General features: G+C 46.1%; 1 protein-coding gene across 1 annotated transcript; it reads right to left on the minus strand.

Annotated features, from left to right (window-relative positions):
* Positions 1–28,485: 28,485 nt before the first annotated feature.
* On the minus strand, positions 28,486–90,309 carry TNFRSF21 (TNF receptor superfamily member 21; the record flags this gene model as incomplete). The annotated part of the gene is made up of 6 exons (XM_080700769.1): positions 28,486–28,715; positions 30,217–30,445; positions 51,607–51,872; positions 70,350–70,844; positions 72,614–73,268; positions 90,211–90,309. The coding sequence occupies 6 exons, from the start codon at positions 90,307–90,309 to the stop codon at positions 28,486–28,488; spliced, it is 1,974 nt and encodes a 657-aa protein (XP_080556895.1).
* Between the last annotated feature and the right edge of the window lie 53,870 nt (positions 90,310–144,179).

Below are 144,179 nucleotides of genomic sequence, written 5' to 3' on the forward strand. Positions count from 1 at the left end.
TATTTTATCATTTATTTTGAAACAGGGTGTCACTAAATTGCAGAGGGCCTCACTAAGAAGCTGAGGCTGGCCGCGAACCTGTGAACCTCCTGTCTCAGGCTCCTAAATGCTAGGATTACAATCGTGCACGACCATGCCTGGCTGAGACCCTATTTCCAAATAAAAAATATAAAATAAGTCTGAGAGTGTAGCCCAGAAATACAAAGCCCCTGAGTTCCATTCCTCAGTATCATAAAAAAAAGATGCTTATATTAGTGTAGTTAGAACTCTCCATAGATACAAAAACTATAGGGTGCACACACACACACACACACACACACACACACACACACACAGAGTTAACTCATGTGGTTATGGAGACGGAGGAGTCCCATGATATGCAGTCAACAAGCTGTAAGCTCAGGAGAGTCCATGGAGAACCAGGAGAGCCTCTCAGATAAAGCGCAGCCCATGAGCTAGTCCAAAGGCTCCATGTCCCAGCTCATCCACAGTCAAGTCAGAGAGAAGAGTTCTTCTATGTGCGTTAGATAGCGTTGAACATTAAGTACACCATCTTATTTTGCGATTTTAAATTTTTGTTCTCTTCCCGTGGCACTAAAATTAATCACGCTCATCTTTCTGCCCTCTAGAATGCACCAGAATTCCCACTGGAGTTGGCTTCCTCTAGCAGAAGGTGAAAAGCCAGGTCTGGGTTTCCAAGACAACCAGGAAGCCCGGGGAATAAAACCTGTTGCCCATGCTGCCTCCCAGGCGGCCCTTCCTCTCAGGGGTTAGCAGGTTGGTCCGCGCTCTGCTCCCCACAGAACCCTCCCATGGTCCCCGCTGGGCATCTGCCCCTCCAGCTGCAGGGGTTGACTCTCTGGGCTTTCCGTGAGCCGAGCGGCCGGGTGCAACCAGCCTGGCAGAAAATCCCAGTAGACCTTCCTGCGCCCGGCACGGCCGCCCCCTGACAACTCCCATTGCAACTTCCTGATAACAGAAGCTTTTCCTTGTTGCTTTGGTCATCCTGTCCATCCCTGGTACTGAGGATGGAGACAGGGTCGGATGGAGGAGCCACGAATAAGGTCATGAGATGCCGGGTTTGGGAGCAAGCAGAGGGATGGCAGCTGGGCTCCATTTTTACTTTTTCTTCCCGTTCTTGCTTCCTCTGTGATCCCAGCATTTGGGAGGTTGAGACAAGGATCGCGGTTCACTGCCAGCCTCAGCTACTTAGTGAGGCCTTTGCAACTCAGTGAGACTCGGTTTCAAAATAAAAAATAAATAATAGGCTGGGGGTGTAGCTCGGAGGTAGAATGTCCCTGGGTTCCATTCCCTTTGTGCTGGTATTGGGAAATGACTTAAAATGTTATTTGAAAATAAATTTGGTATTAGAAAGTCAGAGCTTGGGTTGCCGGGAGGCACTCAGACAGGGAAGGAACCCTGCACAATTCCTGGCACCTAGGAAAACAATACGGATAGTCAAGGGTCTTTTACTTTTTTTTTTTCCCCCTCGGGTGTGGAGATGGAACCCAGGGGCATTTGACCTCTGAGCTATACCCCCTGCCCTGTTTTTTTTATTCTTTATTTTGAAACAGGGTCTCACTAAGTTGCGGAGGGCCTCACTAAGTAGCTGAGGCTGTCTGAGAACCAAGATCATCTGGTCTCAGCCTCCTGAATGCTGGGATTACAAGTGCCACCATGCCAGGCTCTTTTACATTTTAAAGACAACCAAAAATCCCTCAAGGATGTGGTGCCACAAGCCTTCAAGAGATACCAGACTCCGGATAATAATTAACACACTTTGGGGTATAACAAAAGGCTTGGGGGTCTGTAGCAGAGACAGGACAGGCCTACAGGAAGGAATCCCCACATCAAAAGACCTGCCCTGAGAAAGGGCGGATCTAGTCGGGTCAGAAGATGATTGGTATAAAACTGTTCTGTATCCAAAAACCTCAGTGACTTATTTCCAAGTCACTCCACTATGTCACTCTCTCTCTTTATGATGTGGTTCTTTAATCTAAGTTTTGTCCTATTTTTCTACCTTTGTAATAATAAAATTGCTTAAGCTCACAGCAAAAGAGGAGTTCTGGCTATTGTTTTCTACACATAGCTAAGAACAAGAACCCTCAGCTACATCTCTCATTGTTAGTTTCAGAGCCCAACAGGGGCACCGTAACTGTTTCACCATAACACCCAGTACCCGCAAAATGAAAGAAAGAAAGAAAGAAAGAAAGAAAGAAAGAAAGAAAGAGAGGGAGAGAGGAAGGAAGGAGAGGGAGAGAGAGAAGGAAGGAAGGAAAGAAAAGAAAAGAAAGAAAGAAAGAAAGAAAGAAAGAAGAAAGAAGAAAGTAAGAGAGAGAAAGAAAGAAAGAAAGAAAGAAAGAAAGAAAGAGAGAAGGAAGGAAGGAAAGAAAGAGAGGGAGAGAGGAAGGAAGGAAGGAAGGAAGGAGAGGGAGAGAGAGAAGGAAGGAAGGAAAGAAAAGAAAGAAAGAAAGAAAGAAAGAAAGAAAGAAGAAAAAAGAAAGTAAGAGAGAGAGAGAGAGAAAGAAAGAAAGAAAGAAAGAAAGAAAGAAAGAAAGAAAGTCAGCCTCTTACCTTGCTTTCTGAGAATCGCTTCCTTCGTTGACTGCCTCCGGTTCAAACCACCCTGGTGAAATCACCAAAGCTTGTTTCTATCCCTGACCCTCTCTCCCTCCTCCCAGAGAAACCGTATTGGCACTTGGTGCTGACAAACACAGTTTGGGGGCCCCCCTCCCATAGACAATGGTCACCAAAAATCCCTCCATTTTGATTCACATGTGGCCATCAGAGAGTGCCTGGAGGTGCGATTCCAAGACGAGTCCTTACTCCATCTCGGTTTTCAGAACGCCATCCACAGCTGCAGAGTGATTCCACACATGGACCAATAGCTTTCTGCCCCAGATCTCTCTACGCTCTTGCATTAAGCTTTTGAGTCCGGGGCAATTAGATTTCTTTTCCCTCCCCAGAGCTCCCCTGGGATCATCTGAGGTGTCCATCTGGCTATATTTAGTGCATGCATAAAACTGGCCTCCTTTCTGTTACGGGCCATCACTGTGCCCAATCCAGATTCCCTGGACTCCCTCCCCAGTCCCTCTAGTTCTTGTCTGCAGTGGTCAGCCCACAGCCCGGCTCTTCCCTGAATGGCAGCCCCAAGCTGAGCTAAGGCGTGTGTGTGCGTGTGTGTGTGTGTGTGTGTGTGTGTGTGTGTGTGACCTCTTCTAACTGCATCAGGTAAGAGTAATCAGCTGCCCCTGCTGTGAGCTCCCTGGCACTTGCCGTCCATGGCAGTCCAGCAGGACAGAGTATGCCCTGCCTACTCTAAAACCAGAGCAGACCCACCTAAGCATCTGCGTAGCCCATCCCCTGGCACTTGGCAGAGTATTTGCATCTAGTAGGTCTCTAGACATCTGTGAGTGATCAAGGCCGACTGTGGGAGTGGCTTCCATCCCGAAAGAATCCTAACACTATTCAGGTTACAGCCTTAAATAAGATAGGGGGAGCCCGGCATGGTGATGGCACTCTTGTAATCTCAGTACTTGGGAGGCTAAGAAAAGGAAGATCCTGATTTGAGGCCAGCCTCAGCTACTTAGTGAGGCTCTCCACAACTTAGTGAGACCTTGTTTCAAAATAAAGAATACAAGAATCAGGCTAGGAGTGTAGCTCAGAGGTAAAATGCCCTAGGTTCAATCCCCAGGATATCTCTCTCTCTCTCTCTCTCTCTCTCTCTCTCTCTCTCTCTCTCTCTCTCTCTCTCTCTCTCTCACACACACACACACACACACACACACGAAGCTTTTCAGGAGCACTGGGTATAATTGTGTGACCCCCACATAGGGACCAGCTGAAAGAGAGCAGGGGCTGAAATCCAGTTACTGCCCCCCTCCCCAAATCTTGTGTCAGCCTCCCACCCGGAGAGCTCCTTTTATGATCCACACAGAGAGGCTCTCTGAGCCAGAAGATCCCTGCGCACATCACCATATAGAATGGCACCGTCCTGCCACTAACCCAAACCCTAACCTGCCCTGAAGTGCAGGCCCACGGTCTTTGCCACTGAGAGTCCAGGGGTCATGGCGGAGTGGCCCAGAAGCCCAGGCAGGAAGCTGGTTCCTCTGTTCGATCATTTGGTGAAGCAGTGAGTTATATTTGCTGTCTCCCTCTGCGACTGGCTGAACCCCTGTGACCCTGGCTTAGGGACATTGTCTCTGGCCGGTGTTCCTGAACGCTGCCCTGTTCCTCTCTCCCCTACCCTTGTTCATTCTGGACTTCTTGTGTGTTTAAGGCGCATTGTTTCCTGGTTAGACCAGTTTTCACTGTTGATATTTAAACACTTGCATTTCAAAAACCCTGGAGGCTATTTCCATTTGTACAAACAGAGAAAAAAGTCCACTAAATGAACCTCAGGACTGCCATTTAAATGATAACAACGAGGCCTTTTGTTCTGATGTACCACACTGTGACTCTTCTGTTTCTTCTTCCTCCTGACGTTTTCCTGCACCCCATCAGCAGCCCTGTGACCAAGAGATTTCCTTAGCTCACCCAAGTACGTACGTTCTCGATTTTTTTTTTTTTTTTTGCAGATCTGGGGATGGAACCCAGAGGCATTTGACCTCTGAGCTGCACCCCCTGCCTTATTTTTAATTCTTTATTTTAAAACAGGGTCTCACTAAGTTGCCTCACTGAGTAGCTGAGGCTGTCCATGAACCGCGATCCTCCTGGCTCAGTCTCCCGAATGCTGGGATTATAAGCATGCGCCACCACACCTGCCTGCGTTCTTGATTATTTACATATATATATATTTGTGCACAATATATATATATATATATATATATATATATATATATATATATATATAACCTAAAACCTATGTTTAGCCTGTAACCAAATTTCCTCCCCCCACTTTACTTATGGTGCTGGGGATTGACCTTAATGTTTTGCATGTGCTAGGCAAGAACCCTGAGATAAACCCCTGACCCTGTGACCAAATTCATTAACCATTCTAACTTAGAATATTCTGAAAATTATCAAATTTCTTTCTCATGATTTTGCACAGAAAAAAACTTAATATTACAAGAACATAAGTGAATATAATACCTTTCCAAAGACATATCCAAAAATTCAGCTTCATTCACAATCCTCTACCAAATGGCCAATTGTTCATTGATAGCTCCAACCACACAGTTTGATAAAAAGGTCCAAAAAGCAGAAACCAAGCTGGGCATGGTGGCATACACCTGTAATCCCAGTACTTGGGAGGATGAGACAGGAGGATTGCAAGTTTGAGGGCGATCTCAGTAACTTAGTGAAGTTCTTAGCAAATTTGCAAGACCCAGTTTCAAAATAAAAAAAAAGGGAAGCCAGGTGTGGTGGCGCACACTTGTAATCCCAACATTTGGGAGGCTGAGACAGGAGGTTCGTGGTTTGAGAACAGCCTCAGCTACTACTTAGCCCTTGGAAACCTCAGCGAGACCCTGTTTCAAAATAAAGAAAAAAAAATAGGGCTGGGGGTGTAACTTGGAGGTAAAATGCCCCAGGATCCCTTCCCAGTACCACTAAACACACACACACACACACACACACACACACACAAACAAACAAACATCTGTTAGGTTTGAATGAGTTTGCTGATAGTCACCCCCCTCCCCTCAACTGTTCCTGGGTCATTAGGAAAGATGACTATTCCTCCACTATGCACACACACATATTTACACACACACACACACACACACACACACACACACACACTGGCATTATTTTCCAATGAAAGCTTCTAGTGATTTCTAACTGGGAAACTAAACACCCAGAACCAGTAAACACTGTGGAGGAGCTGATAAGGACCCGCCCCCCTCATGATGGGCTGGGTGCTGGGGAGTTGGGCTTAGAACAAGAGGTAAAGTATTGTCATGTGTGAAACCTGGACAAGGACACTGGCCCGACAGAAGGCTTAAAAGAACGGTCACTGTTAGAGCAAAATATTACCTAGGTGACCTTGAATCTCAGCGTCTTTGTTTCTAGGACAAGATTGGTAATTCCTCCCTCCCTCCCTCCATTTGCGGTGAAGATTTATCTAATTAAATGTGATGACACACTTGAAATTGCATAGCGTGTTATAGGTGCCGATAGTGGCCGGCAGGCTTCTGATGGAATCTAGCCCATAATTAAATATTGTTGATTAATACCGTGAGGTTTGCCTGTGGTATATGTTATTAGTATGTGAAATAAGACGAGGGTGAATGATTCCTTTCTATGTTGAAACTCAGCTCCTCCCTGCTTTTTGGAGCATGCGTGGCTTTCATTTTTCTTGTCTAGAAATCCTGCCCTGAAGATACCCTTTGTACTTGAGAGAGAAAACTGAGATGTGGCTGGTATTTATCCAAGAGGCAGCATTGAAGCTGGGAGTCAGATGAAAGTTCAGACCAGCTACGGAGTCCTCGGCTGTTTGAAATCCCCCGAGAAACTTCCTTTGAGATTCGGAAGATTTTATCTGATTAACCAGGCAGTCCGCAGATTCCAGAAGCATTTCAACCCTTGTTTAATATGAAGAGGCTGCCCCCTGAGCACAAATTGGAGATGGAGATGAACGCAGTTCCCTGAATCCAAGCCAACAAATACCAAGTTGTTGAAAGACCATGAGGGACAGCCTCGCCCTCCCAGGTACTGCAGGTTGAGCCCCAGGCCACTCCAACACCGAGCTATATTCCCAGCCTTTTCTATTTTTATTTTAAGACTGGGTTCCCCTAAGTGTCCCAGGCTGGCTTCGAACTTGAGTCCTGCCTCAGCCTCCCAAGTAGCTACAATTATAGATGTGCCCGACAGAGATGAGTCAAATAAGATTCTTGCTTTCAGAGAACATAAAATAGTTTTTAAGAGCTTTCATTTTGTTATACCCAAAGTCCGGGATCTGAGGGGGAGAGAGACCACCACACACAATATTGCAAAGGCAGGAAGGGATTAATTGGGGGAACTAGCTCGAGCTGGGGTCCAAGTCCTCCAAAGCAGTGGAGTCCTGATAAGGACCCCGAGTCTTTGATCCAAGACAGTTTTATACATTTCAGTCACTGGGGTGGGCTGTTATTTACATTTCAGTCACTCGGGCTGTGACTTACAAAGGAGTTCTCTTTAAACCAAAAAGAATCTTTGCTGCTGTTATCACAAGCAACTGGACAGGATACTTGGTGCCTCCCATGTGGTTCGTGCCTCCTGAGGTTGGTTGGGAGTTTTTCATCCTGACCCAGGTGCCAAAACCGGCACTTAGCTGTGAGTTGTATTCCTGCAGGCCTAGCGTTTGCTGTATGGATGAAGCCTGTCATGGCTCCGCTCTGGTCCTGCAGTGTAAGGAGGTGTCTTTATTATTATTTATTCTCCAAAAACAAGCTTTGGTCATTGGGATGAACAGTGGTGAGGTGCTCTTTGGTCCTCCTGGTTTCTTTTACCAGGATGACTTGCTCAGAGCTTGGAAAGTTTCTACACTTGGAGACACGGATAACAGCAGTCCAATCCATTGGTAGGAAGCATTATGCCTGGTTTTCTTTTATTTCACCAGAACTCAGGAGAGTGTTTTTCACAAAACTTTTCAGGCTGAGACTTGAAATGTAATCACAGATCATGTTCCTCTGAGAAGTCTTGGCCAGTAAGAAACCAACTACTGAAATGGCTCATCCGTCCCCTGGAGTCTTAGCTACAGAGACGGACCTGCCTTCGATACCACAGCAACACTCTCTCGTCGGCCTGCTCTGCCTCCGAACTTGTTCACAGTCTCTTCTTACCCAAGACCAAGTGATTTATTACTCATCCGCGAATCTAGGAGAAGCCCTGCAGCTCTACAAGGCAAAGGCCCAGGTTCTAAAAAGTGAAGGAGCAAATCCCTGCGCTTGGGAGGCTGAGACAGGAGGATCGTGCAGGTTCGAAGCCAGCCTCAGCTACTGAGTGAGGCTGTCAGCAACTTAGTGAGACCCTGTTTCCAAATAAAGTATAAAATAGGTCTGGGAGTATAGCCTGGAGGTAGAAAGCCCCTGGTTCCACCCCTAGTACCACAAAAAAAAAAAAAAAATGGAGGAAGATCAAGAGGAGAATGAGGGCTTCTGTGTTCAAATAAAGCCTCTTGGTTAAGTGTGAGAGAGGACACAGCAGAAGATTCCCGGGGACACCTGGTCCATAGGGATGTCCTGGAGTGGAGTGTGCTCAGACCCCAAACCATCACCATCCCTGCGGTACACCGAGTACCTACCATGTGATAGCAGATGCTCGTCCCACCTGACCTCATTTTGACTCTTCCAACTCCTCCAGGTCAATTTTATCAACTTCATTTTAGAGGGGAAGACTTCAAAACTCAACATGGCCAAATAGCTAGATGACGCATGACTCTTTGAATAAAAGTGAGATTGCCCCCCCCCCAGGACTACTTGACTTCAAACCCCATGCATATTTGTATATTTCAGTTCTAGTTAATGACATAAATAGAAAGCCATGTTTTCACAAAAACAAAAAATAAATAAATAAACAAAAAATAAAACACCGGGGCCGGTATGGTAGAGCACAGTTGTAATCCAGCATACCGGAGGCTGAGACAGGTTCACAGACAGCCTCAGATACTTATGAGGCCCTTGTAACTCAGTGAGACCCTGTTTCAAAATAAAGAGTAAAAAATAGGGCTGGGAGTGTAGCTCAGAGGTAGAATACCCCCGGGCTCCATTCCCAGTACTGCAAAACAAAACAAAACAAAACAAAACAAACAAACAAAAAACAGTGATACATGCATAATGGTGTTTATAGCTGCACAATTCATAATAGACATGTTATGGAACCAGCCTAGGTGTCCGTCAATAGATGAATGCACAATGAAACTGGTATAAGCGTATACACCATGGAATATTACTCTGCCATAAAGAACAAAACTAGGTTATTTTCAGGAAAATGAATGGAACTTATGCTGTGCGGTTAGCCAGTCACAGAAAGTCCAGGGTAAAGTTTTCTGTCAAATGCTAGAGAGAAACTAGAAAGTCAAAGGAGCTCTAGATGAAGGAGAAACCACAGTGCAGTGATGAATGGTGTCTAGGAGATGAGTGGGGGAAGGAGACCCCAAAAAATGCTTTGTATATGTACAAAATCATCCGTGCCAATGTCAGTAACACGTATCAGGAAAGACCGGGTGCAGGGGAACTCACCAATTGCTGTGTGCGTTTCTGTTTCTATCACTCTCAATCTGATGATGATATACAAACACAGTGCATCAATAAAAATATATTTTAAAAATCAATAGAAAGCTGGGCGTGGTGGCGCACGCTTGTAATCCCAGCATTTGGGAGGCTGAGACCTGGAGGATCGCGGTTCGCGGACAGCCTCGGCTATTTAGTGAGGCCCCCTGCAACTCAGTGAGACCCGGTTTCAAAATAAAGAATAAAAAATTGGGCAGGGGGTGTAGCTTGGAGGCCAAATGCCTGTGTTCCATCCCCAGACCCACGAAAATAAATAAACAAAATAAAAATAAAAAATAAATAGAGCCAGGCATGGTGGTACACGCTTGTAATCCTAGCATTTGGGAGGCTGAGACAGGAGGCTCGCAATTTGCAGACAGCCTCAGCTACTTAAGCCCTCTGCAACTTAGTGAGATTCTATTTCAAATAAAGAGTAAAAAATAGGGCTAGAGGTTTAGCTCAGAGAAAGAATGGCCTTGGCTTTTATCCCCAATACTGCAAATAAACAAACCCACAGGAACACGCACACATCCGTGTGAGAGAGGGAGAACTTAGCAAACGGAAGCACCCAACAGTGTCTTTAAGGTAACTAAGAGAAAATGGAGCCGCTGAGAGGTGAGGACGTCCCCAAGGTCACACGGCTAGTATTGGCAATCAGATGTGATCAACAATGATTCCACCTCCAACTCTACAAACCTTTTATCTTTTAGCCATTTTGTTTTTAATAAAGAGTATAGGCTAATCATTTTGTTGGTGCTATTGTTTAGAATAAACATACCAAAAAGGAGTCCACTTAACATAATTGGAGAGTAGTTCTCGGAAGTGACCAAAAAACAGGACAATAAAATGATAACTATCTGCCCATAGTTATCTTTAGGACTATGATAAAGTTAATCACCCTGTTATTTACATATCTGTAGCAAATAGAGCGGAAGAGATGAGCTCTCTGGACTAGTTGGCTAGACTCCATAAAAACCTACTGACTGGCCAAAGCCTTCCACCTTGACCTTGGGAAGCCTCCCACTGGTCCACCACTCCTTGGGCTCCAGTCCTTTGCCCTGAGCAGTCCCACCCTCCCTGCCCCTTGTCTTCCTTCCCTCTAGAACACAGGGCCCTCTGGCACCTGGTCGTAACTCTAGATCAAGTGGTCCTTCTCCTGTATCTCAGAGTGGAGAAGGGGGCGGCACTCCCATAGTCGTCCACCCCACCGTGGATTCCCGACCATCCTCAAATGCGCTCCCCCTCCGCCTCCTGCGTGCAACAAGCCCTCTCCCCTGGAAACCCATGTCACGTCTCTTTTCCTCCATCTTTGCCACCGGTCTGCCTACTTTCAAGTTACCTTCCACCTTCTGAAAGATCAGACCACAACTACTATAGATTAGATAGATGATAGATAGATAGATAGATAGATAGATAGATAGATAGATAGATAGATGGATGATAGAGATAATTAGATATATATTTTAGTGTGTGTGTGTGTGTGTGTGTGTGTGTGTGGTGCTGGAGACTGAACCCAGGGGTATTCAACATTCGAGCTATACCCCCAGCCCAAATTTTATTCTTTATTTGGAAACAGGGTCTCACTGAGTTGCAGAGAGCCTCACTAAGTAGCTGAGGCTGGCCATGAACCTGCGGTCCTCCTGTCTCAGCTTCCCAAGTACTGGGATTACAAGCAAACTACAAACTACAGCTGAAAGCCCCAAATGTCTCTATGCAATATCTCCAAAAGATCCTGCCAGCTCAAACTACATGAAGAAATGAACTCTCTCTCCCTTCCAAACCTGGCTCTGCATCCCTTCTCCCAGTGAATGATAATGACCTAGAAGAGAATGCTCAGAGTTCTTTCAGAAGCTATGGCTCCTTCACCATCCACCAGCATTCCTTTGGTGACCTGCCAAGACTACCCCTGTAGCCTATTTTCCCTTCATCTCTTTCTATATGAACCCTATTTAACCAACCCAGGTTTCTTCTTTCTTCTTTTTTAATTTTTTAATTGATGTATTGTAGTCATACATCTTAATGGGGTACAAGATGGCAGAGGCATACCTGCACACATCACTCAATTCCCTCCCCATCCCTCCCCATCCGTCCTTCGCATGTCTGGCTTAGTGATTGACTCTGATAATGTTTGTGAACGTACATCATGTGCATTAGAGAATTTCCCTGTTCTCCCCTCCCATCTCTCTCAGTTAAGTTGCCTTATTTGCTCATCTATGGTTTCTCCTTCTTCTTCTAGAGTTCCTCCTATCACCCATTTTCTCCCTAGATTTCACATATTAGGGAGATTTCTTATTTTTTGTGACTGACTAATCTCACTTAGCATAATGTTCTCCAGTTCCATCTATTTCCCTGTAAATGACATAATTGTGTTTTTCTTCATGGCTGAATAAAACTCTATTGTGTACATATCCCACAGTTTTGTAATCCATCCGTTGATGGACATCTTGGCTGGTTCCACAGTTTGGCTATGATGAATTGTGCGGCTATGAACATAGGTACTCATGCATTAGTTTGGTAGTTTGGTTTCCTTTCCTTTTGGTAGATTCCCGGAAGTGGTATTGCTGGATCATATGGTAGGTTCGTTCCCATTCTTCTGAAGATCCTCCATTCCGAAGTGGTTGCTCTAATTTGCAATCCCACCAAAAATGTATTCGAGTTCCTATTTCTCCACATCCTCGCTAGCATCTGTTGTTGTTTGTGTTTTGAATGATTGCCATTCTAGTTGGAGTTAGGTGAAATCTCAGGGTAGTTTTGATTTGCATCTCTCTGATTGTTCATGATGTTGAGCATTTTTTTCATGCATTTATTGGCCATTTGAATTTCTTCTTTCATGAAGTACCTATTTAGTTCACTTGCCCATTTTTTGATTAGGTTGTTTGTTTTCAAAGTGCTGAGTTTCTTGACTTCTCTGTATATTCTAGATATTAGTCCTTTAATGAGAGGAGTAGTTGGCAAAAATCATCTCCCATTCTGTTGGCTCTCGGTCGAGGTTCTTGATGGTTTCCTTTGCTGTACAGAAGCTCTTCAGGTTTGTGTAATCCTGTGCTGACAACCCAGGTTTCTTGATGCACCTGAACAAGCATCATTCATTTGAACCATCATCATTTCAATCATTATTGATAAGTTGGGTCCCTCCCCCGCGTGATCTCACAGCGGAACCCCGAAAGCCAGAAGCGGAGATATCACAAGACTCCAGACTCCAAACATCACGATGCTACAGATGTCACGAGAGAATTGGCATGCCTATAAATATTGGTGCCTCTGATCCGCCACATGACTCAGCCGGCCGATCAGGACTATGCGTAACTCTCCAGACGCATGGCCCTCGGTCCCTTCCCCCACGGCCGGCTGACTCTCCGGAGGGCGCCAGGTCCAAATAAAACAGCGGTCTCTGATAACCCGGTTGGTGTTTTTACCTCCTTCCTAAACCCCCTAACTCTTTTTTTTCAACTATTCAATTATCATTCCTTCATTTGGGAAATGTTTATTAGATTAATAAATAGCCCAGAACTGTAACTCTGTGTTGGGAATAGAATGGTGAGCATGACTTCTGAGCTCAGAATTAACCGATATAAGCAACGAGAGTGAAGTGTGGTGAGACTAACCTGGGAAGACCGCAAGTGCTATGGAGGTTCATCAGAAGCTTCTAACTGGATAGGGGCAAGTTTAGGGGAGTCGGGAGACAGGGACATCTTTGTGAGAGATGTAATCATAGAGACGGGGCCTGAAAGTTAAATAAGAATTATTCTGGTGTGGCCTGGAAAGGTATGTGCTAATAAAACAGAGAAAAATGCTTTCATAAAGATTTGGTGTGAACGGATTGAGGAGAAAAGAGAACTGAAAATAGAAATCAGAAAAAGGAGGAAAAGAAACAAGACATTGCAGAAGACAAGGGATGAGAGTGTATGGGAAAGTGAGAATGGACCACAGAGTCCACTGCCAAGAGGCCAAGTAGGACAGACTGAAGGGTGCCCACTGCATCCTTAAGGACCACACCCTTGGAGCAAGTGATGTGGGCAAGTGGATAGAGAAACAGATGGACCGTGAGACATCGCAAACTGGAACAATGGACAAATCTTTTTTTTTTTTTTTTTTTGCAAGTCTGGGGATGGAACCCAGGGGCATTCGACCTCCGAGCTACATCCCCTGCCCTATTTTTTATTCTTTATTTTGGAACAGGGTCTCACTGAGTTGCAGAGGGCCTCACTAAGTAGCTGAGGCTGTCCGCAAACCGTGATTCTCCTGTCTCAGCCTCCCAAGTACCAGGATTATAAACGTTCACCACCACGCCCAGCTCCATGGACAAATTGTTATGGAAAATGAAAGCATCTTTATGAAATTTGCCCTGTCTAGACCAGTCTCTCTTTTCTTGTTCCTTTCCCGATGTTGCCTAGAATTTCATTTCCCATTTCTCTTCCTATGAAATCCCGCTCATTTGTCAAGGCCAGATCAGTTACCATCATCTCTCGAACTTTTCTGCATTCCTGCCAGTTAGAATGGGGTTTTTCTGCCAGGCGTGGTGGCACACGCTTGTAATCCCAGTGCTTGGGAGGCTGAGACAGGAGGATTCGGGTTCTCGGCCAGCCTCAGCTACTTAGTGAGGCCCTCCACAACTTAGAAGGATCCTGTTCCAAAATAAAGAATAAAAAATTGGGCTGAGGGTATATCTTGGAGGTAGAATGCCCCTGGGTTCAATCCCCAGCACCACAAATACACACACACAATGGGTTTTCCTGCACTTGCCACCTAACTCTTTGCTGAATTAGCAGTGCCCGTCTCACGGATCGCGTGACATTTCTTTTGTATGACTGTTACCCTCGTTTGCTTCCTGCTCCCTCGTGGTCGTTTCAACTGTATACACACCTGTCTCTCTGACTACAGAATTTGATGACAATGAATCGGATAAATATTACTCATCTTTGAATCTCTCCGGCCGACTCTGACTGCGTGGCTGTCTCTGTCTTGCATGGATTTAAGCACATGCCATATATAACATGATCTCAGTCCTTGACGATGTCTAAAAGGAATGGAAAATCTTGGAATTTTCTAGAGTCGTCTTTAGCTTCTCAAAGCACTCTCATTTCTATAAATCATTATTGGATTGTCTCACTCAATACACAGAAAAGGACACCATAAACCAATTCTCTGCTTCAGCTGAAACAACTCGCTCAACTTGGAAGCCCAGAGTCCTCAATTAGCAACTCATTAATGAAGCTGAGTTATCCATTTACACATCGCTTTCCTTCCAAAGGACAACCTAGAGATTCGTTAAACCAAGCCCAACCAGAAAAGCAACATGGAAATTTTGGGTTTGTGGAGAATGAAACCAAAGGGATAAGTCATTCTTAAACCCTCAGTGTCTGATGACCATTTTGGATATGGCCAATTTGAGGAGGCTTAGGATCACAGAACAGATGATATGTGAATTCATTACAATGTAGATTGAAAGGCTTCCAAAATCTTTTGAATTATTTTTTTTTCTATTGTTACTAGGGATTGAATCTAGAGCATTCTACCTCAAGCTATGTCCCCCAGCCCAATTTCTTTTTTTTTTATTTGGATGGAGCCCAGGGACATTCAACCTCCAAGCTATACCCCCTGCCCTATTTTTTATTCTTTATATTGAAACCAGGTCTCACTGAATTGCAGAGGGCCTCACTAAGTAGCTGAGGCTGTCCATGAACCCTGATCCTCTGGTCTCAGTCTCCCAAATGCTGGGATTACAAGCGTGCGCCACCACTCCCGGCTCCAATTTTATTTCTTAATTTGGAAACAGGGTCTCACTCAGTTACTGAGAATCTCACCACGTTGCTGAGGCTGGCCTTGAGCTTGCCATCCTCCTGTCTCAGCCTCTCAAGTGCTGAGACTCCAAGCCTGTGCCACCATGCCTGGCTTTAAAAATTTTTTGTAGCTGGAAAAAATACGATCCACTTAAACCTTGTTTAACTAGTATATACTCTAGTTGTAAACTATTTTATACTTTCTCTTTAGAACGTTTCACAATCCTTTTTTTTTAATTATTATTTTCCTGTGGCACTAGGTATTGCCCAGGGGAATTCTAACTGTGAGCTAACTACACCCTCATTCCTATTTTTATTTTCATTTTGCAACAGGGTCTCCCTAGGTTGATGAAAGTCTCACTACTTGCAGAGACTGTCCTTGAACCTGCAATCCTCCTGTCTCAGCCTCTTAAGCACTAAGATTACAGGCATGAGCCACCATACCCGGCTTATTTCAAAATTCAGCCACAGAATCTGGAACTTCTGTTACTTCCAACTCTTCACCTCATTTTAAACATTACGTGGCCATCTTATCCTTAGGCCACATAATAAAATTGTTATTGGAATCGGTTGTCATCCCAGCACTTGGGAGGCTGAGACCGGAGGATCGCGGTTCATGGACAGCCTCAGCTACTTAGTGAGGCCCTCCGCAACTCAGTGAGACCCTGTTTCAAAATCAAGAATAAAATAAATAGGGTTGGGGATGTAGCTCAGAGGTAGGATGCCTCTGGATTCAATCCCCAGTAACAGAGAGAGAGAGAGAGAGAGAGAGAGAGAGAGAGAGAGAGGAGAAGAAGAAGGAGGAGGAGGAGGAGGAGGAGGAGGAGGAGGAGGAGGAGGAGGAGGAGGAGGAGGAGGAGGAGGAGGAGAGAATGAATAAAGCCGGGCATGGTGACACATGCTTGTAATCCCAGCATTGGGAAGACTGAGACTGGAGGATCGAGGTTCATGGACAGCCTCAGTTGAGGTTCTCAGTTGAGGTGATGGCACACTCAGCCTAGAAGAAGGAATTGGCTGAAAAAGGAGATGGGAAGGAGGTTGGAGGCAGTTGGTGGAGGGAGCTGCAGAGAGCTGGGCATGATGGCGCACGCTTCTAATCCCAGTACTTGGGAGGCTGAGACAGGTGGATCCGGGTTCACAGCCAGCCTCAGCTACTTAGTGAGGCCCTCTGCAACTTAGTGAGACCCTGTTTAAAAATAAAGAATAAAAAATAGGGCAGGGGGTGGAGCTCAGAGGTAAAATGTCCCCCTGGTTCAATCCCCAGTACTGCCAAAAATAAAAAGATTGGACTAAGGAGAGCCAGTTGAAGAGAGCTGGTGGGAGAGGGGTCTCTGATATGCTGAGAACTACAGCTATGATCTACTCCCCAGTCACCTGGGTTCACTAAAGCCCTTTTCAACTCTGACATCAGCTTCCATGAAAACATATTCTCCCAAGACTAGGATATCTCTTTAATCATTAACTAAAGACCGGTGTCTCTCTGAAAACTTTTTGCTTGATCTAGAACCTACACAGCTGCAGGAATATTATCCGTGGCATGCACATTTGTTTAGTTTGCAAACATTTGTTTTCCCAGAAAATGTTTTCAAAACAGACACTGGACCAGACCTCATTATTTTTACATATTTGTTTCACCTGGTACAACAAAACAAAGCAAAGCAATCATGAGATGCAAATAATTATTTTACTGTGGGGTTTTGTTTTTATGAGGCTGAGCATGTCCACGGTGCACCTGTGGATATATATTTAGAAACACTCATTTCAAAGTGCAAGGACCATTTGGGATCGTACAGCTGAGATTGTTTTCTTTTTCTGGTACTGGGGGTGGAACCCAGGGCCTTTTCTACCTCCAGGCTATACTCGCAAATCTTTTTTATACTTTATTTGGAAACAGGGTCTCACGAAGTTGCTGAGAGCCTCACTAAGTAGCTGAGGCTGGCTTCGAACCTGTGCGATCCTCCTGTCTCAGCCTCCCAAGTGCTGGGATTATAAACTACAAGTGTGCACCACCACGCCCAGCCACAGCTGAGATTTTGAATTACACCTGTGGCACCCCAAACAAAAGCCAGGGTGTCTTGAGTTGGGCGTGGTAGGGTGCATGCTTGTAATCACAGCATTTGGGAGGCTGAGACAGGAGGATCGCAGTTCGCAGGCAAGCCTCAGCTACCTAGTGAGGCCCTTTGCAACTCAGTGAGCCCCTGTTTAAAAATTAAAAAATAAAAAAAAATAGGGCTGGGGGTGTATCTTGGAGGTAGAATGCTCCTGGGTTCCGTCTCTAGTATAGCAAAAAATAAATAAAATAAAATAAAATAAGATAAAATCCAGGGCGTCCTGTGGCCACTGAACTAGAGCCGAGTAGATAACCATTGCTTCTGGTCTATGCTGGCTCTGCCCTCTGCCTCCATTTCGAAGTTGAAAACTCTACACTTTGCTCCAGAATTGCTGCGCTTGACTGCCCTTGGAACTCAAGGTCTGGAAAGTGATGGTTTTAGTTACAGGGGTCATGAATTTGAATGCAGTAAAGTATGCACTAGGGAACTCGGAGTGAGAAGTGTGATTAAATAACCTTTAATGTACCTTCTGTTTACATAATGCTCTAGTCCTTGGGCCCCAGATATTTAGAGCTACTTTTTTTTTTTTAAATAGAGTCTTGCTAAGTTGCTGAGGATGACCTCAAACTTGAGATTCTTCCGTCTCTGCTTTTCAACTGCTGGGATTATAGGCGTGCACCATCATGTCCAGCCTGGCACTGTTGGGTGTCAAAGATGTTGGGGTGAGTTCTCGGCTCAGGAACTCGGGGTCTGCAGGGTCCTTGGCTAACATGACGGAAAAGAATTTCAGCACGTGCCAGTTAGAGACACAGAGGTTTATTAGGGAAAAGGGGAAGAAATACACATTCAAGAGAGAATGCGGGCCCCTCAAGATGAGGAAGGCATTTTGGGGAGTTCAGAGTTCTCTTCTTATAGGGGACTTTGGTGAGGGGTAGGCTAGAGAAGGTATGTGAGGATGAGCTCAGTCCGGTAGTCCCAAGGCGGTTTATGGTGGGCAGGTGGTCTGGCAGCCTTAGGGTGGATGAGCTCAGTCCAGTAGTCCCGAGGCGCTTCCTGATGGTCTGTGGTCTGGTCAGCCTTAGGGTGGATGATCTTGGGTTGATTGGGGTCCTCATTAGTCGATTGATGGATAAGCTGGGATATCTTAAATTATAGGTTTTCTTGGAAATATTTTTTAACTCTAGGATCTACAGGTTTCCCAAGAATTTATGGTACAGTCAGGCCTGGGAAAGAGAACTGGTTTGTGGACTAGAGGCTGAAGCATTTCAGCTCCAGGTTCTTATATTAAAGTTATATTTTTACTTTTCCTTCCTGTCTGTCTCCTTTCTACCTACTTGTTTCTTCTATCCTACATCAGCACCACTAAATAATTATCATAATTTTTCTTTCTAAGCTAAAAATTAGCCAATCTTCAGGTGAGGACTCAATAACCCAAGTGGATGGCAGAGGAAAGTTATTTGACCTTGGTGGGTCCAAGGTCAGTCACCAATGACGACATTTACATTTTCATTCTCATTGGGATTTATAAGATTTAGATTCTAGGGCCACCAAGAATGTTGTTCCAGGTCGGGACATTGCCCATCTCCGGGCATCCACATGCCTCTACCTTCTTTCCATAATCTGTTCCCTCATTAATGTCACGGTACAGGGTTCCGTCATCTCTTTGGGGCTCATGGTTCTCTTGGCTCTGATTATATTGCCCTGCTTGACTATTGTTCTCCCAACTCATACCTTCACCTCAGTGCTCAAATGAGCCCTTAACTGGAAGGATGGATCAGGTCTTAAAGAGAAAAGGCAGCCAGGCGTGGTGGTGCACACTTGCAATCCCAGTACTTGGGAGGCTGAGATAGGAGGATCGTAGGTTCTCTGCCAGCCTCAGCTACTTACTGAGGCCCTTTGCAACTCAGTGAGACCCTGTTTCAAAATAAAGAATATAAAATAGGGCTCGGGGTGTCGCTCTGAGGTAGAATTCCCCTGGGTTCTATCTCCAGTACTGGGAAAAAAAAAAAAAAAAAGGGGGTGGGTATGGAGCTCGGAGCAGAATACCCCTGGGTTCAATTCCCAATACTGCAAAATAAATAAATTAATTAATAAACAAATACCCAATTTTTACTTGGATGAGCAGACCTTATTTTCTATTGACTTTGAGAAGAGGCAAAAAGAGAACTTAGAATCATAAAAGAGTGTCAGAAGGGACCAAGGTAAGCAGATTTCACCACCAAGTAGCCAGATATGGGTCTAGTGCTCAACCACAGAGCTGTCTAGGTGACAGCTGAGGTTCCTTCCAAAGGCAGGAGCCATGTTTTTACTAACAAGAGCTCACATTTATTCTCTCAAGCCGAAGTTCAACCTAGGTACCTCTTGCTTGCATCTGATATATATATATGTTTTTTTTTTTCAGTACTGGGGATGAAACCCAGGGGCATTCTCCGAGCTACACCCCCAGGCCTATATTTTATTCTTCTTTTTCTTTTCTTTCTTTCTTTCTTTCTTTCTTTCTTTCTTTCTTTCTTTCTTTCTTTCTTTCTTTTTCATTACTGGGGATGGAACCCAGAGGTATTTGACTTCCGAGCTACACCCCCTGCCCTATTTTTTATTCTTTATTTTGAAACAGGGTCTCACTAAGTTGCGGAGGGCCTAAGTAGCTGAGGCTGTCCATGAACCACCATCCTCCGGTCTCAGCCTCCCAAATGCTGGGATTACAAGCGTGCACCACCACGCCTGGGTCTATATTTTATTGTTTATTTTGAAACAGGGTCTCACTGAGTTGCAAAGGGCCTCACTAAGTAGCTGAGGCGTCTGCAAACCCAGATCCTCCTGTCTCAGCCTCCCAAACACTGGGATTACAAGCGTGCACCACCACGCCCGGCTTCCAATACTGTCTGGGGAGACTAATGCTCTGCCTGGCCCAGGTACTAAAAAAATCAGGAACTCTATGAGATAGAGCACTTTTATAATTCATTTCTTTCTGTACGTCTTTGAAAACGGCAGCAGTGAGACGCTGTTTCAAAATAAAAGAATAAAATAGGGCTGGCGGGTATAGCTCAGAGGTAGAAAGCCCCTGGGTTGCATCCTGACTTCCATAAAAAAGAAAAATAAAAAAGGAAACTCTATCAAACATAAGTCAGAGTACTGCTTCCTAAGTATTCTTAGCAAATTATAGCTTATACATTCTGCTGTAAGGCGTGAAGAACTGATTTATTTGCAAGTGGGTGGCATTAAGCGTTAAGGGCGCTGAGATTATATCAATTAGTAGCACAGTCCTACGGCTTGGAAGTGTCCCCCGAGTCCTATGTGCTAAATTAGACTTAGTAGCCAGCCTGTGTGTTATTATTTGAATATAGCGATGTAATCCAGAAAAACCCAAGTATTTGCAATGCAAAGTATTGGGATCTTCCACAACTTTCCCACCTTGATGTACTGTGGCCAAAGATGCGGGGCCAAGGTGACTGCGGGATTTACTTTGGTTCTGAAGTTGTTTACCGAAGTAAGTCTTTTCTCCTAGTAAGTTGGTTACCTGGGGAATTTTGTCCACAGAGATGGAAAGCTGAGATACAGTCAAAACACCTTGACAAGCGCAGCTTAGACAAGGAAAGATTTATTTGCGTGCAGTTTCAGAGGTTCGGTCCACGGTCAGCTGCAGGCCCAAGGCAGAGAAAGCCACTCTCAGCTCGGGGCAGCGGGAAGCAGAGCTAGGGGCAGAGACCCAGGACTGGTGAAGTCCCAGAGCCACGCCTGCCATGAGCGGCCTCCTCCAGGCCGCCCCACCTACCTGCAGCCAGCCCCCAGTAAATCCATTCAAATTCTTAGTCCATCAACATACATCTACTGATGAGATTAGAGCCCCGGTTCAATTCCTTCACCTCGGAATATTTTTGCATAGCAAAGAATTTTTCTGGGCTGCTTTCCATATTCAAATCATCACACACACACAGTTAATGCAAAATCTCATGGCACAATAGGGTTTTAGGTCCTAAGGAAAGTCTGCAAAGATGAACAGTACTGGCTGTTGCAACACATTGGTTTATTTTATTTTATTTTATTTTATTTTTGGAGTTTGAATCCAGGGACCTTCTACCTCAGAGCTACATCCTAGTCCTACTTTATTTTGAAACGTGGTCTCATGCACTAAGTTGCAGAGGGCCTAAATAAGTAGCTGAGGCTGTCCTTGAATCTGGGATCCTGGGGTTTCAGCCTCCCAAGTGCTGGGATTACAAGCGTGCACCGCTGCGCCCGGCTGCAACGTCACTCTTCACAGAGCCTTCGTTTAACTCCTTGGAAGATTGATTCGTTTGATCTTGGATGAGCCTGAGACGCACCCTTCTCCTGAGCCCTTAAAAAGTGCTTCTCCAAGCTGATTGGGGTCTCCTGAAGAAATTTCATTTTATTGACTTATTTTTTTGGTGCTGAAATTTTTTTCCCCCACAGAACTGGGAATTGAGCCCAGAGGCACTTTACCTCTGAGCTTTTTTTTTTTTTTTTTTTTTTTGCGGGTCTGGGGATGGAATCCAGGGGCATTCTACCTCTGAGCTACACACCCTGCCCTATTTTTTTTTGGGGGGGGGTTGGTACTGGGGTTCCTGGAAACCCTTCTACCTCTAGGCTACACTCCCAGACACACACACACACACACACACACACACACACACACACATGTATGTATGTATGTATGTATGTATGTATGTATTTTGAAACAGGGTCTCTTAAGCCAGCGCGGCTGGCTTCGAACCTGCGCCATCCTCCTGTCTCCGCCTCCCAAGCGAGGGAATTAAAAGCGTGCGCCACCACGCCCAGCTTCCCTGCCCTATTTTTTATTCTTTATTTTGAGACAGGGTCTCACTAAGTTGCAGAGGGCCTCACTAAGTAGCCGAGGCTGTCCGTGAACCGCGATCCTCCAGTCTCAGCCTCCAGAATGCTGGGATTACAAGCGTGCGCCAGCATGCTTTGTTCTGGATACTAGACCCAAAGGCATTCTAGCTTTGAGTTACACTCCAAAAAATTATTTTTTAGTTTTTGTATTTATTTTGATTATAGGCTTGTACCACCTACACCTGGATCTGAGGAGCTTTTCTACCTCTGGGCTATTCTGCCAGACCTCTTTTTTTTATACTTTATTTGGAAACAGGGTCTCACTAAGTTGCTGAGATCCTCACTAAGTAGCTGAGGCTGGCCTTGAACCTGTGTGATCCTCCTGTCTCAGCCTCCCAAGTGCTGGATTACAAGTGTGTGCCATCATGCCTGGCTCCTGAGGAGCTTTTAAAAATAAATACTGCCGCCTGCCCTGCTTCCCATCTTGAGGTTCTGACAACGTCAGTCTGGAGTACATCCAGGCATGGATTTCTCAGAACTCTCCCTGGTTCCAGTGGTGCATCCAGGATCGAGAAGCATGTCCGTCCATTTTGACTAGGGTGGCTTGGTCCAGAAAATCTTTATCTTCCAGAAAATCAGATTTTATCTTCTTTTCCTCAAATGAAATTGGTGCATCCTCTTGGCATTAGCTCTGTCCTTTTTGTGTAACTGGGGCACCATCTGGGACCACCTAGTATAATCCAGAGACCAGCACACACCCAGGAGTGTGTTAGAAAGGCGGCCTGCAGGGCCTTAACCGGGCACCACTGACTGCAGTCTGCATTTTAGCAGAATCAACTGGGTGTCTCATTTGCCCATTAAAGTTAGAAGTTCCAGGACTCAGACTGTGCTGTGATCCTCCTGTGTCAACCTCTCAAGTACTGGGGTTGTAGGTGTCACACCACCATGACTCTTGGCAAATTGTGCCTTTCTAACAAGCTTTTGGGTGTGAGCACTACAGGTCCTAGGGCCACAGTGACAAGAATTGGAGCTGTCTAACCATCATACTGGGGACGCCCTTTCTGGACTTTACCTCAAACCTCCTGAATTGAACTCTGGAAATATGCCCTTTTAGCAAATGGTTCATTCCTAAGTGGTTTTTGTTTATTTTGTTTTTACATGGAAGTTTGACGACCAAAGACTAGTGTCCAAGTTTTCCCCTGAGAGGAATAATTCTCTCCTTAAAAAGCAAACTGGTTTAGCTGGGCGTGGAGGCGCACGCTTGTAATCCCCGCGCTTGGGAGGCGGAGACAGGAGGATCGCGCAGGTTCGAAGCCAACCGTGCTGGCTTAAGACACCCTGTTTCAAAAATATAAAATAGGTCTGGGAGTGTAGCCCGGAGATAGAAGGGCTTCCAGGAACCAGAGTACCACCAAAAAAAAAAAAAAAAAAGAATCCTCAAAGTAAGACCCCAGCTAGGAAACCCCAATGAGCAAATGACGCAGCCGTCGGCCCTGAATCCAATGTACCTGGAGGTTGCATTGTTTTTCTAGAAAAATCTATAACTTCCGGTAGCTCAGTATTAAGCTTCTGTTGCACCATTAACTTCTGTTCCTTTCCCGTGGGCCATCAAAAATGTCACCTTACCCCTCCACTTTCACAAGCACCCGCTGAACTGCGTGGAGAGCTTTACTCGTAACCCAGATCAGTTTCATCACTGATCTCTGCCCAGTGTTTCCGCTGGCAAAGGATTTCTGGTTGCTGGTCTGGAACAGATGAAAAGTCTTGGATTCAGACAGTCAGAAAACCCAGATGCAAGCCTGATCTTTCTGAAGTCGCTGTGTATGAGACTTTCACGTTCCTTAGCTTTTCCCGTCTATTTTCATTTGTAAAATGGGCCCTATAACAGTACCTATTTTATAGGAGAGTTGTGAGGATTCAGTAAAATAATATATAAGGCACCTTGCAGAGTATAAAACCATCAGCATGGGTTATTAATGAAAACATCCTCACCAGGCACAGTGGCGCACGCTTGTAAGCCCAATACTTGGGAGGCTGAGACAGGAGGATTGCGGGATCGCGGCCAGCCTCAGCTCTTAGTGAAGCCCTCTACATCTAAGTGACACCCTGTTTCAAAATAAAGAATAAAAATAGGGCTGGGGTTGTAGCTTGGACGTAGAATGCCCCTGGGTTCCATCCCCAGTACCGCAAAATAGAAAAAAATAATAAAAAATAAAAATAGGGATGGGGTTGAAGCTTGGAAATACAATGGTCCTGGGGTTCCATCCTCAGTACCGTCAAAATAAATGAACAAATAAACGAGGTAAACATATTCTACAGACTTATCTGTAACACGGATTCATTTTTTTGTTATGTTTTCTTTGCTCACATAAATGGCAATCCTAAAGTCCTCTAAAAACCAAAATCTGAAGCCGGGCATGGTGGCGCACGCTTGTAATCCCCCCGCTTGGGAGGCTGAGACAGGAGGATCACGCAGGTTTGAAGCCAGCCTCAGCTACTTAGTGAGGCTCTCAGCAACTTAGTGAAACCCTGTTTCCAAATAAAATATAAAAAAGTCTGGAAGTATAGCCCGGAGGTAGAAAGCCTCTGGGTTCCACCCCCAGTACCACCAAAAAAATAATAATAAAACCCAAAATCTACCTCTACCATCTCCGGCTCATTCTGGTTTGGTTTCTTGTGTGAGCGCTCCAGTCTCCTATCAAATAGAAGGGGAACTGGAGCAAGAACCCAAGAGACCAAGTGGCCAGATGATTCTCTAGAAATGAAACCAACCACCTGAAAAGAGGGGGAAATCCTTGAATGTTGCTGGTGTCGGGGTACACAGAGTACAGACAGAGAATCCTCTTTGTCACTGAAATAAAGAGGAACTCAAAATTGCTGAAGTTTTGGTCACTGGAATCCTGTAAAGCCAGGACTCCCAACCTAAGGGGAAAATGCAATAAATAATATGTGATATGATGCCGAGCGTGACGGCGCACGCTTGTAATCCCAGCATTCGGGAGGCTCAACAGGAGGATCGCCATTAGTGGACAGCCTCAGCTACTTAGTGAGGCCCTCTGTAACTTAGTGAGATTCTGTTTCAAAAAATAAAGAATAAAAAACAGGGCTGGGGGTGTAGTTCGGAGTTAGAATGAGCCTGAGTTCTATCCTCAGTACTGAAAAAAAATATATATGTATGGGATATGATATAACCCACCAACATAAGACCTCACCCTGCATCATTGCCAAGAGAGACCTCTAGAAGCTAGGTGTCAAGGTGCACACCTGAAATCCCAGGACTTGGGAGGCTGAGACAGGAGGGTCGCAGTTCCGAGGCCAGCCTCAGCAACTTAACATGATCTTGTTTCAAAATATTTAGAGCCAAACATGAAGGTGCACGCTTGTAATTTCAGTACTTGGTAGGCTGAGACACGAGGGTTGTAGGTTCGAAGCCAGCCTCAGCAATTTAGTGAGACCTTGTTTCCAAATAAGATTAAGATAAATATCTCGAGACAGGTGTGGTGGTGCACACTTGTAATCCCCGCGCTTGGGAGGCGGAGACAGGAGGATCGCGCAGGTTCGAAGCCAGCCGCGCTGGCGTAAGAGACCCTGTTTCCAAATAAAAATATAAAAAATAGGTGTCTGGGAGTGTAGCCCGGAGGTAGAAGGGTTTCCAGGAACCCCAGTACCACACACACACACACACACACACACACACACACACACCCAGATAAATATCTCAAGCTGGAAGTATAACTTGTAAGCAGGATGCCTCTGGGTTCATTCCTCAGTACCCTCTCCCTCCAAGTAAATAAATATTTTAAAAAGAGTTGGAGGTAGCCGGGCGTGGTGGCGCACGCTTGTAATCCCCGCGCTTGGGAGGCGGAGACAGGAGGATCGCGCAGGTTCGAAGCCAGCCGCGCTGGCGTAAGAGACCCTGTTTCAAAAATATAAAATAGGTCTGGGAGTGTAGCCCGGAGGTAGAAGGGCTTCCAGGAACCCCAGTACCACCAAAAAAAAAAAAAAAAAAAAAAAGAGTTGGAGGTATAGCTCAGAGGTAGAATGAGCCTGAGTGTAACCCCAGAACCCCAATAACAAAAACAAACAAAAAATCCCTCTGGAGTTACCCAGGGACACTGAGGGTTCGTTTAGAAGCCTGTGAACATGTGCAGATTCTCCCATCAGTGGGAAGGAGACCAAACCTCACGACCTGGTGCTCATCTGTACCCGCCACCTGCAGCTGCACCTCCAAATCTTTCTTTTGGTACTGGGGATGGAACCCAGGGCATTCTACCTCTGAGCTGCACCTCCAGTCCTATTTATTATTCTTTATTTTGAAACAGGCTCTCACTGAGTTGCAGAGGGCACTAAGTAGCTGAGGCTGTCCGCGAACCGTGATCCTCCGGTCTCAGCCTCCCAAATGCTGGGATTACAAGTGTGCGCCACCACGGCCAGCTTCCTTTTTTTTTTTGGTGGTGCTGGGGGTGGAACCCAGAGGCTTTTCTATCTCCAGGCTATACTCCCAGACCTTTTTTATATTTTATTTGGAAACAGGGTCTCACTTAGTTGCTGAAAGCCTCACTAAGTAGCTGAGGCTGGCTTCGAACCCATGCGATCCTCCTGTCTCGGCCTCCCAAGCGCGGGGATTACAAGCGTGCGCCACCACGCCCGGCTTTCCTTAATTCTTAAAATAGGGACAATCTTAAAAAAGGAGCCTAGTTTCACGACTAGGAAATGCTCGGTACTTTTCACCAGCCTTCTTCTCTGTGAACCTTCAGGTACCTTTCCAGATAGAAACTTTGGCTGGTTTGTATAATTTACAGATTACAGAAGATGGGGGCTTTATAATACACACTTTCCCAAGAGTTTTATTTATGTTTTATTTTTGCGGTATTGGGGATGGAACCCAGGGGCGTTATACCTTCTAGCTACACCCAAGCCCTATTTTTATTCTTTATTTTGAAACAGGGTCTCACTGAGTTGCAAAGGGCTCACTAAGTAGCTGAGGCTGGCCGCAAACCGGATTCTCCTGTCTCAGCCTCCAAGTACTGGGATGACAAGTGTGCGCCACCACGCCCAGCTTCCAATAGTTTTATATGTATCTATATATATATATATGTGTGTGTGTGCATGTATATATATGTATGCATATGTATACACCTATGTATATATGAGTTATAAATAATCTGAGCACAAGCACGAGGTAAGAAAGTTAAAGATTAAATACACTCCAACTACTCAGTTAACAAACACCTATTATTTATTAATAAATTAGTGCACTTGAAGGCATTTTTCCGATCCCGGTCCCTCACCGCTACCCACGAACCCTGCCCATACAAAGGAGGTCCACGACCACCTCTTCATTAGAACCTGGCAATTGAGCATCAGAAGGCAGGTTTATAAATGAGAATATACTCGCAAATATATCAGACAAGAGTTCTTATAGCTGCAGCCATTTTTTTGGGGGCGGGTCTGGGGATAGAAACCAGAAGCATTCTACCTCCGAGCTACACCTCCAGCCTTGTTTTTTATTCTTTATTTTGCAACAGGGTCTCACTGAGTTGCAGAGGGCCGCACTAAATAGCTGAGGCTGTCTGCGAACCGCGATCCTCCGGTCTCGGCCTCCCGAATGCTGGGATTACAAGCGTGCGCCACCACGCCCGGCTAGCTGCAGCCATTTTTAATTAACGTGATTGGACGATTAAAGAGATCCAGCCAGGTGAAAGTTGAGGACGACTGGACCTACTGACTATGTGTGTATAAAAACAGACATCATTTAAAGCAAAGCTGGGCAAATTCTGTATGGAAAAAAGTGCCACTGGCACTCGATTCTGACTCTCTGAAGTGGGGCTGTGTGTTGGACAACAGCTCAATCCGTCAAAGATGACGACGTTCGAGTTCTTTGGTGGCCCGGCTGTCAAGCCACTGAATAGCAAGTCCCGGTGGCTTGAGGATGCCCTGTCTCCGGCCCAGAGCATATTAGCGTTAAGGGTTGCAGAAGTAATCAAGCATTCTACAGTGTCCAAGTGAAATCCATACAGCCAGCAATAGCGTGGTCAAGTTTCAGCCATGAAATATGAACTATATAACAAGATGTGTGAAGAAAAAAATATATGACTAAATGTTGCGTTACAGTTGCTCAACAGGGTCCTCAGTTCCCTTAATTCTGAAGAACATTGGTATAAAGGTCAAACCAAATAAAAACAGTAATAAGAATTAAAACCCCAAAACAAAGCAGGCGTGGATGTTGAAGACGTGGAGCGAGATGTCATTCCCCTTGGAAGACGTGAGTCTTGCCATCCAGCGCGTAGGGAAAGTCACACTGCGTTTCCTTACGGTAAGTTAAGTGAGTTAAAGTGCACAGAACAATTTCGAAAATACATAAGAAGGCAAAAACGGAGAAGATATAGAACTTAAAAAACTTTAGTGGTAGGTCTTTTGCAACAGTTATACTTTGAAAAGGCTTATACACTGACTTCCCAGGAAGGTTTAAAAAAAAAAAAAAAAAAAGGACCCAAACACTGGCCATATACTCTGTTAGGTATACACACACACACACACACACACACACACACACACACACAAACACACATGCGCGCACACACACGTGCGTCAGGAACCTAACAAAACCATCCAGCCACTGAGTTGATTTCCAGAATGCAGTCTCCCTACGTTCTAGAGTAGGTCAGGAAGATGGCTATAAACAGAGTCCAGGAGGGTCTGGCTGGCTTCTTGGCTCTTCACGCCAATGATCTCGAATAGCCGGTCCAGCTTGTCCTCGGCCTGGGGGATTTCCTCGATCGCCCGCAGCTCCTCGGGATTCAGGATGTGAAGCATGTCGTCAAAGATGGGCTGCAAGTCACAGGGGTCCAGGCGCACCTGCCGCAGCACCGTGTCCTTCTTTTCTGCAGGGGGGGAGAGAGAGAAGAGAAGGGGGCAGGGAAGAGGCTGTCACTAGGAGAGTGACATCTGCCCTCCCGCCAGCCTCACGCCCCCCAAGCGAATGCGCGTGTCTCCCTCTGACACAAGTTGGGCGTTTGGGCTGCATCGCAAGGGAGATAACAAATACGGATTTGCCGAGTAGGGATGAGAGCAGAATCTGCTGAAACGGGCTTCTGAGCTCAGACATCTGCCTAGGCTCAATGGTAATTTCAATTGTTCTGGAACCCACAAGAAAAATGTTGAAATACTTAAAAGCCCCAAGCAAAAGCAGGCTGCTTATCTGACTTTCTGATTGCATTGTGATACTTTAAGCTGCGCAGAGACCAAAGGCATAGAAAAGAGAAAATACATGGGGGGTGATGATCTGTTAACTTCTATTAAAATTACAAAATGCTTCTGTGAAGGCCGGGCGTGGTGGCGCACACTTGTAATCCCAGCACTTGGGAGGCTAAGACAAGTTCGTGGCCAGACTCAGCTACTTAGCGAGGCCCTCTGCAACTTGGTGAGACGCTGTTTCAAAATAAAGAATAAAAAATGGGGCTGAGGATGTAGTTTGGTGGTAGAATGCCCCTGGGTTAAATCCCCAGCAACACAAAATGCCTCTGTGAAGTCTATGTAACGTGAAATATAAGCTAAAATAAAAATATTCTACATATATGTAAGATCGCTTATACCCTTTTACTAAAATATAAATGAAATTGTCTAAAAACTAGGGAAATTCTAACAAAAGAAACCAGTCATCAAGACAGTATATGTGCCCGTGGTATCTTATAATACCATTAAAAATCTAAAGTGACTGCTAGCCTATAATCCTTGGGAGACAGGAAGATCACAGGTTCAAGCCCAGCCTGGGTAACTTCGGAAGACCCTGTTTCATAATAGAAAATAAGACAGCCAGGTGTGGTGGCGCACACTTGTAATCCCAGCATTCGGGAGGCTGAGACTGGAGGATCACAGTTCACAAACAGCCTCAGCTCCTTACTGAGGCCCTCTGCAACTTAGTGAGACCCTGTTTCAAAATAAAAAATCAGACTGGGGGTGTAGCCGGGAGGTAGAATGGAGTTCCACCTCCAGTATCGCAAAAAAAAAAAAGGACCTTCATTCAATCCCTAGTATCACCAAAAAAATAAGATAGGTTCCACTTTAAATTCTTGGATCATGATTAGTAAATGATTTTCCAAAAGCCTGTTACATTGCATTTTATCAGATTTTCCCCAAACACACATTTGATAGCATCGTGAGACAGAGTGACCAGCCCTGCTGCTGGCTGGCTCTGGACCACTCCGGCGCTGGCCTGGCAGTCAGAGGCGTGAGGATTTCTACACTGGCCAATGGCGTGGCTCCCAGAGGCTAATCTCATCTTGGGGTTTAGGACAGGTATTCAAGTGACTCAGCTCCACCTGGACCCTCGAGCCAGCCCAGGAAAAATCCTGGGGCTCTTCTGGGCGCCGGCAGGCAGGGTACCTTTGGTAATAAAGGAGCCGGTCCTGCTCAGCGCCGAGGAGCCGCTGGAGGTGGAGTCGCAGCGAAGGAGGGGCTCGGACTCATCCACGAAGAAGCACTTGTTCTTGTCCAGCGGGGACGGCTCCACCGTCAGGAGGGTAGAATTGTCAAGCTTCGTGTTAGGGCTGGGCATGGGGCTGGGGCTCAGCGGGCCAGGGCTCGTAGGCGGGGCCAGTTTGTCATTTTCTAGCTATAGAAGGGGAAAAATTATATATTTAATAAAAAACACATTTATTAAGTAAATAAGTTAATTTATTAAATATATATATGTGTGTGTGTGTATGTATGTATATATATATATATATATATATATATATATATATATATATATACATAATATGTGTGTGTCGCTCTGGGGATTGAACCCAGGGACATTTACCTCCGAGTTACACCCTCAGCCCTATTTTATTTTTATTTTGAAACAGGGTCTCCCTAGGTTGATGAGTCACTACTTGACTCAGTCTGTCCTCAAACCTCCGATTATCATGTCTCAGCCTCCCAAGTACTGAGATTACAAACCTAGGCCCCCACACCTGGCTTAAACTATACACACACACACACACACACACACATATATATATATGTAAAGTGAAATTAAACCCCTCTTCAGACACTTTTGTTTCATTTAGTATAAGTGTGTGTGTGTGTGTGTGTGTGTGTGTGTGTGTGTGTGTTTTGGGGGTGCAGTACTGAAGATGGAACACAGGGGCATTCTACCTCCAAGCAACAACTCCAGCCCTAGTTTTTAGTCTTTTTTTTTTTTGTGTGTGTGGTACTGGGGATGGAACCCAGGGGCATTCGACCTCTGAGCTACACCCCCAGCCCTATTTTTTATTCTTTATTTTGAAACAGGGTCTCACTGAGTTGCAAAGCGCCTCACTAAATAGCTGAGGCTGTTCTCGAACCGCGATCCTCCCATCTCAGCCTCCCAAATGCTGGGATTATAAGCGTGGGCCACCACGCCCGGCAGTCTTTTTATTTTTGAAACAGGGTTCACCTGAGTTCTGAAGGGCCTTGCCAATAGCTGAGGCTGTCCTAGAACCGCAATCCTCTGGTCTCCGCCTCCCAAAAGTTGGGATTACAAGTGTGCCATCATGCCCGGCCTCATATTTAATATTTTAAAGTCTCCTACTTCAATTGTCCATAAAATTTATATTATTGCTAGATATATACTCACACACTTTATTTTCCTATTTTTTTATTCTTTATTTTGAAACAGGGTCTCACCCAGTTTCAAAGTGCCTCACTAAGTAGCCAAAGCAATCTGTGAACCTGCGATCCTCCTGTCTCAGCCTCCCAAGTACCAGGATTACAAGTGTGTGCCACCACACCTGGCTACACACACACTTTAAAACCCTTCAAAAATACATGTGAAGTCGGGCGTGGTGGCACAAGCTTGTAATCCTAGCGCTTGGGAGTCTGAGACAGGATGATCGCACAGGTTTCAAAGCCAGCCTCAGCTAGTTAGTGAGGCTCTCAGCAACTTAGTGAGACCCTGTTTCCAAATACAGTGTAAAATAGGTCTGGGAGTATAGCCCGGAGGTAGAAAAGCCCCTGGGTTCCACCCTAAGTATCACAAAAATAAATACATAAAAATAAAAATACTTGTGAGCGTATGTATGAGTATTTAAAATGGAGTCCTGTGAAGTGCTCACACCTGCTGTCCCCATATTTGGGAGACCGAGGCAAGAGGCTCACAAGCTGGATGACTTAGACGCCATCTCAGAATAAAATCGAAAAGATCCGGGGTCGTGGCTCAGTGGTGGAGCACCTTGGATTCAGTCCCTAGCACCATACGAAGCTATCAGGACACACACACACACACACACTCACAGAAGACCTTGTGAACTCACAGGGCCAAGGCGCCATAGACAAGCCACGAGAAAGGCCTTAGGAGATACCAGCCTGGCCCTGGACAAAACTGTAATTTCAGATTTCTAGGCTTCAGGACATTGAGAAAATAAAATTCTGCCCTATAAGCCGCTCAGAGCTGGGTATGGTGGCACACCTGTAATCCCAGTACTTGGGAGGCTGAGACAAGAAGATCGCAGGTTCTAGGGCAGCCTCACCAAGTAGTGAATATCTCATCAACCTAGCGAGACCGTTTCCAAATACAAATAAAAATAGCCGGGCGTGGTGGCACTCGCTTATAATCCCAGCGTTTGGGAGGCTGAGACTGGAGGATCGCAGTTCACAGACAGCCTCAGCTGCTTAGTGAGGCCCTCCGCAACTTAGTGAGACCCTATTTCAAAATAAAGAATAAAAAGTAGAGCAGGGGTGTCGCTCGCAGGTCAAATGCACCTGGGCTCCATCTCCAGACCCGCAAAAATAAATAAATAAATAAAATAAACAATAAAAATAGGGCTGGGGGTGTCGCTTGGAGGTAGAATGTCTCTGGGTTCCATCTCTAGTACCACAAAAAAGCCCCCAAAATAAATAAATAAAATAATAAGTTACCCAGGCTCTCGTACTTTATTACCACAGCCCTGGTGGGCTAATGCACATTTTTTTTTTTACATGTAGGAAACTTAAAGCGATCTCTTAAGTAAGGGTCAACAGAGAAGAGGCAAAACTAAAATTTGACCCCAGGTTTCCTGCCTCCTGTCAAATTAGCTCAGAAAACCTTCTGGAGAAACAGGAGCCTAGAGGTCCCCCGCAGGCACCAAAGTCTCAGCCCCCAGGATGTCAGGGAGACATTCCATTCAGGAATGGAGCTCAGAGAGAAAGACCAGATTCAAGGGAGAAAGACTCAAAGGAGACCTGCTAGGAAGCTTCTGTGGGCGGGCGGAGGTGAGGTGTGATCCTGGCTTATCCCAGGAGGTGCAGCAGAGACTGAGGCAGAGATGGGGTAATGACCAGGTGACTCGATGCTGTTTTACAAAAGAAATGACTAAAGTCTGTGGGTACACAGCAACGGGAAGAGCTACTAGAGCCAAGCTCAGGCTGGCAGGACCTCTCCGCTTGGCCCTTTCCCTGGAGAGCAGACTTCAGAACTCCAGCGGGCGCTGACAGCATCTTCCAGCTCACTGACCTTATCTTTGTATTGATTCTGAGCACAAGATCTGGGAACCAGGTGGCTCACACAGGTCAGAGTTCAGGGAGTGAGGTGCTCTCACCCCTGAGCAGCTAGGCACCCCTCCCTAGAACCCTCACTACCGCAAGTGAAAAGGTCTCAGGGTGGCGCACGCTTGTAATCCCAGCACTTAAGAGTCTGAGACAGGAACATCGCAGGTTCCCAGTTTGCAACTCAGTGAGACCCTGTTTCAAAATAAAGAATAAAAAACAAGGCTGGGGGTATAGCTTGGAGGTAGAATGCCCTGGCTTCCAACCCAGTACCGCCCCCCCAAACACACACACACACACACACACACACACACACACACACACACACACAAAATGGCTTCAAGCTCTCCAATCAAGACATTGACTCTCGTTTAAAAGTATTACACTGAAGAGTTATATAAGTCCACTGCAAGCACAACAGCCTCTTTTACAATTCTTAAGGCCTGAGGAATTTTTGCAACTGATTACAGATTGTGAAAGACCACAGATTTCTGAGCATATCTGATGTTCCCACAACCGTTGTTCCTCTGAATCCCACCCACACCCCACTTCAGCTTCCAAAGGAAGTTTTGGTCTGCAGAGCGTGTCTCCAGAGCTGCCCTCTAAACCCTCAGACAAGTTTTATGCATGTGCTTTCTAGATTTTTAATGCAATAGGCCCTGGCATGTATTCCTCCTCCCTGAAAATGTGCACGGCCATTCATGCCAACACACTTTTTTTAGTGCACTCAATTGGACAAAGACCACTTGTCTACACGCTGGTTCTCAGGGACACTGCATTGGAAGAGATGGTCCATCAATATAGCACACCGTTCTTGCTTAAAAAAGAAATCCCCACCCACAAATCACAGGCAAACAGCTTCCCGAGTCCACACGCCTATTTCCTGAACTCATTTCAAAAGTTTAAATCTCTAATATTCCCTCTGATTTTTCCCGAAGGTCCCATCAGTAGAAATTAAGCACATGATTTCCAACATAATTTGAAAACAAGGGTGTTAAACTGCTGCTCTTCTGTACTTAGTGAGTCAGGTGAATCTGAAAATGTTCCTAGGAATAATAGAAGTGCTGCCACAATGAAGCTAGCAAGGCTGAGACAGACACCCTGGGATAATCATCTTTCTAGAAATCCACTCAGCTACTAAGTATCCGTGCGTCTTTCTGTGCAACAGTAGTAGCTGGCTGCATTCCAAATCTGTCTGAAAGTTATCTGTATTATTCTCCCAAAAGAAAAAAAAAAAAAGTATCTCATAGAATCTCACTTCTTTTCCCCCTTTACCTAAAATTTACCACATCTACAAAGACCAGTTTGCAACACTACAGCTGTGGCCCTTACCAGCTGTGGCCAACCTCTCTACTTAGCAATGGGTCAACAGGGTTGCGGGACAAAGTAATTGTTTTATTGATTATGAAAGTCCATGGTTCAATATTCAGAGTTTATAGCCAATGAAGAAAATTACAATAAGATTTAGAAGCCGGGCGTGGTGGCTCACACTTGTAATCCCAGCATTCAGGAGGCTGAAACAGAGGATCCTGGTTTGTTGACAGTCTCAGTTACTACTTAGAGAGGTCCTTAGCAACTCAATGACACCCTGTTTCAAAGTAAAGAAGAAAAAACAGGGCTGGGGGGTGTGTGGCTTGGAGGTAGACTGCCCCTGGGCTCTATCCCCAGTACCGCAAACAGACACACACAAATTAGATACTAAGAGACAGATATCTAAGCAAGGAAGCCAGACTTCCATAGAAGAGAATCTCCCTCCCTCCCTCCCTCCCTTCCTTCCTTTCTCTCTTTCCCTCCCTCCCTCCCTCCCTCCCTCCCTCCCTCCCTCCCTCCCTCCTTTCCTTCCTTCCTTCCTTTCTCTCTCTTTTATTTTTTGGTGGTACTGGGGGTGGAACCCAGAGGCTTTCTACCTCCGGGCTATACTCCCAGACCTATTTTATATTTTATTTGGAAGTAGGGTCACTAAGTTGCCGAGAGCCTCACTCAGTAGCTGAGGCTGGCTTCGAACCTGTGCGATCCTCCTGTCTCAGCTTCCGAAGGCCGGGATGGTGATACACTCCTGTAACCCGAGTACTTAGGAGGGTGAAGACTGGAGGACCATAGGTTGGAGGCCAGTTTCCAGTTTCAGAAATTTAGTGAGGCCATGTTTCAAAATAAATAAATATATAAACAAACAAACCAGAGCTGGGGGTTGCCATATTTCAAAACAAATAAATATATAAACAAACAAACCAGAGCTGGGGGTTGCAGCTCTAGAAACAGGATGCTCTTGGTTCAATCCCCAGAAGTACACAAAAGCTCTAAACACAAACTTCCCCAGATTGTCACCAAGTTCAGTAACTTAATTTATTCCCTAGGCTTCCTTGAGCTTTCCAAATTTCTCTGCAGGGCAATACTGACCATAGGATTAGAAAAACAATACAGGATGTTATTTTTACAAGTAGTCACTGCTATTAAGTTTGTTTTCCTTCTGTGAAGTTGGGACTGTTGTGGCTGTACGATCATCTCCGGAGCTCCTCCCTGCCTTGCCAGCTATCCACGGACGCAGAAATGTTCAGACACCCTCCAACTTACTGCAGTGAGGCAGATATTAAGACTTCAAAGAGCCTGGCATGGTGGCACTGGCCTGTAATACCAGTACTTGGGAGGCTGAGACAGGAAAAGCACAGGTTTGAGGTCAGCCTCAGCAATTTATCGAAACTCTCAGCGATCTAGCAAGACCTTGTTTCAAAATAAAAAATAAAAAGGGGATGGAGGTGTAGCTCAGAAGTAGAATGCCCCGGGTTGTATCCCCAGTACCACCAAAACTAAAAGAAAATATATTAAGAAAAATAAAAGAATGGCTTCTGGGAAAACTTAGCCTTTAAAGTATCCAGCAGATATTTGAAGCCTCTTTGGAGAAATCTGAAAACTACAGCTGAGCCGGGCGTGGTGGCGCACGCTTGTAATCCCCGCGCTTGGGAGGCTGAGACAGGAGGACCGCGCAGGTTCGAAGCCAGCCTCAGCTACTTAGTGAGGCTCTCGGCAACTTAGTGAGACCCTGTTTCTAAATAAAGTATAAAATAAGTCTGGGAGTGTAGCCCGGAGGTAGAAGGCCTCTGGGTTCCACCCCTAGTACCACAAAAAAAGAAAAAAGAGAACTACGGTTCTTTCTGTTTAAAGCTAAGATGTCTTCATCCTAACTTGAAACAGGAAAACAGAACAGAAGGCGACGGATCCACAGCGCTCCCCAAGCCTCCTGAGCAGACCAGAGGAATGCCAATGTCTTCCTGATTAGCCACCACACGGTACATTCCTCCCAGGTAATTAGCACAGACTGATAAGGGGCTGGTGATAAACAGTTAGCCTTAATCACCACTGGGTCACACCCTAGGCAGTGGCTGACTTGGCTTCTTCTCTGAAAGCCACACCAAGCCAGGCAATGGACTGTAAACAAGTCTGGCCTGAAATGTGTGTGCCTGGTCCTCTCTGGCCTTGTGCGGGTTTCAGCAGTGAGAACTGCCATCTAACTTGTGTCTGGACTGGAAGGAGCCCTGGCTGTGCCCTTTGCCTGTCCCTGTTAAGCTGAATCCTTGGACTGAACCCAGGGACATTCTGCCTCTGTGCGATACCCCTGCCCTATTTTACTTTTTTTTAAATTGTGATACAGGCTGGGCGTGGTGACGCACACGCTTGTAATCCCGAGCTTGGGAGGCGGAGACTGGAGGACGCGCTGCTTTAAGAGACCCTGTTTCCAATTCAAAATATAAAATGGGTCTGGGAGTGTAGCCTGGAGGTAAAAAACAAAATGTGAAACAGGGTCTCGCTGAGTTGCTGAGTCGGCCAGCGATCCTCCTGTCTCTCCTCCCCAGTCTGGGATGACAGGCGTGCCCCACCACGCCCACGGAAGTGCTGAGTGGGCTTGTCGGCAGGTGGGGGCCACAACGCCAGCCACGAGGTTGCTCCTCACCATGAATTTCCTCTTCCTCAGAGTCCCTAAAAATCAAAAGTCATCAAAACCCCGGTCAATCATTTCCAGGGAAGACGAGAAAAGCTACTTCCCACCGGACCCATGTCCTCATTTCTAAACTGAAAAGGCCAGGCGGGGTCACCTCCAAGCGCCTCCCTTTCACACTGTCAACACCCTGCTTAAATTCAGCCAGACTGACTTTCTGTTCCCCTCTCCTTACCCCCACCCCCACACCAGTACTTTTCTCCTTCCTAAGGAACCCCCAGCTGGTTCACTCAACTCAGGTTTACCATTGAGTTATTTTTTTCTCTTTCTCTCTCTCTCTCTCTCTCTCTCTCTCTCTCTCTCTCTCTCTCTCTCTCTCCTTCCCTCCCTCCCTTCCTTTCTTCTTTCTTTGGCGGTACTGGGGATGGAACCCAGGGGCCTTCTACCTCCGGGCTATACTCCCAGACCTATTTTATCTGGAAACAGGGTATCTTAAGCCAGCTCAGGCTGGCTTCAAACCTGAGTGATCCTCCTGTCTCAGCCTCCCAAGCGTGCACACACCACCACTCCCGGCTCCTATTTTTTATTCTTTATTTTTAAACAGGCTCTCACTGAGTTGCAAAGGACCTCACTAAGTAGCCGAGGCTGGTCGTGAACCTGGATCCCCCTATCTCAGCCGTGTGAATGCTGGGATTAAAAGCATCCACCACCAGGCCCAGTTTAATAACTTTGCTTTCTATTTGAAAATATTTCAGATCCCAGCAGACCAGTGGTTATTTAAACAAACAAACAAATTCAATTTCCACTAAAGGTTTATCTCAAAGGGATTACAGTCACAAATATAAATGTACAACATTGACAGGTTATGATATTATCTTAGAGGTGTTTCCCTTGCTATCCCAGCTGCTTAGGTAATCAAAATCATATTCGATTTTTAGACCACCTGTACATCTATGTAGAAATTAAAGATTGTGCTCTGGGGGGGAAAAAGTTACTTTTCTTGTCCTCTTTTAAAGTTTTTTTGGTTTAAAACAAGGTGTCTAGGTTGCTGAGTTTGCTAAATTGCTGAGGTTGGACTTGAACTTGTGATCCTCCTGTCTCGGCCTCCCAAGGACTGGGATTATAGGCCTGCACTGCCGTGTCCTAAGTATTTCTTGGTATCTGAATCCATTACTCCTTATGTTAGAGAACAAGAATCCAGATAAGGACTGCATTGTTACCCAAATCTGTGTGGTTCCAGAACTTCAGATATTTAACAAAGGAAGAGTTCTGACAGAGAAGGTTAGCTGGCCAATCAACAAAATTTATCTGAATCTATTTAATTTCGACTTGTATATATAATTCTCTCTCTCTCTCTCTCTCTCTCTCTCTCTCTCTCTCTCTCTCTCTCTCTAAACCCCCAGCCACGTTTTTACGCTTTTATTTCTTATTTGGAAACAAGGCCTCACTAAGTTGCGGAGAGCCTCACCATGTTGGTAAGGCTGGCTTTGAACCTGTGATCCTCCTGTCTCAGCCTCCCAAGGACTGGAATTACAAGTGTGTGCCGCCACCCCCAGCTCTAGGTCGACTTTTTATTTTTGGGGGGTGGTACTGGGGATGGAACCCAGAGGCTTTCTACCTCCGGGCTATACTTCCAGACCTTTTTTATATTTTATTTGGAAACAGGGTCTCACTAAGTTGCTGAGCGCCTCACTAAGTAGCTGAGGCTGGCTTCGAACCCCTGCGATCCTCCTGTCTCAGCCTCCCAAGTGTGGTGATTACAAGCGTGCGTCACCACACCCAGCTTAGGTCGACTTTTTAAAAAAGCCTTAAAAAATAAGCCGGGTTTGAAGTCTTTAATTCAGAGTATCCATGGGCAAACCTTGCTCCATGAGAGAGAACTGTTCCTCTCCTGGGGGTTCAAGGGAGAGCTACAGGAGGCTGCAAGTCTCCCTGCACAAAGCAGCCAGAGCCGGTAAGAACCAGCTGGCCCCAGGGAGGGGAAGGCAGGCACCCGCCCAGCTGCTGGGCGCGTGTCTGCGAGCTGTCCCCTCTGCTGACCTCAAGGCAGTGTGATTGCCTCAGCTGACTCCAGGCTGGCTGGCTTTCTCAGAAAAGAAGGCGAGGACAGTGGAGTGGGCTTTCTTGGTTCAAGCTAGCATATACCGCCGAGCCTTGGAAGAGCAGGAGTTTCCCCAAACTTCAGTGTCTCCTGAAATCGCCTCCCTCCCCCACAAAAAGGCTTTGGACAATTCTAACCATAAAAAACGAGTCGCACAAACCTTTTAGAAGCTTGCCCGAGAATAGAAAGTAATTTCGCAGGGAACCCAAGACCTTGAGGTAAGAAGGCTCAAGTTTGTCTTTGTAGCTCAGTTTCCTGGAGCTTGACAAATTTGGTTTAATTAGCATTCCATTATAAACCCATTCATTGAATCCATGCCCTTAGAATTACAATACACTTAGTACCCAACTGCAAAGACACCTCTGACTTTGTCAGAGATACCAATTCCAGAGATAGCCTCTGCTAATTCACTACCCCTAAATAGCTATAAATAGCCTCTACCCCATCCCTCTAAAACAATTCTTGAGGTTAGCAGATAAAGAGTTGACTCATTGTTTTTTGATACTAGGGATGAAACCTAGGGACATTCTACCTCTGAGCTACACTCCTAGCCCTATTTTATTTTTTATTTTGAAATAGGGTCTTGCTAAGTATCTGAGGCTGGCCACGAACCTGCGATCCTCCTGTGTCAGCCTCCCAAGTCCTGGATTACAAGTGTGCACCACCACGCCCTTTTAGCGTATTCTCCTCTGTAGCTCTCTGGTGGAGGGCCTGTGTGCAGGTGCTACAATTTTGCTGTTAAACTTACATCACGCTGAGTGTATGTAAATGTGTGTAGGCGCCATTTTCCCTCCACGTGGAATCACAGGTCACTTGGCATATACTTTAGTAGAACTTGCCAGATCGCTCTTCAGAGAAGTTGGATTAATTTAAATGTCCATCAGCGGTGGACACTGTACTTTCCTTATTCCTTCAAAACACAAGAGCATTTAAACTTTTCTTATTGCCAGGTGGAGAGGTTAAAAATTTGCACATTTAAAAGTCTTCAGTACAGCCGGGTGCACGCTTGTAATCCCAGGCTTGGGAGGCGGAGACAGGAGGATCGTGCAGGTTCGAAGCCAGCCTCCCTGGCTTAAGAGACTTTGTTTCCAAATAAAAATATAAAAAATAGGTCTGGGAGTGTAGCCCGGAGGTAGAAGGGTTTCCAGGAACCCCTGTACCACCACCAAAAGTCTTCAGTACTTTCTTTTTGGTGAACTTTCTTGCTCACAACATTCTCTGTTTTTCTCTTACTTTGTAAAAATTATAAGAAAATTAACCCTATGTGGCAAGTGATTCCAATACCGTGATTGTTTTTGTTTTGTTTGTAGTGCTGGGAATTGAACTCAGGGGCATTCTACCTCTGAGCTATGCCCTATTTTTTACTTGTTATTTTGAAACAGGGTCTCACTAAATTGTGGCGGGCCTCACAAAGTAGCTGAGGCTGGCCTCGAACCTCTGTCTCAGCTTCCCAAGTACTGGGATTACAAGCGTGCGTCACCACGCCCGGCTTGTCTTTTGAACTGGATATGATGCAAGGTGCCTCGTATATTGCTGTTTTCTCTTGCTTTTATGGCTTCTGTGCTTTAGATCATTCTCAGAAGAGCCTTGCCTACTGTTGCAATGATAAAAAAAAAAAAAAAACCCAGAAAATGTTACATCAAAGACTGCTCTGTGACAATTTTTTATGGGAAAAGCACTAGTGACATGTGTCTCTCAAGGAAATGATGAGGAATAAGCCATTAAAATATCGCAATTAGTCCGGGCGTGGTGGTGCACGCTTGTATTCCCTGCGCTTGGGAGGCGGAAACAGGAGGATCGCGCAGGTTCGAAGCCAGCCGCACTGGCGTAAGAGTAAGAGACCCTGTTTCAAAAATATAAAATAGGTCTGGGAATGTAGCCCGGAGGTAGAAGGGCTTCCAGGAACCCCAGTACCACCAAAATATATATACATATATCGCAATTAGCCGGGCGTGGTGGCACACGCTTGTAATCCCCGCGCTTGGGAGGCTGAGACAGGTGGATCGCACGAGTTCGAAGCCAGCCTCAGCTACTTAGTGAGGCTCTCAGCAACTTAGTGAGACCCTGTTTCCAAATAAAAATATAAAATAGGTCTGGGAGTATAGCCCGGAGGTAGAAAGCCTCTGGGTTCCACCCCCAGTACCACCAAAAAACAAACAAACAAACAAACAACAAAAAAAAACTGGTATTCAATAAAACCTAATGACAGGGAGAGATTTCTTATCAGCAAGTGTACCTAAGACCTACAGGTGGGTTATAACAGATCAAGGGACAGATTCTCCACTCTGAGGGTAGAGAAGACAGCCCAAACTGGAAGCTAGTAAGTTTATCTAGATGTGTTTGTGGTGGTGCATGCTTGTAATCCCAGCATTCAGGAGGCTGTGGTAAGAAGATCATGGTTCAAGGACAGCCTCAGTTACTTAGTGAGGCCCTTTGCAACTCAGTGAGACCCTGTTTCGAAATAAAGAATAAAAATTAGGAGCCGGGCGTGGTGGCACACGCTTGTAATCCCTGCATTTGGGAGGCAGAGACAGGAGGATCGCACAGGTTCGAAGCCAGCCTTGGCGACTTCAGAGACCCTGTTTCCAAATTTTAAAAATATATTAAATAGGTCTGGGAATGTAGCCCGGAGGTAGAAGGATTTCCTGGAACCGCAGTACCACCAAAAAAAAAAAAAAAAAAAAAAAGGAATAAAAAATAGGGCTCAGGGTGTACCTCGGGGGTGGAATGTCCCTGGGTTCCACCCCCAATACCGCATGTGTTTTCGGCTGAAAAAATACTACTAATGATGACAGTATGTTCTCCAGCACTGGTAATTGATGGGGAAATCAGCTTCTTTCGCAGTTATTGATTCTGACTTCCTTCCAGGGCACTTTTTGAGAAAACCAATAATGGTGTAGATTAAAGGGATGAAAATGTCATCAACTCATAAACTTCCTTTTCTGAACATTAAAACACTAGCTCAGAAGTAAATAAATAAATAAATGCCTGCTTCGATGCCCTCGCTAGCAGTCTCACCAAATATATTCTAAAGTTCGCCTCACGTATCTATCCTTCCCCCACGCCAACAAAAAGGTATATAACACCTTGAGGGGATGACTCTGCTTCTGTGTTTTGTTCCTTTCTGTTTAGTAACCCAGACCTGCTCTAGGGCTCAATACCTAACAGGTGCTATGGTAATGTTTACTAGGTAAATGGCCTGTGCTGAGCCATCTCACCCTTAAAGGCATTAAGGGCAATAATGGTAATGATGATAAAGTGTGTGTGTGTGGGGGGGGGCATTAGTACCAACACCCCAGGAACCCATTCTCAGCCTCTTCTTATAATCTGCATATGTATAAGATCCCGCCTCTCTACATCATTAATTCTATAATACATACATTTTCACATCTTTGAAGTCTAGTTACATCTTGCAACTGTAACTGGCAGTGGTTCTGTTTTGTTTTTGCAGTATTGGGGATGGAGCTCAAGGGCATTCACCTTCAAGCTACAACCCCAGCTCTATTTTAATTCATTCATTCATTCTTTCTTTCTTTCTTTCTTCCTTTCTTTCGGTGTGGTGCTGAGGGTGGAACCCAGGGACTTTTCTACCTCCAGGCTATCCTCCCAGACCTATTTTATACTTTATTTGCAAACAATGTTTCACTAAATTGCTGAGAACCTCACTCAGTAGCTGAGGCTGGCTTTGAACCTGCGCGATCCTCCTGTCTCAGCCTCCCAAGTGCTGGGATTACAAGCGTGCGCCACCACGCCTAGCTTATTCATTTTGGAACAGGGTCTCACTAAGTTGCCGAGGGCCTCAGTAAGTAGCTGAGGGCCTCAGTAAGTAGCTGAGACTGGCGCGAACCACGATCCTCCTGTCTCAGCCTCCCAAGTGCTGGGATGACAAGTGTGCGCCACCACGCCCAGCTGGCAGTGGTTTTATTTCCTTCTCAGTGGTACGCTTAATAAAGGTCCATTTTACAAATGACACAGACTCCAGTGAAATGCAGTAGCATATCTTAATTGTAATACCTACCCTCTACCTCTCAGGACCATGAAGGCTTTTCAGGAGAAGCACGGATGGAAATCTCCCAGCCAGCTTTGGGGATGCCATCAACTCTCAGAAAATGCTGGTCGGCTTCTGCCTTAATGCTCAGTTACAAACTGCCTTTGCTCCAACATAGAAAACAGTCACCAGGATGCACTCCTGGGGCCCGCTTCTCTATGGCAAGAGTGTTACGGGGTGTTATTTACACATATTTTTTCTAATTTTCGTGAGATCCTCACTACGCAGCTACACACAAACAAACAAGCTGAGGCTTGGGACATCATTGGGCTTGCCCTAAGCCACAGAGTGACTGGCAAACGCTCAAACCAAATCCAGAGGAACAAAACCTTGGACCGGTCAGCTTCTTCTGTTAGTTCCTGGAGATTCAGAGTTCAAACTCCGATACGGGACACGAAGAGGGACATTCATAGCAGCTGTCCCTGTGCCTTTAATGCTGCAGAACAGCTGGGGTTTCTGACAGGCTCAGTGTTCCGCAGTAAGACAGGGGCAGAAGCAAACAGATGTTCTTTGCAGAGTCAAAGGTATGAGAATCCATTAGTGTAAAGAAGCAGATGGGACTCCTTAGGTAGAAGCAATAATTGGGTCAATCACAGAAAAGGCCAGCATACCAAAGTGCAGCGTTGAAAGAAACTACAATCCAGTTTTGTGTGTGTGTGTGTGTGTGTGTGTGTGTGTGTGTGTGTGTGTGTGTTAATTACTTGCCAAAGGACAAAGATGTTCCTGTCTTAGCTTCCTATGTATTTCTGATGGATTGTGTATTCCATTTTTTTTTTTTTTTTGGTACTGAGGATGGAACCCAGGGGTGCTCTACCTCCAAGCTACACCATATTTTTATTATTAATTTAATTTACATATTTTATTTATTTTTCTCGCTACTTGTGTTGGAACCCAGGGGACATTCTACCTCCAAGTTACACCCCCTCCCCAAGCCCTATTTTTTTTTTTTAAGTGGGTCTGGGGATGGAACCCAGAGGCATTCTACCTATGAGCTACACCCCCTGCCCCCCTGCTCTTTGTTTTTTTTTTTTTTTTTTTTTGGTGGTATTGGGGTTCCTGGAAGCCCTTCTACCTGTGGGCTACACTCCCAGACCTATTTTTTTTTTTTTTTTGGTGGTACTGGGGGTGGAACCCAGAGGCTTTCTACCTCCGGGATATACTCCCAGACCTTTTTTTACATTTTATTTGGAAACAGGGTCTCACTAAGTTGCTGAAAGCCTCAGTAAGTAGCTGAGGCTGGCTTCGAACCCGTGCGATCCTCCTGTCTCAGCCTCCCAAGCGTGGGGATTACAAGTGTGCGCCACCACGCCCGGCGACCCTGCTCTTTTTTGATTCACCACACCTGGCTGCTGTATTCCTTCCTTCTGATGCTGTCCTAGAAAGCCTCACGCCCATTTCTCCTGTAGTATTTGCTTATCCCACGGTAACTCCTCAGACATAGGCTCCCATGCCAGAGAGTGGGCAGTTAAAAGGCAAGACCACCTTCTTCTTTACCTAGTACGGCCCACTGCTGGCCCAGGAGAAAGCACCACTTACTAACAGAATGAAACCTTGGGATATGAAAGCAAACAGGACAGCTTGAAATGTCTTTAAAAACCTAAAGGCTCAGCCAGGCGTGGGGGCGCACGCTTGTAATCCCAGCGTTTGGGGGCCTGAGACAGGAGGATTGCGCAGGTTCGAAGCCAGCTTCACCTACTGAGTGAGGCTCTCAGCAACTTAGTGAGACCCTGTTTCCAAATAAAGTATAAAATAGGTCTGGGAATATAACCTGGAGGTAGAAAAGTCCCTGGGTTCCACCCCCCAGTACCACCAAAACACAACAACAACAACACCCCTAAAGATGAAGCCGGGCATGGTGGGTAAAAAATCCCAGCATTTGGGAGGCCAAGACAGGAGGATCGCGGTTCGAGGACAGCCTCAGCTACTTAGTAAGGCCCTTTGCAATTCAGTGAGACCCTGTTTCAAAATAAAGAATCAGAAAGGGCTGGGGGTGTAGCTCGGAGGTAGAATGTCCCTGGGTTCCATCCCTAGTTCCCAAAAAAACCCTAAAGGCTATTCACGGCCATTGCTGCTGCTTTGCATGCAGTGACAAAATTACACACCAGCCCCACAAAATGTCCTTGGGCCTGTGTCAGCAATCCTGCTTAAATGTCCTTTCTTCCCACTATCCCCAAAGTTTCCCAGCACCCACAGGCACACCCTGCAACTCAGTGACATGACCTTAGGTGAGTCTCTGTCCCCCAGTGAGACAGCAGAGGGCTGAGACTGGATACGTTTGAGTTCCGCTAACATTACTTCTTGAAGCGTCAGGAAAATCTATTTCCTAAGACATGACCGTCTGGAATATTAAAGATTAAACACTCATTGGAACGGCCTCAAAGCCAACAGTTCAATGTACAGCTGGTACTTGCCTGGATGCGCCCTCTTTATATTATATTTCGGAACATAGCTGCTCTCAGTCAGACCCGCAGATAAGGACAGCTGCATCCTGCAGCTGGTAAGCAAGAACTCAGGAACTCTGGTCCCCTTTGCAGCAGAAGCCACAGCGCTGCTCACGCCAAAATAGAAGGCTCAGCGCTTCTCCAGTGTTGAGAACCTCCCGGTTAACTAGACGGAGCAAAGCCACCCAGATTTTAACGTGTGTGTGTGTGTGTGTGTGTGTGTGTGTGTGTGTGTGTGTTCATGGTACTGAGGATTGAATCCAGGGGCATTCTACCTCCAAGCTACTCCCTCAGCCCTATTTTATTTTTTGCTTTGAAACAGGGTCTCTCCAGGTTTTGAGAATCTTGCTAAGTTGCCGAGACTGGCCTCACACCTGAGAGCCTCCTGTCTCAGTCTCCCAAGCACTAGGATTACAAATGTATGCCACTCTGGCCGTCTATAGTATAGTTTGTTGTTTGTTTGTTTGTTTTTGGTGGTCTTAGGGATGGAACTTGGGGGCCTCTACCTCCGGGTACGCCCTCAACCTATTTTATATTTTATTTAGAAACAGGGTCTCACTAAATTGCCGGGAGCCTCACTAAGTAGCTGAGGCTGGCTTCGAACCTGTGCGACCCTCCTGTCTCAGCCTCCCAAGTGCTGGGATTACAAGCGTGCGCCACCGCGCCCGGCTAGCGTATAGTTTTAATCGACCTTATCTTACGGGGTAAGAAGTGCAGCACAGACACCTCTCCTCCTGTAATACTGGTCCTTTGAATCTGTGACTTTCTGGCCAGAGCAGATAGCTAAAGTACACTATACATTATTTTAAGTTTTAAATATTTTAAATTTTAATAAGTGTGGTGGCGCACACTTGGGAGGCTGAGACAGGAGGGTCACAGGTTTGTGGCAAGACTTAGCAACTTGTGAGGCCCTCCACCACTTAGTGAGACCTGTTTCAAAATAAAGAGTAAAAAAAAATAGGGCTGGGGGTATAACTTAGGGACAGAATGCCCCTGAGTTCAATCCCCAGTAACTCAAAATAAATAAGTAAGTAGATAATAAATTGTAATGGCTGCCATTAGTATTATCACTTTTTTGTGTGTGTGTGGTGGTACTGGGGTTCCTGGAAGCCCTTCTATATCTGGGCTACACTCCCAGACCTATTTTTTTATTTTTGGAAGCAGGGTCTCCAAGCCAGCATGGCTGGCTTCGAACCTGCGCGATCCTCCTGTCTCCGCCTCCCAAGCGCGGGGATTACAAGCGTGCGCCACCAACGCCCGGCATATTATCACTTTTAAGTGTATGAAAATTCCGTATTCCTCCCCTTATTCAAAATGAAAACAAAAAAAGGGTACAGGACCGCACATCACCGAGCCCTGCATCTAGCCAGGGGCATGGCTTTCGGGCCTCCCTTTCCCATATCCCAGTTACACAAATCATGATCTCAGGTAATTCTTTTTTTTTTGGTGGTACTGGTGGTCCTAGTAACCTTTCTACCTCCGGGTTACACTCCCAGACACCTAAATTTTATAATTTTTTAAATTTGGAAACAGGGTCTCTTAAGCGATCCTCCTGTCTCCGCCTCCCAAGCGCGGGGATTACAAGTGCGCCACCGCCATGCCCGGCATGACCTCAGGTAATTCTGATAACTACCCCCAGTGTGAAGGGCATGCCCTAGCATTCCCATTTAAGTGGGGGAAAAAATCTCAGAGTCTAAGAAATTATTTGCCCTGGGTTTCCTACAGAAAAGAAACAGAGTCCCCCCTTCCCACTCCACCCAAAACGTTGGGGGTGGGGTCATAAAGAGAAGAAAGAAAAAAAAGGATGGTGCTGGTTATGTGCACTTACAAAGGTTGTAAAATAAAGGGCAGGGGTTGAATATGATTAACTAAACTGTAAGAAAGCCTAAAAATTGGGTTGGCCGAAGTCGCTTCCCTCTCTTGATCTTCACACACACCTTTGTTTCCTGCTGGAGAACACATTCCAGCCAGCCTAGGAATACTTGCTCAGCCAGTCAGGAATAAATATTTACCCTGAACCGGGAGCTCCACTGAACCCAGGCGACAACCTCCACCGCGTTCAGAAAGCAACCTTGGACTCCGGAGGACCTCCCCGCCCCAAACTCAGCGACCCTCAGGGTTCAAGGACTTAAAAGGTCCTTTATGTGTGAGTGTTGGAGCCAGTTAGGAACATTCTCCCAGCTCTTGGCCTGCAGCGCCGAGAAGTAATAGCCACTAACCGTGAACATCTGTGAGCACAGCGCCCTTCATCTGCCACACGGCCCCGTGTTGCTTTCATCTTGTTGGGAGGAAACTGAGGCAGAGGCCACAGCACTGACCCAGGCCCCCAGAGTGAGCACACCCCCGGGACAGGAATTTACTATTTTATTTTTGGCCCTGGGGATTGAACCCAGAGGCATTTTACCTCTTATTACACACACACCCCCAGCCCTCTGTTTATTTTTTTTATTTTGAAACAGGATCTTGTTAAATTACTGAGGTTGACCCGGAACCTGCAATCCCCCTGTCTCAGCCTCCCAAGTACTGGGATTACATGTGTGTGCCCCAGGCTACAGCCCAGGACAGAAGAGGAATAAGTTCCCTTGACTCTGCCAACTTTATCCTACTCATTTTTGTATTGACTGGTATAATAGTGCGCATATAAGCGGGGCGTGGGGGCGCACACTTGTCATCCCAGCATTCGGGAGGCCGAGACAGGAGGATCAGGGTTTGCGGCCAGCCTCCGCTACTTCGTGAGGCCCTTTGCAACTCAGTGAGACCCTGATTCAAAATAAAGAATAAAAAATAGGGCTGGGGTGTAGCTTGGAGGTAGAATGCCCCTGGGTTCCATCCCCAGTACCGCAAAAAGAAAACAAAAGAAGGAGTTTATTGCTGGACACCTACACTGAGCAGTATTTTTTGGAAAGAAAAATGATCCCAGGTCGAAGCTGCAGCTGCAAGAAGGTATGAGGGACAATGGACGAGATGGATATTAAATCCTAACTGCAGAAGAGCATGCCATGCCTTGGGGGCAGGTGTTAGATGTGATGGGCGGGGTTAAAACTCAAGACAACAAGGGCAAAATACCAGAGAAAGAGAAAGAATCCCAAAGTCTTCCAAGGCTGGAGTATTAACGGAAAAGTGGTAAAAAGTATGTATTATAACATCCTGCATAACTGAAGTATGTGTGTTGTAATCCCTATGCTAAATTTAAAAAAAAAATAGACGGGCTTGTATTCCCATACTTGGGAGGCTGAGACAGGAGGATGGTGGTTTGTGGACAGCCTCAGCTACTTAGTGAGGCCCTCTGCAACTCAGTGAAACCCTGTTTCAAAATAAAGAATAAAAAATAGGAAGCCTGGTATGGTGGCGCACTCTTGTAATCCCAGCATTTGGGAGGCTGAGACAGGAGGATCGCAGGTTCATGGCCAACCTCAGCTACTTAGGCCCTTTGCAACTCAGTGAGACCCTGTTTCAAAATAAAGAATAAAAAATAGGGCTGGGGGTGTAGCTCGGAGGTAGAATGACCCTGGGCTCCATCCCCAGTACTGCAAAAAATAAAAAAAGAAAAGTGGAATAACAGAGGAGAAAGCATGGAATAATACATAATATCTCATGAACTGAATAGAAGACAATCCAAAAGACAGAAAGAGAAAGAAAGCCTGGCGTGGTGGCGCACACTTGTAATCCCCGCGCTTGGAAGGCTGAGACAGGAGGATCGCACAGGTTCGAAGCCAGCCTCAGCTACTTAGTGAGGCTCTCAGCTACTTAGTGAGACCCTGTTTCCAACTCAGCTACTTAGTGAGACCCTGTTTCCAAATAAAGTATAAAAATAGGTCTGGGAGTATATCCACCAGTTTTTTTGTGGTACTGGTTCCACCCCCAGTACCACAAAAAAAAAAAAAAAAAAAAAAAAAAAATAGGGCTGGGGGTGTAGCTGGGAGGTAGACGGCCCTGGGTTTTCATACCCAGTACCGCAAAAAAAGAAAAAAAGAAAAAGAAAAAAAAAAAAAGAAAGAAATTCCACATATCAAAGAAGTTAAGAAGTTAAAAATCTACCAGGAGCTTTAAAGATTACCTTCCAAGTCAACTGGCACCTATAAATTTTTATCCAGACAGTTATATGGATTTAAAATTCACCTGATAGATGTCTACTTCCATAGTGAAGAAGTACTAATGCTGTCAAATGTAAAAAGATGAAAGCATTTGGGCTTCTTGGGTACATAAAATCTTTTTGTTGTTGTTTTGTTGTTGTTGTTCTTAGGTTGGTGAAAGTATCACTCTTTGTTGAGGCTGTCCTTAAAACTGGGATCCTCCCGTCTCAGCTTCCCAAGTACTGAGATGGCAGGTGTGAGCCACCATGACTGGCTTATCAGATCTTAGTAGCAGCATTTTCTGTGTTTGAGAAACACATTCTAAAACTTTAAAGTCTGTAGGAAATATGATCCATTCCCCAGTTCTGTACTTAAATCATAGCCTTTCAGGGAAATAGAACCAAAGAAAGGCTAAGTGAAATGGGTTTTGATAAGAGCTATCATTTGTAGGCAATTTCAGTCAGCCAGCCAGCCATTTTTATAAACTTTGTTTTTAGTATTACTAACTCTTATTAAATAAGCTTACAGATGTGGTAGCTGCCAAAAAATAAAAAAATAAAAAAACAGCATACAATATACTTGATCACCCCATTAGCAAGTGTGGGAGCCGGGACTCCATCCAATTTGGTCTGACTCCAAAACTAGGGCTCATTAGTACAAATAAATCAGGACCCTGGGTGTCCAGGCTGCCACGTGAGCTACAGGCTGGAGGAGGAGAAGGAAGCGGGGCCCTGTTATCACCCATATCACCCACAGCCAGAGCCACCTGTATGCTCAGGGTGCAGGAGCAGACCTGCGAACCAAGAACCATGCTCCACCACCTCATACCTCCTCTGCAGGGGGGATGATAGGGCCGCCTTTTAGGTTTTGTTTAATTGGCACAACGCAAAGTGAGGTCGTAAACTGAGAAAAAGTGGATCCAGCTGTGCAGCCTGAGGCTAGAAGATGCCCCCCAAATAATGATCAGCTCTGCCTGTTGGAATGGCCTGGAGAGTATTTATTTATTTATTTATTTATTTATTTATTTATTTATTGTACCGAGGATTAAACTTAAAAGGCAAGCTACCTTCGAGCTACACCCCCAACCTGATTTTATTTATTTGGAAACAAGGTCTACTAATGAGAGCCTCACTATTGCTGGGGCTGTCCTTGAACCTGCGATCCTCCAGTCTCCTTGCCCCGCTATTGGAGAGCTTTTAAAGATGTTGATACACCGGGCGTGGTGGTGCAGCCGGGCATGGTGGTGCAGGCTTGTAATCCCTGAGCTTGGGAGGCGGAGACAGGAGGATCGCGCTGGCTTAAGATACCCTGTTTCCAAAAAAAAAAAAAAATAATAATGTCTGGGAGTATAGCCCAGAGGTAGAATGGCTTCCAGGAACCCCAGTACCACCAAATAAATAAATAAATAAATAAATAAATAAATAAATAATAATAAAGATGTTGATTCATTCATCTTCACCCCAGAGATTCTGATCTGACTGGGCTTCGGTGGGGTCCAAGAATCAGAATAGTTATAGAAGGCCCTAGATGATTAGTGGAGAACCCTTGTTTTAGAAGTGTGTGTGTGTGTGTGTGTGTGCGTGCCTACACACCTAAGATCAGCTATTTTTCCTCGTCACATACACCTATTAAGCTAGGAAGTGAGGAGAGAAGGAGCCGGGTGGCTAAGACACAAGACCCACCGGGCTCCCTACCTGGGCGGTGTCCTCCATGAGCCCTCGAATCTTCTCCACGACATCGTTGCGCCGGTGCTGGCGCAGGGCGCTGATGAGCTGGGCCAGGCTGGCCTCGGGGCCGCGCACGGTCCAGTGCTGCAGAGCGGCGTAGGCCCGCTCGTGGTCGGCCGTGTAGCCGTTGGAGAAGGCGGCCACCTCCCTCTCGCTGGCGTTGCACAGGAACTGATAGATGTCCTTCCACTGGCTTCCAACCTGGGCAGCCACGAGCTTCAGGATGTCGATACCTGCCCGGGGTGGAATGAGAGGGGGACAAATCTGAGCCAGGCGGAGGAGCGGTTCTTGTGGCTCTGTGTGGAAGGAAGACACCACCTTCCCTGAATGTTGGCAGCACACGCACACATCCTGTTCCGTGCCATCCAGAGGTTGGGTACCCTCAAACAAATGTCACTGCCTGGGCTGAGGATGTAGCTCAGTAGTACAGCTGTTGTCTAGCATTCTTGAGTCTCCCATCTCCAGCAGGAAGGGAAGAAAGGGAGTGAGAGAGAGGGATGGAGGGAGAGAGAGAGAGAGAGAGAGAGAGAGAGAGAGAGAGAGAGAGAGAGGAAAACACCCACTATATTAATAGTGGGAAAAACCCCAGCTTTTTTTTTTTTTTTGCAGTACTGAGGATTGAACCCAGGGGCATTCTACCTCCGATCTACACCTTCCACCCCTATTTTCTATTCTTTATTTTGAAACAGGTTTTACCAAGTTAAAGAGGGCCTCACTAACTGAGGCTGGCCGTGAACTTGCGATCCTCTTGTTTCAGCCTCCCAAAGTACTGGGATTAAAAGCGTATGCCACTATGTTGGGCCAAAAATCAATTTTGACAATGGAACCAGAAGAAGGATTGACCTTGGAAGTATATAATAAATCACCCTTAAAAGATGTTTTGAAAGGCAAGGCCAGTTAAGGCGATCAGAGTGATTTTCCTTTGTTACTACTAAACACAACTTGAACCAAATAAATGAGATACTAAAACAGTGCTGACTTCATGAAATTTGAAAAGGAGAAGCTACACGTTAAGACTGCAGTGGACGTTGCCAGCTACCTCTGTGTAGGTAAAGACTGCAGATTCCGGGAGTGGAGTCCTTTATGTCAACTGAATATGTCCCCAGCTGTTCCTGCCCGATGGAAGCGTTTCCCTGACTCAGTAGTTCTATGTTCAACAAGCAATTTCCTATTATTCAGTCTTCTTTTTTTTAATACTTTGGTTGGTGCATTATAATTATATATCATAGTGAGACTGAAAATATAAATACACTTGGACATCACTTGGTAATTTCCCTCTGCACCCCACCCAGCTCCCCTTATTATTCTAAGTTGACTTGCATAATTACAACGAAGACAACAGGAAAGGTGGTTGTATAATAATGACGACGATGATGATATCTGTCTCGAGGTTCTACGTTAAGCTGAAGCATCATCAGCCGGGCGTGGTGGCGCACGCTTGTGATCCCAGCATTCGGGAGACTGAGACCGGAGGATCGCGGTTCGCGGACAGCCTCAGCTACTTAGTGAGACCCTCTGCAACTCAGTGAGACCCGGTTTCAAAATAAAGAATAAAAAATAGGGCAGGGGGTGTAGCTCGGAGGTCAAATGTCCCTGGGTTCCATCCCCAGACCCACAAAAAAAAAAAAAAAAAAAAAAAAAAAAAAAAAAAAAAAGACGTATCAGCTCAGCTCACTCATCATCTTGGTAAGGGATTGATATCCCAATTGCACAGGATAACGGGGAAAAATAAAGCCCCAGCAACTCAGGAAGCTAGGCTACTGGCCCAATATAACCAAAAGTACTTGGGCTGGGTATCAAACCCAGCTCACCAGTTGCTAATCCAAATTCCCACAGGCATAACCACTACTAAGTGCGTTAATACATGCTGCCTTCCAAGACAGCGCAAACGCCTTTGGGGAAACTCCCAGTGCTGGTCATTCTACCAGATGATTGCCTCCCAATAATTTAATAGGCATTAATCCCTCTTTATTCACAGGGTACCTCTGAGACTCCCTATATGCCCGAAAAAGCAAATATCCAGCCCTAGAGTGTCTTTTCCATCTTCCCTGGCCATACCATGCAGGGTGGTTGCACCTTCTGCAGTTTGAGGTGCAGCAGTCCTCAGCCCCCCAGCACTTCACCTACAGGAAACACCTCAGGGCTGCTCTTTGGCGTCTCTGAATCGCCAGCCTAACAGGAGAAGCGACACTGAGGATGCGTGAGACACTATCGTGTCGTCACCGCGGATCTTCAGTTACGTGTAAGCCCCGCGAAAGTGCGTCGGTGGTCCCCAGATGGGATGGAGGCAGGGTCTTCATCTCCCGCGCCACAAACTCAGCTAAGCGCGTGGCAGGAACCCTCTGCTGGTTGCGGCTTCCAAACACAGCCCGCGCTGGCCTCTCCTGCTTGCAAGTACAAGTTGCTTGCCTGGACTTATACCTGGGGTGCATACAGAGCCCTCATATAAGAGCTCTGGGATTTCGCTCCATTAGCATGTGCTTGAGTGATACTATGCTCTGTGAGTTCCCCCTGGAACCACATTTACCGTTGTTAACAATGTCTCAAAAGTATGTACAGCCAGGCGTGGTGGCGCACACTTGTCATCCCAGCATTTCAGAGGCTGAGACAGGACGATCGCGGTTCACGACCAGCTGCAGCTACTTAGTGAGGCTCTTTGCAACTCAGTGAGACCCTGTTTCCAAATAAAGAATAAAAAATAGGACTGGGGGTGTAGCTTAGCTGTAGAATGCCCCTAGGTTCTATCCCCAGTACCACACACACAAAAAGTATGTACAACTTTTTTTTTTAGTACTAGGAATTGAGCCACCCAAGGGCATTCTACCTCCAAGCTACACCCCCATCTTTTTTTCTTTTGACACATGCTCTATTAAATTGCTGAGGCTGGCCTTGATCCTGCAATCCTCCTATCTCTGCCTCCAAAGTATTACAGGCTTGTACCACCGTGCCTAGCTAAAAGTATATATAATTCAATTCAATTTTTTTTTTTTTTTTTTTGGTGGTACTGGGGGTGGAACCCAGGGGCTTACTACCTCCAGTCTATACTCCCAGACTTATTTTATTTGGAAACAGGGCCTCACTAAGTTGCTGAGAGCCTCACTAAGTAGCTGAAGCTGGCTTTGAACCTGTGCGATCCTGTCTCAGCCTCCCAAGCACAGGGATAACAAGTGTGCGCCACCACGCCCGGCAGAATTCAATTTTTTTGTTTAAATGGGGTAAATTCCCAAGTGAGAGTCAGGTAAGAAAGGAAAAGGGGGAAAAGAGCTTATTATTATGATTAATGGAATTCTTCAATAAAGTAGAGGTTAACCAGAAAAGAAACTTTTTAATCCAATCAGTTGGTGAGGAGAACTTTTACAAAACTGAGTTACCAATTCCAATTTTTGCCTAAGAACACTAATAATTACAGAAGTTTCTCAGAAAAACGGAGGGCTCCGTGGTTCCCCAGCAGTAAGCCTAACTCGGCAACACAATCCTATTGCGGTCAGTGATTTGTCTACATACACACCCCAAGTCAATTCCCTGAAAATTGCTTTCAAACACCAAGTTCCTAGTAGAAGGCTGTTTTCTCCTTAGCTGTAAAAGTAGAATGCCACGGCAAATAAAAGCTTTTGAAACATAATCGAATACCACCAATTGAGACCTGCCTGTGTCTCCCACACCAGTGTCCCTGGCTTGCTGGTACCAGTTACTCTTGAGTAGTTTTAAATGTTGAGTCAGATGCAGAGCTTTTGATTTCAAGCAAATAGACGCCTCAAAAAACCCAAGTCTCATTTAAAGCCCTGCAGGTAACGATGAGGAACAAGCCAGCTCTTTGTGGCCAACGTGGTAGGCGCTTCCAAACACCAAAAGTCTTGTTAATTCCCGAGTCTTAATTTAGGTCAATTTGACTAAGGCTCACAGCGACTTTCATGAAAATATGAGCATCGCTTGAATCTGCATAATGCCAGTGTCCGTGGGTTTGGGCCAACCACCAAGCATCACGCCCGCTTCCTCCTGGCACAAGGGGGACGCTTTGTGTGCTCCGTCCGGGGGGTGAGCTGATGGGCGTTTTCTAAGACTTAACTTACTTTTGGAAGCACCTCTACCATTACAAATGCTACAGATACTCCGCACTAAGACTGTAGGTTCGGCGCATTTCAGATACAAAGACGGTCTTCACAGAGTAATTAGCTGTTTTCTTTTTAAAATGTTTTCTCATATTTTATTGTGAAGATAAGATGCACTAAGTGAAACATCTCCTGTTTAAGTCAATACTAACTGAACACGTTTAGTGGAAGACAGAAGACGACACAGTTTATTTAAATATATTCCATGAAGGCGAGCAGCTTACTTCTGAAGGTATAAGATTTTTGCTCATAGTCTTTAATTGAACTCAATAACTCTGCTTTTTCTTCATTTTTGCTTCTTCCGTTCTTTTCTAGAAGTTCACAGTTTAAAAGACTGGACAAAACCTAGTATTTATATTTTGTCTTTTTTTTTGGTGGTACTAGGGTTCCTGGAAGCCCTTCTACCTCCGGGCTACACTCCCAGACCTATTTTTATACTTTTTTTTTTTGGTGGTACTGGGGTTCCTGGAAGCCCTACTACCTCCGGGCTACACTCCCAGACCTATTTTTACATTTTTATTTGGAAACAGGGTCTCCTAAGCCAGCGCGCGCGGCTGGCTTCGAACCTGCGCCATCCTCCTGCCTCCGCCTCCCAAGCGCGGGGATTACCAGCGTGCGCCACCACGCCCGGCTTTATACTTTGTCTTTAAAGTCACCAAATAAAGAGGGGGGAAAAGTGCCAAAGAATGGACACATTGAGATTGCCCTCCGACTGGCACGGACCGGAAGCTAAGTTGAAAGCTAACTGAAAGATGAAACGCTGTTTCATCTCATTCTCCTGCTCGGTTAGGGTTTCCCCACCGCAGGATGAGCGGTCAGGTCCAGGAACGGGCCCAGGCCAGCCTGTTCTTCACCGCTGACCCCGTCCACGTTGACACTGATAAAGATGGCTGGACAGCTGCTCCCCAGGGAGACACCAGCCTTCCGGGAGATGTGTCACAAAACACCATGGAAGGAGGATCATCTGAATTAGCCCCAGAGGTGGTCACACTTTGGTCCTGCCCCATCCTCACCGCGGAAGGGACAGGAAAGGCTGAGGGTCATTTCACGGTATTTATCGAGCAGCTACTGGGTGCTACGCTGTGTTTGCAGGACCGATAACCCTTACCACGTCCAAAGGCAGGAAGTTTATCACCCAGGAAATGGAGCAAGCGCAAGGGAACACGGCTTGTTGGACTTTGAAAGCATTCTTTGTTAAAAAAAAAAAAAAAAAGTGTTAGGTTAAAAAAAAATACAACGACGACGGAGAAAAAAGCAGTCTCCCACATACTGGGGTTACAAGCATGGGCTGCCACCACGCCTGACCCTATTTTACTTTAATTTGGAAGCAGGGTCTCACTAGATTGATGGGAGTCTCACTACTTGCTCAGGCTGTCCTCGAACCTGCGATCCGCCTGTCTCAGCCTCCCAAGTACTGGGATCACAATCGCACGCCACCATGCCGGGCTCAAACCCTAATTATTAACGTGTATGTAAAATCACAGTAACTGGAGGGGGCCCACTTCCCTGCTTGGCAGAGTGTCCTGGCCATCTGTTCCATCAGAGTTCTGAGAGTTCTTGCTAAGAATGCAGATGGTCACTAGATGTTAAATTGATCTAAATTGTTTAACTGAGTGGGGTACCTGGCATCATTTTTCTGATGTGGCAAAGAAACCAAGCCTTCAACCTACTAAAGGCTTGGAGCCCAACAGTGCTTTTCCTATAGTGCCAGGTCCTGACGCTCCGAGGAATGGCTGAAATTTCTAGAAAAGTCACAGAAGCCTGGGCATGGTGGCGCACGCTTATGATCCCAGTACTTGGGAGGCTGAGACAGGATGATTGTGGTTTATGGCAACCCTCTGAAACTTAGTGAGACCCTGTTTCAAGATAAAGAATAAAAAACAGGGCTGGGGATGTAGGTCAGGCTGAATGCCCCTGGGTTTCATCCCCAGTACCACAAAAATAAATAAATAAATAAATAAATAAATAAATAAATAAATAAATAAATAAATAGTAAATAAATAAGCTCAGTGGCAGCTTCAGTATGCAAAAAAGGGGCTCCTTAGGCCAGGTGTGGTGGCACATGCTTGTAATCCTTGCGCTAGGGAGGCAGAGACAGGAGGATCGTGCTGGTTGGAAGCCAGCCGCGCTGGCTTAAGAGATTCTGTTTCCAAATAAAAATATAAAATAGGTCTGGGAGTGTAGCCCGGAGGTAGAAGGGCTTCCAGGAACCCCAGTACCACCAAAAAAAAAAAATAAAGGGGTGCGCTCCTTCTGTCTTTATAAAAACCTAAAGTGACCTTTTCTAATTAGAGGCAGTGTTAAAGCACTTTCCTTTTTGGAGATAAAGATCTGAACTGAGTACCATCGGTAGAAAGCTACACTAAAGCCTTGCTTAGAAGAGGTATAAAGGACAGCCAGAGGAAACAGAGGCAGTCTGCTATCACAGCACCACATCCCACGTTCTGAGTTCCGCCCCGCACACGGAAGGGCTGCATCCGAGAGATGAATACGGTTATAAGCTTTTTTGATGGTACCAAACCCATCACTTAAAAGGATTCGCGCATTCCCACCGCACCCCGCATACTTGTTAAACATGATGTCAGTTCTCGTTATTCTTGTACAGAGAAAGGTAGAAGGCATATAATGAGAAGATTCCCAGGGAGGTAATTAACGCTCCCAGGCCAGGTGACTGCACACTGTCCCTGCGCTGGCTCTGCAACTCGCGACAGTCTCCTGAGATGCACAAGTGGAAAACATCAGACACGGCTCAAGATGACCTCCCTAAAACACAGGCTCACGCCCAGTCCCTGGCTTGCAAACCGCAGGCACAAAGGCAAGAGTATTCACCACTGCACTTCCTTGGGAGCGAAAGCCTGGCTTTAGCATTCCTGGAAATGACGTTCCAGCCCAAACGCTGGTCCTGTCCTCAGAGATACCATTTCTAACCATCTTCTCTCCAAGTTCCACATCCGTTTTGATGGCCAATATCCCTAGCATGAACCAGGGCCCAGCACATGTTAAGAATATAACGAAAGCCGGGCGTGGTGGCGCACGCTTGTAATCCCGGCATTCAGAAGGCTGAGACAGGACCGTGGTTTGAGGACAGCCTCAGCTACTTAGGGAGGCCCTTTGCAACTCAGTGAAACCCTGTTTCAAAAAATAGAAAGACTAAAAAATAGGACAGGGGCGTAGCTTAGAGGTAGAATGCCCCTGGGTTCCATACCCAGTACAGCAAAAAAAATAAATACATAAATAAAATAAAAAATAAAATACAACAAAAACCACGAGTGAATGAATGAGTGAATGAAAACCTTTCCATCAGCCCTGCCCTCTTTCCCAAGTCTCTCAACCATTTATCATTTTATTTGCTGCTATGACTTAAGCCACCGAGTGACCACAGTCCTATGCTCCTGCCCTGTGGCCCTGCCGGAATTCCAGTCTCTATGATAACGGCAAGAGCAAGCCAGGGTCCCCGGGGAAACCCAGTTCTGGTACAAGAACCTCTCCCCTGGCCAGCGCCCTGTTCCCTTTGAGGGTGGCCCCGGGCCCCTGCAGAGGCCAGAGCTCGCGTCAGGAAAAGCCTCCCATGCCCAGCCACGGAGGCAGTATCCCCCGGCTTTCAGCTACCGAGTGAGGCCCTTTGCAACTCATGCAACCCGAGAGAAGCCACAGCCACCATCCAAAAGGAGGGGGAAATGATTTGAACCGAAGAGGTAGGAAGTGGTTGACTTCTGCAACGTGCGTGTGTAGCACTAGGGATTGAACCCAGGGACATTCTGCCTCTGAGCTACCCTCCCCATCTCACCCCTCCTTTTTAAAAATTGGAGACAGGGTCTCAATAAGTTGCTGAGTTGTGATCCTTCGATCACAACCACCCAAGTATTGGAATTACAGGCATGTACCACCTGGATCATGCCTCTAATTTGAAAGTACAGGTGGTAAGATTTGCTAGCGCACCAAATATGGGGTCAGAAAGGAACAGAAAGGCCAAGGATGACTGAGGGTTTGGACTAAACACAGAGACCACTGAAGGAGTACTTTCTGTGAGAGCTGGTGGATGCGGAGGGATGGTTTGGTATTCAGTGTGATACATCTTTGTGGTGTGTGTGTGTGTGTGTGTGTGTGTGTGTGTGTGTGTGTGGTACTGGGATCGAACCCAGGGGCATTCTACCTGCAAACTACACTCCCGAACCTATTTTATTTTTATTTGGAAACAGGGTCTCACTAGGTTGATGAGAGTCCCGCTATTTGCTGACACTGTCCTCGAACCTGTGATCCTCTCTCAGCCTTCTAAGTCCTAGTTATTATAGGCGTGTGCCACCACGCCTGGCTGAGTGTGATATATCTTAAACGTAAGATGCCTGTTAGACATCCAGATCTGCCAGGCAGGCAGAAGGACATTTCCATCTTAGTTTGGGTCCAAGGTCCAGGCTGGATATACGCACACGGGTTATTAGCAGCAGGTAGGCGTCGTTTAAAGCCCTGGGCTCACGGAGGGAGGGAGAGCGTATGGGTTGAAAAGAGGCAGGAGCATGGAGCCCTGGCATCTACCAGAGGGATGAGGAGGAACAGCGGGCAGTGCCAGAGGAGGCAGAAGGGGGTGCATCTTGGCAGCCAGGGAAGAAAACATATTAAGAGAAGAGAGTCAAAGGCCAAAAGGCTGCTACAGGCCTAGTAGGGGAAACCTGGGAGTTCAGCCATGGAATTAGAACTGTGTGCTCAGATTCTATGGAAAAGGGGTGGGATTGTGGCTGTGACGTTGCCACATTTCACTAATCCTCCTAAGACATTTGAATACATTTTTTTTTTTTTTTGTAATACAGGGAATTGAACCCAGGGGCCCTCTATCTCCAAGCTATAGACTCGAAACAGGGTCTTGCTAGGTTGATGAGAGCCTCACCCCTTGCTGAGACTGTCTTCAAACATGCTCTGAATATATGTATATATATTTACAATGCTGGGAATTGAACCCAGGGGCATCTACTTTTGAGCTACACCCCCAGCCCTATTCACTCGTTTTTATTCTTTATTTCCAAACAGGGTCTCACTGAGTTGCAAAGACCCTCACTATGTAGCTGAGGCTGGCCACACCCTCACTAAGTAGCTGAGGCTGGCCACAACCTCGATCCTCCTGTCTCAGCCTCCCAAATGCTGGCATTACAAGCGTGCATGACCACGCCCAGCCTGAGTTATTATTTTTAAACTTAAGAACTTGAACCCATTTAGCCATTAAAATGTGTCTCGTGGTCAGTGAACCTAAGACGCTGAGTTCTAACACCCCTGCAGTGTTAACCAGCAACGACCTGCGGGGAACGGACAACACAAGTCCGTAAGTTCTTCCTACGCTGCAGAACCTGCTTCTACAACGCCCGAGCAGGCTGATTCAAGGATCTGTTAGGGATTTTTCCTATTGGCATTTGAGCCCTGCCTGGTGGAGATGCTGATTTGCAAAGCTGAAAATAAATCCAAAAGCCGTTCAATAAGCTATGGCATAAAACACACAGTTGGAAAGTGCGTGCCTTCCCTAAAGCCCAGAGGCAGGAGTCGAGGGTGGGCAGCCCTTGCTGGACAGCAGCCATTAACTCCCAAGGGCGGAGGCCATGGGTCTAGCCACTTTGCAAAGCAGATCGTGCTTTGAGGCCCTTCTCTTTCATCCACTCTGGGTGCTTTATCATCCTCTAAGGCCAGGCAGCTAGCTCTGTCTGCTGGAAACAGCGTTGCTAAAAGCACAGGTGAAAATGGCGGTGACGGTGGGGTGGGGGTCTGGGGTGGAGAGCCGCCCTGGGAAATGACCGCGGGCGGGGCCAGTGGCCCTGGGCTGGCCAGCCAGCACGCAGCAGCAGCCTCTCAGGGAATAGTCTGTCCCTTCGCCCGCCCGGCAGCTCGGTGTTTAGACTTCAAGTGTTTAGACTTCCCGTAGGAAATGTGGGCTGACAGACAGGATGACTGTCTGGAATTTTGAGTCAAGGAGTCTCCCTGGCAGAGGCGGAGGGCTGCTTTTTTTTGGGGGGGGGGGTGGCTGCTGCTATTGCTGCTGCTGCCTGGGGCTGAGAAAACCACCAAGCCACACAGATGTGAGACCAAACTGATCACCTGTGACTTACTAGAAACAGTCTATACTTAAAAGAAAAAGAACATTATATATATATATCTTTATTGCTGTGTCAAAATTAAACATCACAGTGAGATTTGATGTGATACAAACATATGCACCCAACACTTGGTATGACTCCCTACAGATCAGCCTTTACTTTGTGTGTGTGTGGTACTGGGGATAGAACCCAGGGGAATTCTACCTCCAAGCTACATCCCCAGCCCCATTCTTTATTCTTTATTTTGAATCAGGATCTCACTGAGTTGCAAAGGGCCTCACTAAGTAGCTGAGGCTGTTCCCAAACCGTGATCCCCTGTCTCAGCCTCCCGAATGCTGGGATTACAAGCGTGCGCCACCACCCCCAGCTATACCCGGCTTTTTCTGTTCTTTGAACCTGAGCCAAGATCTCTTCATTAATCTCAGTCACCGCTGCTTCACCAGCCACAGCCTGCGATCATCCCCTTAAGATGCTCAGCAAAAAGCCGGGCGGGGTGGCGCACCCTTGTAATCCCAGAACTTGGGAAGCCGAGACAGGAGGATCGCAGGCTTGGGGCCAGCCTCAGCTACTTCGTGAAACACTTTGCAATTTAGTGAGACCCTGTTTCAAAAAGAATAAAAAGTTGGGCTGGGGGTATGGCTCAGAGGTAGAATGCCCCTGGGTTCCATCCCTAGTAACACACACACACACACACACACACACACACACACACACACACACGATGCCCAGCAAAGAGAGGCATAAACCCCATCATCCTCCGTCGACTTGGCTGTCTGTGGACCAGCGCCATTCTCCTCAAGGGGATCCAGGGAGAGAAGACAGATCAAAAGATGAGCCTTCTCTCATTCCCCTCTTCCTCAGCCACCTCTGGACCTCCAGGGAAAGGCTTTCATCCCTCACCTCAGCCCCCAGCATCCTCTCAGGCAAATGGTTTTCCATTTTCTCATTCAAGACACTTGAGTCATTGTCACCAACCGCAAAGCCAACTGCCCAGAGCTGAATCTTGCAATCCTTGCCTCAGAGAGGCACTATGTAAGAGAGTGGTGGCGCAAGCTTGTAACCCCAGCATTCAGGAGGCTGAGACAGGAGGATCACAGTTCGCAGACAGCCTCAGCTACTTAGTGAGGCCCTCTGCAACTCAGTGAGACCCGGTTTCAAAATAAAGAGTAAATAGGCTGGAGGTGTGGCTTTGAGGTAGAATGCACCTGGGTTCAATCCCCAGTACCGTGAAAGAAAGAAAGGAAGGAAGGAAGGAAGGAAGGAAGAAAGAAAGAAAGAAAGAAAGAAAGAAAGAAAGAAAGAAAGGAAGGAAGGAAGGAAGGAAGGAAGAGCTGGGCGTGGTGGCGCACGCTTGTAATCCCTGCGCTTGGGAGGCTGAGACAGGAAGATCGTACGGGTTCGAAGCCAGCCTCAGCTACTTAGTGAGGCTCTCAGCAACTTAGTGAGACCCTGTTTCCAAATAAAATAGAAAATGGGTCTGGAGTATAGCCTGGAGGTAGAAAGCCTCTGGATTCCACCCCCAGTACCACCAAAAAAAAAAAAAAAAAAAAAAAAGGAAGGAAGGAAGGGGAGGAAGGAAGGAAGGGAGGGAGAAAGGGCCCTGCCCAAGGAGTCAGAGCCAGCTGCCCCCTCCCCATGCCTCACTTCACCTCTTGCAAAATGTCCAGGCTGGACCACGCGGAATCTCTTCCAACCCTGTCTATCACACGCACGCATGCACAAACATGGCATGTCCCCACACTCCATCACTCTAACCTGTAAGTTTAAACAAACAAACAAACAAAACAAAACAAAACACTCTTCATGATCCTAAAGCCCATTAAGCCCTGATCCTATGACAGTGCCTGGAACCTGATGCTCAACTATCTATAATTCAATGAAAACATCACATGTTCAGGGGCTCAATCGTAAATCTCTTTCAAGAATTTCCCAGTCTTTTCCTTTATCTGAGGCCCCCTGAAAGGTGAAGGTGGTTACAAATTTACCCCAAACTTCCCCATCAATTCAGAGTATCATGGCACAGTATACACAGGAAATGTTTGCTTCACATATATTATTTTCCCCTGCTTTAACCCCAAAATGACTAATTCAAAAATCAAGCAAACTGACCACCTAGTTTCATTTTAGGAAATTGATTTTAGGAAATCAATTCAATGTACAGATAACAATAACTTTCAAACATGAGGCCACACAAGGGGGTAAAAAGAAAAAAAAAAAAAAATCCCGGAGGAACAAGCATGTGTCTAAGAATAGCCACTCTCTAACCTAATACCTCTTGCAGTATTTTTCCCTGAAGAATTCCTGGTTGTCATGGCTAGAGATATACCCTGGGACAAAGTTTTGCACGGGCCCCAGAGACTCACCTTCCCAGCAGAGGACCTAGCCTCCAACCCGCAAGCAAAACCTCACTTGGGCACTGTCTTTCCGGAAATGACGTCAAGTCCTTCTGTAACTCCAGCTTTCCCCCTACAGATGAGGGGCAGTTTTCTCCCGCCCAAGGATCACTTGCAGGTTACCTTGTAGACTCTGAGTGCAATGAGTCTCAAACATGCATTAATCTGTGCCAACCATAATTTAAGGCCTCCTTTACTAGGGAGACTTCTGTTCACCCTAATGAACCATAAAACGAGCACATTAAAGTGAGAGAGCTTCACTGCAGCCCAAGACCAAACCTGTTTATTACTATGTAGCTGGACTAGAAGGGAGTGACAGCCAGGATCCATGGCTGCTCGGATACGTGGACCTGAATGAACCGCTGACCTCTCCCGCTGGTCAGAGAGCTGAGCGACTTCCCCAAAGAAGGGAAAGCCCTTATGAGACATTTCCCCGGGTGCCCGTCATCCTCCTCACTCCTGACATCTTCATCTCCATCCTTCCTGGCCTCTGCATTTGCTTTCTGATTCACTCACAGAAACAATGACCATAAACAAAGCAGAAACTTTTTTTTTTTAATTTTTGTGGTATTGGGGGTGGAACCCAGGGGCTTTTCCACCTCTGGGCTATATTCCCAGACCTATTTTTATACTTTATTTGGAAACAGGGTCTCACTAAGTTGCTGAGAGCCTCACTAAGTAGCTGAGGCTGGCTTCAAACCTGTGTGATCCTCCTGTCTCAGACTCCCAAGCTCAGGGATTATAAGCGTGCGCTACCATGCCCGGCAAAGCAGAAACTTTTAAGGCTCAGGGATTATAAGCGTGCGCTACCATGCCCGGCAAAGCAGAAACTTTTAAGATACAAGCAATGGTACCTTAGCAATGTGCACATGGCTGCCTTATAAGGGCTTATTAGAAATGTGGTTTTCCCTTCATAGCGGTTGTGTGTATTAATTTAATCAGTTTTCTGTGGTAGGCAGCGCTTCTTAGGTGGACAGAGAGCCTCTTAGGTAATCAAAGAGTCCTTTCTGGCAGGTGAACCTGTCCATCATCTCCAGCCCAGCATCACCGCAGCCTGGACCACTGGCCAGGCGCCAGCTGCGTTCTAAGCACTGGGCACATGGTTCTCGTTTAATCTTCTCACCAGGTTACATATTTGTCACGCCCCTCCAAGTACAGGGGAGGAAAATAAAGTCCACAGCAGTTAAGAAATTTGTCCCGGTTCACACAGGTAATACGTGACATGGAACTAGATTCTGGACTCTGCTCGGAAAGCCATGCTATAATGCTTTTTCTTAATTGCCTAACCTTATAAACAGAGGTCCACAGAAGTACAAAATCTTAACTAGACTACACAACAAGGAAACAGTAAAATCTGAACATTTAGAACCCAGGTGCTGCTGGGCGAGGTGGCGCACGCTTGTAATCCCTGCACTTGGGAGGCTGAGACAGGAGGATCGCTCAGGTTCAAAGCCAGCCTCAGCTACTTAGTGAGGCTCTCAGCAACTTAGTGAGACCCTGTTTCCAAATAAAATATAAAATAGGTCTGGGAGTATAGCCCGGAGGTAGAAAGCCTCTGGGTTCCACCCCCAGTACCACCACCACCAAAAAAAAAAAAAAAAAATAGAACCCAGGTGCTCCGACAGAATCTCTAATCTGTGACGTGGGCTTCATCCCCCAAACCCTCAGCCATCATCGCCTCCCTCCTTCCCGCTTAGACCCAGTCACATGACTCCCACAAAAGGCGCTCTTGCTTCTCCGTTCAAAGTGACCCGCAAAATGAATCCATTTCTAAACTAAAAATCACAAGCACCCAAACACGGATCATTCCCTGGTCTTCAAATCAGCGGGCTCTCTCCCTTCGTATCGCCCTGCTCTACAGTGCTGTGGACCAAGGTGTCCCACTGCAAAATAAGCAAGTCAGATGGGGAATAACGGCAAAGTTTTCCTTTATTATTATTATTATTATTATTATTATTATCAGTATTGCATAGTTTAAAATAATTCTTTTTGGCATCTACGGCAAACTAGTGTAAAGGTCTCACCGTACATTTCATTCTTTCTTTATCTATTTATGGCACTAGGGATTGAACCCAGAAGCATTTTACCTCTGAGCTAAATCCCAGCCCAATTTTATTTCTTATTTGGAAACAGGACCTCACTAAGTTGCCGAGGCTGGCTTCGAACCTGTGATCCTCCTGTCTCAGCCTCCCAAGTACTGGGATTACAAGTGTGCACCGCCACATCCAGTTAGTTCTTTTTATTGAAAACCTTAACACCAACATCATTATGAGTCAACAGGAAACAAGCTCACTAGTTCAGTGGCTCTTAAACAATTCCACCTCAAATACAATAAGTTCATTAATTAGTCAGTAGGTGCTAGAGACCAGTTCTATCCAACAGAGTGTTTTGGTGATGGAGATGTACTTTGGCCCACCCAATACAGTACCTACTAGCCATCTGTGCTTATTGGGCACTTAAGATGTGGCCGGGGCAGCCGGGTATGGTGGCGCAGCCCTGTAATCCCAGTACTAGGGAGGCTGAGACCAAAGGATCACATGTTCGAAGCCAGCCTCAGCGGGTTAGTGAGACCCTCCGCCACGCAGCAGACCCTGTTTCAAAATAAAGAATAAAATAGGGCTGCGGATGTAGCCCAGGTACATTGAGAGAGCTGAACTGTCCGCGTTAGTAAGTTCTCAGTAGCCCACGTGGCTAGTGGCTTCCCCAGGGGTCAGCTCAGCTCTAGAGCACCCCTCCTCGAGCCCTGAGCTGTAGGCCAGGCGTAGCAAAGGCCGCGGAAGACCCAGTGTCTGCTCTGGAATAACATAAACTAGGGACTGAGGCAATCCACATAGCCGTAAACAGTTACAGCGGCAGATGGTAAAAGCGGAAGAAACGCAGAGAAGGCTTCTTGGCTTGGAGCTGTACAGCTTGCCACCCCAGCGCTTTTGCCGCCGCGGTACAACAGTGCTTGAGCCAGAGCCCCCACGCCCTCCCGCTCCCCGCTGTCCTGCGCCCCGAGGAACCACACAGGGGCATCGCCACCCACTCAGGGCCCGCAGCTCCCGGCTCACCAGGAACTAATTACAGTTTCAGATAGATAAAGCCAATTTCTCTGTCTCTCAGTCTTCTCATTTTCTTCAAAGGCTGAAGTTTCATACAAAAAGGAAACATAGCCAGGCATGGTGGGACACGTTTGTAATCCCAGTACTGGGGGGGGCTGCAACAGGAGGATCGCCCCCATCATTCTGAACTGGACTGTACTACTGTTCGGTAATATAAAAGAGTGAAAAAAGTGACCGTTTGGGGATCAGTAGAGACGTTGACGTTGCTATTTACAGGCAGCTGTGAGAGGACTTAGCTTACCTGTCTTTACTTTTATGTTTTTTGTGACAAGCGAATCAAACAAAAAATATGGTTTTCCATGTACCCTCTCAATTAATGTGAACCTACATTTCCCTTAATTTTAAATTAAATAAAAATTTTTTTGGCTCCCCACCCATGCTTGCTTCAGCGCGTTGCGGTTACTCTACAAAAAGAAATCAATTTCAAAAGAAATAAGAAACCCGTGACAATCTGACCAGTAACAAATGACTTACATCTTGATGACTCTTTGGCCCAAGAATCAGCTCTTCAGTTGGTTTTAGTATGTAAAAAATTTTACATATTAAATTTTAGTAAGTGAAAAATTCTGAAAGGGACTTGCAGTTCCTGATGGTAAACAGATACGACTGCAGGAAACCACAGCGCAGCCCCCACGGGTCAGGCATCAACTGCTCTGACTTCAGAAGAGGAAGCGTGCGCACAAGACGCCGCGGGACCCATCCTTCCTTGACGGTCAGAACATTGCACATCCCTAACCCCCAGTGAGGGTAAGCAAGGTCTTCCGGGACGCCTGGTAGAAAGCAGTATAGGGCTCCGAAACTTTAGACTACCTTCACCCTCACGATTCAGTGTGAAATGCACAAGAACCGGGAAGAGATCTTATTGGGCTGAGCACCCAAACTGGCTTATCCTGCACAGAGCCTCTCTTTGTCATAGGATTTTACCTGGTCGCACCTTTGAGACCAGCAATTTAGAAAGAAAAGGCTTTCCTTAGAAAAACATCTCACACACCAACATCCCAATACAAACACCTGGGGAAAGGCTAAACCACCAAAAGACCTTTTACCTGAATGGGTCTACTGTGACTGCCTGCCTTTGAAAGGCATATCGCCAGGATGCTTCTACTGAGGGTATCATGGGCTTTGCTTGATCTGGTACTTGAACTCTTTTTATAAAATAAGATAGTGTTTTGAGGACACATAGGCATACTAGTTTACAAGGTTAACGTGCCACAAGAAAGTCTGAGGTCACGCTATTAAATTGCATTCTCTTGCCGGACCTGCTTAGACTTCGCCAATTTGCTGTGTTTTGGAGAATTTTGAAAGCTACACTGCAAAAGAGTGTTTATAAATGCAGCTGAACGTAACTCGGTTTAGAAAAGAAATTACTAAAGGAATGGATTTGCTTATTTAATAAAATGAATAATGTTGGGTGTGGTGGTGTATGCCTGTAATCCCGGTATTTGGGAAACTGAGACAGGAGGATCGCAGGCACAGGTTTGCAAACAGTTTTAGCTACTTAGTGAGACCCATCGCGACTCAGTGAAACCCTATTTCAAAATAAAGAATAAAATATAGGGCTGGGGGTGTAGCTCAGAAGTAGAATGCCCCTGGGTTCAATCTCCAGTACCGCAAATGAATGAATAAATAAGTATATAATTTTTAAAAAGGAATAATGGGGATAATTATAAATATATAACCTATCAGAATGTTCACATTATTTTCTGTTATTTTTTACCTGTCTACTTACAAGAGGCTTTCTACCTCCGGGCTATACTCCCAGACCTATTCTATATTTTTATTTTGGAAACAGGGTCTCACTAAGTTGCTGAGAGCCTCACTAAGTAGCTGAGGCTGGCTACGAATCTGTGCAATCCTCCTGTCTCAGCCTCCCAAGCGCTAGGATTACAAGCATGCGCCATCATGCCCGGCCTGTTTTCTTAATAGTCCAGTGGCATAGGAAAAAAAAGTACTTCAAAAGCAGGAGATATGGGTGTAGCTGGGCGTGGTGATGCACGCTTGTAATCCCAGCATTCAGGAGGCAGGAGACCGGATGATCGAGGTTCACAGACAGCCTCAGCTACTTAGTGAGGCCCTTTGCAACTGAAACCCTATTTCAAAAACTAAATATAGGACTGGAGGTGTAGCTCAGAGGTAGAATGCCCCTGGGTTCCATCCCCAGTACCAAAAAAAAAAAAAAAAAAAAGAAGATATGGTGCCCACCTATCATCCCGGCAACTCGGCAGGCTGAGTCAGGAGAACGGCTTGTTGGAAGCCAGTCTTAACAAGTTCGCAAGACCAGAGCTGGAGACGCAGCTCAATGGTAGAGTATCCCTGGGTACAATCCCTAGTACTGCTACACAAACAAACCAAAATGTAGGTCAGTGGTAGACCTCACCTGGGTTCAATCCCCAGTCCCCCCCCACCAAAAAAAAAAAAAACACCAAAAGTCAGGAGATGTGGTGGAGTCTAATCCCATCTGTCCTGAACAACTTGCCTCTTGTTTGGGTCAAACCTCTCTGGGCTCCATTTTCTCCTTTATTAAATGACAATCCAAGCCGGGCATGGTGGCGCACGCTTGTAATCCCCGCGCTTGGGAGGCTGAGACAGGAGGATCGCACAGGTTCGAAGCCAGCCTCAGCAACTTAGTGAGACCCTGTTTCCAAATAAAATATAAAAAAAAGGTCTGGGAGTATAGCCCGGAGGTAGAAAGCCTCTGGGTTCCACCCCCAGTACCACCAAAAAAATAAATAAAAATAAAAATAGTAAATAAATAATAAGTTCCTAGGGGTTCCTCTCAACTCTCTGATTCTGCAACATGTTCCTGTTTCCAAGGGGTTAGGAGAGATGGGAGGAGCGCGTCTTTCTCTCTCCGAGTGCGTTAGTTTAGATAGAGATGGACAAAATCATTTCCCAAAACACAACTAGACCAGGCATCGCCGGTGCAGGAAAGAGACCCGGCAAGCCGCACGGTTCCCTATTCCTTCAGAAGACAAGGGGCTGGGGAAAGGCGGGGAGACTGCAAAGCAAGGGGCGGGGAGGGAGGCTCACCATGGCCGTTGCAGTAGTAGACCCATTTCTCCCGGTGCTGGGTTGGCGTCATGGACTTCTTCAGCCCCGCCTTCTCCACAATGGCGCTGGGATCCTGCCGGGGCCCCTTCTTCAGAGTCCTGGAGCTTTTCCGGATACTGCACACTACGATCACCACCAGAACCAGCAACAGGAAAAGCACGATCATCCAGGGCAAGTGCTCGTTGATGTCAAAATGCTTGTGCAGGCTCTGTCTGGGGTGGCCCCTCTTGGGGGCCTTGATGGGCGTGCTGGACTTCTCGCCCCCAGTGGCTTCCATGGGGGGCGGCAGCTTCAGGATGTGTCTGTGGTGGGGGCCTTGCTGGTGGGTTACTATCTGGAGGTCTGGGAGGGTCTTGTTCCCGTCTTCCTCCCCCAACGCTGAGCTTGTGTTGCCAGGGACTGTCCCTTCTTGGCTGCTACTCAGTACCTTTGGTCTAACAGAGGCAGAAGAGTTGTATTCTGTTGAGGTCATGCCTAGAAAAAGAGAGTAAGGAGGGGGGAAGAGCTTTTCCATATTTGGGGATTTATATATTCCCTGGTCTCCCTGGTTGTCTCCTCACTAGGCCGGACAGTCAAAAAGAAACGACCTTTGGTGCTGAAGGATAAATTCGACTGTGTGTTTTCATAAAGTCCCTAACAGCACCTTTATGAGGAAGGTAAATCTAAGTAACTAAAATGCACCAATGCGTAGGCATATTCAGGGATTCACCAGCATGTACAGAGAGCTTCACTTACTGTGGTTCTGCCCGAGCAGGAAGGGAGCGCTAAGACAGAGTTTCAAAGTGCCCGCTTGAGAATTAAAGATGCTCTCAAAACACGCACAGATGTGTTTGGTGCCCTAGTCAACTCTGAATTGTTTGGGTTACGCAGGGAACTAGTTCAAATTTAATCCCTTCGTTCATTTTCCTCCTCATCTTACTTTTAGATTATTTCATGATGCAATGGTAAAGCATAGGACTAAGACCAAGGAAGGAAGGCGCTCAAAATAAAGCCAAGCTGGACAAGCGAAAGCTGGACCAAGTTGGAAAGGTGGAATGGGTCAGTGAATAAAATAAAATTAGCAGCTGTTATCAACAAACAAGATCTGGGTCTGGCTGCTTAGCAGACTTCTCTCGAAGAAGCTTTCTCTCTCTTCATTAAGGAAAGGGGTGTGAGAAATGGAAATTTTGAGTCCCCAGAGATAGAACTTGGCCTGTCAGCCCCTGAGAAAATCTGGAGTGTCCATCTAAGCTCTGTGCAGCTTTCTTTATTTCTGCATGGCAGATGTGACAAGATAAGCCACAGAAAAGAGCATCTAGGAAGCTTAACTCTTTGGTTACCAACTTATAAAAATTCAATCAAAAGGATTAAAATATACAAGAACAATTTTTTGTGGTATTGGGGGTGGAACCCAGGGTCACGCTAACTCTGAGATACATCCCCAGCTCTAATTTTTTTTTTTAATTATTTTGAAACATGGTCTCACTGAGTTGCAAACGGTATCACTAAGTAGTAGCTGAGGCTGTCCACGAACCTCGATCTCCCTGTTTCAGCTTCCCAAATGCTGGGATTACAAGCGTGCTCCACGCCCAGCTCAAGGTCTATTTTCTATTCTGCCTGAGCTTCCAATGGTATCTCAGGAAACTGAGATGTTTGCTGAAGGGCATAAAGTTAGGATCACTGGAAAAACATCAAGTCATTCTTTTCCAGATACAAATGTCAATTGCTTTCAACCTACCAAAATTTTGCTTCCTTTCCAAAACCTCCAACTGCCCTTCTCTGCCTCGCTTCTGATCGAGCGAGGGTCCCTGCCTTCCAGGTGTAATGGCCTTTCTTTCCTTCTCACTCTTTCCTCCTCTCTGGCTGTGTCCACCCAGAACTGACTTAACATTGGAAAACGTAATCTGCAGGGAACCGTGGACATTTAAATCTCACTTGGCAAGTTTGAAACCAAGACCTGAAGAGGGTAAGCACCTCCCATGAGGAGGTCACTCATATATCTCTCGGGGTTTATTTTCTAGCGTGATATGACCTAGTTTTGAGATATGTGATCTCTCCTAATAGGAAACGTCTAAGTTTAAATGTTTCTAATAGGTCCAGAAAAGCCAGATTTAATTAGCCATAAAATGATGACCTCTTCTTGAAGGGACGACTTTGGAATACACGAAATGGAGAAAAACATCCTTGGTACAAGCCCACGCCTGGCACCTCCGCTGGGCTCACAGCCTTCCTCAAGTAAGTAGTAATTCAGGAAGTTAAATTACCTTTGGGGACGGAAGTAGAGGAAGGGGCTTCCCGGGGTTCCATGTGCTCAGGCTGTGAGAGGTTGGCTGCGCCAGGGGAAGGCGGGGTGGTGCCGGGGAAGGGCGAGCCTGCACCGCAGACGTTGTCTGCCTCCTTGGTCCCGGGCTTGATCACCACCAGGTTCTGACTCAGACAGTCCGTGTATGCTTTGCACTTCTTCACGCTGGAAGGCACATCGGAGAAGGTACCCCGAGCGCACTGCTTGCACCGCACGTCCTCGTTTTCCGTCCCTTTCTTCCGCACGCCCCAGCCCACGGGACACACCGTATGGGGGGCGCAGGTACCATTCAACTGGAACGTGCCGGGGGGGCAAGTGCATTCTCGGTCAGTCAAGGCAGTACAAGGGAGTTTCTCAACCATCCGCCGCGGGCATGGCTGACTACAGTCATGGCATCTCTCGATGCCATTCTCGTGCCTGGTAAAGGTCCCTGCGGGGCAGCTGCTGCAAACGCGCAGGCTTGTGTTGGTACAGTGCTCCGACACGTAGGTTCCTGCTGGACACTTGTCACAGGTTAGCACCTGGCCAGTGGCACGGTCAACATGGCGGTAGGTGCCCACGAGTCCCAGGGCCTTCTGTTCTGGCTGAGCCGTGGTGGTGGTGCTAAGGAATCCAAGCTGAAAGAAATTTAAAACCAGGAATGTGTTAGACAGGAACAGAGAAGAGGAAAGGACCCACGATCCCAGCACCACTCCATCACCATTCTGATTAAAGAGGAAAGGACCCACGATCCCAGCACCACTCCATCACCATTCTGATTAAAGACCCGGCCGGCACCGACCCACTTAGAAATGCCACCCCAAGACAGGACGCAGAGGAGACACGCTTGAACCCCGCCTAAGCGTCTGACCTACTGGCTCGAAACTGGGGCCTCGAGGCCAAACTCTGCCTTGACTTCCCGTTTTCTATCCGTAAAATGAAGCATCCAGTACCTCTCGAATCGATTTTAGAAAATCAATAGACAATCGGTTGTACACCCTGGTAACCCAGTACTCGGGAGGCTGAGACGAAAGGATCACAGGTTTGTGGCCTGCCTCAGCTACTTAGTGAGGCCCTCCGCAAAGTAGTGAGACTCTGTTTCAAATATAGAGAATAGCCGGGCGTGGTGGCGCACGCTTGTAATCCCCGCGCTTGGGAGGCGGAGACAGGAGGATCACACAGGTTCGAAGCCAGCCTTGCTGGTTTAAGAGACACTGTTTCCAAATAAAAATATAAAAAATAGGTATCTGGAAGTGTAACCCAGAGGTAGAAGGGTTTCCAGAAACCCCAGCACCACCAAAACAAAAAACAACCCCCCCCCCCAAAAAAAAGAGAATAAAAAATAGGGCTGTGGGTGTAGCTCAGAGGTAGAATGCTCCTGGGTTCAATCCTCAATATCACAAAAGAAAGAAAGGAAGAAAAAAAGGAAGGGAGGGAGGGAAGAAAGAAAGAAAAATTAAGAAAGAAAGAAAGAAAGAAAGAAAGAAACAAAGAAACAAAGAAGAAAAGGGAAAGTAGAGATGATGACAGCTTCCTACACTGCAACTACACGCAGTCAGGGATCTGAATCTGAGCTCTGGGCTGGGCGGGCCGCCATGACCTCCGCTCTGCTCCCCTTGTGACTTGAGTCCTCCTCCCTTCCTCTGCGGAGGCCGGCGGTCAGCCACGCACCCCCGAGGGTGCTCTGCAGGTGGAGTGCAGGGGTCCTGAATGGCACTGAGTGTCTGGCCTGGGCTGGGGGCAGGCTTCCTACAGCTCCCGCATCTCCCCCAGGGCGGGCCCTTCTAAGTCTGCGGTAGGGGATGGCAGGTTCTCCCTCAGTCCCCTGGCTACTGATTTACCAGCGGCCTCCCTGGCAGTCTGTAAAACCGACCTCCAAACCCCAACGCACCTATACCCTGCCCCATATTTTAAGTGAATCTGTCAGTTCTTTAAAGTCTCAAAATGGACCTTCAAATTACCTCATGCTCCTCTGGGCAGCCATGCCCGGAGCTAACAAACAACAGATGCTTCACAGCCTTGCCTTGCCTGGGCTGAGCACTAGAAGAGAGATCTGTTTGAAAACTAGACACTAGGAAGTCACTGGACAGATACTGAGGACCTACTACGCACGCGCAAGGCACCCGAGCCACGGCCAGAAGAGAGAGCCTTGAGGGCCCTACTCTGACCTTTATGACCTTTACGTTCCAAGGTGGGTTGGACAGAAAAATGACTACGCTAGTAATGACTCTATCATAAAAACAAGTTTTGAGGACACCAACACAAATACTAAGGGAGAATGTCGAATCCGGAGATAAATCACTGCGAAGTACCAGGAAGTGGGTACCAAAAACCCGATGCTGAGTCCAACCAGGTCAAGGCCTTTAATTTCTCTCATTTGTTCAGAAGTGGAGAAACTCGAGCAAAAGTTCACCAAAGCCTCGAATACAGCACCAACCCGGGAAGCTTTGTTAAAAGAAAAATTCATATCCCCGATCTCATGCCCCGGGATCATTGTGAGTCCACTAATGAGGTCAGGAATTTGTTTTGCTTTGGTTGTGATTTGCTGTGTTCTTAAACTCTCCAAGTGATTCCGATCCGATGCCCAACAAAATTTTGAGCCTCTGCACAGCCAGGAGCCTCCGGCTCTCATCTCCTCTGATTCTGAGACACATTTGGACACAGCCCAATTCCACTGTCAAAGTCGCCCCCACACACAAACAATCCGTGCCCAATCTGGCAGTAATAATTGACTTCATGTCCTTTATTATTATTACTACGACAAAAAAATAAGCTTTCTTGCAATAATTCTAACAGTTGGAAAATACAGAGTAATACATTTACCTCTCTCCTCAAACCCCACCCCCAGCCTAGAGTTACCCACCTTTAATTCTAGTGACACCTCTCCAGCCCCTTTGCTGAGCATTTAGACACAACACACGTGTGCCTACTTGAAGTTAGTTATTGCTGTTGCTTTGGGTTTGTTTGTATCAAAAGGGGACAGGCCGTACATGGGGTTTGTTTGACTTCTAATACTGCATGTATGAAATCATTCCGTTGAACATAGAGACAACTTCATTCTGACAGTCGGTCCTCAACAGCATGGGCGTGCCTTAACAGTAGAGATTCTTCCTACCACGAACACGTAGACGGCCTCCTAAGCGTCAATGTACGCATTATTCTACCTTCTAGAATTCCCTCCTACCCTTCCCATTCTCGACTCAATTTCTCTTCCCTTCTCTTCCCATTCCGAGTGACAGATGCAACCCTAGCGCTGAGGATTGCTTTCTTCTGATCAAAAGATGCTTCAGTACAACCCACATCCTGGAACTTCTCTCTCCATCCACTCTTCCCTATTAATAGGAATAAGCCCTGTGTGTACATCCAGCTTGTGGACGGACCAAAGCTGGAGTAGAAGGAATATTTAGGCAAATATTTAGCGGACCAAAGACATATATTCTTGTCCAACTTCTGTCCTAAAATCAGTTTGACTTTGTTTCACTCAGTTTAAAAATCAGCAGACTGTCGTAGGTTGTGTTCAACTCTACCTTTCTATGTGTCGTGGTTCATTTACCTTCTTTGTGAAAGAACGTTTCACCTTCTTTGTGAAACCTTTAAAATGATGGCTGTGAGCCGGGTGTGGTGGCGTACACTTGTAATCCCGGTACTTGGGAGGCTGAGACAGGAGGATCACAGGTTTGCGGACAGCTCAGCTACTTAGTGAGGCCCTCTGCAACTTAGCGAGATCCTGTTTCAAAATAAAGAATAAAAAAAATAGGGCTGGGGGTATAGTTCGGAGTTCGAATGCCCCTGGGTTCCATCCCCAGTACCTTAAAAAAAAAAAAAAATTTCTGTGCATGTATGCCCCTACCATTTTATACTCCATTAAGATGTATGACTACAATGCACCAATAAAAAATTAAAAAAAAAAAAAAAACATTCCTAAACCGGGTGTGATAGTGCATGCCTGTAGTCCCAGTACTTGGGAGGCTGAGACAGGAGGATCGCAGGTTTGAAGCCAGCTTCAGTAACTTAGTGAGGCTGTCAGCAATTTAGTGAGACGATAAAATAAATAATAAAATAAAAAATTATAAAATAATAAAATAAAAAAGGCTGGAGATGTAGCTTGGAGGTAGAATGCCACTGGGTTCAATAATCCCCAGTACCACAAAGAAAAAGAAAAGAAACCATTCCTAGACACCCAGGATGCCAAGCAGATGACCAACTCTTTGTCACATTTCCTGTTCCTGCTCATCATATCGGTACTTAATTACATATTATCTTGTAACATTTACTGCTGGCCCCATAAGTATATATACTTATCCTTCCATAATGATTGTTAGCGGCTCAAGGCCACAGACAACCACGTAGGCTGCAATTCCTTCTTTGCCCAATCTCCTCTATGGCGATAAAAGCTCAAGCACCCCTCACTAAATCCAACATGCCGCTGTCCTAATAGTCAAGTTACTGGAATCTGGCTATTGGTGAAGGCATCACCCATGGCTGCTTTATGTCACAACCGAAGAGCTGTGGAGTTGCAATCGAGACCATCTGGTACCCAAACTCAAAAGATCTAGTAAAGAAAAGCCTGCCAACACCTGCACTGAGCAGTCGAAAGAAATGTCACAGGAACACTCTGAGCTCTCTAAGAGCCTCGTCATCAGCGCCAAGTTCTCTTCCTTTCTCTACACCCATTCCCCCTTACACTCCAAATCAGATATTTTCATACCCAGCTCAAAACTCTCCGTTATTTTGGAATACATAATCATTAGCACAGACAGGACTTCCCCTGAAATGAACCCCTCCCCTCCCCGATGGAAAACGGGTATCATAATCTCCTTTCACTCCCTTTTTCTTGCATTTATCTGTTTAGTGTGTCTTCCCTCTGGACCATCAGCTCCGTGAGGACAAGGATCGGGTCTATTTTATTCACTGGTGCGATCCCAACCCTGGAAGAGTGAAATCATGGTCTACTTGATCAGTTTGATGACTGACCAGACGAGTTTGTGGCTAGTGAATTATTATAAGTGGTAACTTAAAGAGTGGTGGTACAGGAGCAAGTATAGAAAAGCAGGTGTGAGAACCCAGAAGTCTCCACAATGGCAACACGGTAACTCAAAAGAGACCGTAGAGCCGGTGTATTGGTGTGTGCCTGTAATCCCAGTACTTGGGAGGTCGAGGCAGGAAGACCCAAGTTCAAAGACAGGCTCAGCAACCAACTGAGACACTCATCCACCTAGTGAGACTCTGTTTCAAAACAAAAAATAGCCGGGCGTGGTGGCGCACGCTTGTAATCCCCGGGCTTGGGAGGCAGAGACAGGAGGATCGCGCAGGTTCGAAGCCAGCCTCATTGGCTTAAAAGACCCTGTTTCAAAAAAAAAAAAAAAAAAAAAAAATATATATATATATATATATATAATAGATATAATAGGTCTGGGAGTGTAGCCTGGAGGTAGAAGGTTTTCCAAGAATCCCAGTACCACCACAATAAATAAATAAATACATAAAGTATCCCCTGCATAGTACTTAAGATGAAAAAGTTAGTATACTGAAGAGTTAAGACATTTCTCTCTCATTTTTATAAAGATTACACTACCTCGGTGCTTACCATTATAAGCAGTATAATGAGATTATCCGCCCAAGCTATCTACACCCCTTTCAAATTTTAACCTGAGTTACTTTGAAATTGTCATTTACGCTGGACGCTTATTTCACCAACAATAATTAATAGATAAATGAGACAATTATCAGTGTACCATCCCAAACAGCACATGACATGGGAACACGCTACTTATAGAATGATTAAAAGTAAACAAACGCCGGGGCGTGGTGGCGCACGCCTGTAATCCCCGCGCTTGGGAGGCGGAGACAGGATGATGGCGCAGGTTTGGAGCCAGCCGCGCTGGCTTAAGAGACCCTGTTTCAAAAATATAAAAATAGGTCTGGGAGTGTAGCCCGGAGGTAGAAGGGCTTCCAGGAACCCCAGTACCACCAAAAAAAAAAAAAAAAAAGTAAACAAACATCAGAACCCAGCAAACTCCGAAGAGGGAGAAGTAGCCCTTTATGACCTGACACAAAAGCTCCCACAGGGTCCGTGCTTGGGCTGGCAACGGGCATCACACCTGTGCTTTTTCACGGGTACTCTGGGGCCCAGGGACCGGCTGAAGACAAGAAACACCCAGATGTGCGCGCACAGTCGGCTTAACAATGCCCACCTACTCCTGGACAATACTCAGGGAGTGTGTGCGTGCGTGCATGCGTGTGTGTGTGTGTGTGTGTGTGTGTGTTCCTGGGGATGAAACTCAGAGGCTTTCTACCTCCAGGCTACACTCCCAGACCTATTTTCTATTTTATTTGGAAACAGGGTCTCACTAAGTTGCTGAGAGGCTTACTAAGTAGGTGAGACTGGCTTCAAACCTTTGCGACCCTCCAGTCTCAGCCTCCCGAATGCTGAAATTAAAAGTGAGCGCCACCACGCCCGGCACTTGTTTTTTATTTTGAAATAGGGTCTCACTGAGCTGCTGAGGGCCGCACTGAATTGCTGAGGCTGGCCTCAAACCTGCAATCCCTCTTTCTCAGCCTCCTAAGTACTGGAAATAATCCAGAGAAAGAATGGCCCTGTATTCAATCCTTAGTACTATGAAAGGAAAAAAAAAGGAACACTTCAAGAATAAAACTTTAAAACTTCCACAAATTATAAGCAGAACAGTCCCCAGCTACATTATACTTGGTCAGCTCTCAGGTCGCCCCTCCATTCCCTCAAAATCAGGGAGTGTTTGCAAAGCTGGCGGGTTAGAGACTGACACGGCTAGAATGTGCTGACAAGAAGACCAGGAGGAGGTAAGCTCCGGGAACACTGGCTAAGAAGAAGACGAGACCTCCCTCCCCAACTCTCTGGACCTGCAGAGCAGAAGAGTGTGCGCAGGGAGGGCCCGGCTCCCTCCTCTGCCTCCACAGAGATGCCAGGAGCGGGCTGCACTCTTTTGTGGCCCCTTCTGGTAAATGAGTTGGTATCCCATACAAGACAGGAAGAGAAGACGGCGGCCAGTGTGTGTGTGTGTGTGTGTATGGGGGCACTACTCCTGCTCAGAAAGGATTTTCAGAAAAGCAAAACCAGCCTTCCCAGGCACTGTGCAGACTCCAGCACAAAAGCAGAGTGATGCCCACTTTATCCTGAGGCACTGGCTGCTTGCAATGCTGATACTGCCATATGATACGAAATATATATTTCTCTGTCCCTGGTTCTGGGACAAGGCTCCTGAGTCCTTGGGACTGTCACAGTGCTAAGAAGGTCTTCTGTGTGCTGGACGTCCCCAGATAGCATCGATACGGGGTCTTGTCACCAGAAAGACCATGGCAGGATTAGAGAGTGGCCCGTCCATCCCAAACCCTTGGGAGGAGAGAGGAGCCGATGATGGTTAATGATGTAATCAATCATGGCTGCATGGTAAAGCCTCCGTAAAACCCCAAAAGGACAGGGTTCAGAGGGAGCTCAATTGGACACGCCATTCCCATTCTTTGAGGTTATTACCTAGAGCTGCTTCTTCCACAGAAGGCAGAAATGGGTAATTACTGCAGAAAACATATGGCGTACATCCCACAAAGCCAAAAATGTACACTACAGGGCACTTTACAGATAAAGTGTACCAATCCCTGATCTAAAGTTCAGAAAAAGCTCCTTGTTCTAAATTTCTCTTGGAAAGGCACAGTTAATATCAACCTACCGTTAGCTCCAGCAGGCCCTCCAGAATGGCTGTCTAAAAAAGAAATTAGAAGGTCCCAACTCTTCTCAAATGCCCACACAATCCTTTACTTAAAATGTGTGTGGACACCCAGCAGAACACACACGGGGTGATTCCTCACTGCATCTATGACAACGATGGCTGGAAAAGCCAACCGATTTGACATTTAATAGATAAAAATATTGAGCTGGGCGTATGGGGGGGTAAAGAATTAAAGTAGCCAGGCATGGTGGTACACATCTGCAATCCCAGTACTTGGGAGGCTGAGACAGCAGAATTGCAGGTTCAAGGCCAGCCTCAGAACTTAGCAAGACCAATAAAAATAAAAAATAAAATAAGGTTGGAGGTGTTAACTTCAAGGTAAAATGCCCATGGGTTCAATCCCCAGCACCACACAATGGTGCTTGTAGTACCTGTAATCCCAGTACTTGGGAGGCTGAGACAGGAGGATTACAGGTTTGTGGCCAACCTCAGCAACCTCATGAGGCTCTCCACAACTTAGTGAGATCCTGCTTTAAGATTAAAAAACAATAAAATAGGGCTTGGATGTAGAATGCCTGAGTTCAATCCCCAGGACGAACAAAAAAAAAATTAATGAAAATGAGATTAATATAAATTCTACCCAATAGTTGAAACAGAAGCCTATGTAATTGCAAAGGCAATCATAATAAGGATACATTTATGACATCTCTGTGAACTGCTAGAATTCAAATCTGCACACGCAAAGACCCTGGCATATCTACTATATTAAAGGCGCAGACATCGAGTCAAGCCATCAACTCCGATGCTGGCAGGTTTTCGGGGTAGAAAGCACATTTATAGGTGGTTGGTGGCACTCTAAATTAACTGTCTTCCTGAAGACTATCTGGCACTACGCAGCAAAAGACATAAAACCATTCATTCATTTCCTTTGACCCAGCAATTCCACTTTGAGGAATATACCTTGGGGAAAGAGCCCTTGGCTCGCACAGGGACAGCTTCATCAGCTCTGTTGGAGTAGAACACCAGCAATGCCCGCATCCAATAGCAGCATGGCCCAACACATTGCCGACCAGCTATTTAAAAATGGCAGGCACAGAGGCCTGGGCTGATGTGAATTACAGGCATCTCAACCCCACACAACGCGCACCCAAACCTCAGGATCCCCAACCCCGCCCCTCCTCCCTCGACTGTCCTTCCCATCACAGGCCACTCCACTCAGGAGCCTTCACGATTGCTTTCCTTCAACGCCACCTGCCCCTCCTGTTTCACCATCAGTAAACTTCACAATCCCCATCCACACCCAGAACGACCGTAAGAGATTCCCACCGGCTCCCGCCTGCACATTGTACCTCTCTAATCCACGCTCCAGGGAGCTCCAGAGTGTTTAAAAAAAATTGAGGGCTGGGAGTGTAGCCTCGCACACTCAAGGCCCTGGGTTCTATTCTCAGCAGCAAAAAAACTTTAGTTAAAATTAATAATGATGGAATTCAAGCCATATTGTCACCCTGCTTCTCACTGAACACTGAATGACACTAAGGGCTCCACATCTTCAAAGGTCTGTATGATGTGGCACCTTCCTTCTCTTCAGCCACAATCCAAGTTTTCTTTGTCCCCATCCTCTGCGCACCAACCACAGTGGCCCTCCTTCCTTCCCTCCTTCTGGAATTCTCTTCCTTCTGCTCTTCAGTGGCTGGTTCTTATTAAACATGACCCCTTCTAAAAAACTCCAAAATGGTGAGAGCCTAGATAAACTTTCATGATCATATACCCATGTCTGTCGTTTAACAGATGCTTTATAAAGTTTATTAAATGAACCTAAAATATATCTTTGCGAAAGAACAGAAAATAGCTACGCAGAGAAAAACAAAACATGGGCTAACACATACACACCGTTTTAACTGTACAGCTCTTATTATGGAGGAGAACTGAAGGGGAAGGAAACATAAGACAATCTCGTGCCCACTAAGTTCTTCCAGACTGCTAACCTGCTTGAGTTTAGAATATTCTTTCTGCCGGGCGTGGTGGCGCACGCTTGTAATCCCTGCACTTGGGAGGCTGAGACAGGAGGATCGCACAGGTTCGAAGCCAGCTTCAGCTACTTAGTGAGGCTCTCAGCAACTTAGTGAGACCCTGTTTCTAAATAAAATATAAAAATAGGTCTGGGAGTATAACCCGGAGGTAGAAAACCCCTGAGTTCCACCCCCAGTACCACCCCCCCCAAAAAAAAAGAATATTCTTTCTTACTAACTCGAGTACTCTTGAGTTGTAGCTCAAAGTACCAAAGTACCTCAAATTCTGATGACTCTTAAACTTACCTAGAATGAATGAAGAGTTAATTTAAAACAAGATCTTTCTGGGATCCATCCAATATTGCTACATCGAGCCAGAAATGAAAATGGTTAGCCTATCACCTGTTGATTGAGAGGGCTGAAATAGAAAATCAACACTGTCGCCGAGAATTCCAAATGAGGAGACCAATACACACAAACTCTGCCCATTCTGTAATTTTTATTGAACCGGTGTTATGGTTTAGATCTACAATGGCCCCAAGACTTATGGGTTGAAGGCTTGATCAGAGGTGGGGCTTTGGAGAGGCGACCAGATCATGGAGGCTCTGACCTCACTGATCGATTTATCCATTGATAGCTTCAGAACTAATGGTATTTATTACTGGGAGGCAGTGGAAACTTTCTCTCTCTCCTTCCTGGTCACCATGAGATTCTGCCTCCCCACAGGTTCATAGCTAAGAGCCAAAGGAATAAGAACCAATACTTCTGAAACCTTTTCTTCTTTAGGTTGATTTTCTCTGGCATTTTGTCACAGTGATAGGAAGCTGACTCACACAGAAAACCAGCTAGGTAAGATTTAAACCCAAGAAGAAAGAAGAGCCATGGGCTTTTAGATAAAAACAGAGAAAGGTCTGATAAAGACCAATTAAATTATTCTGGGAACCTATCGCCATTTTCCTTAGCAACCCTCCGACCTCTGCTAATTTTTCTTAAGTAGAAATGGCCATATCCAAAGTAAAATTAGATAATGGTCTTGTCACAGAGATTCTTTGGGAGACCAGATAGCCAACCTCCTTCTCCAGCATCAATGATGAAACAATTCCCTCTCCCCCAGTGCCTTTCTCTGGTGAACTCTGTCCCTACAATCGGCAAAGCGCTACGGTCACAAGCTTGCTTACGAGGGTGCTACCAGATTGTGATAAACCACACACACAGAGTCTTATGGGGTTGTTCAAATCATGGCGTTCAGCCAGCTTCCAAGAGTCCTGTAGTACCGAGTGAACAAAGGAAAGATAATAGCAGAGGGGAGAAGCCCGTGCCCTTCTCCTGTACCAATAATTTGGCTAGCAACAAAGAGAACCCCCAAAGGCCCTCAAGCGAGCCGAAACCTCACCGCTAAGCAGAAGCACCGTCACACTCTTACTCACTAAGCAAATATTTTCCAAAACGACCCAAGTTGCAGGAAAGCGGAGCACTCACCCCCTATTTATAACACTGCATTTTGCACGGGGTAGCTTTCCATCCCAGCCATGGCACCGCGGCCCGCCGCAGTCACACCATCGCAAAAGGCTTGCCAGCGACTCCCTCCCCTGCCGGTCCACGCACAGGTTCTCTTACTGGTACTTTTGGCCTAACTTCCAAGCACCATCGTGGAGCGGAGCCACTTGTAACATGAAAGCAGCGTGCCCAACCCTCGGGTTAAAAAAAAAAAAAAAAAAAACATTCCTTTTACAGGAGACAAAATTCTGGTAAGTTAAAGCGCCCCGTCCCCTGCCACGACTTGGCAGAAAGAACAGTGTGTGGAAAGCCAGGCTGACCTAGATTCAAGTCTTCCATCCATCCCTGGCCAACAGCGGGACTGTAAACTCTCAAGCCTCATTCCCTTACCTGTAAGATTGGGCTAATGCCATTGGGGGACTCCCGTGACTGGCTGAGATGGCTTGGAGAAGGTATGCAGCGTCATTGATAAATAAATACTTGTAAATGAGGACCAGTGCCACCGATATCAATGATTAACATTAACAGCCATTTCCTGTCTGTCCCCTCCGGGCTGTGGGTGCTGAAGCCCTACTGAAGCCACGGCTGCTCTTATTTGCTTCTAGGATTCATAGACTTTCTCCCCTTCTCTCTCCAAAATCCATTAAGCTCTGTTCCTTCTTCCCAAACAGACGGATTTGCTCATGGTGCCAAGCAACAGAGCCACCGAGCCTTCTGGTGGCAGAGGGAAAAAATGGAAAATTATATGAGTCTCGCCATGACTGAGCTTACTAAAGCTTCTCTGCTTGGTTTTGTTTTTGCTTAAAACCACCTTGGGCATAATTTTCAGCTCTTTTGAAGAGAAGCACCTCCCTAGTGTGGCACCTTGACGACCCACCCACATTCTGCCCAGTCCCCCACCTGCCTGAGGTTTCTCCGAGCAGAGCTTTCCCATCAAGCTGGGCATAGTGGCGCACGCTTGTCATCCCAGTACTAGGGAGGCCAAGACAGGAGAATCGTGCAGGTTCAAAGCCAGCCTCAGCTACTTAGTGAGGCTCTCCAAAACTTTGTGAGAATCTGTTTCCAAATAAAATAAAAAATAGGTTTTTGGGAGTGTAGCCCAGAGTTAGAAAGCCCCTGGGTTCCATCCCCAGTACCGGGGGGGGGGGGGGGGGGGGGGGGAATCCCACCATTGCAAACATCTGTCACCTCCAAAGTCAGGACACTGCCATGAGACGTTCCCTGGTCGCCTTCTGCACCCCTTGAAACAGTAAAATCACGACTGCTTTTGAACCAACAGCCTTGGTCTCAGGGAAGATGCCCTCAGCCATAGCCTGAGCCCTGCCTTGCATCTGCCAGACCCTCCACTCAAGGCTTACTCCACAGCTTCAGGCCGGAGATGGCAGGCGGTGGGAAAGCCAGGTGGCACCAGACAGCCCAATTTAAGATTCCTGTTGATTTTTTGGTATTTGACAAATATAAACACAAGGGAAAGACCAGTATTTATTCATGGTTCCCCCCAATTCGTAAAGAATCAAGGCTGAGCAGCTGCTACGGCAGTGGTCACAAAGCCTCCCACACACTAAAGCCAAAGGGGAGCCAACTGTGGGGACCAAGCTGACGCCCATGACGGCTTCAGCTGTCATCCTGTCAAACAGACTGATCTGCATCTGATAGTCCAATGTGTTCTCAGTCATCACTGGACACCTGCCCAAAGCTCCGGGCTCCTCTTGTCACAGAAGAAAAGCACCTGTGTTTGCCAAGAAGTTGCTGGTGACCTGGCTTCACCACAATTTGCCAGGCCTGCCTTGGGGGAGGAAGGGCAGCGGAGTATTAGCCCTTACTGGAAAAAAGAAGACAGAGCTGTTTATACAGGGGAAAGCCAGTAACTCGATTCGGATTGGCCCCTGAAGAGTAGGATGATGCATCTGCCCATTTCCCGTCACAAGAAGAAAAAAGCTATGAACTTCACCTAAGCCATTTATAGTGTACCTGCTTTATAAAGGGCCGGCTGAGCCCTTTATAAACACAAAATCAATTTACCACCTACCTATGGAGCCTCCAAAGAGGAGGTACCTCCCACCTTGGAGGATGGAGGATGGAGTCCAGGGCAGAGTTAAAGGTGTGAAGTCTCTACATTCTGACCCATAACAGAGGAAGCAGGTGGACTGTCCGCCAGGACCAACCCAGAGGTGCACACGCCATGCTGCGATTCAGTAAGGACCAACCAGGAGGGGGCCAATGGCTGCAGACTATCCCAGAAAATATGGCACTCAGCGTACACCCCATATTCAACTTGATAAGACTCAGTCTAAATTTAGCTAGATCAAAATAGGCCATGTTGGCGGTGGGTAGGAGGTCTATTTCTGTTTAGTCTCAGGGTTTGTCTCTCAAATGAAGATAGAATCATCTCGTTGTAAAGATTTTTTTTTTCCTTGATGTTTTGGTTTGCTTTTATAGCTTATTTACACTGGAGGTTGTTTGGTGGGTTGGTTTTGGACTAAACATCAAATAGACGCAAATATACACCTTTAGGAAGTTCAGACAAAGCCAGGCATGGTGGTACAAGCCTGTCATCTCAGTACTTGGGAGGCTGTCTGAGACAGGAGGATCACACAGGTTCATGGCCAGCCTCAGCTACTTAGTGAGGCCCTCAGCAACTTATAGTGAGACCAAAAGAAGCATAGGATGTTTTATCAGTAGAGTTTTAGCCTCTTTCTCAGCTTTTACATTCTAGGATTATAAAGTATACAGAAAAGGGGAAATCTTTTGATCACAGCATCAGCTTGAATTTTAAGTTCCACACGAACTTGCCCGGTGGGGACTGATACCCAGGATGTGTGAAGACTTAGTGGCACATCCTGGGTATCAGTCCCCACCGGCCCACCCCGTGGCTGCCTAGTACATTAAAATGCCAAGATCCCAGGCCATCCTGCTAAGGTCAGACGGCAACATAAGCTAGCTGTCTGGTCTCAATAACAGTAACAAACTCACACTTGATACTCTGTAGGCAAACACAGCCGGAGAGGACCTTAAAGATCCTCAGGAATCATAATGCACTTAAATTATAGTTTCCAACACTTTAAACCTGTGTCCTAAGCCGGGCGTGGTGGCACACACGCTTGTAAACCCCGCGCTTGGGAGGCTGAGTCAGGAGGATCGCGCAGGTTCAAAGCCAGCCTCAGCTACTTAGTGAGGCTCTCAGCAACTTAGTGAGACCCTGTTTCCAAATAAAAAAATTAGAATAGGTCTGGGAGTATAGCCCAGAGGTAGAAAGCCTCTGGGTTCCACCTCTAGTACCACCAAAAAAAAAAATTAAAAAAAAATTAAAAAAATTAAACCTGTGTCCTTATCAATTATGGCTCCCGGCTGTCCCCCAACACACACACACACATTCTATCCGTACCTGTCAAAGCAAGCTCCCCGAAGGCAGAAAGCATCTCTGACCCTGTGGTTCACACTGGGCAGGACCTTCGGGAACATTCTTAAGCCGGCACAAACCTAAAAAGCTTATTTGCCTTGTCTCCAGACATTGGTCCTAGAATACACACCTCGTCCTCTGGGTGATGTTTTACGTCCTAACATCACACAGAAGCCTCCGCTCATCATAAACAGAGACTCACGCAGCAAGACTGCTCCTTCCAAGGGCGCCCATGGAATTCACCTTAGTGGCCATCTCGGCTTGGCCTGGGGACCCTTCTCGGGTGTTCCGTCTCCTTATGTCAAACAGGCAGCGTGGTGCCGGGCGAGGGCGACCGTGATCTCTTGAGTCCTAGCCCAGCGCCATCGCATGCAAGCCCTGTGGCCTAGGGAAACCCACGAAGTTCCTGGAGACTTATCTCACCTACAGAATGGGGACAAGACCACCTGCTCGACACAGATGTTAGAAACAGACAAGATGGTGTTATGTAAGGCACCTGGCGCATCATGACTGCTCTCTAGGAATACATACACACATAACATACATCCATATATATGCACAGTATATGTGGGTCTCACTAAGTTACAGAGGGCCTCACTAAGTAGCTGAGACTGGGCTGACCCTGCGATCCTCCTGTCTCAGCCTCCCAAGTACTGAGATTATAAGCGTGCACCCCATACCTGGCTTGCACAATATATTTATTTTTTAGTGGTACCGGGGATGGAACCTAGGGGCTATACCTCCGAGCTATACCCCAGACCTATTTTTTGTATTCTTTATTCTGAAACGGGGTCTTACTGAGCTACCGAGGGCCTCACTAAGCAGCTGAGGCTGGTCGTGAACCATGATCCTCCTGTCTCAGCCTCCCAAGTACTGGGATTACAAATGTGTGCCACCACGCCCAGCTCTATTGGGATTATTTTTTAACCTAACTGTAATCTATGAGCATATCACTAACCTCCCACATCCCCCAGCCATGTTCTGGGTACCCCGCCATGCATATGAGCCCATCGCATGTTCTGTGAACCCCACTGTTTACCTGAGCTGCAGTTTACCTGAGTTTATTATTCTGATATGGCCAGGGATCACAGCTGGATAAATATCCTTAGAATAATGTCATGAGATCACTGTCCACTCATTAGCAAAGCCTGTCTTGAGGACTGGGGCACGCAGCACAGCCCAAAACGAGACGTTTCTTCCCCACCCTGACTGAGAGTCCTAACCGTCCTCGAGGACCCTGGAACCCCCTCTCAGTCACCCTTAGGGATGATATGGCTCACTCCTGCCATCCCATGAACCTTAGCCTTTTTATTACAGTTTGCAGAAAAAAAAACAAGGACTCTTGCTTTGGGTATCACTTTGAAACTGCCTCCAGGCCCCATTACAAAATACATTTTTTTAAGCCAAATTTATATTCTCAGGTCTTCAGTTGCAAACGCACTGCAGAACCTTTGAGTAAGCCGAGTTTGACAATTCAAGAAAGAGTCGGGCCCTTTCTTGGTTAGTTAAAAAACCTACCCTTGATTACACCGAGCCCTTCCTGTAAGCGCCTATCTTGGGCTAAAGGTAAAAATGGATGAAATATTACACAATGACTTAAGATTTTAGCTGTGAGTGGATTCTACGCAGAGAATTATGAGAGATGTGTTGGAAGCACCCAGGAAATGTGGTGGGCTCTGGTCTAAGGCCTGAAGGTAACCCGAGGATAGACCCAACCACCACCTTGGGATGCTCACCAGAGGCTGCGATGGGCTTCTCTCTACCTTCAGACTGTCAACAGAGTCAGGGCCCAGGAGACTCTGCCTGCCTACCAAGTACCACACTGTTCAGGGCTACAAACCCAGCCTTTGCCATTATTGTAAATGGGCAGAAGCGTCTCTTCAGGGAGCCTGGGACTTGTCTCATTATAAATGCTCACAGCAACAAACTTTAGTTTCTCTCTCCCCCTTAAAATACACACACAGACAAGGAACCAGAGTGTCTGTAGGATGAATTCCCAGGCCATAGCAACTGCGGCGCCCGGGATCTAAGCAGATTTTGGCCGGCCTTTGGGCGGAAGGAGACAGCCAGACTGCCTTTCCCTCTCACAGCCCTGTGCAGAAAACAGGCTGTTTTGTTTTTGTGTTTTAGCTACCAATCTTCATCCTCCCTGCTGGGATAAAAGATAAGCACGGGGAACTTATGTGGGCTCAAGGCTTTGGTTTCAAACCCTCTTCCCCGTGACGCATCCCCTCACCCCACATTGGAAATAGGGGAAGGAGACTTGGGGGAAGTTGGGGTTAAGTTTTGGGTCCAGGATGGCTCCAGGCTTTGGACATTAAAATGATGGGGGACCCTACGCAGGGCACGCCCCGGTGCGGATGCAGGGCGGGCGCTGGAGGCGCCTGCGTGGCCCTGCAAACTCACCTGCCTGACCGCAGGTAAAGGAGAAATGGGAAAGGGGGACGAAAATTCCTATCCATTAGGTAGCCTTCTCTCCCCCTCCCCCCTTCGGGGCCGCCGCGCTGTCTGGCTCCGCGCCGGGGGGGGGGGTTTTGGAGGAGCCTGCGAGTGGATCGAAGGATTTTTTCTCTATTTTTTTTTTTTCTTGCGTGCATAAACTGAGACCCACCCGAGCCAAGTGCTACAGGGACGGTGGCGCTGCAGAGGCGGCGGCAGCAGCGCCGGGCGGGCTCGGTGGCAGCCGCGCACCGGTCCCCACCACTGCGGTAGCATCGCCGCATGACGCTGCAGCCCGCACAAAGCGGCGGCCGCGGGCCCCCTGCAGCCCCCGCCTCGGGGCCGCGCCGGGGGTGGCCCGGGGGTGCGCAGCCAGCCCAGGAGGGGGGCAGCCCTGAAATGCGCAGGAGCCGGGCGGCCCCCTCTAGCGCCGGACCGCGGGGAAAACCGTCCTCCGCCTCCCGAGCCCCGGCGCCCCCCACGGCCCAGCGCTCCCCCCCGCCCTCCCCCGGACCGCGCGCCCCCAGCTCACCAGCAGCAGCAGGGGGCCCGCGATCGTCGCGGCCGGGGCGCTGCGGGCCACGCGGCTGCGGCAGGCGAGGGCGGCGCCGCCGCGCGCCCGGGTCCCCATGGCTGAGCCCGGGGCCACCGCGGCGGGGCTCGGCGGCGGCTGCAGCTGCCTCCCGGGCCCGGAGCCCATCTACCTCCAGCAGCCCATGGCGGGCGGCGGCCGGGGAGGCGGCGGGGGTCCGCGGGCGCTCAGCAGCACCTGCCCCGCGGCCGCGCGGGGAGCTGCAGCCGCGGCCGCAGCGGGCGCCGGCCCTGGCTCTGCTCGGACAGCCGCTGCGGGGACGCGGGGGGGAGCGCTGGCCGCCGGGGAGCCGAGCGCCCGCTCCCCATAGCGAAGCTGCCCGCCGCCGCCGGCGCCCTGCGCTGCCCAGACCGGCCGGCGAGGGACTGAGCGCGGCCGCGGGGCTCGGGGACACACGTGGTGGCGCCGGAGGGCGGAGGACCAGCCCTTTGTGATGTCACCCGGGAGGAGGCCGGCTCTTTGTGCGCTCGGAACGGGAAAGGCGGTCCAGCGCCGCGAGGAGGGGGCCCGCGCCCCCTGGCGCTCGCTGCAGGAACTGCGTTGGCTTGTGGCTGGTCCAGGGCTGGGGAGGGCCCGGGAATCATGCCCACTCCTTACCCAACTTTTCTTCTCCTTCTCCTTCTCCTTCTCCTTCTCCTTCTCCTTCTCCTTCTCCTTCTCCTTCTCCTTCTCCTTCTCCTTCTCCTTCTCCTTCTCCTTCTCCTTCTCCTTCTCCTTCTCCTTCTCCTTCTCCTCCTCCTTCTCCTCCTTCTCCTTCTCCTTCTCCTCCTCCTTCTTCTCCTCCTCCTCCTCCTCCTCCTCCTCCTCCTCCTCCTCCTCCTCCTCCTCCTCCTCCTCCTCCCCTCCTCCTCCTCCTCCTCCTCCTCCTCCTCCTCCTCCTCCTTCTTCTTCTTCTTTGGTGGTACAGGGGTTCCTGGAAACCCTTCTACTCCCAGGCCTATTTTTATACGTTTTTAATTTGGAAACAGGGTCTCTTAAGCCAGCCCGATCCTCCTGTCTCCGCCTCCCAAGCACGGGGATTACAAGGGTGTACCACCACACCTGGCGATATTATTCTTTTTTTTTTTTTTTTGTAAGATAACTCGAAATTATTTGTGCAGCAGGGGCCTTTTTGTTTTTTCGGAAACAGGAGTAAAAATGCGTAGCTAAACCAGGTGTGGTGGCGCAGGCTTGTAATTTCAGCATTTGGGAGGCTGAGACAGGAAGGAGGATTATGGTTCACGGATAGCCTCAACTACTTAGGCCCTTTGCAACTCAGTGAGACCTCGTTTCAAAATAAAGAATAAAAAATAGGGTTGGGAATGTAGCTCAGAGGTAGAATGCTCCTGGGTTCCATTCCCAGTACCGCAAACAAAACAAAACAAAAGCATGGCTAGCCTGGTGTGGTGGCACACGCTCGTATCCTAGCATTTGAGGCTGACAGCCTCAGCTACTTAGTGAGGCTCTCTGCAACTTAATGAGACCCTGTTCCAAAATAAAGACTAAAAAATAGATCTGGGTGTGGTGGTGCATGCTTGTAATCCCAGCATTTGGGAGGCTGAGATAGGAGGATTGCAGTTAGCGGTTAGCGAACAGCCTCAGCTATTTAGTGAGACCCTCTGCAACTTAGACTCTGTTTCAAAATAAAGAGTAAAAAACAGGGCAGGGAGTGTAACTCAGTGGTCGAATGTCCCTGGGTTCCACCTCCAGAACCACAGAAAAGAAATAAATAAAAATAAAAAGTAGGACTGAGGTTTAGCTCAGAGCTAGAGGTCCTGGGTTCAACCCCGAATCCCCAGTGCTAAAAGAAGAAGAAGAAGAAGAAGAAGAAGAAGAAGAAGAAGAAGAAGAAGAAGAAGGAGGAGGAGGAGGAGGAGGAGGAGGAGGAGGAGGAGGAGGAGGAGGAGGAGGAGGAGGAGGAGGAGGAGGAGGAGAGAAAAAGAAAATTCCAACTTCCTGGTGGAATGTGGGTAAGTACATGAGAGGTAGCTAGCTCTCTTCTTCTGGAGTAAGACCAACTAGAGCATTCTCTTGGATGGCTGGCATCTGCTGCACTTCTGAAGGTGAGAGAGAGCCTGGCATCCCTGACTATGTCTTACCTGGGGGAGCCAGAGTCTCCTGAGGGCCACCACCGCCGCTGTGTATCTCATGGTGTAATGGGGTTGTCATCCTCTGCACCAAAGGCTTCCCCTGGCTGTGTTGCGCATGACACATGGCACTGGGTTGAAATGACCTCTTCAGCCAGTGGGTCCGCACCTCTCTGGGAGCTTGACAAGGCTCACTGTGGCTTTCTTTGACCCCATTGACTTCAAAACAAACATACATGGTCAATTATCTTCTTTATCATTGATTCTTTCAACCATCTGCCACTAAGAAGAATAATAAAGGGTTATAAAAGGCATGATAAGAGATTGATGATAATAATTAATACCAGAACAATTGCAATAAGACAGTTAATAAAAGTTATATGCACATTATCTCTCTAAACACCTTATCACAAGCCAGGGGTGGTAGCCCACACTTGGAATCTCAGTGTTTGAGAGGCTGAGACAGGAGAATCGCAGGTGGGAGGTCAGCCTCAGAAACTTAGCAGGACCCCATTTCCAAATAAAAAATAAAATTGGGCCAGGTGTGGTGGCGCATGCTTGTGATCCCAGTATTTGGGAAGCTGAGACAGGAGGATCGTGAAGGTTCAAAGCCAGCCTCAGCTACTTAGTGAGGATCTCAGCAACTAGTGAGACATTGTTTCCAAATAAAATATAAAATAGTCTGCGAGTGTAGCCTGGAGGTAGGAGGACCCTGGCTTCCATCCCCAGGATCACAAAACAATAAAATAAAATTAGGCTGGAGTGTAGCTCAGCGGTAGAAAGCCCCTGAGTTCAATCCCCAGTACCACAATAATTAAATAAAATAAATAAATCCTAATTGTGTGGGGCTCAGCCTTCTTTTCCTGGTGCTACTGTGAGCTGACTCTTTTCCTTAACATGGTAAAATGAGATGCTGGGGACATTGGAACAGAGTGTCAGGGCTAATGACCTTCAGAGGGAGGATGAGCTATGATGTTGCTGGTTACTAGGGAAAACAAACCTGAGGACGAGGGAGGACTGCTGTGTCCACTTTTCATAATAAAAATACCATTTGTCCACATTCCGAGAAGGGGCTGCTGGATGACCAACGTCCTGAGCTCAGCTCTGAAGGAACGACAGGAATCCCACAGGAGTAAGTGTGGGCTCCCGGAAGGTGCAGGAGTAAAGTATTTCAGATGGAGGAAGAACAGAAAACTCCACCCAGCAACAGCAAGACTGTTTCACCTCAACGTGTACTAAGTATCTGAGTAGCTCCTGTGTGCTGGTCACTGTTGCATATTACAAACACAAGATCCCATCTTGCAGAGGGTCATGGTGGTGCATGCCTATACTAGGTTCAATCTTCAGTACCACATATACACGGAAAAAAAAAAAAGTTGACCTCTGTCTATTGTGGGCCAGACTTTGAGAACTTGGAGGGCAAAGTCCACGTCTGTCCCCACTCCATCTCAGTACTGGGGATTGAACCCAGTGCCACTCACCACTGAACTGCACTCCCTAGTCCTGTTTATTTTTTTATTTTGACAAATTCTCACAAAGTTGCCCTCAAACTTGCGATCCTCCTACCTTAGCCTCCCAAGTAGCTGGAATTCCAGACCTGCGCCACCGTGCCCAGCTCAGAGTTTACATCTTAATCATCTTCATGTCTTCATAGTCAAGATTTGAGATAGCTGACTAGCTCAATAAAGATTTGTTGAGTGAGTGAAAGAAACGCGGGAAGTTTGACAAGTGGTGGAATAGTTAACGCATCAAGTGTTTTTTCTTTGTCCGGGCCTGAGTTTAAACGTTCTGAGTCGTGTTATATAAACCACAACAGGTTTAATCTTGTGTATCCCTAAAGTGCTATGTCTTCCACTTAGATTAAACAATTTGTCCAGAGCTCTGTTTCCTTAAAAGAACTCATTTAAGAACCTGCTGTTCTTTGGCCTAAGAAGGAGCCCAGCCATTCAGCAACAGATTGCAAGATGGAGTGCACGAACATGAGTTGGATGGGGTCTCCATGACGACGTGCTACCAAGACAGACCCTTGGATGAGATCAAATGGGGATAGAATTGCACAGCAGGCATTGTTCCAGGAGCTTCCTTCTTTCTGCGGATGCTACCCAAGGAATGATTTGTAAAATGAGACAACCAATTCCTATCAGAAGGTATGACACCTCTGTCTCACCCCCAAGAGCAGTAAGGTGATTGAATCATTTCTTTTTTTCTGAGAAAACAATGTGTAACTGGTACAGCATTGTGAAAAAAAGACGCTCATCTGGAACTACCCATGTGCACAAGAATCCACACCTAAGCCGGGCTAGCGGCGCACGCTTGTAACCCCAGCTCTTGGGAGGCTGAGACAGGAGGATCGTGCAGTTTCGAAGCCAGCCTCAGCTACTTAGTGAGGCTCTCAGCAACTTAGTGAGACCCTGTTTCCAAATAAGGTATACAGTAGGTCGGGAGTGTAGCCCGGAGGTAGAGGCCCTTGGGTTCCATACCCAGGTCCAAAAAAAAAAAAAAAAGAGTCTACACCTAAATTCCTTCATTTTGCCATAAGCTTTTCCCACAGATAGCCTTTAATTACTTCTCATTTAATAGAAAGGTTCATGAGAAAAATAAATCATGTTCATTCCTCCCTGCCCTTGATAAAAGATAGGAGATTTATTAGTCAAAAGAGAGTGGATTGTAGAACTCAGCAGATATTGGGTCAGATATCCATTTTACTACTTATTAGCTGGGTAAGTTTGAGCAAGTATCTGAATCTTTTTGAGTTTCTTAACTTGTAAAGCAGCTAAAAACTAACTCAAAATGGTGAAACAAGGAATAAAGAAGACAAAAGTGGTAAAAATCTTTCAGCAAAGGGCTTATCCTTTTGTATGTACCCAATAAATCAACTTCCTTTCTGGAATTTTTTTTTTTTGGGGGGATGATAAACTCTTATAAGCTACTCTTATTACAGAAGAAACATTGGCTGAAAACTTTTTTTGTGTGTGTGGTACTGGGGTTCCTGGAAGCCCTTCTACGTCCGGGCTACACTCCCAGACCTATTCTATACTTTTTTATTTTTGGAAACAGGGTCTCTTAAGCCAGCGTGGCTGGCTTTGAACCTGCGCGATCCTCCTGTCTCAGCCTGCCAAGAGAGAGGATTACAAGTGTGCACCACCACGCCCGGCTGGCTGAAAACTTTTAAACGTCTTCAGACACATTAGAATAAAAGGGAAAATGCTTTCTCAGAATTGATGTACTGTGCCGGGCATGGTGGAACATGCTTTTAATCCCAATACTTGGGAGACTGAGGCAGGAGAATCACAGGTTCCAGGCCAGCCCCAACAACTTAGTGAGGCCCTCTGCAACTTAGTGAGACTATGTTTCAAAATAAAAATAAAATAGGCTGGGGATGAATCTCAGAGGTAGAATACCACTGAGTTTAATCCCCAATACACACACACACACACACACACACACACACACACACACACACACACGATATAAAAAATGTAACAGCCGGGAGTCCTGGGTTCTGATTGGCTTTGGCAATGACCAGCTGTGGACTCTGGAGATGCTCCTCACTTCTCCGTATCTGTTTTGACATTTCAAGCTCCCTCGTTGTGCAGAATGGTACAAAGGAAGGAGCTTGAAATGTCCAAACATACAGACTAAGTTGTTATCCTTTCCACCACGGAAGTTCTAGAATATTGATTGGGTCCGGTGGGAAATGTTCTCCTAGTTAAGAGGAATGTAGTCATTGGAAGGGGGCGGTGGAAGAAGAAATGTTTTAAGGAGGGAGTCTCCAAGCAGACACCTGGGAGGGGGGAAGAATCCTGCAGTTTCTGGCCCTGTTGGGGAATTATCAAGCCTTTGGCTCCTCCGCCTTCCTCCTCTGCTCTACCTGATGGAACTCCTTTTATCTGCCCTGTTATGAAGGGCTTGTTTTGGCCCCGTGCTGTCAAAAGGCAGAGCGACAGGCAGAATGCCAGGCTAGGTGTGTCTTCCAGAAGCTTACATCAAAAACAGAGAGATAGAGCCGGGCGTGGTAGCACACGCCGCCAACAATCCCCATACTTGGGAGACTGAGACTGGAGAATTGCAGGTTCAAAACCGGTCTCAGCAATTTAGCCAGATCCTGTTGCTAAATAAGAAATAAAATAGAGCTAGGTGTTTGTCTTGGAGATAGAATGCCTCTGGGTTCAATCCCCAGTACCAAAAACAAAACAAAACAAACAAACAACAACAAACAGATAGATAAGGCCTGGTGCTGGGGAGGACATCTGTAATCCTCCTGGAGCCAAATACTTCTTCATGAGTCCATCTTTTCGTTGTCCCATCTGGGGTGCCAAAATGATACGGGGTACCTCCTCTAGTTGGGGTCTTGTCCAGTAGATTTTGATGAATAAAATCTAAGGACTAAGAAAGGGTATAGAAATATGAAAATTTTAGCCAGGCATGATGGCGCATGCCTGTAATCTTAGTCCTTGGGAGGCTGAGACAGGAGGGTCACAGGTTGGAGGACAGCCTCAGCAAGTAGTGAGATTCATCAATCTAGTGAGACCCTGTTTTAGAATAAAAATAAAATAGGAGCCGGGCGTGGTAGCGCACGCTTGTAATCCCAGCATTCGGGAGGCTGAGACGGGAGGATCGCGGTTCACGGACAGCCTCAGCTACTTAGTGAGGCCCTCTGCAACTCAGTGAGACCTGGTTTCAAAATAAAGAATAAAAAATAGGGCAGGGAGTGTAGCTTGGAGATCAAATGCCCCTGGGTTCCATCCCCAGACACGCAAAAATAAATAAATAAATAAATAAATAAATAAATAAATAAAATAGGGCTGGGGATGTAGCTGGAAGGTAGAATGTCCCTGGGGTCAATCCCCAGTAACACACACACACACACACACACACACACACACACACACGTGTGCGCACACACACACACACAAATTGGTCTGGGAATAACTCAGAGGTAGAATGCCCCTCGGGTCAATCCCCAGAATCAAAGGGGAAAAAAATCAGATAGATGAGATGTTGTATATGAAAGGGTACAGAGAGATGAGTCATTGACCATGAAGATGCGTAGCCCCAGCTCTATGGGTGTAGGAGAAAATGGTCATCGTCAAGGGCTGAGGTTTGGAGAAGGCTCAACAGGTTGTCCTCTGAATAGGGGGAAGCCTAACATGGAAGGAACGGGTTGGGTTTCTGAGTCAAGCAAGCAAACCCAGCGAAGGCCTAGAGGCAAGGGCGACATTGCCTTTTCACCGGAAACTCTGAAGTTCTTCCCCTGAGAACATCCCGTATCCGCACAGAAGTCCCGCCCTCATGAACAGAGCTACACGCCACCTGGAGTCGCTCAGTGGCAAACATGCTTTATCTTCTTACTTCTTTTTCTTTTTTTCTTTTAATTTTTTATTGGTGCACTGTAGTAAGATGGTAGAGGCAGACAGGCACACATCACCGTCCCCAATTTCAACCCCATGTCCTCCCCATTTCCACCTCTTTTTATTTTGTTTTTATTTATGTATTTATTTGTGGTTCTGGGGATGGAATCCAGGGGCTTCTACCTCTGGGCTACACTCCCACATCCATTTTATTTTTATGTACACATCACCATCCCCAATTCCAACCCCATTCCCCACTCCCACCTCTTTTTATTTTGTTTTTTATTTGTTTATTTATTTATTTGTGGTTCTGGGGATGAATTCCAGGGGCCTTCTACCTCTGGGCTACACTCCCAAATCCATTTTATATTTTATATGGAAACAGGGTCTCACTAAGTTGCCGAGAGCCTCACTAAGTAGCTGAGGCTGGCTTTGAACCTGCGCGACCCTCCTGTCTCCACCTCCCGAGCATGGGGATTGCAAGCGTGCCCACCACGCCCGACTTCTTTTCATTTTGAAACAGGGTCTCAATAGGCAGAGGAGCGTCTCACCACTTACTGAGACTGCCCTCCGACCCTGATCCCCCTGGGATTACAAGTGTGCGCCACCACGCCCGACTTGATGTCTGTGATTCTACAATGTCCGCCTCCTCCACTGCCTTCTTTGCCAGTCAAAGTCGTCCTCTCTCTTCCCCTTCCTCTTATTTCTCTCTTCTGTCCCTGGCTGAAGCACAGGTCTTTCTCGCCAAGGCTGAGACTTCCTCTTCTGATCTTGAGTCCACCGCTCCTGCCTCCTCTAAAATTGTCCCTTCCTTCCTCCCTTGCATCTCAAGTTTTCCTCCTACTTAGGAGGTCCAGATGTCTTCATCCTTATATACATTGAGGAACATGCACAAGCAGGCATGACAGTACATACCTGTAATCAATCCCAGCACTCGGGAGGCTGAGCCAGGAGGATCACAGGTTTGCGATCCTCTGGCCTCAGCAACTTAGAAAGATCCTTCAAAAGAAAAAGGGCTGAGGATATAGCTTGGAGGGAGGGAGGGAGGGAGGGAGGGAGGGAGGGAGGGAAAGAGAGAGAGAGAGAGAGAGAGAGAGAGAGAGAGAGAGAGAGAGAGAAAGAAGAAGAAGAAGGAAGAAGAAGAAGAAGAAGAAGAAGAAGAAGAAGAAGAGGAGGAGGAGGAGGAGGAGGAGGAGGAGGAGGAGGAGGAGGAGGAGGAGGAAGAAGAGGAGGAAGAAAGAAGAAGAAGGGGAGGAGGAGGAGGAGGAGGAGGAGAATAAGGAGAAGGAGGAGGAGGAGGAGGAGGAGGAAATATGCACAGGAACCAATAAACCTTTTACCTTGCTACTCTTCGAGTTACTGCTTGAAAGTTACTACTTGGTCTTCCTTCTTTTATAAGCTTTTCACAACAGCAATCTTTTTTTTTAAATTCACCTCCATATCTCTGTTTTTTCCTCTTCTTGACTTCGTTTATAACGAGGGCCAGGACAGGGTTTGGAACCTTACAATTAAAGTAACACTAGTGACCATGCATTGACCGTCTACTGTCGACCACACACGGAGCCCTTTATATCTCTCATCTCATTTGATCCAGACAATAAACGTGCAGGAGTAAAACTGGGATCATTTTCCTCATTTTACATATGAGCAAGTCGAATTTTACAGAAGACTCTGTGTGTGTGTGTGTGTGTGTGTGTGTGTGTGTGTGTTACTGGGATTGAACTCGGAGGCATTTTACCTTCGCACTACACCCCCAGCCTGGTTTTATTTATTTGGAAACAGAGTCTCACTAGGTTGATGAGTCTCACTATTTGCTGAGGTTGTCCTTGAACCTGTGATTCTCCTGTCTCAACCTCCCAAGCACTGGCATTACAAGCATGCGCCATCACATCCGGCCTTTTAACAGAGATTGTTATAACCTGCCTGTGTTCACAGACTAGCCTCAGGAAGAGAGAGGACTGGAACCAGGCCTGTGTCTTTCTACTTTGCCTCTTCAGCCGATAGCAAAACTATCTAACAACCAAAGGTTGTTGCAGATCTTTTCAGTAAATGAGTACCCCGCGCCCTCTCTTGAACCATTTTTTTCAGCCTCTGCAAATGGCCAGGGAAACATTTATAGCTTCCGACAGGTGGAGAGAAAAGCAATTTCATTAGCAAGAAAAAATTGAATCCAGAATCATTGAAGCAAGAAAAGTTTAGGTAACATAATTGCCGACTCCCCAGTGCACCACCCCACACTTATGCCTGGCGTTCCCACTACAAAATTCCTTAATTTCTTTGGATGACTAGTTTTGTGGCATGTTGCCTGTATCATTTGACTCAAGGAAAAATAATTTTTTAAAGAAGGAATTTTTCCTTCTATTATTTTTATTTTTTATTATTTTTATTTATTTATTTATTTATTGGTGGTACTGGGGTTCCTGGAAGCTCTTCTACCTCCAGGCTACACTCCTAGACCTATTTTTATATTTTTTATTTGGAAACAGGGTCTCTTAAACCAGCATGGCTGGCTTCGAACCTGCACCATCCTCCTGTCTCCGCCTCCCAAGCTCGGGGCTTACAAGCGTGCGCCACCACGCCGGGCTAGGAATTTTCCCTTCTGATTAAAATTTTTAAATTAGGCTGGGCATGGTGGTGCATCCTTGTAATCCCAGCATTTGGGAGGCTGAGACCGGAGAATTGCTGTTGGCGAACAGCCTCAGCTAAGTAGCAGAGGGCCTCACTAAGTAGCTGATGCTGTCTTTGAACCGTGATTCTCCTGTCTCAGCCTCCCAAAAGCTGGGATGACAAGTGTGCGCCACCATGCCCGGCTCCCTTTCTGTTTTTAATTTTGAAACAGGGTCTTAGTGAATTGCTGGGATTGGCCTTGAACCTGCAATCAACTGCACCACCACACCCAGGTAAAGCAGATGCCTTTTCCAGCTTCCTGGTAATCATAAAGCAAAAAGTTGCAGTAGCAAGGTGTGGTGGTACAAATTTGTAATCCCAGTACTTGGGAGGTTGAGACAGGAGCATCACAGGTTCAAGGATAGCCTCAGTAAGTAGTGAGACTCTTATCAACCTAGCAAGACACTGTTCCCAAATAAATAAAATCGGGCTGGAGGTGTAGTTCGGAGGTAGAATGACTCTGGGTTCAATTCCCAGTACCACAAAAAAAAAAATTTTTTTAATGAACTAAAGAACAATGAGAAGATAACAAATAAAATCAGAAATGAAGGAGGCAACATTACAACTGATATAACAGTATACAAAAGATAAGAGACTGTGATATGTCTCAAAACTGTATAGCCTAAGGCCGGGCGTGGTGGTGCACGCTTGTAATCCCTGTGCTTGGGAGGCGGAGACAGGAGGATCGCATAGGTTCGAAACCAGCCACGCTGGCTTAAGATACCCTGTTTCAAAATAAAAATATATTAAAAAAATAGGTCTGGGAGTGTAGCCCAGAGGTAGAAGGGCTTCCAGGAATCCCAGTACCACCAAAAAAAAAAAAAAAAAAAAAAAAAAAATTGTATAGCCTAGAGGACAGAGATAATTCGATAATTCTTTGATGCATAAAATCTACCAAGACTAAGCTGGGTATGGTGGCATATGCCTATAATCCCAGTATTTCCTATAATCCCAGTATTTGAGAGGCTGAGACAAGAGAATCACAGGTTGGAGGCCAATTCCATCAACTTAGTGAGACCCTGTTTCAAAATAAAAAAAAATAAAATAAAACTGTAAAGGGGTTGGCTTGGAAGTAGAACACCACCCTTAGGTTCAATCTCAAGTACAAAAAAAAAAAAAGAAAAGAAATAAAGAAATAAAGAAAGAAAGAAAGAAAGGGAAAAAAAGAAGGAAGGAAGGAAGGAAGGAAGGAAGGAAGGAAGGAAGGAAGGAAAAAAGAAGCTATGGGTGTAATGCAGAGGTAGAACAGCCCTTGTCAATCCCCAACATTTTCTAGGTGAAGAAACCCCATGGATTACAGAGGCAGACTTTGGATTGAAAATGGGATTAGTTGCTTCTTAAAGATCTAGGTTGCTTTGGCTGAGTCATTCAACCTAGCTGATGGATAGAGGAGAATTTGTTCATCTCAAGGCATCATTAAAAATGTAAATGCCCGCCAAGTACAGTAAGTCTTTCTCAGTTACAATTAATCAGCTCCTTTTCAATAATAACAAGATCTGGAAGAGAGCCCAGCCTGGATCTGTGGGAGAGTGGAAACAGAAGAATGCTTCCCAGCACATAGCTAGAGGACAGGAAGGTGATGCGGGAGAGACAAAGAACCAGCGGGGACCCAGGCGACTTGGGCATCATGGGAAGAGCACTGACCTAGGAGCACGGATGCCTGGATCCAAGCACCACCTTGGTCGCTCTAAATTTCAGGACCATCTGCTTGGAGAGGGGTTTTGTTGTTTTTTAGTAGCTCTGGGGATTGAACGCAGGGGCATTCTACCTCTGAGCTACATCCCCAGCCCTATTTTATTTTTGTTTGGAAACCAGGTTTTGCTAGGCTGGTTGATAAGAGTCTCACTACTTGCTGATCTTGTCCTCAAACCTGCGATCCTCTATGTTGATTCCCAAGTACTGGGATTACAAGCGTAATCCACACCCAGCCTTGGAGAGGGATCGGACATGCTTTGTTCCGTCCAGCTCCTGGGCTTCTTCTGATCTGTACCAGCATTGGGAATGGCCTAGGAAGACTTGAGAAAGCTATGATTATTAATATATTCCAAAAATTGGGTGAGGGGCAAATCTGTGCAAGGACTTGGTTTCTGCCTAGAAGCAGGCAATTATTCCAATGTAAATTAACCTAGCTCAAGGTAATTAGCAAGTCTATAGGAGAGGGGAACTAGGACTTCCCAATCCTCATTCTGAAGACAGGTTGACATAATAATTGGATAGCTAGGCTGGAGGGAGGGGTCGACCTTTGTGAAAGGAGACACCTTGCCACACCTTGCTGGGGGAGGAACCTTACAGGGGCATTTACTATGTCAGAATTACGTAAACAAGATGGAGGTCATGGGTATAAAAAGTCCGGTCAACGTGTTGTATCTTTGGTGGGGCATTCATTTGGACCACCACCACCCCCATGCCATTCTGGCATGGGGCTGTAACTATCTTCTGTATTTCTATCTTTTTAATAAACTTCTTTAGATCTCCAGCAAGAATCCAGGCTAATGTGTATTTACCCTTAGCTCAGGACAAGAACCCGTGCTTTTTCTTTTTTTCCGTTTTGGTTTTTTTTGTGTGTGGTTTTATTGGGAAGTTATTCCCAGGGGTCTAACAGAGATCCCTGGGGACAGTTTCTCAAAACCGTAACATGATCAAAGCATACTACTGCTGCCTAGTTACAGCCAACCTTCGGGCACATTTCTAGGAGATGTGGCCGAAGAAATTTGTCCCACTCTCTCAGGGAGTTTGAAGTTTCAACAGAAGAAGACAGACAGCAGCGGGAAGATGCTAAAAGAAACGGTAAGCAGAAAGCATAATCCAGAGAAGCCCAGCTAGCAAAAACCATAAAGAAGACAGATGAGTCAGTCTTTTTTTTTTTTTAACAATTAATCGAGCATAGCAGACGCAGCAGGAGCCACAGGGATAGAGACCAACGGTAGCAGAACATGGCGGGGCATAAGCTTTGAGTATGAAGCAAGAGTTTCCTGCTGTTGGTTTGAGGAAAGACTTAGGGACTTAGTGAGACCTTGTTTCAAGATAAAAAATGAAGCCGGGCATGGTGGGTACGCTTGTCATCCCAGCATTCGGGAGGCTGAGTCCGGAGGATCGCAGTTCATGCATGGTCAGCCTCCGCTACTTAGTGAGGGCCTTTGCAATTCAGTGAGACCTTGTTTCAAAATAAAGAATAAAAACTAGGGCTGGGGGTGTAGCTCGGATGTAGAATTCCCCGGTTCCATCCTCAGTAACGCAAAAAAAAAAAAAAAAAAAAAAAAGGGATAAAAAATGAAAAGGGCTGGGGGTGTAGCTTGGAGGTAGAACAGCTCTGGGTTCCATTCCCAGTTTAAAAAAAAAAAAAGTGTTCCTCCTGCTTAAGTGACCTGGATTCTGTGCTCTGTCAATTCTTACAGAATCCACAAAGAATCCAAAAAGTGCCCCTGAATTGCAACACTTGGACGTATGGCTGCTGCAATTATCTTACTTTTTCCACATCCTGTATAGCCCCAGAGCTCCGGGTGCACACTATTTTCCAATACTACTATACATTGTATATGTGTGTGCATACACACACACACACACACACACACACACACACACACACACACACACACACACATATATATATATATATATATATATATATATATATATATTTTTTTTTTTTTTTTTTCCCTCCATCACTCAGGGAACTGGAGGAACGTGCCTCTTGTGCTTTTAACTCTGAAGCCTTCTGAACTTTAACTTTTCCTGATACTAAAGCTCTGTGTGTGTGTGTGTGTGTGTGTTTTAATGAAGAAATCGGGTTTCATTAGACAGCCTCTAAGTTCCTTTGCCTTTAGAATTCCACCAACCTAGCCCGGTGTGGTGGGACACACTTGTAATCCTAGTATTTGGGAGGCTGAGACAGGAGGATTGCAGGTTCAAGGACAGCCTCAGCAACTTAGTGAGGCTCTCAGCAATTTAGCAAGACTCTGTTTCAAAATAAAAATAATTTAAAAATAAGGTGGGGTATATAGCCTGGAGATAGAAGGCCCCTGGGTTCTATCCCCCCCAACACACACTAAAACAAAGAATTTCGCAAATCTAATAAAGATGTGAAGAGATTGGGATTGGACCTTTCTTGTTGCAGTAACTTCCTCCATCTTAAGGGAGATGGGTTCTAAGAATTTGCTGCTTCTACTTTGTGGCAATGTAGCTGGCCCTAACAAGCAAGACCAGGGAGACACTCTAAGATGGGCAGAGCGGGGAGGAGTCTGGGCTGGAGTGGGAGCACCAGTGGTAGGGATTAGCTGAGGACATATGCTGAGAAGCAGGGCTGGCTCCTGAGGCTTAATCACGGTATTGCAGGGTAGGCAATGGGCTGGGTGCCTTTCCTCCAAATGATGTTGACACTTGTCTACTCAAATAAATGAATGCGCCCATCTCCCTTGACTCATCTGGTGGGAATAACAGGCACATCTGCTGGCCAGCGGCGAGGCACAGCTGCAGAAAATACGAGTTCTAGCATTCAGCACTCTAGGATGGCTACAGTTTAGGATTTATTATATTTTTTATAAAGAAGTAGAAGAGTCCAAAGGCTCCCAATACAAAGAAATGGTAAATATCTAAGGAGATGCCGGGTGTGGTGGCGCATGCTTGCAATCCCAGTCCTTAGGAGGCTGAGACGGGAGGATCGCAGGTTCGCAGGTTCACAGCCAGCCTCAGAAACTTAGTGAGGACTCTGCAACTTAGTGAGACCTTGTTTCAAAAAAAAGGATTAAAATAGGACTGGGAGCCGGGTGTGGTGGGCACGCTTGTAATCCCCGCGCTTGGGAGGCAGAGACAGGAGGATCGCATAGGTTCGAAGCCAGCCTCAGCTATTAGTGAGGCTTTCAGCAACTTAGTGAGACCCTGTTTCTAAATAAAATATAAAAAAGGTCTGGAGTCTAGCCTGGAGGTAGAAAGCCTCTGGGTTCCACCCCCAGTACCACCAATAAATAAATTAATTGATTAAATTAAATAAAATAGGACTGGGGAGCCGGGCGTGGTGGCGCACGCTTGTAATCCCCGCGCTTGGGAGGCGGAGACAGGAGGATCGCGCAGGTTTGAAGCCAGCTGCGTGTGCTGGCTTAGGAGACCCTGTTTCCAAATAAAAATGTAAAAATAGGTCTGGGAGTGTAGCGCGGAGGTAGAAGGGCTTCCAGGAACCCCAGTACCACCAAAAAAAAAAAAAAAAAAAAAAAAAAGAAAGAAAGAAAGAAATAGGGCTGTGGTTGTAGCTAGGAGGTAGAATGCCCCTGCAAAATAATTAAGTAAGTAAGTAAGTAAATAAATAAATAGGACTGGGGGTGTAGCTTGGTGACAGAATGTCTTTGGGTTGAGCCACCAGTACTGTAAAAAAAAAAAATTAAAAAGATGGGATCTCTCATTACTCTTATTTGAAGCCGGGCGTGGTGGCGCATACTTGTGATCCCAGCATTTGGGAGGCTGAGACCAGAGGATTGCTATTTGGGGACAGCCTCAGCTACTTAGTGAGGCTCTCTGCAACTTAGTGAGACTCTGTTTCAAAATAAAGAATAAAAAATAGGGCAGGGGGTGTAGTTCATAGGTCGAATACCCCTGGGTTCCATCCTCACACCCAATAAATAAATAAATAAATAAATAAATAAATAAATAAATAATTACCCTGATTTTATCATAACACATTGTGAACATATCAAATTATCACACTGTACCCCATAAATGTGTAAGTTGTTATATCAATTAAAGATTAAGAACTTCACAATTTTTTTGTGTGTGTGATACTGGGGATGGAGTCCAGGGGCATTCTACCTCTGAGCTACACCCCCAGCCCAAATTTTTATTCTTTTTTTTTTTTTTTTTGGTGGTACTGGGGATGGAACCCCGGGGCCTTCTACCCCCGGGCTACACTTTACACTTCCAGACCTATTTTATCAGCTGAGGCTGGCTTCGAACCTGCTCAATCCTCTTGTCTCAGCCTCCCAAGCATGGGGATTACAAGCGTGCGCCACCACGCCCAGCTTTTTTTTCTTTTTTCTTTTTTTTTTTTTTTTTGGTGGTACTGGGGTTCCTGGAAGCCCTTCTACCTCCGGGCTACACTCCCAGACCTATTTTTACATTTTTATATTTGGAAACAGGGTCTCCTAAGCCAATGCGCGCGGCTGGCTTTGAACCTGTGCGATCCTACTGTCTCTGCCTCCCAAGCGCGGGGATTACAAGCGTGCGCCACCACGCCCGGCTACGCCCAGCTTTTATTTTTTTATTTTTTATTTTTTATTTTTTTTGCGGGTCTGGGGATAAAACCCAGGGTCATATGACCTCTGAGCTACACCCCCTACCCTATTTTTTTATTCTTTATTTTGAAATCGGGTCTCACTGAGTTGCAGAGGGCCTCACTAAGTAGCTGAGGCTGTCCGTGAACCATGATCCTCGGGTCTCAGCCTCCCGAATGCTGGGATTACAAGTGTGCACCACCACGCCCAGCTTTATTTTTTATTTTGAAACCGGGTCTCACTGAGTTGCGGAGGGCCTCACTAAGTAGCTGAGGCTGCCCATGAACCTGGATCTTCCTGTCTCAGCCTCCAATTACTGGGATTACAAGCGTGAGCCGCCATGCCCTGCTACAAACTTTTTTAGTATGAAGTGATTTAAGGCTTTACTGGACAACTAGAGAAATATGAATATAAACTGTATATTAGATATTTTTAAAAGGAAGTCAGAAAAATGGCATGATTTACCAAACTTTCTTCCCTTACTTGCTCAGCAAACTCCTACTCTACCTAGATAGCATGAACCCAAATCCATAACCCTGCAACTAGAATGTAAGCCCACTAGCGCAGAGCCTTTGCTGAGCGGCTCATGACTCCAGACCCGCAGGCAAGGCGGCTTCCAATCAGCTCCTTCCTTACCTGGCTGGCTGGATGGTGTTAGAGAGAAAAAAAATATCTTTATTCTGGCACTTGTTAAAAAGCAGTAATGACGAGAGACTTTTTTCAAATGGGACCATTGCGGTGGGTATATAGCAGGGCTGCCAGAATAGGAATCTCACAGTGGGGGAGAGAAATAGGGTTCAGGTCTGAATCCAGCACGGAAAAGCAAGGATTTATAACCAAAAAGAAAGCAGGAGGGCCCTGGGAGAAATTTGCTAGGAGAAATCCTCTGGGGGAAGGGAGAATGCTAGCGAAATTGACCTAAAAAGATTCTTGCTGAAGTCGGGCAGAGGTGCCCAAACATTACGTAGGGCGTGGCGGGGTTGAGAATTGGGTTAGATGTCGAGGGGAAAAACTGCTGGGGACACCCGCTTGGCAGGCTTCTTGCTAAGACTGAAAACGCCAAGACGGGCACGGAAGCCCTTTGGGTGTGAATTTCTTCCTGGTGTTCTTCCAGCACTCTGTGTACTTGATTTCACTAATCAGCAATTGCTCTCCCAAAGCTTATAGTCTCTTCCATAGTGTGAGGCTGGTGCCCCATTGTTAAAATTTGTGTGTGTGTGTGTGTGTGTGTGTTTGTGTGTGTGTGTGTGTGTGTTCCTAGGGATTGAACCCAGGGGCTGGAGGGGTAGCTCAGAGGTAGAATGCCTCTGGGTTCAATTCCCAGTATTAAGGAAGGAAGAGAAAGAGGAAGAAGGAGAGAAGGAGGGAAGGAGGGAAAGATGGAGGAAGGAAGGAAGAAAAGAAAGAAAAACTAAGGTCTGAACGTGATCCTCGTGGCCCAATGACTATTTGGACAAATTCTGTCTCCTCCCTAAGCTTCAGGTTATGCCAGTCATTATGAGAAGTAGAAGCAGTAGGATCCCATTGTGATCACCTGGGCGATGCCCACAGAGAGACAGAGACTGGCCAAAGGACGCGCTCTAACAGAGCAGGTAACTACTGTTTTTGCTGTTTTCACACACACACACACACACACACACACACACACACACACACACACTCAGGGTTTATCGCCTTATATTGAATGGGTATTTACTTTGGTCCAGGTATTGGGAGATGCATTTCATAATTCCCCCCCTTCATCCTCAACCTTACGAAATAATAAAAGTTATTATCCTACTTTACTCCCGAGGAAACTGGGACTCTGAGAAGTTCAATTCCTTGCCCAGGTCACGGAGCTTGGTAAAGGGAAAGATTTGGGAGGTGGTTTGATTTGACTTGAAAGCTGGCGTATTTGAGAGATTGGATTCACTACAATGCCTTTTTTTTTTTTTTTTTTTTTTTTTTGGTGGTACTGGGGTTCCTGGAAGCCCTTCTACCTCCGGGCTACACTTCCAGACCAATTTTTTTTTTTTTAATTTGGAAACAGGGTCTCTTAAGCCAGAGAGGCTGGCTTCGAACCTGCGTGATCCTCCTGTCTCTGCCTCCCAAGCGCGGGGATTACAAGTGTGCGCCACCACGCCCGTCATACAATGCCAATGATCACCTGGCCTATTGTTAAAAATGCACATCTCAGTACTCAGAAGTTCTGGGCTAGGATCATGGGTCTAAAAGTTCTACAAGACCCAGATGTGGTGGCACACGCTTGTAATCCCAGTTAAGTACTTGGGAGGCTGAAACAGGATGATCCAGGTTCACACCCAGCCTCAGCTACTTAGTGAGGCCCTTTGCAACTTAATGAGACCTTGTTTCAAAATGAATTATATATATATAAAATCAGGCTGGGTGTAGGTCAGTGGTAGAATACCCCTGGGCTCAATCTCCAGCACCACACACACACACACACACACACACACACACAAATCAATAAATTAATAAAAATAAAAGTTCCATAAGTACCACAGGCGATCCCTCTGATCACCCATGTTTGGAGATGGCTGGTAGAGTACTTCTTAAGAAAACTGAATAGATAGTAAATCAAAATAAGCTGGCTAAACTTCTGGCTTGGAAGATTAGGGAAATTTTGAAAGAAATAGCAAAAAAGTACTGCTGAAGGAAACAGTGGCCTGGGCGAACTTCTGGGTTGTGCCTGGGTTGCCGCGCTGACGTTTATTTTGCACTAACTGGACTGTTCAGGCCCTGTTCTAAACATGTTGCTGTATCATGTAACTTAATCTTCCCACACAGCTGTGAGGGGAGTGCATTTCACCCTCATTTTCAGAAGAAGAAATTGAAGAGCCAGGAGGTGTTATAATGTGCACACGATCGCTTACTAGCAAGGGTTGACACAGAACTTGGGACTACACAACCCTTCCCCAGGAGCATGCAATGTCTAGGGATATTTTTGCTTGTTCCAGTGTAGAGCAGGGGAGACATCTTACTGGCATCCAAAGGGTTGAGGCCAAGGGCACAGCTAAACATCCTAAAAGCACAGGGTAGCCCTTCCCAGGAAAGAATTATCCAACTCAGCTTGGTGAGGTGACGCACGCCTGTTAGTCCACCGACCCAGGAGGCTGAGGCAGGAGGACGGACAGTTTGAGGACAGTCTCGGCAATTTAGTAAAACCCTGTCTCAGAATAAAATGAAAAACGGTTGGGGATTCAGTTTAGTGCTATAGACGTTGAGTTCAATCTCCAATACAAAAAAAAAAAAAAATAGAATTACACAGATCCAAATGGTAACAATGCCCAAGCTGAGAAAACTTGCTTTTTTTTTTTTAAAAAAAAATTATACTTTATTTTTTTGTAGTTACCATGATTTTTTTTCTTTACTTTTATTTATAAGCAGAACATATTGAAAATGGTCTACATTTAGACTGTGCTTGGTGCCTTCTCCCACCTCCAGATCCCCTTCCCCCCCTCCCAACAATGAGTGTCCAGGTTGACCATGCTATATTCATACACATATTCGGATGTAGCGCCTCCATTAATGAAAACTTGCTTTTGAAAACAAGTCTTCTAAGGTGTGATAGTTACCATTTACGTTCATACTCTCTTTAGCAATTGTTCTCAGTATGTGCTGCGTTTCAGAAGCACCCCAAAGGCTTGTTGGATCATCCTCAAAAAGCATGATATTGGTCTGGGTAGAGGCCTAGGTGTTAGTATTTTTTTTTAACCTCCTAAAGTGATGGAAATTTTCTACAGTTGAATTCTGATGTCTGGCACGATCCTGTGAATTTACTAAAACTCATTGAATTGTGCACTTAAAATGGGTAAGTTAAATGGTATATAAATTAATCCTCAACACAGCTGTTAGAAAGAAAAGCTCCCCGGGGGTTTTCTGTTCCTACACTGGCGTTAAAGGTCTGTCAGAATTCTTTGTTCCTAAGCAGCAGCTCAGCAGATATTAACTGTATAAGCTGAAATGTAACTGAATTGATTTAAATGTGTACAATAAATACCCGCTACCTCACAGTCAAAATATAATGACTCTTCATAGAAACTCGCCCTACACGTAGACATCCTTGTTCTGACTCAGGGATTGGCTTCCTGGGCATCGTTACTGTGTAAAAACTGAAAGGGCCCTCCTCGTGTAGAATCCTCATAAAATCCCCAAAATTGGCTTCTTGCAACCAAAAAAAAAAGGATATCTTAGCTGGGCGTGGTGGCGCATGCTTATAATCCCAGTACTTGGGAGGCTGAGACAGAAGGCTCGAAGGTTCAAAGCCAATCTCAGCAATTTAGTGAGATCCGGTTTCAAAAGAAAATGTAAGCCGGGTGTGATGGCGCACACTTGTAATCCCAACATCTGGGAAGCTAAGACAGGAGGATCGCGGTTTGCGGACAGCCTCAGCTACACAGTGATGCCCTTTGCAACTCAGTGAGACTCTGTTTCCAAATAAACAATTAAAAAAACAAGGCTGGGCGTGGTGGCGGAGGATCGCGCTGGTTCGAAGTCAGTCCCGCTGGCTTAAGAGACCCTGTTTCCAAATAAAAAGTATAAAAATAGGTCTGGGAGTGTAGCCCGGAGGTAGAAGGGTTTCCAGGAACCCCAGTACCACCAAAAAACAAACAAACAAACAAACAAGAAGAAAACAAACAAAAAAATAGGGCTGGGGTGTAGCTCAGAGGTAGAATGCCCCTGGGTTTTATCCCCAGTGCCACACACACACACAAAAAAAAAAAAAAAAACCACACACACACACACACACAAATAAATAAGTTAATTAATTAAATAGGCCTGGAGGTGTAGCTCAGAGGAAGAAAGCCCCTGGGTTCCATCCCCAGTACCACAAAAAAAGAGAGGGGAATATAACCTGCCAGTTTCCCAGTGAATCTTAGGGAGACTGGCAGGTTATATATCATGGAATCATTCAAGTGAACCAGGCGTGTGGAGTTCACTTGTGATTCTGGTACTTGGGAGGCTGAGATAGGAGGATCACAGTTTCACAGACAGCCTCAGCAAGCAGTGAGCCTCTCCTCAACCTAGCGAGATCCTGTTTCAAAGTAAAAATAAAATAGGGCTGGGGTAAAGCTTGAAGGTAGAATGCCCCTGAGATCAATTCCTAGTATCATGAAAAATAAATAAATCATTTAAGTGGTTTAGGATTTATTTATTTGGTTCTGGGGATTGAACCCAAAGGCATTCCACCTCTGAGCTACACCCCCTAGCCCTATTTTATTCTTATTTTGAAACGGTTCTCAGTAGGGTGGGGAGAGTCTCACCTCTTGCTGAGGCTGTCCTCAACCCTGCTATCTTCCTGCCTCAGCCTCCCAAGGACTGGGATTACAAGTGCGCACTACCACACCCGCTGGTTTAAGAATTTAATAGTAGCCGGGCGTGGTGGCGCACGTTTATAATCTAATCGTGGTGCTTGGGAGGTGGAGACAGAAGGATTGCACAGGCTCAAACGTCTGGGAGTGTAGCCCAGAGGTTGGAGGGTTTCCAGGAAACCCAGTACCACCAAAAAAAAAAAAAAAAAAAAAAAAGAAAGAAAGAAAGAAAAAAAAAAGAAAAAGAAAAAGAAAGAAAAACAGAAAAGAATTCAACAGTAAAGTTGGCTGCTAACACACCTTCTCCCTTACCAGTTAAACTGTATTTTGTCCTGATTGGGAGCAGCAGGGAGAAACTGAACTATTTTTGTGGTTCCGTATATCGTAATAGGCCTATGTGAAATTAAAGTTTAAATAAGTTAGAAAAGTGAATTCCTAGAACTGGGCATGGCGGCACACGCTTGTAATCCCCGCGCTTGGGAGGCTGAGACAGGAGGATTGCACAGTTTCAAAGCCAGCCTCAGCTACTTAGTGAGGCTCTCAGAAACTTAGTGAGACCCTGTTTCCAAATAAAATATAAAATAGGTCTGGGAGTGGAGCCCAGAGGTAGAAAGCCAGCCCCTGGATTTCATCCCCAGTACTACTAAAAAAAAAAAAAAAAAAAAAGTGAATCCCAAGTTGGTTACAGTGAGCATGTCTATAATCCTAGTACTGGGGAGTCTGAGACAGAGGGTCAGAGGCCTGAGAAACTTGAAAGCAAGACAGATCCTGTTTCAAAATCACTTGGAACTGCACTATGGCATGAGACTACAGTGCACCAAGAAAGGTATATTAACAATAAAGAAATACTTTAAAAAATAATTCCTATGATAGCAAGTGCTCCTGTCCATCTGGAGGAAGAAAAACAAATTAGCCATCTTCTTCTAATGGTTACACTTGTTATTTATTTCGCTGTCAGTGGGAGCCAGCGGGGTGTTTTCAGTGAAATGCGGGGCTCCCTCAGTCTCTGTCTATTCATGGCACTTTGGCAATAGGTAGTCAGGCTGGTTTGTTTTGTTTTGGCACTGGGGACTGAACCCTGGTTCTACTGCCAGGCTACGCCCCCAGTTCTCTTGGACCTTTTAATATTTGAAGTGAGTTCTCACTACCTTGCTCAGGGCCTCACTAAGTTGTTGAGGCTGGCTCAAATCTGCCAACCTCTTATCTCAGCCTCCCAAATACTGGGATTATAGTTGGGTGCCATCATGCCCGGCTCAGGCTCCACTTCCAATGAGTACTCCTCTGGATTTGCTCCAGACTGACACATGTAAACACAGGCTGCATTTGTAGCGTATCCCCCCCCCCCCCGTACCTCTTCCCTCCGATAAGGAGCAGTAGTTTATTTTTTCAGTCCTGGGAATTGAACCCAGGGGTGTTCAAATAATGAGCTACAACCCCAGCTTATTTTATTTTTATTTTGAAACAGGATCTCACTAAGTTACTGAGGTCTTACTATGTTGCTGAGGCTGGCCTTGAACCTCAAGATCCTCCTGTCTTAGCCTCCCAAGTACTGGGATCACAGGTGTTCACCAACATGCCCAGCTTAAGAACACTATTTATTTATTTATTTATTTATTTATTTATTTATTTATTTATTTCTCAGTACTGAGATTGAGCCCAGGGGCATCTACAATTGAGCTACATTTCCAACATGCATTTTTTTCTTTTACTCTATGTGTATGTGTGAGTGTGTGAGAGAGATACAGAGAAAGAAAAAGAGAGTGGGGGGGGGAAGAGAGAGAGAGAGAGAGAGAGAGAGAGAGAGAGAGAGAGAGAGAGAGAAGAGAGAGAAGAGGGAGAGAGAGGGAGAGAGAGAGCTATGAACCCATGGGCTTTCACATGCTAGGCAAGTGTTCTACCAAAGAGCTGCACCCCCAGCCATATTGTACCCCCAGCCATATATAGAGATTGAACCCATGGGCATTCTACCTTTGAGATACACTTTCAGCCTTCTTTGCGTATGTCTATGTGTGGTACTGGGGATTGAACTCAGAAGCATTCTACATTTTTTTTTTTTTTTTTGGTGGTACTGGGGGGTGGAACCCAGAGGCTTTCTACCTCTGGGCTATACTCCCAGACCCATTTTATATTTTATTTGGAAACAGGGTCTCACTAAGTTGCTGAGAGCCTCACTAAGTAGCTGAGGCTGGCTTCGAACCTGTGTGATCCTCCCGTGTCAGCCTCCCAAGCGCGGGGATTACAAGCGTGCGCCACCATGTCCAGCAGCATTCTACATTTGAGCTACACTCCCAGCCCAATTTTATTTCTTATTTGGAAAAAGTGTCTCACGAGGTTGATGAAAGTCTCACTACTTTCTGTGTGTCTGTGTGTTTGTGTGTGTGGTACTGGGGATGGAACCCAGGAGCATTCTACCTCAGAGCTACACCCCCAGCCCTATATTTTATTCTTTTTTTTTTTTTTTTTTTTTTTTGGTGGTACTGGGGGTGGAACCCAGAGGCTTTCTACCTCCGGGCTATACTCCCAGACCTGTTTTATATTTTATTTGGAAACAGGGTCTCACTAAGTTGCTGAGAGCCTCACTAAGTAGCTGAGGCTGGCTTCGAACCTGCGTGATCCTCCTGTCTCAGCCTCCCAAGCGCGGGGATTACAAACGTGTGCCACCACGCCTAACTATTCTTTATTTTTGAAACAGGGCCTCACTAAGTTGCAGAGGGCCTCACTAAGTAGGTGAGGCTGGCCGGGGACCTGCAATCATCCCATCTCAGCCTCCCAAGTACTAGGATTACAAGCGTGTGCCACCACGCCTGGCTATTCTTTATTTTTGAAACAGGGCCTCACTAAGTTGCGGAGGGCCTCACTAAGTAGATGTGGCTGGCCGGGGACCTGCAGTCATCCCATCTCAGCCTTCCAAATGCTGGGATTACAAGTATGCATCGCCACTGCCTGAGAGTTTCACTACTTGCTGAAGTGGTCCTTCACCAAGAAGTGAAATTCTTACGATCCTCCTGTGTCCACCTCCCAAGTACTAGGATTACAGGCATGTGTCACCACGCCCAGCCTTATTTAGTCATTTATTTAGTTATTCATTCATTCGTTCATTTATGAACAGATCTGGCTAATTTGCCGAAGGGCTCAAGAAGTTGCCCGGGCCGACCTTGACCTTGCGACCTTCCTGTCTCAGCCTCCCGGGGCAGCTAGGATCACAGGTGGCTCTTCCTAATACCTCTTCTTGTTGTGTTACCCTTTCTTCCCAGCTTGGCAAACACCAATTGGCCTGGTTATGAAATTTCCTGGGAAGAACCCCAGTGGAGCTGCTCACGATTCCTAGGCTTCTCGCCGTCCCGGCTCGGCTGCGCCCTAGGCCCGTGGAATCTTCTTTAGGGGCTCAGATAGACAGCGTGGCTCCCACGATACTCATCTGGCCACCGAGAAACCCAAGGCACACCTGGGGGAGCACCTCTCCATGTGCAGCCGTGTGCGGCAGTGTGGGTGCTCTGTCACACCTGCTTAGCAACTGGGTGGCCACAGAGAAGTTCTCACCAAGCGATAGACAGAGGCGTTGAAGGACTTCCTGAGTTTTCTCACTTCGAAAGTAGGGATGCTAAGAGTCCGTGTCTCGTAGGCCTAAGTATGCGTGGTCAATAAACAGAGGCGTTTGTGTTCTAAGGCAGTGCAGAAGCAGAGCCTTCGCCCACAGAGCGAGCCCATCAGGCTGTTCTCTGAGCAGGATTCGCTACTGGAAAATAAGGTGGGCTGTTGGATGCCAGGCGTCGTGCTGCACAGCTGTAACCCAGCACTTGGGAGGCTGAGACCGAAGGGCCACAGGTTTGATTTGAGGCCAGCCTCAGCAACTTAACATGACCCCATTTGAAAACAGAAGCAATACTAATTAAAAGGGGATGTGGGATGGAATTCTACTCGGCCGTAAAGAAGAACAAAATCATGTCATTTGTGAGAAAGGGATGGAAATGGATTCTGAATGAGATGAGTCAGTCACAAAAAGGGAAAAGTCGGATGTTCCCCACCGTATGTGGAAGCTAGGGAGAAAGTGAGACTCTGGCGGGACTCCAGACGAAAGAGGAGAAACCCTAATGGGTGAAGGAGGAGACCTGACTGAGGGAGACAGATGGGGAAGAAGGCCTTGAAGAGGGAAGCGCCTCGGTGGACATGGTGCACACACACAAACCTATCAGCGTGCCCTGTGCGGAGCACGGAAGGCGGGAGGGAGGGGAGCGGGTGGGGACGGGGAGGGCTTGCAGGGGCTGTGGCAAGTGAGCCTCCATCGCCCTGAACTCCATCACGACGTGTGATTACAGTGCACCTATAAAAAGGGAGGTGTGGCTCAGAGATAGGATGCCCTTGGTTCAATCTAAAGCTCCACAGAAAAAGAAAGAAAAAAGAAAGAAAGAAAGAAAGAAAGAAAGAAAGAAAGAAAGAAAGAAAGAGAAAGAAGGAGAAAGAAGGAAGGAAGGAAAGAGGAGGGTGGGAGAGAGAAAGAAAGAAACAAATAAAGAAAGAGAGAGAGAGAAAGAAAGAGAAAAGGCATGCTTTGTTTTAGACTCTACTGCTCCTTTCAGAAGAACAGGACTCAAAGCCTTTTCCAGCTGCCCAGGGAAGACCTGGGGTCACTTATGGAAGGAGCCGCTGTGATTCCCAGAAAGTACCCAAGTGCCCGAGGTAGGGAAAAGAGGAAGCAAACTTCGGGAAGGACCACCCGGGCAGGAGGAAAGAGAACCGGCCCTGGAGACCTCCCGGTGGTCTCCCTGAGGCTGGCACCGTGGGACAAAGGGGCCAAAAGGGAGGAACTCGACGCCCGCCCGCAGCCAGGTCGTTGTCCAGCGGTGCCTTTCCTTTACTTTCTGGTGCTGACCCCTTCCTGGACAGTTGTGCAGACATTTTGCACTTGACCGAGATATTTTCCAGGAGGCCTCTAGGAAAAACGAGTGGCCCTGAGGCAGGAAGTGTACAGGACTGGGAAGCGCGGGTTTTTCTAGGCACTGGGGGAGGGATGGGGAGGAGACAGAGGATGAGGTCGGAAAAGGAAAAGAACGCTCATGTCCTGCTCTTCCTGGTAAGATAAGACTCGCCCCATGAAACGAGATTGCAATCGAGACAGCGAGCTACTGAACTGCGCCTGCACGTGATGGGGACGTGCCCAGAGAGGAGAGATGGAGACCAGAGCCCTCGAGGAATATGAAGGGCCAGTAATGCTTTGTGTGTGTGCGTGTGCATGTGCGTGTGTTGCACTGGGGATTTAATCCGGGGGCATTCTACCTCCAAGCAACAGCCCCAGCCTTATTTTTTATTTTTATGTTCAAACAGGGTCTAGCTAGGCTGAGGTGAGGCTCACTACTTGCTGAGGCTGTCCTCAAACCTGTGATCCTCCTGCCTCCACCTCTCAAGTACTGGGATTACAGGCGTGTGCCACCACGCCCAGCTGTAATGCATAAATATTGACTTGAAGGCCCGCTCAAATTTTGACATTTTCATAATGATTCAAAAGTTAGATATGGGCCAGGCGTGGTGGCACACGCTTGTAATCTTAGCATTCGGGAGGCTGAGACAGGAGGATCGCAGTTCACGGACCACTTCAGCTACTTAGTGAGGGCCTCTGCAACTTAGTGAGACCCTGTTTCAAAATAAAGAATAAAAGATAGGGCAGGAGGTATAGCTGCCCTATACCCCTGGGTTCCATCCCCAGACCTGCAAAAAATAAAACTAAAAATAAATAAATAAATAAATAAATAAATAAATAAAAACAAAAGTTAGATATGGGCCCACTCCCATTTTTTATGCTACCTAGGATTGAACCCAAGGACATTTTACATCGGTACTATACTCCCAAACCTTTATATTTTTTGTTTTGAAACAAAGCCCTGTGAGCTGGATGTGGTGGTGCACACCTGTAAATCCCAGTACTTGGGAGGCAGAGACAAGAGGATCACAGGTTCAAGGACAGCCTCAGGAAGTAGTAAGACTTTATAAAAACCCTGTTTAAAATAAAAAAAATAAGAAGAGCTGGTAGTGTAGGTTGGAGGTAGAATGCCTCTGAGGAGGTTCAACCCTCAGTACCACAAAAAAAAAAAAAAAAGAAAAGAAAAAATAAAAGAAAGACCTGGGTATGGTAGCACCTGCTTGTAATCCCAGTGCTTGGGAGGCTGAGACAGGAGGATCGCAGGAAAGAAACAAACAGGTTCTTGCTTTGTTGCTGAGACTGCGTCTCAAACCTCCAATCCTGGGAACACAAGGCCTGCACCACCATGCCTGGCAGATTTCCTCCACCTTACTTAGGAAATTTTAGCACAGTGAGATTTAAAATGATGTCCAAGCTCATGCAGTTGATAAATAATTGAGTCTAGATTTTCACCTAGACGTGTCCGTATTCAATCGCCTTGCGGATTCTACCCTCTGTTCAACTCGAGTTATGAAGATGGTTTTGAATTGGGTAAGATGTGGTAATAAATTCAGTATGATCCAGGTATCAATTCAGTAGAAGGAAGTATAGTTTCTTTTATGTATGTATGTATTTAATTATTTTGTGTGTGCTGTGTGTGTGCGTGCGTGCATGCGTGCGTGCGCGCGTGTGTGTGTGTGTGTGTGTGTGTGTGTGTGTGTGTGGTGCAGGCAATTGAACCCAGGAGCATTCTACGTCTGAGCTATACCCCACCCTTACTTTATCTTTTTTATTTGGAAACAAGATCTCATGAGCTTGTGGAGGGCCTCACTAAGTAGCTGAGGCTGGCCACAAACTTGCGATCCTCCTGTCTCAGCCTCCCAAGTACTGGGATTACAAGTGTGCACCTCCATGCTCAGCTGGAAGTGTAGTTCCCAGTGTGGTTGGTTCAGGAGGGCTGCCCTCACTCTCCTCACTTTGGAGATTGTTGTACAAAAACATAGAAAGCAAGAGGAGCGCGGGTGTGTTGGCAGCCTCTTCTCCTGGACGCCCTGCTCGTGTTCTGGTTCCACGAGGTCTTGCCCGGGCAGCTTTGTGGAGACAATCCAACCCAGTGCTGGAAAGTTCCACAGCCTCTTGATGCTTTTTATGAGCAGATGGCACCACTCGGACTGGGTTTCAGGACTAATGGATCTTATCCAGGACTTTTTAAATTTCATTTTCCATGCATAATTCAGATGAGCCTTAACAGCTTGCCTTTGTTGAAATATTTTCTTTTAAACTCCGTTTTTCCATTTGGTCTGGTCTGTACCTGACAGCAACTAGCCAGTTTAAACAAATAAACGGTACCTTTTTTACAATCGTAAACTGTACCTAGTCTTTACAAAAGCAATTCAAACTATTATATTTGTGCTAGGCGTGGTGGTGCACGCTTGTAATCCCAGCATTCGGGAGGCGGAGACCGGAGGGTCACGGTTTGTGGACAGACTCAGCTACTTAGCAAGGCACTTCGCAACTCAGTGAGACCCTGTTTCAAAAATAAAGAATAAGAGCCGGGCGTGGTGGCGCACGCTTGTAATCCCAGTACTTGGGAGGCTGAGACAGGAGGATCTCACAGGTTGGAAGCCAGCCTCAGCTACTTAGTGAGTCTCTTAGCAACCTAGTGAGACCCTGTTTCCAAATAACATATGAAATAGGTCTGGCGGTGTAGCCCCAAGGTACAATGGCCCCTGGATTCCATCCTCAGCACCACACACACACACAAAGGAAAAAATAAAGAATAAAAAATAAGGCTAGGGGTGTAGTTTGGAGGTACAATGGCCCTGGGTTCTGTCCCCAGTACCGCAAAAAAATCAACTATCATATTTGTGGGAGTTTTCAAAGTTGAATGTCTATCTCCCTAGTTCTGGTTCTACCCTGTAAATTAGTAAGAAAGGAAAGGAAAAGTCGCTCTCACCGCTCGTCGCTGGTCACTTCTGTGCACATTATCTCATGTTAGCATCATTATTAATATTGTGAAGCCCTCGCACACAGAGCGAAATTGACAGCACCACTCAGACTGCCTGGCGTGCGCTGCATTATTGGCAGCACGACCTGTATATTCCCTTTTTAAGTCAATCTTATGCATTTTTTATTATTCCCCCTCCCCTACCTAATGACATTTGTCATTTCTCCTCCCACCACACATGCCTACGCTCACATATTTAAAGATATCACTTTGTTAGAAATGGATTCTAAAGAAGCCACAAATATATACGTTAAGGGTGTGTGTGTATGTGTGTGTGTGTGCACATATATATTTCTTTTTTTTTTTTTTTTGGTCGAACTAGGGATTGAACCCAGGAAAATTCTACCACTGAGCTACACACTCAGCCCTATTTTTTATTCTTTATTTTGAAACAGGATCTCACTAAGTTGTAGAGAGCCTCACTAAGTAGCTGAGGCTGGCTGAGAATCTGTGATCCTCCTGTCTCAGCCTCCCAAGTACTAGGATTATAAGCATGAGACACCACCCCTGGCTAAGGGTATATAATAATAGCATATAACTTCACAAATAAATATATATATATAATATATCATACACTTGTTAAGGGTAAGGTGGACTCTTGTTTTGGGTTTGGGTTTTGGTTTGTTTATGGTACTAGGGATCGAACCCAGGGGCATTCTTCCTCCAAGCTACACCCCCAGCCCTTTTTATACTTTTAATTTTGCAAAAGGATCTCACTAGGTTGAAGAGAGACTAGCTACTTGCTGAGGCTGTCCTCAAGCCTGCAGTCCTGTCTCAGTCTCCCAGGTACTGTGATTACAAGCATGTGCCACCATGACAAACAGAATCTTGCTTTAATAACCTTTTAAAAACTAATGATGCAGCCTGGTGTGGTGGTGCACGCTTGTGATCCCAGCATTCAGGAGGCTGAGACAGGAGGAGCAGTTCAAGGAAAGAATAAGCTACTTAGCAAGGCCCTTTGCTACTCAATGAGACCCTGTTTCAAAACAAAGATTAAGCCGGTCTTGGTGGCGCACACTTGTAATCCCTGCGCTTGGGAGGCTGAGTCAGGAGGATCCTGCAGGTTCGAAACCAGCCTCCACTGGCTTAAGAGACCCTATTTCCAAATAAAAATATAAAATAGGTCTGGGAGTGCAGCCTGAAGATAGAAGCCCCCTGGGTTCCATCCCCAATACCACCAAAACAAAAAACAAAAACAAAAAAAACAAAATAAAGAAGGGCTGGGGGTGTAGCTCTGAGGTAGCTCTGGGTTCCATCCCCAGTACTGCAAAAAAAAAAAAAAAAAAAAAAAAAAGATCTACTAAGCCGGGTGTGGCGCACACTTGTAATCCCAGTACTTGGGAGGCCAAGACAGGAGAATTGTAGGTTCAAGAATAGACTCAGCCAGTAGTGAGACTCATCAACCTAGTGACACCCTGTTTCCAAATAAAAATAAAATAGAGCTGGGGCGTAGCTTGGAGGTAAAATGTCCCTGGGTTTCATTCCCCCTACAAAAAAAAAGCGTCCGCCTTCCATGGATTTCCTCTTCAACAACATCCACTGTCCACGTTTTATCAAGCTTCTCATTTTCTCGTATACTTCTAGAAGTTCTCATACATTCTAGATGATTATCATTAACAGGATGTGATGTTTTATTGTAAATATGCTTGTTAAATATTTTATTTCAGTCTGCCATCTGCTACGCACTTGTTAACTTCTTATATGACACCCATTCTTTTTTTTTTTTTTTTTCCTTTGTGGTACTGAGGGTTGAACCCAGAGGCATTCTACCTCTAAGCGACACCCCAGCCCTATTTTTTTTTTTTTTTTTGGTGGTACTGGTGATGGAACCCAGGGGCCTTCTACCTCCGGTCTACACTCCCAGACCTATTTTATATTTTATTTGGAAAAAGGGTCTCTTAAGCCAGCCGAGACTGGCTTCGAACCTGCGTGATCCTCCTGTCTCAGCCTCCCAAGCGCGGGGATTACAAGCGTGCGCCACCACGTCTGGCTCCAGCTTTATTTTTTATTTTCTTTCTCTCTCTCTCTCTCTCTCTCTCTCTCTCTCTCTCTCTCTCTCTCTCTCTCTCTCCCTCTCCCTCTCCCTCTCCCTCTCCCTCTCCCTCTCCCTCTCTTCCTCTCTCCCTCTCTCCCTCTCTCCCTCCTCTTTCTTTTTTTCTGAAACAAGGTCTCTCACTAAGTAACTGAGGATGGCTGCAAACTTGCAATGCTCCTGTCTCAGCTTTCCAAGTACTGGAATTAGAGGTATGTGCCACCATGCCCCACTCAACATCCATTCTTTAACAAATGCCTTTCATTTCTGTTTTGTTTTGTTTTGTTTTTGTACTACTGGGGATGGAACCCAGGGGCATTCTATCTCCGAGCTACACTCCAGGCCCTATTTTTTATTCTTTAATTTGAAACAGAGTCTAAATTGCAGAGGGTCTCACTAAGTAGCTGAGGCTGTCTGGGAACCTGAGATCCTCCTGTCTCAGCTTCCCAAGTACTGGTGGGATTACAAGTGTGCGCCACCATGCCCGGTTATGCCTTCCTTTTTTTTTTTTTTTTTTTTTGGTACTGGAGATGGAAGCCAGGGGCATTGTACCTCCAAGCTACACCCCCAGTCCTAATTTTTTAGTCCTTTTTTATTTTTGAAACAGGGTCTCACTAAGTTGTGGAGGGCCTCACTAAGTAGCTGAGATTGTCCGCGAATTGTGATCCTCTGGTCTCAGCCTCCCGAATGCTGGGGTTACAAGCATATGTCACCACGGCCGGCTATGCCTTTCATTTTAATACTGTAAAAAAACCAATAAATTTACCCCGTTATGGTTTGGGAATTTTGTCTTAAAAAAACAACAAACTCATAACTACTTCCACATCCAGAATTAACAGAAGGAGGCGCTCTGAGTCCCCATCGCACCAAAAACAGCTCTGACTGGTGAACATTATTTAACAACCAGCGCAGAGGCTTGGCCCCAGATGCCGCCAGCTGCAAATATTGGGGCCTTGACCACCTTTTACTCCAGCTTCCTTATGAGACAAAGATTCCGTGATGGGGGAGGGTAGCCAGGAAGATCAGAGGCCATCGTCCCCATCAGAACTTGGCTTTTTAAGTCGGATCTCCAGAAAAGAAGTAAGCCATAAGTGTAAAATGTTCCAGCCAGGCGTGGTGGTGCACGCTTGTCATCCCAACATTTGGGAGGCTGAGACAGGAGGATCGCACAAGTTCAAAGCCAGCCTCAGCTACTTAGTGAGGCCCTCTGCAACTTAGTGAGACCCCATTTCAAAATAAAGAATAATAAATAGGGCAGGGGGTGTAGCTCGGAGGTCGAATGCCCCTGGGTTCCATCCCCAGACCTGCAAAAAATAAAATAAAATAAAATAAGGCTGGAGAGTGTAACTTGGAGGTAGGATGCCCCTGGGTTCCATCCCTAGTAAAGCAAAAAATAAAAAAATAAAAAATAAATTAAAAATTTTCAAAGCTCTTCCCAAAGAAATTGGTTTTATTTGAAAGAGAGTTCGGGAAGTTCAAGCCTAGGTCACTTTGAAATGACAGTAGTGATTTTGGTGGTGAGCAACCAAGCCAGATCCTAGCTCCATTTAATAACAAGTTAAACTGTAGGTCAGCTGGTTTACCGAAAAGAGACAGGAAAGGGAGCCCCCAGAGGTTAGAACACACCTCAAAGACTTGCCTCAAAAACTGCCTCTGAGCCAGATGTGGTGGTGGACTGGCGAACATTTGTAATCCCCACACTTGGGAGGCTGAGAAAGGAGAAACGTAGGTTCGAAGCCAGCCTCAGCTACTTAGTGAGGATCGCAGCAACTTAGTGAGACCCTGTTTCAAAACAAAGAATAAGGCCGGGCGTGGTGGCGCACGCTTGTAATCTCCGCGCTTGGGAGGCTGAGACTGGAGGATCGCGCAGGTTCAAAGCCAGCCTCACCTACTTAGTGAGGTTTTCAGGAACTTAGTGAGACTCTGTTTCCTAATAAAATATAAAATAGGTCTGGGAATGTAGACCAGAGGTAGAGAAATCCCCTGGGTCCCATCTCAGCACCACACACACACACAAAAAAAAAAATAATAATAATAATAAAAGGAAGAAAAAAAGAATAAAAATAGGGCTGGCGGTATTAAAATACTGCTAGGGGTTTAGTTCAGAGTTGGAATGCCCCTGGTTTCAATCCCCAGTTCTGGGAAAATAAATAAGGAAGGAAGGAAGGAAGGAAGGAAGGAAGGAAGGAAGGAAGCACAGACAACCTCTGCAACAGGTTGTAGAGGAAGTTAACATTGAAAGCATTATCTAAACCAATAAAACAATCAACCAGTAATTAGAGGAGCTTAAGAGCTGCCAGTGATACCAGCAGGTGATACCAGCAGGCAGATAGCTTAACAGAAAGATCAAGAAAAGGAACAGTTGAAGCCAGTTCTGATAAAATTATATCATTTCAATTTCATGTACTTTTATTAGTTTATTTACTTATTTATTTATTTAGTGGTACTGGGGATGAAATCCAGGGGCATTCTGCGTTTGAGCTGCACCCCCAGCCCAATTAGGTTTTATTTTTTATTTGGAAACAGGGTCTTGCTAGAGTGCATAAAAACTAATTTTTTTTGTAGTTGTGCCAGTATCAGGAATGGCCTAGGAAGATTTGAGAAAGCTCTGATACTGTTTTATTTTATTTTATTGGTGCATATTATACGTCATCATAAGGTGTAGAGTGCTAGAAACCTGCGTGCACACAACACTTGGTAGTCCTACTCTCTCCTTGTAGATAATATTAACATTGATATTGATAACTTCATATTACTGGACTTGGTTACAGCATCAGATCTCCCCATCTCTCTCCCCACACCCCCTTCCTCTACTCCAATGGCACCTGTGTTTTGTGGGGTTTTTTTTGGGGGGGGGGTCTGGGGATGGAACCCAGGGGCATTTGACCTCCAAGCTACACCCCCTGCACTATTTTTTATTTTGAAACCGAGTCTCACTGAGTTGCAGAGGACCTCACTAAGTAGCTGAGGCTGTCCGTGAACTGCAATCCTCCGATCTCGGCCTCCCGAATGCTGGGATTACAAGCGTGCACCACCACGCCCGGCTAGCACCTGTTTTTAATCTAGGCTTTCAAAACGTGGCGCGTATATTGTATTTCTAGCACATGTCACTTGGACCACACGTAGCCGTAGGTAGCTGGTGGCTTCTGAATTAGCACAGCTGTTCTCAGGATGGTTATTCTGGATCACCAGGCTACCTCCCCCTGACAGTAAGCTCCCTAAAGGCAGAGGTTTCATATTTAACAATGGAATATTCTTTGACCTCTAGCACAGGGCCTCAGACGCACATGCCTGCTGAGTTTATCTGGTGAGAAGGGAAGTGCCAGCCGTGTTCTACTTGAGATCTTCACCTCTGTGGTTGTCTGCCTCCCCAGAACATTCAGAAAAGCTGACGCTTGAGTGCATTTTCCTGGAGGAAGGATTATCGACATTTTCTCTGGCCAACATTAATATGAATCATTAATATTCTCGGCCATCTTCTATCACTTGTTGTTTATGGGATACAAAATTTCTGTGCAATAGAATCTGTTTTCCTTTACTTAAAGTTGAAGAAACAGGACTAAAGATGTTAAAATGCCTGATCCATACCCACTGAGACACCCGTCAATGTTTAAAAAAAAAAATCAGCTTTCTAGCTGGGCTTGGTGGCGCGTGCTTGCGATCCCAGTACTTGAGAGGCTGAGGCAGGAGGGTCGCAGGTTCTAGGCCAGCCTCAGCTGCTTAGTGAGGCCCTCCACAACTTAGTGAGACCCTGTTTCAAAATAAAGACTAAAAATAGGGCTGGGGATATAGCTCAGAGGTAGAATGCCCCTGGGTTCATTCCCTGTTACCACAAAGAAATTAAAGTAAAATAAAATAAAGCTTTCTGAGGGGAAGGTTATTGAAAAGCTCTGATGCAGAATTTACTGTTTTCCCTGGTGTGAATAATCCCATCAGAGCAAATCTAAGCTACCAACCCGATGTCTCTGATCATGAAGCGAGGAAGACAAGCTCACAGTTGAGCGCAGCTCCCGTGTGAGTCAACGTACCACTAGGTGAGAAGGAAGTTTGCAGAGAGCAAATAATGTATTTGAGGACATGTAAAGTGCTGGGTAATCTATCTCCAGTACCGAAAAATAAATAAATAAATAAGTAAAAAAAAAGGAAAATACTTCTGGGGGTGTAGCTTGGAGGTAGAATACCCCTGGGATCCATCCCCAGTACCACACCCCCCAAAAAATGAGTAGGGAAAACAAAGGGTATGTGTGTGTGTGTGTGTGTGTGTGTGTGTTACTAGGGATGGAACCCAGGAACATTCTACCTCTGAGCTACACCCCAACGCTTTATTTATTTTATTTTATTTTATTTTATTTTTTTGGTGGTACTGGGGGTGGAACCCAGAGGCTTTCTACCTCCGGGCTATACTCCCAGACCTTTTTTTTAATATTTTCTTTGGAAACAGGGTCTCACTAAGTTGCTGAGAGCCTCACTAAGTAGCTGAGGCTGGCCTCAAACCCGTGCGATCCTCCTGTCTCAGCCTCCCAAGTGCAGGTATTATAAGCGTGTGCCACCACGCCCGGCTTTTTATTATTTTTTGTTTTAAAACAAGGTCTCATTAGGTTGCTGAAAATCTTGCTAAGTTGCTGAGGCTGGCTGTGAACCTGCGATTCTCCTTTCTCAGGGGTTACAGGCATGCGCCATCACATCCAGCAAAGTCTAGTGTTTGAAGCAAACTTCCGACATCAAAATCTGTTACTAGCTGAGCGTGGTGACACGCACTTGTAATCCCAGTACTTGGGAGGCTGAGAAAGGAGGATCTCGGCTTGAAAGCCAGCCTCAGCAAGTAGTGAGGCTTCCATCAACCTAGTGAGACCCTGTTTCAAAATAAGAATCAAATAGGGCTAGGGTGTAGCTTGGAAGTAGAATGCCTCTGATTTCAGTTCCCAGTCCTAAAAAAAAAAATTCTGTTATTTTTATTAGAAAATGGTTTCTATTAGTGGTAAAATAATAATAATAATAATAATAATAATAATAATAATAGCTATTTTCTTCTCCTTGTGCATTCACTAGGAGTTACTTAACTTTGTTTTTTTTATTTCTAGAGAGGCAGACAATTAATTCCTGTCAATTGTGCGTGACACAATGAGGTGTATGATTTACATGCATCCGCCTCTCCCTTACCATGGCCCTGAAAGCTTTGTTTTTTTCACCCTATTTTGATCTTGGAAACAGGGTTCAGGTACTTCATTTGCAGAAAGACCTTTGGCTGGTAAGTGTGGCCAAGCGTGGATTCAGGCACATCATGGCGCCTCCACTTTCCTGACCCAGCGCGGCGAGCTGGGCTCTTCAGCCACCCACCTCGCTTGGGCTCCTTTCCTCCCCTGGGTTTCCCTCTTCTCCGTCTCCGTGTTTGGCTGGTCTACTGATGCCAATCTCTGTCCACACGTTGGGTGAGAGGCACCTGGCGCGTGGGCAGCCAGATAGTGAAGACACTCGCCTCGCAGCTGTCCCCTCGGGTCAGACAGCCGCAGCTAATGAAGCAGCTGGCGTCCACGGTCCAGTCCTGTGGGAAGGTGTGGCGCTCACACACCCATTTCACAGATCGGCTGGACAGACAGAGGGCCGGGAACCAGATGGACGCAAAACAAACAGGGCCACCAGCTGAGCGCTTTGTCCCTTGGTCTCCTCTGAAGTACCAGCTCACCTGCATTACCTCGGAGATGGTGTTAAGACTCTACAAGCGTCCTACCTAGAGGTTAGATTGTCTAAAGGGATAGAAGGTGCTTTCTCCCAGACTTTCAAGGCCTCACAGATACGATTTAGCGTTCCTCTTAACGGTGGATGCTGCGTTCTTCAACACAGAGATTTCGATACGTATTTCTTGCAAAGAAATACAATGGCATTAGGGAACTTTTATTTATTTATTTATTTTTGGTAATGGGGGTTGAACCCAGGGGCATTCTACCCCTGAGCTACACCTCCAGCCCTATTTTCCTCCCCCCCCCCTCCTCCTCCTCCTCCTCCTCCTCCTCCTCCTCCTCCTCCTCCTCCTCCTTCTTCTTCTTCTTCTTCTTCTTCTTCTTCTTCTTCTTCTTCTTCTTCTTCTTCTTTGCGGTGCTGGGGATAGAACCCAGGGTCATTCTACTTCCTAGTGACACCTCCAGGTCTGTTACTCTTTATTTTGAAACAGGGTCTCACTGAGTTGCAAAGAGCCTCAATAAGTAACTAATGCTGTCTGCAAATCATAATCCTCCTTTCTCAGCCTCCCAAATGCTGGGATTACAAGCTTGCACCACTATGCCTGGCTTACTTCTTATTTTGAAACAAGGTCTCACCAAGATGCGGAGGGCCTCACTACGTTGATGAGGCTGGCCGTAAACCTGAGATCCTCCTGTCTCAGCCTCCCAAGTACTGGGATTACAAGTGTGTGCCACCATGCCCTGATGGAGGGCTTTTTTTGTTTTGTTTTGTTTTGTTTCGTTTTGTTTTGGTGGTACTGGGGTTCCTGGAAACCCTTCTCTGGGCTACACTCCCAGACCTATTTTATATTTTTATTTGGATACAGGGTCTCTTAAGCCAGTGAGGCTGGCTTCAAATCTTCATGATCTTCCTGTCTCCGCCTCCCAAGCGCAGGGATTACAAGCGTGCGCCCCACGCTGGGCTTGATGGAGGGCTTTTAAAGATAAAAGAAGAAGCCCTTCCCAGGGAGAGAAACATTCACAAAGTACCAGAGATCCTTGGAGATGCCCAGCACAGTTTCAAGTTGGAGTGGACACGCCTGTCATAAGGAAGGGTACCAAGTCCAAGAACGGGCTGTCCTCTCACCGCCTGGAACTTCTGGTCCCGGAGCTCAGTGATGTATATTTTTCAGCCATCTGTCGTGGCTCTGTACCATGACTTCAACCTCCTCAGTTACTCTGTGTTTCGTTTATTCACTGATTCACCAAATGTTTACTGAACCTATGCAGGTGCATAGGCTGCACCTACTCCAGTTCTCCTCCAACCTGAGGATTCAGCAAACAGACAGACAGCCAGCCCCTGCCCTCAAGGATATGGGAAGAAGGATATTCAAAGCCGGGCGTGGTGGCGCACGCTTGTAATCCCAGCATCTGGGAGGCTGAGACAGGAAGATCGTGGTTCGCACACAGCCTCAGCTACTTAGTGAGGCCCTTTGCAACTCAGTGAGACCCTGTTTCCAAATAAAGGATAAAAGTTTGGCCGGGGGTGTAGCTTGCAGGTAGAATGCCCCCGGGTTCCATCCCCAGTAGTGAGAAAGAAAGAAAGAAAGAAAGAAAGAAAGAAAGAAAGAAAGAAAGAAAGAAAATTTGATTAACCACAGCAATAGTGTTTGCTGGAGATAACCAGCAAATAGTGTAATCAGGTAATGTAATCCAAATAGTGTAATCACCATAGAGCCAGAAAACCAAGACTCTAAAGTTGAAAGTGGAAAATCTAGAGAACAAGTGAACCACAGGACTTGATTCCGACCTTCAAACTCTGGCACCTGGAGCTGAGCCCGAAGGTGGGGAAATGAGATTGAACTTGCCTCATGGAGCAGATAAGGCGGCACTGTTCACTTGTTTTGTTGGGTGGAGGGTCCCGTGCGCGGGGCACAGCTGACTGCAGTAGGCAGCGGGCACGGAGCCTGCCACTCAGCCTGGCTGCAGATCAGAACCTCGTCTCTATCTCTCTGGCTTCCTATCTGCTGAGGTCATTGAGTGGCGCCCATCTGCCACCCTCCGGGCGCTCTGAGAGATGGGTAAACAGTGGGGAGGGAGGTGGGTTCTTCACCAGACCTGCTTCTTCAGCCTCCGTCCCGCTTTCATTCCTGAAACCCCAAGCCAGCTGCGGGGCGTGATGGAGGGGGGCACTTCATGGCAGTCGGCCAAGTCCAGCTGGCAAGGGAAGAGGCTCAGCTCTCTGGCTCTTAAAGTGCCCTCCTTCAGTGCCTCCCTCTGTGCGGCCGTGACAGAGCCCTGCCCTGGGCTGGCAACGATGGAAATGAGGAGGAAAGGCGCATCCGTGACAAATACCACCTGTGTGACTTCCCAGGGCTCCCCTCCACCTTCTCTCTATCAATGCCTTCCTTCTTGGATTCAGGGAATCATTCAAAGCACTTATCAAACTCCAGCTACATACCAGGCACTGTTCTAAATCCTGTAGAGACAGAGCCAAGCAAGACAAGGTATTATTGACTTTATCTTTGCACCAGTAACCAGGGACTGCATTACGGAAGTTGGAGGGGCTTTGTAAACTGGGCGGACCCAAAGCAAATTCAGAAGAGAGACACAGACAGAACTTTATTAGCAGGCAATACCGCGCCTACACGTGTAAATACAAGAGATGAATAACTCAGAAGGCTGGTCCTCATCGGGACTTGCATCAAAGCTCAGCAGCAAAACAATACATCTTTAGATAAGCAATAAGACACAGGAGAAGAGCGTGTGGATCATGGACTGAGTGCGGGCCCCCGAATGGGAGAGTCTTAGAGGAGAGAGGACCACGCAGAGATAAAGACCACGTGGTCGTGTGGCACAGTGGGCGTCTCAAGGACCAGGAGAGTGTGAACAGAGGGAACGGTGGAGGATGCGGAGGCCGGTCTAGGCTGCGGGAGGAATCCTTCCAAAGGCCGCCGTACACAAGCAGCTGCACGTTTCAGGTTTGCATTCCCTTGTGTTCCCCTTCCATTTCCTTCCTTCCTTCCTTCCTTCCTTCCTTCCTTCCATTTCCTTCCTTCCTTCCTTCCTTCCATTTCCTTCCTTCCTTCCTTCCATTTCCTTCCTTCCTTCCTTCGAATCTTTTCCTTCCTTCCTTCCTTTCTCTCTCTCATTCTTTCCTTCCTTCCTTCTTTCTTTCTCTTTCTTTCCTTCCTTCCATCCTTCCTTCCTTCATACCTCCCTCCCTCCCTTTGTTTTTGCAGTATTGGGGATGGAACCCAGGGGCATGCTACCTCCAAGCTATACCCCCAGCCCTATTTTTGATCCTTAATTTTGAAACAGGGTCTCACCAGGTTGCAGAGGGCCTCGCTAAGTAGCTGAGTCTGGCTGCGAACCTGCCATCCTCCTATCTCAGTCTCCCAAGGACGGGGATTACAAACATGTGCCACCACACTGGCTTCAATTTTCTTTCTTTTTTTAGGAAGCAATTACTTCCGATGCTCAATCCAAGAGCAGAACAGGTGCTCAAAACACGGGGCTGGCCTACCATTAATGGAGCTAATTATACAGGGGCACCATCGGCACTTGGCTTTGAGGTGCACATTAATACCTGCCCCTACTTCCTCATCTCCAAACACCAGCACTGGTAAGCAGCTTTGCCAGAGGGTGTTCCCAGCCGGCCCCTGTGGCTGCCAGGTTTGCCGATCCAACCAGGCACACTGAGAAGTCCCTGTGGGGAAGATGGTGAATCTCTTGGGAGCAGTTTGGAAAGGCCACCACCGAGGACCATCACTCCACGCTCAACGCGTGGCTCCCAGAGGCCACAGGGACACAGCACGCCCGACAGGTGGTGTGTGACCGCTGAATCAAAACTCGGTGACCCCCTAAGAATCACCCAGACACCCTAAGACAGTGCCTCATCCTTCTTATTTAGGTGCGTGTGTGTCCATGCACAGCCGTGCACGTGGTAATAGGGATAGAACCCCCAGGCATTCTACCTCCAAGCTACACCCCCAGCCCTCTTCTTATTTATATTTATATTTTTGTTTGTTTGTTTGTTTGTTTTGAGCCAGGGTCCCCACAGGTAGCTGACAGTCTCACTGACTTGCTGAGGCTGTCCTCTAACCTACCGTCCTCCTGGCTCAGCCTCTCAAGTACTGGAACTACTGACATAGGCTACCATGCCTGGCTTTTATTTAGCGTTTTCTTTTTCTTTTGGCACATGCTTGTTATCCCAGCGCTTGGGAGGCTGAGCCAGGAGAATCCCAGGTTCGAAGCCAGCCTCAGCTACTTAGTGAGGCTCTCAGCAACTTAGTGAGACCCTGTTTCCAAATAAAATAGAAAATAGGTCTGGGAGTAGAGCCCGGAGGTAGAAAAAGCCCTGGGTTCCACGCCCAGAACCATCAATCAATCAATCAATCAATAATAAAGACTTTGAACTGTCTTAAATCATCTCTATAAAAATGAAGAGTCCTGTGTGCTTCTTCTTCAGAACTAGACACTATAAAGATTAAATGGAACATACAGGTTTGTACTGTTGATCTTCCTGAGAATGGTATGTTTGCATCCGTGTGCTCCTTGCTCTGCGTCTAACTTTTTTCACATTGGGTAAAAAGTTGTCTTTTCATATTTTAAATATTTCATCCCTCTTGAGGCAATTCCCTCTGCTTTTCTCTGCCGTTCTATGTCAGCACTATTCTGTTTTGCTCTTATATATTAGAAACCCAGCCTTTTAAATTAAAACTCTCGGGGAATGTTTATGGTTACTGGCTAAAATAATAAAACTTTGATGTTTACCATCTTAGCAATTTTTTTTTTTGGCAGTACTGGGGATTGAGCCCAGGGGCATTCTACCTCCAAGCTACACCCCCCCCCAAATAAAGAATTTTTTATTCTTTATTTTGAAACAGGGTCTCACTAAGTGACAGAGAGCTCACTAAGTAACTGAGGCTGTCCATGAACCGCGATTCTTGTCTCAGTTTCCCAAATACTGGGATTACAAGCGTGCACCACCATACCCGGCTTAGCAGATGTTTTTTTAAAAAAAACATCATTATACATATCTTCCTCTTTAAAACAAATACATAAAATTTTATGTGACATCAAGAAGGTGAGAGGAAATACAACAGATCCCACCGACTCTTAAAAAACAACAAAGAAAAAATATTGCATTCAACTTTATGGCAATGCGTTTTATGGCTTTGATAAAATGGACAAATTCCTTGGAACATACTGTTACGGTATGAATATGAAATGTTCCCTTGAAGGTGCCTGTGTTGAAGATATTCTCCCTCTGAAATATACCCCCAGTCCTATTTTATTCTTTATTTTTAAACAAGATCTCACTAAGTTGTGGAGGGCCTCTGAAGTGGCTGAGCCTGGTTACCAACTTGCCATCCTCCCGTCTCAGCCTCCCAAGTACTGGGAGCGTGCACCACCATGCTGCTTACTATTAACTATTTTAAATATAACTACATCAATTTTATTGAAATATTCATAGAATGGAAAACTTGGGACTTAATGAAAAAAAAAACTACATGATAATCCCAATACATACAGAGGAAAACTTTGATAAATTCAACAGCATTCATGAAAACACCTGTTGGCAAACTAGAACTTAAACCTATAACTCTATATTATATAGTGGTGAAACTGAGTATTTTCTTTCTTTTCTCTCTCTCTCTCTCTCTCTCTCTCTCTCTCTCTCTCTCTCTCTCTCTGTTACTGTGGATTGAACTCAGGGGCATTCTACCACTGAGCTACACCCCCAGCCCTATTTCAGTTTTAATTTTTTGAAACACTTTCACTAGGTTGATGAGAGTCTTACAACTTGCTGAGGTTGTCGTAGAACCTACAATCCTCCTGCCTCAGCCTCTCAAATACTGGGAGTACAGGTGTGTACCACCACGCCCAGCAAACTGAACATTCTCTAAGATCGGAAATAAGGTAAGACATCTCCTCTCACCACTTCTGATTAGGGTTGTATTGAAGAGTCTAGGCAGTGCCGAAAATCAAGATAAAGCAATAAAAACTATGAGCTGAGCGATAATGGGAAAGTTGCTAATCTCTCTGCGCTATAGTTTTCTCAGTATAAAATTGGGTGAAAACAGTATTTCTTAGAATCATGAGGATCAAAAGAGATATGGTTGTGCAACAGCAAGCCACACTACTCAGCTGATAAATTTTAGCTATTATTGTTATTAATAAGATGTCTAAATGCAGATGTATTTGTAATCCCGGCACTTGGGAGTCTGAGACAGCGATCAGCTACTTAGTGAGGCCCTCCACAACTTAGTGAGACCCTGATTCAAAATTAAGAATAAAAATAATCAGGCTGGGGCTACAGCTTGGAGTTAGAATGCCCCTGGGTTCAATCTCCAGCATCAATCAATCAATAAATAAATAAATGCAGATGTAGGTTGCTCTTTATTTATGCCTGACTTAACCCCTCTCAAATATTTCACTTCCTAATAATAGGATTTCAATATATCAATTTTAGGGGCAGGGAGGCGGGGGCATGCCTCTGTGGTAAAGCACTTGCTTAGCCAACATGAGATGCAGAATTCAATCCTCAGTACAAAACTCCCCCAACAAAAACTCCTTGCAGGTTTAAGGCCGGCCTCTATAACTTAGTGAGACCCTCGGCAACTTATTTTTGGTTTCAAAATAAAAATATAAAGGGCTAGGGAGTCATTCAGAGGTAGAATGCACCTGAGTTCAATCTCAGTACCAATAAACAAATAAATAAAAATTGGAGCAGGGGAGTGTTGTGACCACCCATCCATTCTTCTATTTCTTTTTCTGAGAGACAGAACCATGGTATTATTCAGAATTACCTCTCTTTCTGGGCCTATTTTATGTAAAAGAGTGATGAATTTTTAACTTTTGTGTGAGTGTGTGTGTGTGTGTGTGTGTGTGTGTGTGTGTGGTACTGGGGATTGAACCCCAGGGGCATTCTACCTTCAAGCTACACCCCCAACCCAATCTTTTATTCTTTATTTTGAAACAGGGTCTCACTGTTGCAGAGGACAGTGTAGTTTCAACAGAGCTACCTCACTAAGTAGCTGAGGCTGGCCTCGAACTTTGACTCTCCTGTCTCAGCCTCCCAAGTACTAGGATTACAAGTGTGTGCCATCACCACCTGCTCAATTTTTTAATTTTTTACAAACACAATGAATTGGGATCTTCTTTGTGCACGGGTAAACGGATATAGACTGTAGCTCCAGCTGTGAGGGTGCATTTCCACTCTCCCTCCTTGGAACCGAAGGACTTACTCCCCAGGCTGCGGGGAGTTTTGCCCAGAGAGAACTCCCAGCTGAGACAGCTCTAGGTGCCTTTGATATCTGCTGTCTGCCGAAGAAGATGCCTCATGCCAAGTCACGCCCGGTGTCTACCCAACAGCTGACCGTCAGGGAGTGTCAAGGTCTGGCTCTCTTGCTCCAACCTGGGACAACTCTGAAGATCTGCCTCCACTTCACAGGTTACTCTGGAGTTAACTAAAGTCTGATGAAACTACATTTCAGTCGAACTTCTGATTAAACCTTTTTTCCTTTTCCTTCCACGGACATTGATCCTCAAAGGATGGCCACTAATAAACTTCTTGCATGCAAGTATCTTTCTCAGAGGGGATGCAGCCTGCTACATACACATAAAGGTCTTTGCACACGCCAAGATTAATAGTTGGAATTGGAATTAAAGAAGTATCAAACCATTTCTTGAACTTTTTATTGAAAAATGTAACATGCTGGGTGGAAATTTTTTTTCCTGCAGCTAACAAAACAATCATATATGCTGAATAAACATATACTTACGACTTATTAGACACTCTAGTAGTTTTCAACCTAAGGTTGCACAACCTTTACGAAGACCTTTGGACATTTCTAAAAGCATTTTGGGGGATCAACATGATGGATACGTGCTTTGAGTGTTTAGTGCTGAGGTCCATGCTAAACACCCAATAATGGTCAATACAGTCCCATTTGTCAAGTACTTTCCTATGCTCAAGAAAAGCAAAGGCATATGTTAAATGAAATTTGGCCTAAACAGACCTCCGTACTTGGATGACAACCTTTGGCCCAGAACGACTTCTGTGCTAGTGAACTGCAACTTAGCTCAACGTGCGAGCAAGATGTGATAGCAACCTAGGCATATTCCCTGGTGAGCTGGGTATGGTGGCACCCAGCTACTCAGGAGGCTGAAGCAGGAGGGTCTTAGGTTGGAGGCCAGCCTGGACAACTTTGTGAGACTCTGTTTCCAAATAAAATTTTAAGGTCTGAAATTGTAACTTGATAGTAGAGTGCTTGTCAAGTGCGTGCGAAGGCCCGCGTTCAATCCCCAGTTCTAAAGGAAAAAAAGAAAAAGAATATATTACTGGTAACTAAGTAAGAGTCTCAACCAATCACAGCAAATGGACCCCCAGCCAGTGCAAAGCTGAAAACCTGCCAAATTATGCCAGAAGAAGTCAAACACCCAATTGCCCCAATTGGGCAATCTCTGTATGCCTTTTCTGCTTTTGGTTATAAAAGTAGCTCATTCCATGGGAGGCACAGAGGCATTCTGAACTACCTTCAGTCCAGAATGCTCCCCAGCTGTCGAAACTTTGCTTATTCAAAACAGTTAAATTTAACTAGCCTCAGGATCCCCCCACCCAACCAGAGATATATGACACAGTCTCTTTCTGCTCTTGCCAAACTTGTATTTCTAATAATGGGAAAAGAAAATTACTAAATACAGTAAATATATCAACAGCATATTCTGTCCAGACAGTAAATGTAAAAAAAAAAAAAAAATTAGTTCAAGGGAGAAAAGATAGCAATGGAAAACCTCCAAGATTCTGAAAGTAAGCCAGGTGTGATGGCACACGCTTGTGATCTGAGCTTTCGGGAGGCTGAGACAGGAGGATCGCAGTTCATGGACAGCCTCAGCTACTTAGGCCCTCTGCAACTCAGTGAGACCCTGTTTCCAAATAAATAATAAAAAAACAGGGCTGGGGGTGTAGCTCCGAGGTAGAATGCCCCTGGGTTCCATCCCCAGTACCGAAAAATAAAAAAAGATTCTGAAAGTTACGAGAAGAATGAATGCTCAGGAATTCTACTCTGAAAACGTGTTGAGTCCTGTGTGACCAAGTTAGATACCTTCGCTAATTAGTGGTGAGGTTTAGATGGAGGCTCAGTGCTGTCTGTTTCCAACTCCATCCGAGTTCTTCTCTTCCTACCTGTTGATTCTTACTGATGGCAGTATACTATCTATCCCAAACTCTCCCATTCACTTACCAGCAAACCTGCCTCCCCTCTCCTCCTGGAGAAGCGATTGATCTTTGGAGCGGACCCTGTTCGATTCTGTGGTCCGCCGCAGGGGATTTTGGAGGCCGGCTTTCCTAGGAGACACCGGCAGGAGTTTCCAGCTGTCACCTGGACACCAGCCAGGTGCTGCCTCTGGAATCTCCCGTAGCTACCATGGCGATGGGCGGGCAGCCATCTGGAACACAGGCATGTTCTTTAGCCAGAAAACAAAGTCACTACGGTTCCTCTAGACCCCAGCTTCACACACTGTTACCCACCTGTATTTAAGAAAAGCGAGTTACAAGAAAAAACAAGACAAGAGCCAAGCTGTCTGGGAGTGGGAGCATAGCATACCATCATTACCATATTTTTAGACTGTGAATGTCACGCCAGACAAGTTATTTCCTCTGGTGCTATGTTGCTGAAACTGAAGGGCCCTTGACATCAAGAAAACAGGGTTTGGTTAAGCTCCCAGGGAAACAGGAACCCTTTGCTGTGGATGTGGTTGGCTTGCGAAGGAAATTTTGGCATAAGCAAAATAAAAACAGAACTGCATATAAAAATAGCTAACCTGATCAAGTACTACCGAACTAAGCCACGCCTAGTTTGAAGGATAGAAACAAAAAATTTGCTTTTTACCCTCATTTATTCTTGTGAAATTCCTATGACCCCAAATTATTTTACCTTGATCCTCTTTTTTCATATGTTCTAAAGAGAAATATTTAGCTCCTCATCCTTGTCACCTGAGTTCGTTCTTAAGGTCTTGTCTGTTTACCGTTCCTCAGGACGGAGGGTTGTTTTAGTTTGGTTAAGTTTGGTTTGGTTTATTTTTCTTTCTGTTTTCATCTGTGGAATAAAGACCAAGATTCTAACCTGGGCGAGGTGGCACACGCTTGTAATCCAGGATTTGGGAGGCTGAGACAGGAGGATTGCAGGTTCGCGGCCACCCTCAGGTATTTAGTGAGGCCCTCTGCAACTTAATGAGACCCTGTTTCAAAATAAAGAATAAAAAATAGAGCTGGGGTATAGCTCAGTGGTGGAATACCCCTGGGTTCCATCCCCAGTACCCCACCACCACCCAAATTGTGACCTGGTTTAAAACAGATTTGTGTCTTGCTCCTTTTAACTTTAACACTATAGAGCTGGGCATGGTGATGCATGCTTGTAATCCCAGTACTTGAGAGGCTGAGACAAGAGGATCACAAGTTCACAGCCAGCCTCGGCAACTTAGACCCTCAGCAACCTAGTGAGACCCTGTTCCCAAATAAATAAAATCATGTTCAATTCCTAGAACCAGAAAAGAATATGAACACTATAAGATGAACATTTCCATGTCTGAAAATAGTGTTTAAATTCCTATTTCAATGCTAACCAGTTCTTAGTCTTACATGGTAAAATCTGGAAGCTTCCTGGCTTCCCATCTCTGAAGAAACTGGGTTCCAGCCTAGGACAACTCAAACAGACATCTCCAGAGAGTCTAATGCAAATATTATGTCATTTCATCCAAAGTTCTCAGACACTAAGTGTAAGAATTTAAAGTACAAACATTTGTAGGCCAATCGGAAACTATTTAGTAAAACCAAATATGCTGATTTCCTTGACCCAGCAATTCCATCTTTAGGCATATATGCAAAAGGAAATATTCTTGCATGTGTATACAAAGAGAAAATCTTAAAGATGCTTATTCCAGCCCTGCTTAAAATAGTAAAAAATATAAATAAATAAATAAATAAATAAATAAATAAATGCAAATTACCAAAGAACCCATCAATAGGGAACAGATAAACTGTAGCGTTTTCTTTTTGGAACTAGGGGTTGAATCCAGGGGTCTTCACCTCCGAGCTACACCCCCAACCCTATTTTTTATTCTTTATTTACAAACAAGTTCTCAGTGAGTTGCAGAGGGCTTCATTAAGCAGCTGAGTCTGCCCTTGAACCTGAGATCCTCTTGTCTCAGCCTCCCAAGTACTGGGATTACAAGCGTGTGCCACCATGCCTGGCTTTGTGTTTCTGTTTTCTTTTGTTTTGTTGGTGGTACTGGGGGTGGAACCCAGAGGCTTTCTACCTCCGGGCTATACTCCCAGACCTATTTTATATTTTATTTGGAAACAGGGTCTCACTAAGTTGCTGAGAGCCTCACTAAGTAGCTGAGGCTGGCTTCGAACCTGTGTGATCCTCCTGTCTCAACCTCCCAAGCGCGGAGATTACAAGTGTGAGCCACCATGTCCGGCTGTATTGTTTGTTTGTTTGTTTGTTTGTTTGTTTATTTATTTTGCAGGTCTGGGGATGGAACCCAGAGGCACTCTACCTCCGAGCTACACCCTCAGCCCTATTTTTTTATTCTTTATTTTGAAACAGGGTCTCACTGAGTTGCAAAGGGCCTCGCTAAGTAGCTGAGGCTGTCTTCGAACTGAGATCCTCCAGTCTCAGCTTTCTGAATGCTGGGATTACAAGCATGCGCCACCACACCTGACTTGTATTGTGTTTTATTTTATTTATTTATTTTTTATTTTTTGCGGGGCTGGGGCTGGAACCCAGGGGCATTCGGCCTCTCAGCTACATCCCCTACCCTATTTTTTATTCTTTATTTTGAAACCGGGTCTCACTGAGTTTCAGAGAGCCTCACTAAGTAGCTGAGGCTGGCCGAAAAACGATGATCCTCTGGTCTCAGCCTCCCGAATGCTGGGATTACAAGCGTGCGCCACCACACCCGGCTTGTATTGTGTTTTAAAAGAGAGATTAAACTGTATGTAGTGGCACATGCTGGTAATCCCAGTAATCGAGAGGCTGAGACAGGAGAAACAGGCTCACAGTCAGACTCAGAAACCTTGCGGGGCAACTTAGTGAGACCCTATTTTCAATAAAAAATTAAATAGGGCTAGGGTTGTAACTCAGAGTCAGAATGCCTCTGGGCCAATTCCCAGTACCACAGGGCGGGGGTGGGGGGGAGAGAGAGAGAGCGAGAGAGAGGAGAGAGAGAGAGAATAAATAACAAAATATTGTTCATTGTGAATTTTTTGCAGTAAATACATGCCTTGTGGGTTTTTTTTTTTTTACTATTTTCAGCACTTTAGTTTTCTTACAAAAAGGGTAAGTTAATAATAAAAATAATTAACGTACACATTTTCTGTGGAAGTCACATCACAATCTTCATGTGCTTAGGAACATTTATTAGCAAAATCACCAACAAAAGGCATAAAACTGTAGAAAATTTAGCTCTACATAAACCTTCGGAACCTCATAAAGGATACTCATAGCCAAGTGTGGGGGCACCTGCCTGTAATCCCAGCACTTGGGAGGCTGAGACAGGAGAATCACAGGTTCCAGGACATCCTCAGCAAGGTAAAAAGACTCAGCAAACTATCAATCAAAACCTCGTTGCAAAATAAAAAATAAAAAGGGCTGGGATAGAGCTCATAGGTAGAATGCCCTTGGGTTCAATCACCAGGGCCACGAAAGAAGTGGTGGGGGGGGGCAGATTGAAGACAGGGGTTAGTAAAATAAAATGAAACCTAGCACTCTAAAAGCGTTAAGACCTGATATTTAATATTTGTAGGTATAATCCCCAAAGACAGAGTCCCCGACTACTTCTTCCAGGAATGTGAACTAAGCGATGTGATTTGGAAAAACCGACGTCTCACGGCCGACTCGTGCCTTCTATATACCTGGCAAAGAAATGGCAAAGGTTCAGATACTATGTTTGCTGAAAGTTTGTTTTCAATTACAGAAATTTTATATTTTGATATGACCTTCTAAAGCCTAGCTATCTGGTTTTGAATTATTTCAAATCATACTATAGATGAATACTGCTTGTGTTTTCCCTTCGTTAAAACTGTTCTCAAGTCTTTTTTTTTTTTTTTTTTTTTTGCAGGTCTGAGGATGGAACCCAGGGGCATTCAACCTCCAAGCGACAGCCCCTGCCCTATTTTTTTTATTCTTTATTTTGAAACCCGGTCTCACTGAGTTGCAGAGGGTCTCACTAAGTAGCTGAGGCTGTCTGCGAACCCAGATCCTCGGGTCTCAACCTCCCAAATGCTGAGATTACAAGCGTGCACCACCACGCCCAGCTTTGTTCTCAAGTCTTAAATCATTCCAAGATAAAACTGCAGAAAAGCACAGTGGCCCCAAGGGCCCCGTGGACTGTTTCCTAGACGCTCAGCATCTTGGGAAGGACGTATATTGGATACAGTCAAGGGAACTGCTTTGTGGGCGTGCCCGAAGGCTTAAATGCATAAACATAAGCCTTGTGATGTATGGGAACCAGAAGCGTCAGAATAAATAAGCTATGCATAAAACAGTAACTTAAAACATGCAAACGAGATAGGAAAGTAAAAGAAAACTGTTATCACAATGCTCCCCAAACAATGGAGAGAAGACGGAAGGCACAGGATAGACTGGGTATTCTTAAGAGGCCTTAGTAGCAGATCTAAGTAAATCCTGTTAAATTTCTGACTATTTACTACCTGAGGTTTGGGCTTACACAATTCACGTGGGTTGTTTGCTTGATATTTGAATTCAAACACACACATACATACGAGCCAGGGAGCCGGGCGTGGTGGCGCATGCTTGTAATCCCAGCATTTGGGAGGCTGAGACAGGAGGATCTCGGTTCACTGACAGCCTCAGCTACTTAGTGAGGCCCTCCGCAACTCAGTGAGACTCGGTTTCAAAATTAAAAAAAAAAAAAAAAAATGGGCAGTGGGTGTAGCTCGGAGGTTGAATGACCCTGGGTTCTATCCCCAGACCCGCAAAAAAAAAAAAAAAAAAAAAAAAACATACGAGCCGGGTGTGGTGGTGCATGCCTGGAATCTCTGTACGTGGAGGCTTTGGGAGGATGACAGGTTTAAGGCCAGCCTCAGTAAGTAGTGAGACTCTCATAAACCTAGCGAGACTCTGTTTAAAAAAAAAAAAAAAAAACCGGGCGTGGTGGTGCACACTTGTAAGCCCAACATTTGGGAGGCTGAGACCGGAGGATCACGGTTCACAGGCAGCCTCAGCTACTTAGGCCCTTTGCAACTCAGTTTCAAATTAAATAGACCCAGTTTAAAATTAAATGGGGCTAGGAATAGATGCCCCTGGGTTCCATCTCCAGTACCGTAAATAAATAAATAAATAAACAATTAAATTAAATTAGAATAGGGCTGGGCGTGCAGCTCAGAGGTAGAATTCCTCTGGACTCATTCCTCAGTGACGCAGACACACACACACACACACACACACACACACACACACACACACACACACATAAGGAAATGAGATTATGCTTGATATATTGTTCTAAACTAGTTTTTTCATTCAATATATCTTGACTTTCCCTGATTAAAGTTAGATAATTAGCCAAGCGTGGTGCCGCACGCTTGTAATCCTTGCTCTTGGGAGGGTGAAACAGGAGGATTGCACAGGTTCGAAGCCAACCTCAGCTACTTAGTGAGGCTCCCAGCAACTTAGTGAGACCCTGTTTCCAAATAAAGTATAAAATAGGTCTGGGAGTATAGTCTGGAGGTAGAAAGCCCCTGGGTTCCACCCCCAGCACCACCAAAGTAAATAAATAAAATTAGATAATTAAGCCAGGCATGGTGGCACACGCTTGTAACCCCAGTACTTGGGAGGCTGAGACAGGAGGATCACACAGGTTCAAAGCCAGCCTCAGCTACTTAGTGAGGCTCTCAGCAACCTAGTGAGACCTTGTTTACAAATTAAAAAAAAAAAAGGCCTGGGAGTATAGCCCAAGGTAGAAAGCCCCTGGGTTCTATCCCAAGTACCACACACACAAAAAAAAAAGTCGGGCTTGGGTGTAGCTTGGAAGTAGAATGGCCCTGGGTTCCATCCCCAGTTCTGCAAAAAACAAGGGAAGGAAGGAACGGTAGGTGGGTAGGAAGGAAGAAAGGAAGGGAGGGAGAGAGAGAGAGAGAGAGAGAGAGAGAGAGAGAGAGAGAGAGAGAGAGAATGCACACCTGTATAATAGTTGCCAGGCACTCCTATCTCCTTCAGAGTAAACGCCAAAGTCCTCCCAATGGCCCGAAAGTCCTACCTGCCTCTAACCTATTATCTGCCGTCCCGCAGTTCCCTCTCTGGTCCTGCCCCCCTCCTCTCTCCCGCCTCTCTCCAGCCCTGCTCCGGCCTCAGGACCTTTTCCCTCCCAGGTCCATCTGTCCAGGCCACTGCACCACCGCTGTGATGATGTGCCCCTTCATCTCCCCTGGTCTTCTCTCAACCTTCGCCTTCTCAGGAGTCCTGGCCGGCTGGCCTTTCTCGAGCTGCACCCTACCTCCTATCTCCCATCTCTCTCCTGCCTTTTCTCCTTAGGGCGTGAGGCCTCCGTCCAGCCTCCTCCAGTCTGGCCTAACTCCCTCCTGTCCAGCGGTCAGGGAGTTCTATCTGATTTGCTCCGCCGCTCACCTAGGACAGAGCCGGCAACGTGACGGTCACTGTATGAACACTGTTTGATGAGCACACGATGGACCGCGGTGCCCGACAAACCATCACTATACAGGACTTGCCGTTTCAGTGGTCACACCAGAGCCTTGCACTCAGTCAATGTGTTTGTTTGTTTGTTTGTTTGTTTGTTTAACTAAAAGCACTCCAAGCGACAGAAGAGTTAGCCCCAAGCTTGGTCTAGGGCCAGACAAACAAGCTAGCCTTCCCTTAATCAAGGATAGCCAGGGTCCAAGATGGTTACCAGGTTGTTTTTTTTCTTTCTTTTTATTTTTTTATTTTTTTATTTTATTGGTGCACTGTATTCATACATCATAGTGGGATACAAACTTTTGTAGACATACATGCACACATCGCCCAGTCAGCCCCAACCCGATCCCCACCCCATTCTCTCCCCATTCCTCTCTCCCAAGCTTGGCTTAGTGGTTGACATCTAGTATTATAGCAATTTATCCAAAATTAAAAATGATAATCTCACATAACAGTTTCATTTGTCTGATACCAAGCTTTTGATGACTTAAAGATAACATTTCACTATTTCTTTTTACTTTCTTTCTTACCAGAGAATATTTTTTTTCTATTTTTTTAGGTGAAACTATCATATATTTATATATTTATTTTTCAGAAAAAAACTCTATCCTAATATGGAATATGGACTCTAGATACCCACAACGATCTTGAAATAGAACAAAGCTAGAAGATATATATTTTCTGATTTCAAACCATATAAAGCTACAATAATTGAAACAGTGTAGTACTATTCTAAAGGCAGATATATAAACCATTGGAGTTAAATAAAAGCCTAGAGCTAAATTCTTCCCTATATTGTCAAGTTATTTTTGACAAGGTTTCCATGAACATTTGGTGGTAGAAATAATAATATTTTAACTAAATATTGTTGAAACATAATAATTACATGGAAAAGAATAAAGTTGGACCCTTACCTAATCCCATATACAAATATTAACTCA

Source organism: Muscardinus avellanarius (genome assembly GCF_963383645.1).
Source record: "Muscardinus avellanarius genome assembly, chromosome: 8".
NCBI lineage: Eukaryota > Metazoa > Chordata > Mammalia > Rodentia > Gliridae > Muscardinus > Muscardinus avellanarius.